At 35.7% G+C, this 144,179-nt stretch overlaps 1 protein-coding gene across 1 annotated transcript; it reads right to left on the reverse strand.

Annotated features, from left to right (window-relative positions):
* Window positions 1-35,626: 35,626 nt before the first annotated feature.
* Gabrg1 (gamma-aminobutyric acid type A receptor subunit gamma1) lies at window positions 35,627-104,771 on the reverse strand. Its single transcript, XM_052735078.1, has 9 exons — window positions 104,508-104,771; window positions 78,285-78,433; window positions 68,330-68,397; window positions 57,313-57,533; window positions 55,642-55,724; window positions 52,673-52,810; window positions 52,398-52,550; window positions 50,689-50,900; window positions 35,627-38,112 (listed from the first exon to the last, which is right to left on the reverse strand). The coding sequence occupies exons 1-9, from the start codon at window positions 104,609-104,611 to the stop codon at window positions 37,843-37,845; spliced, it is 1,398 nt and encodes a 465-aa protein (XP_052591038.1). The 5' UTR covers window positions 104,612-104,771; the 3' UTR covers window positions 35,627-37,842.
* Between the last annotated feature and the right edge of the window lie 39,408 nt (window positions 104,772-144,179).

A 144,179-nucleotide genomic window follows, 5' to 3' on the forward strand; every position in this document is an offset into this window, starting at 1 on the left:
CTCCTGTAGTAACCTTTCCTCCAATTTCCTGAGAATAACTCCAATTAAAATCATTGGTTCATCATTTAGATAGAACCATTTTCTTCTTCTGTCACCAACACTCTGGTGTAGAGATATTTGCTCTCATAACTAATAGCCACAAACAGAGGACCACAGTACCTTTCTTTATAATATCTCCTCTAACAGCAGATCCTTAGTATAAAGTCACACACACACACACACACACACACACACACACACACACACACACACACACAGGAGCGTGAGCTCACAAAAACATGAATGTACACATGCACACACAATATGGAGTGGGTAAGCAAGAGACAGCAGAAGGGTATCCTTATGAGTACCTGCCCCTCCCCCAAGATCAGAATGCCTTGGGATTGAATATAGTCATATATGCTTGTACCTGCATCTTCACAGTTGAGGGACACTGCAAACTACTGGGACTTGAAATTTGTACACTTGGGGTTCTATGGCACATTGGGCTAAAACACTGAAGGAGATGACTCAAGAAGGAACAGGGAAGCAGGGCCATGGTGGCCAGGCAGATCTCTGTGAGTTCAAGGCCAGCCTGGGCTACCAAGTGAGTTCCAGGAAAGGCTCAAAGCTACACAGAGAAACCCTGTCTCAAAAAACCAAAAAAAAAAAAAAGAAGGAACAGGGGCAGAGTGTGGGTGTCAGTCAATTCCCTCTTATCTTGAGATACCCATGCCCAGCATATGTTATAGATGCTCTTACAATACATGAAGAAAGGGGAAGGAAAACCTGGACCAGCCTAAGAACACCAGGAGGAAAGCCCTTCATGCATGTTTCTCAATAGAACTGTTGAAGAAATGTTGAGAATACATTCTAAAGAATAGTATTCAGCCACATCACTCTGTAGTAATCACATTTGTGCACTAATGTGTCCAAACATTTAAAAATCATATATAAGATATGAAAAGAAATCTGAAATCCAATTCAATTCATAAAAGAAGTAATGTATGGGTTAGATCCTCAAGATGATCTATTTTATACATCAAATCACCTGATAATTATGTAATACTGAGCAAGTCATAAAATTTCCTTCTGTATGCCTCAGTTTCCTAATATCTAAGTAGAAAAATATTGCCTTTACTATAATTTGTGTGTTGGTAAAATAAGCAAATATTTGAGATAAACTTTGAGGTATGCTAGTGCATACTAACAACTGAATATTCCCTAGAAGTGTTAATTGTTAATTTTAACATGTATTTTTTAAGTATGTACATGCATATAATGACAATGTACACTTTTTAAATCTTCCACATAGTTTAATGATGATATATAAGTGAAAAATCAATCAAAGGTGGGTTAGACATAAAAACAAAAACAGTAGTAAAATGAAGCAAATAAAATACAAAGAAAGCAAACTTGTAAACATGTGATAGCAAAATGATTTTATGAATAGAAGAAGCATGATGAATTGGACTATGTACAAGTTAAGTCTGTATAAGATATTGTGGTAGGTTTATGATATAGAATTTTGAGTACTCTCTAATTTTATTCTAAATATATCAAGAGCTATATTTACTCACTAAATGCTCAGTGTTATCCATGATTGAGAAGAGTTTCCCCTGAATCAGTTTGACCCATTCTCAGAATACCTCCATTTGTGTTGAAGGTGACTATGTCACATGCAACTCCAGCTGTGTGGTGATCATCTCCTCATGCCTTGGCCATGTCACTTCTCAGAATACACTTGTCTGATGGCCTAGTCCTCACCCTAATTTCTGATAACAGCATTATGTTATCTAATGGATATATTAACACAATAATTTATTTTTTAAAAAATATGTGCTATAATTTCTTCTTATTAAACACCAATATTGGCAACACCAAAAACACATATCCCAAAGAAAAATTTTATACCTTAATTAGTATTAACAATTTTTAACAAAAATGATCACTGTCTCTATGTACTGGAAGTAAATCTTTACAGATTTTTCTCATCAAGCCTCAGTTCAATAATGCCATAACAACCTAACATTATTTTGTAGTGTCCACTAAATGTACAGATTGATAATCTCAGTATACCCTATTCTTTCTCAACATTTATTGAAAAAAATCATCAAGGAAAACTCTCAGGGAGCTAATAGTCTCTTCTATTTTACTCATGATGTAATCCTTATTGAATGAAATAACAATCACATCAAACACATTTTTGGACCTATTTTAATAAAAATAAATGCACACTGATTTTTATATTATGTAGCATCCTTTGAAATGCTGCAGAGGTATAGTAGTTTTCCTGGTCTTCAACTCACTTTGTTTCCTCAGATTTTTCACTTGAAGTTCTCAACAACTGTAGAAATTATAGGGATGAAACATTCTGAGATAAGGAGTCAAATAGATTATCTTAGATCCTGTTCTTCCCCCTTGAACATAAAGCCTTCCAATACTAAATCACAGCAACTCAGAGGCCCTGTATTGTAAATCCAGGGGAGCTGCTCTTCAGTGTCCAGCAGCAAGAGGAGCACACGTTTATGATATACCACCACCACTAGCAAATCTGCAACAAGTGTGGCCTGTGGAGATACTCAGACTTCGGTGTTAACATTTTAGCATAAGATTCTCTCCTGGGGAAAAATGTAACAACTGTACAAACAATATAATGACCATTACAGCACCCTATACAAGAAAAATGAAACGACCGTTTGTAATCTTGGTTAACGTAATACAACATAACCTATTACTCAAAACCAAGGTCAGCGGCACTTTTACTAATTGGCATAGATTTTACTCCTTTTAAAAATTCGTTTGAATTGATAGGCTATAAGTAATGTCTTTTATAATTACATTAGCTAAACCCCTTTTCTCGTTTGTAAAAGTTCAGGACTGGAGGCTTATTTTATCTACCATTTTGATCAGTGTCAATGAAAAGTTGTTCCACCAACATATTTTCTAGTAAACCATATAGTTTTGTGTTCACATAGAAGGCACTGTCACAAGTTTACAACATTCTTCTCATACAACTCATGGGAAATCAAAATTCTTCTGAAATCATGTACCAAATGTTTGTGAATAATTACATTTCAAAGAATACATGACTGACATTTTTGAATTTCATTTTCCAGAGTAAAAGTCAAATGCAATTCCAGCAGGTCAGCAACTAGGTTCATATATTAAAGTGGACAGCAGAGTGAATGTAAGAGAAATTGTTCCCGTCTACAGTAGCTGATGTAAGATCCTCATTTGTCTATCCACACCTAAAATAGAGCAGACATCTGAATTCTTATCAATTATATGTATCATCAGGGTCCAAACTAGAAAATAAAATGTTTTTTCTTTTATTATAAAATGAAGTGATGTATTATAACCTTAAACCATGTAAGTTTTTGGAATCACATAGTTTAGTACCCAAAATAAAGTTATATTTTCTGAGTACTTTTGAGAATTGTAGAAAACAGATAGTAAAACCAAGAATATTTTTAAAACATAAGGACATTTTTATGCTTAAGTAGATATTTTAGAGATGATGTGACATACTGAGAAGGAATAAGGATTCTGTGCTCTGAAACCTGAGTTAAGATTCTGAAATGGCCACTGTGGATCATTGAATCTATTTGCGTGTTCATTGGCTTGCATTTAAAGAGAAAGATGATGAACGTATGTACTTGCTTGGGGTCACAATGAGGATGAGCTCTGGTAATACCAATAATTCAGGGGAGGAGTTATACATGCATTTTAATTGCCTTAATAATTCTAAATATAGAGTTAACAGGCAGAATGAAGCAGGGCAAATATTTGCAATAGATGCCCTACTACTTGGCTATATCAACTTTTTCATGAATCCAATTGAAATATTTAAAATAGGCTAATGTAGAAAAACACACACAGTTAATTCAAAATGAAGCATATGTATTACTTACTAAAAAAATGAACTTAATTGGTAAGGAAAGAAACGTACACTTAAAAATGATAAGTAGGCTTTATTTTTATTGAAGTAGCACAAATATGTGAGACTATAAGAATATTCTAAAGGAAGCATTTATACTGAATAGACAATGTTTTACATTCTCAGAGAGAAGGTAAATTAATAACCACCATTATGCAAATAAGTTTGAAAATATTTATCATGGGACTTGAAACATTTTAATTATTTTACCTAAAAATACAATTTTATAATTTTTGCTTTCAGATTATAAAGCATTTTTGTTAACGTGGAAGTATAACAAAAATTATAAAGTTAATATTTTTTCAACTACAAAAATGCAAAGGTTAATGTTAAAGAGAATCCATTAATTTCAATTATTAAAACACATTATATAGAGAACATTTTAATATATGCCCTGTTCATGAAGAATTATTAACTTTCAAATACTGTGCAAGTTATATAACATGATGAAAGTAAACTAAAATAAGCAAATAAAAACCAGTCATAAACAACAGTGGAGAGAAATAGACTAAAACTTAATTTTCTGTGGAAGTTTCAATGAGGACAGCTCACATAGGCGAATAGATTTGAATACTTGGTTGCCAGTATGTTGTGCTGTTTGGAAAATATTTGGAGACTTGGCCTTGTTGGAGGCAGCTCACTAGGAGTGGGCTTTGTGGCTTTGAAAACTTATGTCATTCGCGGTGAGCTCATCATCACTGTCATCACTGTTCTCAAGATGTGAGCTCTCAGCTCCTATTCCAGTGACAGGCTCATTTGCCTGCCTGCTGCCGAGTTCCTCACCATGGTAGGTATGGACTCCCTCTATGGAACTGTTTGCTCCAATAAACTCTTTTCCTTGGTCATGGGGTCTCTTTATAGCATGGTGGTGCACACCTTTAATCCCAGCACTTGGAAGACAGTGGCTGACAGATCTCTGTGAGTTCAAGGCCAGCCTGTTCTACAAAGGCAGTTCCAGGACAGCTAGTGCTGTTACACAGAGATACCCTGTCTGGAAACACAAACATGCACACACACACACACACACACACACACACACACACACACACACACATACACACACACACTCACACACGTACAAATGAATGTCACAGCCTGCATTGATTTAAAAAGTGTTTTCAGAGCTCCATTATGAAAGTTGATGGAGCTTTGTGAATATGGTGGAAGTCTTAGGGCACGGGTTACAGTAGAAAGAAATTAAGTTATCTGGAGCATGCCTCTGAACCGGATATTGGTATTCAGCCTCTTCTCATTGTTCCTCAGCTGGCATGGTGTTGTGCCACAGGCTCTCTGCTATGTTGGAGTGTCTTCCACATGCCCCAACAGAAAAGAGACATTTTACCATGGACTCAAACTTCTGAACCTATGAATGCAAACATATTTAAGCTTTCGAAGTTAATTCTTTCAGATATAGTTTTTAAAATAACAGAAATCCAATGAGCACACAGCACAAATTGATGAATCTTAAAATTATTATGTTATGGGTATATGCAAAGATAAAAAAGGGTAATGTGCCAAATATATCATAATGGAAATGTCTCAACTACACTGTAAGTTTGGCAGAAGCACGAAATAAAATATGCTTGCTTAACGTAAGAAACTGGCATGATTTTAGAGGTGGTGACTTACAGATATCATCTAATGAATCAAAAAGTTAGAGGACACAGAGCAGTTTTCCCATTCAAGGAATGATAGCTAACTGGGAACCTGGAATCACCGTGAACTAAGGAAGTTGTAAATGAAGTCAAGAGTATGAATATATGCAGACCTTCTGTGGGGACCCATAAGACATTCAGAAGAGATGGAATATATAGAGTAGAGAAAAGAGCATTACTCTGAAAAGAAGAGAATGAGGGTTAGCTTCAGCAGCATTTACCACACAGAATGTGTATACATGGTAGTGTGGAGCACAGAGTAATGGACACAAAGTTAAAACATTAATATATGTAATGCATATGTGTGTGTGTGTGTGTGTGTGTGTGTGTATAATTGCTAAGTAGAATGTAGAGTAAGGACAGTGAGGATAACTTGGGCATTATACAGAAAGGAAAAACGACTACTGTGTTCTGTCCTGTAGTTTGTTATAGTCAGATTTAAGCAGAAAATGATCTATAATGGGGGAGGGAGGAAGGAGCATTGCATTTGCAAGTCCTGGAGGCATGTAAGAATGTAGGAAGGTCTATACAGCTAGAAGATAGAAGAGGTAAGAGGAATTTAAACTGGACAATCAGAAGTGACAAGGTAAATCACAACCTTGTAATGGGAAAAGGGGGGTTCTTTTAGGAGATGGGAAGCCGTATGTATTTCTGAGTGAGGCCCCACATAACGGCATGGAGAGCAGTCTGAAGAACATATTGGTATCAATTAGATGGATGTCATAGTAAACAAGCAGCGAGATAGTGGCAGCTTCAACTTAAAGGGAAGAGCAAAGAAGTCAATTTCACTTAACCTTCCTTGGCTTCCCTGTGGTCTCCCAGCAAATAAAAACCTTGACTAGATGATCCCATGTCACCTTTCTGATGTAAATGTTGAAACAGTCTGGTTAGCTGATCTACTGCAATGAAAAGAGCAGCAGTGCCTACCACGGGAATTCAGGGAGTAATATGAGCAAAATTAGACTTAATGCGGAGCAATGAGAGACCAGGCAGAGTTAATTTGAAAGTGAAAGACTGGGGAAAAAAAAGAAAGAAAAAGAAACAACCTCAAGAGGAAGAAAGGAAAGCTAGTAAACTGCCTTATGGGCTCTGTTTCTCACAGGCTTGTTTATGAGTAGTCCCAGGGGAAAAAAATCTAGAAATGTGTCCAGCTTTCAGAAACCTAGATGACACATACAAATTGTTTCCTTCTAAGTTTGTGCACAAATTTTATAACAAGGGGCTTTATTCACATATTTGCAATATTTTGGCCTTTACATATAAAGTTTACATCAAAGCAAAAAGAGATCTATCACCCTTTCCAGAAAAAAAGGGTCTTTTCTCACAGTCAGTGTTTTAGCTCACTGCTGTGTATGTGTGCAGTTTACCAAGGATTGAATGTAAAAGTTGCCTAGCTCTCTAACATAACTGAAGATCTAGTACCTGTCTTTCTAATATCACTCAACTCAGTCTGTCCAGCTCTATGTATGTTCTTCCATCCCATAGGAACAACGCACTTTGTTTCTTCAAAATTTAAAAAGCAAGTGTTTATCAGAATTCTAGATTTTAAACTGGGTGTAGGACACACCTGTAGCTCAAACACTAGGAAACTGGGATAAGAAGATCATTATTAGTTCAAAGTTAACTTGACTATAGTGAAGTCAAGGTCATCCAGGACTACATATTCAGATCCTGTTCCAAAATGCCAATGCCTCCAAACTATAACAATAATAAAATTAATTATGTATGCATTCTAGTGATACGTGGAATCCCACCACATCCCCAAGCAGGATGGAATCTTTTATATTCTTCATTTTCATATTTAATGGAGTTATGAAGAGACATGTAAGGAATATAAACTTCAATGCATACAACATGAATGAACTCTATATAGTTACCTTTATAAATATAGAGAGTTGAAAGTTCATTTTACCTTCTACTTTCTCAAACTTCCTCTTAGAGCAGTCCTGAAGAAATAAGTAAAGATGCTACATGCCATATCTCACAATGGGAGCCTCCTTCAGCATACCCAATCCTCCTTTTCTATGGACACACCATATTTGCAAGCATTCTGATGCTCATATGTTAAAATATTAATGGTATTACTGTCAAGAAATTCTCTACTTTAACATACATATTGTTTTCACTCTTCTAACATTTCATCTCACACCTTATTACATACTTCACTTCATAGCAGGGCCCAAGTGTTCTTCACTCCTGTATTTCAAATGATTGACATTGTATCTAGTGAACTATAAGGACAACATTAATATTTGAAGCATGATGTATACTTCAAAATACTGAAATAAGTAGGTCATCTATATTAAATCAAGTAAATCACACAAAGACCAGGGAGAGGGTTCAATTAGTAAAAATATTGACTGTGCAAACCTAAGATCTTGCATTTGGATCCAAGAAACTACATAAAAAGCCAGGGTGGCCATGTGTGAATGTAACCTCAGTGCTGGGAGGAGGGGTCCAAGATTCCCAGTTCAGTGAGAGATCTTATCCCAAAGGAATAATGCAGAGTGTCAGAGCAGGGTACTTAGCATCCTTCTGTGGTTTCTGCATGTAAGTATGTGGGTCCATATACCTACATACATCTGCAAACACATTTAAACAAAAGTAAAGAAAAAGAAATCATTTGTCAATAGATATATCAAAGACTTGATTTCAAGAAATCTGAAATTTAGAATTTTTGTGCTTAATTTTAGCTCTGAAATATTTTAGAGATTTTTGTGCTTTCCATGTGTTCCAAATCTTTTTATATAAAAAGAAAAAAACATAGAGGTAAAGCAATAAATGACACTCTGTAATGTCAGTTAAGTATTTGCACACATGTAATGACATTATGCATTTTCGTATCTGTGACTACGTTTGTGTGTGTGTGTGTGTGTGTGTGTGTGTGTGTGTGTGTGTGCATGCACACACTTGTGTACATCATATGTGCTTATGCCATTATACACAGTGGCTAAAGTATGATGTCAAGAGTCCTCATTAACTTACTGCCAAGTCTGGGATGAAGCTGAAGGCCAACAAGCTCCAGTTACAGATCCTTTCATTTCTAAGTCCACAACCCTGAATGTACAGGCATTTGTGTCCATGTCTATCCTTTTTTATTTGGTGCTGGGATTTGAACTCAGCCCCTCATTCTTGCACAGCAAATGATTTCACTCACTGTGCTATATAACTATCCCCTCTCTCTCTCTCTCTCTCTCTCTCTCTCTCTCTCTCTCTCTCTCTCTCTCTCTCATATGTACACACACATATATAATGTATTAACTTTAATTTCTATTATTTATTTATTTATTTACTTATTTATGTATTTCTGTGTGTGTGTGTGTGTGTGTGTGTGTGTGTGTGTGTGTTGATACAAGTTCTCCATATATAATCTGAGCTGATAAAAATTTTTTCTGTGAAGTCCAGGGAAGATTGATTTGCGATCCTGTCACTAAACACCCTGCCATTTTCTGGGATTATTTCAATCACTTACTTCTCTTTGAAATCGGTAAAAAATTTGCAGTGGAGAGACAAACACATTATGAAGGCAGTCCTAGGCATGTACGACAATTTTTCCATTGTAATCCCATGTCCTCATAGCTGGAATCACTGCGGCTATACAAAGAAAGACAAATGTTTCTGCGTGGATAGCATGACAATTTGTCTCCTGAATTTGATTCAAATTAAGGGTCTTTTAATAAATGGTTATTATGCGAGCATCCTGGACTGCCTAACATGTATAGGCTGTAATCTATCTGTTCTAAGGATGAGACAAGGAAAAGTGCATCAGCATACCTTGGATAAGCCCTTCCTTGAATTTTTTTTGAAAACAACAACAAGCAAACAAAACAAAATACTCCCTTAGTATCCCCCACTTTCCAATGCAAAAAAGGAATTCTTGTGTACTGTTTGACATGTGAACAAGCTAGGTTCTTTTTAACTTTGCCCCATCTGGATCATTTCTCTGTAGAAATGTTCTGGATTGTCATTCTACAGAATACATCTGTGCTATTAGAACTTGATTAGATCCCCCTTTTGCAAAAATGGAGAAGGATGCTGCTGTGTTCAAATTGTTTAGGGAGTTTGGTTAGACAGACTCTGTTGTTTATCTTCATGGGGAAGAGAGAACATTTTCCAAGTGTAATGACTGCAATTCAGCCTGACAATGTCTTATGGGGATAGAATTACATTAAAAACACTTAGAAAACTCTTCATGTCAGTGGGAGTGGAAAAAAAGAGCAATATTAGTTGAGAATACTGAGATGAGTTAATCAGTAATAGTTTCTTTATAAAATTATCAGTGTATTCAGATATACTGAACTTCAGCTTAGTACAGTTAAGATCAATTAATCTGTTTGTTCCCCTTTCTGTATTCATTATCTCACTACATTGCTCAGTTCTCTCTCTCTCTCTCTCTCTCTCTCTCTCTCTCTCTCTCTCTCTCTCTCTCTCTCTCTCTCTCTCTCTCTCACACACACACACACACACACACACACACACACACACACACACCAAAATTCTGCTTTTTGTACTCTTCAATGATTTAGAACAAAGGGATTCCACTCACAGTCAGCACACCTCACAAATGTGTCTTAGTAACTAAATACCAATTCCCAATAAAGAAAAAGGACTGATTCCACTAAAAGTCTAATAAACTTCAGAATATCTTATTGAGCCAGAAAGAATATAATCATTCGAAAATAAGCAGTGGTTCTAAAATATCCAAAGAAACATTGTACTGAATTTCTTGATCACCTCCCAAACAATTGATGTCTCCCAAATTAATATTAAAGTTGATGAACTATAACAGATTGAATATAAAGAGCATCATGAGTCACATATAGTATTAATCTTATGAGGCAGATACATTCATAAATTAACAAACAATATTTGGGAGAAGAGAGGTTTGATTTTGTTTTCTGCATGAAATATACATTTATATAAGTTACCCAAAGAAGAAAAGCAGAGAAAAAAATACATCCATTCTTCTTAGATGTGGATGATCCTTGTCCAATAAGTTGAACACCTGGAAAAAAGTTAATATCTTCTCATGACTAAAAACTGACACTGGGTCTCTACATGTGTTTCTATCAATTGCCGGAGGAAGCCTCTCTGATGATGATTGCACTAGGTTCCAGTCTACTAGTATAGCAGAATATCAGTAGGGATCATTTCATTAATTTTTTTTAAATTGCTGGTCCTGTTTAGTTCTATTCTGGGTCTCTGGGCTATCCAGCCTCAGGGCCCTGGCACTTCAGACAGTGTCAGGGGTGAGCTTCTCTCATGGCATGGATCTCAGGCTGGACTAATCTTTGGTTGGCCACTCCACATCTTGTAAGGAGAACAAATTGCTAAAGAGGGGGAGGAAGGATTGATTGTAGGAGCCAGAGGAGTCAAGGACATCATAAGAAAAACCACAGAATCAACTAACCTAGGCTCATAGGGGTTAGCAGAAACTGAACTGACAGCCATGGAGCCTGCATGGGACTGATCTAGGCACTCTGCATATAATAATTGTGTAGTTTGGTCTTCTTGTGTGATTTTTAACAATTGGAGTAGGGCTGTCTCATTAATACTTTTGCTGGCTTTTGAGACCCTATTCCTCATATTGGATTGCTTTGTCCAGCCTGAATATGAGGAGAGGTATCTAGTCTTACTGCAAATTGATATCCCATGTTTGATTGATATCAGTGGAAGGCCAGCTCTTTTCTGAATAGAAATGTAGAAATGGAGGAGTGCACAAGGCAGCTAGAAGGGAGGATAGTGAGGAGGGATGGGAAGGAGAGGAAGGAGGAAAAACTGGTCAGGATATAAATAACAATAATAAAGCATTATTTTTTTTTAAAAGCTGATAGTGGGACAGTGAGATCATCTATAGAATTTTCACGATTGTCTCTTCTTGTTCACAGGCCTTGGAATCCTGGGATACAAATGTAGTCACAGTAAAAAATTGAATAGCAAAGGTGTTCTGTATAATATAATGGCAATTAATGTCTGTATGTGTGTGTGTGTGTGAGAGAGAGAGAGGGGGGTTAGAAATAGAGACAGAGAAAGAGATAGGGGAATGGATTTTACAAATCACCACCATTGCCATTGTACCATCATACATTAGGCTTCTTGTCATAAATAACACCACCACCACCAAAAAAAAAAAAAGCAAAAAAAAAAAAAAAAAAGCCTCAGGCAAGGATGATATTATATACTGTGCTTGTCTACATTATATTGCTTACTTCATTTTATTTGAGTCTATGAAAATGATAGTGTTATGAATCACACCATATATGAAAGACAAAGGTTCTGTTAATTATCTGAATGTAAGCGTTCTTTTAGCTTCCCAAATAAGTAAAATTGAATAGTGAGACTTTAAACTCCTGCAACACTATCTAAATTTAGGGGCCTACTCTCTGTTGCTCTCTTTAGTTTTCAAGTCAGTACTTGAAATTTTGAGATACCATTGATTCCATGCCAATTTTTTTGTACAATTTCAACAAACTTCAACAAAATCAAAGTATAAACCTGACTAATTTACTGTATACCCTATTTATTTATACATTAGATATTTTTGATAGATATGCAATTGTTAATGGGGCAGTACTTTTACAATTATTTTAATCATTTAAAAAATTGTTAAATTTAATAAGTGGATAAAACTATTAGGAAACTGATGAGAAACAGTAGGAAGGATATAAAAATATTTCACTAGTTTTCTGAAGTTGTATTGTCTTTAAGTTGAACACATATTAAAATACTGACTAAAAGACAAATAGACTGGGACCTGTCCCTAGTGCATGGGCTGTCTTTTTGGAGCCCAGTGACTATGGTGAGACACTTTGCTCAGCCTTGGTGCAGGGAGGAGGGGCTTCAATCTGCCTCAACTGAATGTACCAGGCTCTGCTGACTCCCCATGGAAGACCTTGCCTTGGAGGAGGTGAGAATGGGAGGTGGGTTGGGGGGAAGGCTGGAGGTTGGGAGGAGGGAAGACAGGGAAATCTGTGGTTGATATGTAAAATGAATAGACGATCTCTTAAAAAAATAAAAAAGAAAAATATAACTTTTAAATTTTAAGGGAATCCATAATATATTAGTTGTCTTTTATCTAACAATGATCAGTGATAGTATAATTCAATAATTACACATCAAGTACTTGCTATGTCTTTTTTCTTTTTTCTTGAGAATTTCATACATGTGTATAGTATGTTTTTTATCAAATCTGCCCTCATTTTTCTCTTTGGTACCTCTCCTATCTCTGCCACCACTTTTCATTCTTAACTTCAAGTGCATTTCCTCTAACAAAAACCCCACTGAGTCCACTTAGTGCTGCCTGTATATATGTGGTTGTAGGACCATCTGCTGGAACATGCCCTCTTAGGGGTCACATCATTGAAGAAACACACTCTCCATCCTTCAGCAGGCATCAGTGGCCAATAGTGTCTCAGATAAGAATGGCATTCCGTGAGCCTTGCCTTTGATGGTGCTGGGATCTGTGGTGTGATCTCATACAGGTCTTATGCATGTAGTCATAGATGCTGTAAGTTCATGAGTGCAACATTCCTGTAACGTGTAGCAAATAATGATTCATCGAAGACATCCACCCTTCGGCTCAGATGTCATTCAGTTCTCTCTTTCACAGTAACCCTGAGCCATGGAGGGGATAGGGACAGTGATAAAGATAATGATGTTTAGTATTATCATTTTTTTCTTTTTAGTGTAGGAAGTTATACATGTATATTATAAACTCAGAACATATTATAGTTCAGGTTTGAGATTTAAAGCTCTATTTTATTCATAAAAATAGACTATTTTCCTTATTTGAGTATGTCAAAAAGATATATGTACATGCGCATCTAGAATTTTGTGAGTCACTCAGGCATTCTATCATAATGGACATCCATTCTGACATCACTTAAAATCTAGTTTGAGGTAACCTTCAATACTGCAGCTATTAGCAGAAAAGCTTATTAGAAAAAAATAAAGAAAATGAATTATTTATTACAGTATGGATTAATCTGGCCTAAACTAAAATTGTAATATAGCTGCTTGACTTATCAAATTCACTTTTTTTTTTCTCTTAAATGGTGAGGTTAGACACTAAGGTGTTTCAAAGTAGCTTCTCAAAAATTATATCCTGTGGAATAAAATGTTTCTGCCTATGTCTGGAGAAATGACTCTACTTTTAAATGTTAATCTCACAACCAAAAGGACAAAATATATCTACCCAGAGAAATTTATTTTCTAACAGATTATAATAGCAATTAGGGGTAGTAATGTTGTCAGAACTTATCAATGCTTTTAAAACATTGTATGCTGGGCGGTGGTGGCGCACGCCTTTAATCCCAGCACTCGGGAGGCAGAGCCAGGCGGATCTTTGTGAGTTCGAGGCCAGCCTGGGCTACAGAGTGAGTTCCAGGAAAGGCGCAAAGCTACACAGAGAAACCATATCTCAAAAAAACAAAACACAAAAACAAAAAAAATTCTCTAAGATATTGTGTTAATCATTCTAGAATAGTTGCAGCAAATATTAGGTAAGCTGAAGTTCTTGTAATTAGTGTATGTTCTTCTTTAAAAAGGGGTAAGTGGGAGAAAATTATGCCAGCTACCTTGATAAGACAGTCCAAGAATAAATTATATTTTTTTATAAATGACCATAAAACTTATTTTTATAAAGAATATCATCAAATATCACTTATGTGCAATTACAAACACTTTTGGATTTCCAAAAACTCAGAATCATAGAAAATGATAGTCAATAATATCTACAAATAATAGATGAAATTTAAATAAGACTTCATCATAAGAAGATAACTGAAGAATGATCTAAAGAAAGTAAGGAGGTCAAAAGTGGTAGAAGGAAGTCTTCTTAGAATGAGAGAGCGGCCAGTACCACCTCTATCACATCTTGCTTGGTTAGATGGACCTTAGCTTACTTCCTCTATTTTCTATGCCATAGTAAGAGAATGCCTTCTAAAGTATGTGAAAATCAGAGATTCTAGTCCTCTTCATGAAACATTTCATTACTTCTTATCTCATTCAAGTAAAACTCCAAAATTCTTACAATTTCCTATAATGTTTTGTGAACTAATCAATTATCATCTTTCCCTTCCTCATCCATCCTTCTCTAGCTGTGTTTGTACAGCCACATATTGTTGTGACTCAACACTTGACAAGAAAGAAATCAAGACTTACCTGGCTCATTGTTTGTTGATGCAGTCCATCCTGGTGGAGGAGACACAGGGGTAGGAGTGACTGAGAGCCTTAGTGACAGAAACATGCTCACATGGAGGGGGGGGCAGGAAGCAGAGTAGGCAGTCAGTTATACTTTCCTTTTTACCTTTAGTTACGTGTCTATGGTATGGCACCATTCATGGCTTACATTCAGGAAGTTCTCCTGTCTGAAAATAACCCACAGTCATACATTGCATTAATGTCCTAGGAGTTTTGGAATCTAGTCAAGTTGTCAATCAAAGCTAACCAGCATGCTTGCTTTTCACAACTTGCTAAGCCACAGTGTGCGTTTTCCAGGACAGCCTTTGTACATGTCAGTGTCTTGTTCTGAAAAGGCTTCTTTTTGTTGTATTTTCAATAGTGTCATTAGGAGTCAAGCCAGCAAAATGTTTTAGACATGACATTCACAGATTAGTGAAATTTATGCAAGATCAAACTAAATGACAACAGGTATCAAAGTCCGTTTTTGTCTCACTCTGAAACTTACTAGCAGATGAGTTCTGTTAAAGTCCCCCTGTCTCTCAGAGTCTCAATTTGCATGTCTCTAAAATAAATTTTATTTTAATATTGTTATGGGAATTAATAACCTGGTATGGTTAAAATAACTACATATAATGTTATGCCACCCAATGCAGCATTCCTTTTATTTAATATGAATTTTAAGGTATTGGTAGGATATATTGAGTTTGACATGGTACAATGAATGCCCATGATTTCTCAAAGGTAGAAGCCTACCTCCCCACCTCCCCTCCTTCAGACTCTCTGCTCTACCTTACTTCCTACCAACTATCATGAATTTAGCATTTATTTTATCTTCTTCTTAGCACATCTTCTCAGTGAGACTCTCCTACCTGCTCCCTCCAGAATATAATAACTGATCAGGTTACAATGAGAGCTCATTAGCCAAGGAGAAGTGGGGCAGGGGCAAAAAAAAAAAAAAAAAAAAAAAAAAAAAAAAAAAAAAAACAGAAAAAACACAACACAACACAACACAACACAACACTGGAGTTAGAATCTAAAGTCCTTAAAACATTTTTTGGAAAAAACAAATTAATAAGTATTTCTTATTTCCTTAACTGTACAATGTGCCACTAATAATTTTGGTTGCTTTTAGTGCTGTTAAAATAAAATGATATGCTTCCTCAAAATATCTTGCATAAGCAAAGCAAACAAAATGAGAGGGGATATTATACATCTTATATGTCAGTTAAAATCCTCATTCATAGAAGGAAGCCATTGAAGATTCTCCAGAATCCTGACAGTGTTCAGAAGTGGTATACACGTGTTTAACACAGGCAGTATTTCCAGAAACAAGACAGAACAAGACACTCTCAATTGCTAAGTACAGTGAGGGGCAAAGAAAAAAATGGTGGAGTTATATCAAGGTATATTTAGCTAGGGATGTATTAGCCATCTTACACTGAAAATTGAAATATATATATATATATATATATATATATATATATATATATATCCCATCCATTCAAATATTTATGTACACACAAATATGAAATTGTATGCTAAAAAAGCAAGGCACAGATAGTAAGAGCTATCACTGTATCTGTTGTTCCAGTTTTCCAGAAACATTTTTTCTACCATTAGTATAGTAACAAGCAACACTTGTGTTATTGATACCTTGTTAACATGGGTTCCTGTTTAGCTACAAAGAATGCAGCTTGCAGAAATTTTAAGTGAAAAATTTACAGTCGCTGTTCAGATTTTGGTATTGTCATCACACAGTTTATTCACCTTTGCCAATACATTGTGCATATCTACTCTATGTAAATATGAATACTGGGTACTAGGTAAAGTTTGTGGTTTGTGCATGTACATACAGCTTTTATGTAATGGATATCCATAGATATCTGCCTCAAGCTGTGTTCCATGTCATATTAATTGTAAGGTACATGTGATGTGATGCTGATTGTCCCTCTGATTAAAACTTGGAGGTCAGTCCCAGCCAACATCTGGCAGGTTGTTTGATGATCTTGGTGGATGTTTCTTATTCAGAGAAAGTACATGACAAGCAAAAGGGATATATCATTACAGCCCGCGGCAAAGAGACAGGCTTAGATAAGAACATGGGAAAAACAGATTTGAAGTCAAGTCGTTCATTAATCTCTTAAAATAAACTAATACAATAAGCCAGTTTCCTTTTTTTTTCCCCGCAATAGTCACGTTCTTGAATTTGTACAGCAATAATTGCTAATATTTTCCAGAACTTCCTTTGGGGTAAATATAATAAATATTTCCCACATGGTTCATGCCCTGAAGTCACATGATTCCAGGGAATCACAGGTTCTTAGGATTCAGAGTTGAAACAATACATGTCAGGATGCTTTATAAGTTAGAATCTTTGCATAAGAAAAAATAATATAGTCAAGACAAAGGAGTGAGTTTTTGTTATGAAAATATGTCTGACACAAACTTATAGCAAATATCTGAGGAATAATAAAAACATTAATTGAGAGAAAAGTATAAAATACATGAGAAGAATACATACTATGTACCACAATACATCCTTAGTAACTAGTTATATATAATTACTTGTATTTGTTAGTTTTCTCATCAAAATTTTAATAATATGATTAAAAATAAATAGCAAATAACAGCACACTATTGCAGTTTAGACTATTCATATTTTTCTAATTATAACATTTGTAAGTTTGTGATACAACTATCTCTCTGTGTGTGTGTGTGTGTGTGTGTGTGTGAGAGAGAGAGAGAGAGAGAGAGAGAGAGAGAGAGAGGGGGGCGCAGTTGGGCGAAGCCTGCATGTGTGATCGAAACCAGTCTCAGGTCCTCTGTAACAGTAATACATGCATATTACTCTTACTCATAACTACTGGACACGTCTGCATCCTCAAGAGAATTTTTTTGCATTCAATAATGTCATCCTGTCTGTGGTGATATATTGTATAACCTAGTTAAATTTGCCTGAAGATCAGAGAACAGAACAAGGCACTAGATTAAGCATAGATGCCAGGGAGTGGAAGCCACATCTTTAATCTTTTTTTTTTAATTTCTTTTATTTTTATTTTTATTTTGCAATACAATTCAGTTCTACATATCAGCCACGGATTCCCTTGTTCTTCCCCCTCCAGCCCCCCTCACCTTCCCCCCAGCCCACCCCCCCCCATTCCCATCTCCTCCAGGGCAAAGCCTTTCCCACAGACTGAGATCAACCTGGTAGACTCAGTCCAGGTAGTTCCAGTCCCCTCCTCCCAGGACGAGCCAAGCGACCCTGCATAGGCCCCAGGTTTCAAACAGCCAACTCATGCAATGAGCACAGGACCCGGTCCCACTGCCTGGATGTCTCCCAAACAGATAAGGCCAATCAACTGTCTCACCCACTCAGAGGGCCTGATCCAGTTGGTGACCCCTCAGCCATTGGTTCATAGTTCATGTGTTTCCATTCATTTGGCTATTTGTCCCTGTGCTTTATCCAACCTTGGTCTCAACAATTCTCGCTCATCTAAACCCTCCTCATTCTTGCTAATTGGACTCCCAGAGATCCACGCAGGGCCTAGTCAGGGATCTCTGCATCCAGATCCCTCAGTAGTTGGATGAGGTTTCTAGCACGACAATTAGGGTGTTTGGCCATCCCATCACCAGAGTGGGTCAGTTCGGGCTGTCTCTCGACCATTGCCAGCAGTCTGTTGTGTGGGTATCTTTGTGGATTTCTGTGGGCCTCTCTAGCACTTTGCTTCTTCCTATTCTCATGTGGTCTTCATTTACCATGGTCTTCTATTCCTTGTTCTCCCTCTCTGTTGTTGATCCAGCTGGGATCTCCTGTTCCCCCAAGCTCTCTTTCCCTCGACCCTCACCTTTCACTACCCCCACTCATGTCCAGGCTGTTCATGTAGATCTCAATCTTAACACACAGGAGGCAGAGATCCAGACAGATCTCTGTGAGTTCAAAGCCACCCTGGACTACATGAGATTGGCTCAGTCTAGGAGAGAAATAGAGCCAGCAGTGGTGGCACACACCTTTAATCCCAGTAATTGGGAAGCACAATTTCCAGCACTAGGAAGGAAGTGATGGCTGGGCAGGGAAAGGTATATAAGGTGTGAGGAGACAGGAACTGAAGCCTTTTCAGGCAGAGGAGTCCTAGAGGTAAGACGTGGCAGTGGCTTGTTCCTTTGTCTTTCTGATCTTTCAGCATTTACCCCAATATCAGGCTCTGGGTTTTTTATTATAAGACCTTTTAAGATCCGTGCAACACTTGCCATAATAAATTGTACAGACTAGTTGGGAATAATGACATTTGAATCAGTAAATCATTTCTGATTTTCCATAAGCATTATTTGGATAAGAACAAGTGATAATAAGCGACATAGCTGATACTTTTAACATAAATGGTAATCCTTTTTCCTTACTAAATAGAGAAACAGGACACTAAGCATTCTGTCCAACATTCTCTCAAATGCAAAGGTATCTGTCACCACCAACAAGCATCAGTGCAAACTGCATATTAAAGAAGAAAGTAGGCCATCTCAATGTGAAAGAGTTAAAAACCAAAGAGGAAATGAATAAAGGCTACTAAGGTTTTAGCTAGGAAATTTGGGTGAGTCCTGAATGTAAAGTCCTTAGTAGTGCACTGCACAGATCTCCCTGTCTGGAATTAGTGCTAATTGTACATTTCTCCAAAGTGATTTACAGCTGCTGGTTTAGGGTGACAAGAGAGCCAATGTATCGTCACTCTTGATTCTCAGAACTGCTCTACATGGAGAAATGGTTTTAGTGCTCTTCTTTGGTGTCGCCAAATCTTTCTTTGACTTGGACTGCAATTTCAAGTTGTTCCAACCCATTTATTCCCAGTCCATTTCTTTCATAGATGTTCAACACCCATGGTGATTGGATGCTCTTCTCCGTCTCTTGCTCATTTCAATTGGTGCTTTTTGGGCTTTGCTCCCAATGACCCCTTGCATGTTTATTCTCACATCAGCTTCTCTATATGTTATAATTCAACTATGAAATTATACATTTTTTTGCATCACACCATTGCATATGCACCAACAAAAAGACTTACTTTGTAGAATAGACTTTCAGAATTTACCTCAAACATATACCCTATAAAACGTGTGAAATAATTTAATAGTGTGGAATGCAATAAGAGAAATCTAAAACTATTGGTCCTTTGGTCTGATGAATTTATTGTGCTATTCTCAAAAGTACATATTATATATGAAATTCCTGGGTTGTTTGATTTTCGTAAAAGTTTCAAAGTACATGAACATATTCCATGTTGCTATTCTGTTAAAAAACAGAAACAGACTATCCCATTCCCTCATGTTCTCTTACCCCATCCCCTCCCCTCTATTCCTCTGTCTCATCCCCAGTTTTGGAGATCAGTGAAAGAGATATCTTGATAGAGGGAGACATTATGGGGTAAGGGAGAAACCTGGTGCTAGGGAAATTCCCAGAAATCCACAAAGACGACCCCAGATTAGACAACTAGCAATAGTGGAGAGGGTGCCTCAGCTGGCCTCCCCAGCTAATCAGATTGGAGAATACCCTAACTGTCATCACAGAGCCTCCTGAACTGATGAAAGCAGATGCAAAGATCCACAGCCAAGCACCAGGCTGAACTCCAAGAATCCAGTTGAAGAGAGGGATTATATGAGGGAGGGTGGCAAGATCATGATGGGCAAGTCTACAGAGAAAACTAAACCAAGCTCATAGGAACTCATGAACTTTAGGCCAACAACTATAGAACCTGCCTGGGACCAGACTAGGCCTTCTGCATAGGGGAGACAGTTGTGTAGCTTGGTCTATTTGAGGGGCCCCTGGCAGTGGGATCAGGCTCTATCCTAGTGCATGAGCTGGCTTTCTGAAGCCCATTACCTATTGTGGGACACCTTGATGCGTGGGGGAGGGCCTTTGTCCTGCCTCAACTGAATGTGCCAGGCTTTGTTGACTTCTCATGGGATGCCTTACCCTTTTAGAGGAGGGTATGTGGAGAGTGGATGGGAGCAGGGAAAGGTTTAGGTAGAGGGGAAAGGCTTAGGGAGAATGGGAGGAGGGATGAGAGGGGGAGTACTGGTTGGTATGTAAAATGAATAAAAAATTTAAAAAAAAACAACCCAGAAACATGACCATAAGCAGCTTGTGGAAAGAAGGGTTTATTTGAACTAGACTTCCACTCAGTCCCCATGAGGGAAATCAGGGCAGTTATCCAAGCAGGAACTGAAACAGAAACCAAAAAGTAATACTGCTTACTGGCTTGCTAAGCCTGGCTTGCTTTCTTATATAGCCCTGGCCCAGTACTCACTAGTTGAACACTCCTTCATTTAAGAAAAACTAAAATGTCTCACATGCATGCACATGGGCACATATGATGGAGACAATCCACTGAGATTCCCTCAGAAAACTCTGGGCTGTTTAGAGTTGACAATTGAAGCTAAAGGGAAGAGAATTAGATCCTGTTTTGTTGAAAATGGGCCAGTCATAATCCCGTCTGTGAGGCTTGGTGAAAATAGGATTTCCTACAACCTTCTGGCCACTCTAGTCAATTAATGAGCCCTGGGCTCAGTGAGAGGCCTCTTAAAACTATGAAGGTGAGAAATATGCAGAAAAACACCTGGCACTGTCCCTTTGTGTGCATATGCACTCTCAATGTGTGTACCAATACACATAGTACACACACACAGGAACATGCACTTATGCATACAATATATACACATGCATACAAACAATGATAAAGTATATTTATTGTAACTTAATATTCTAGTTGAATACTTTTTTATTTGGCGCTAATGGGATTTTTTTCTAGAATTCTATAAAACTTCTAGGCATACTACATATCAAATAATTACTGTTAACAGAAGTATAATTACTCTTATCACTCCAAGTTTAGGAATATAAACCAACACAAAACACAAATGTAATCGTCACAACATTGGGTTTCATTCATGAAAATTCAGGGGATAATTTTATATTTAAAGTTTAGTATTGCAAAAGATCCATAGGGAAAGTTAATGAAGGCAATAGGAGAAGAAATGAGTTGAAGGTTTGTGTTTGTTTATTTGTCCATGTTGGCTGACCATCTCTAAAAGTCATTGCACAAAGAAGCTAAATGTAGATTATAATGATTTTAATAAGAATTAAAAGTGATATCAAGATTACTCAAGTATTTAATGCTTATTAACATATCTTATCCTTTTCCATTGCTCACTAAGAAATTTAGGATTTGTTAAATTACTGTCTTTGTGTGTGTGTGTGTGTGTGTGTGTGTGTGTGTGACTTTTAAATGTATCGTTTCATTAACAGTCATTCTCACCAACCCTGAGGCTAATCTACCTTCAGTCTCTTTGTCTGTGTGCTTTGGAATTGATGGTATCTTCGTGTTTATAGTTGTTTGATAATTTGGAAATAAGATATCTTTCTGAAACAATATCATGTAGAAGAATAATGCATTGTTCACATTACAACTGTTTATTGAGTCTTACTGTCTGTGGTAGTTTGAATGTAACTGGTCTGCATAATCTCACAGGGAGTGGCACTATTAGGAGTGGGAGTGGCCTTGTTGGAGGAAGTATGTCACTGTGCTGTGGGCTTTGAGGTTTCCTATTCTCAGGATACTGCCCAGTATCTCAGTTGACTTCCCTACTACCTCCTGGTTAAGATTTGTAGCACTCTCAGCTCCAACACCATGTCTGCCTGCATGCCACCATGTTTCCCACCATGTTTAATCATGTACTAAACCTCTAAACTGTAAGTGAGTCCCTTCAATTAAATGTTTTCCTTACAAGAGTTGTTATGGTCGTAGTATCTTTTCTCTGCGATAGAAACTTTAACTAAGGCATTGTTTCCAATGAGGATGTACAGTCATTTATATTGCTCTTTATAGTCCATGAATTTTAATAGTAAATATTTTCACTTTGTTTCATTTTGGAAACAATTTGTTTTTGAGAATTTCACACATGAGTACTGTGTTTACATTATTTGCACCCACCCATCCTTCTCTTCCTCCAACTATTACTGCCTTCCACATATCACCTTCTCAAATTCACATTCTCTTCAATAATTAATATTACATATATACATGCACACATATTACAATTATTTTATAATGGTTGTCAAATGACAGATTATGGGGTATAGAGCAAAGAATGTGTGTATGGTTTCTGGCATCAGGTTAACTCCAAATACAGATCTTACTTAACCCCTTAACTGATACCTCTGGTGCCAAAGTTTTGTTTCTAATTTTAGAAGATCAGCTTCACAGGGAAGAACTGAAATAATGAAGTGAAATGGTGAAGTAATATTCAAACCTGTGAAACAAAGTGCTGTTTCTTAGCATGGCTGTTTAATACCTTTGTCCTCATTGCCCCATTAGACATTTTTAAGGGAATGAACCAAATCATCCACAGATAGAGTTCATGTGTTTAAGATGACTTTGAGAAACACAAATGTAACTTGCTGCCTGAAGCTTATCTATGGGAAAGAAAATTAAAGAGTAAATTTTTTAAGGTTTGATATTAATTTTTGTGAATTAAAAATATATCTTAAAAATCTCTTAAAACATGTCTTTACTTTCTTTTTTTAAATTTCTTTAACAGTTATAATACTGTCTAAAGTAAAGAGTAAATTGGTTTTATATAATTTTCTTTGGAATGCTAAAAGTAAATTTGTAAATGAGCATATATATTACTATTATATTTTCTAAAACTTTAAGCAAACTATGCTTTTTAAAAATGTTTCTCCTATTTTTTGAAATTATAATATAAATGAATCATTTTCCTCTTTAGTTTTCTCTCTAGACCCTCCCATATACCCTGGCTTTTTAAAATTTATGGTTTTTTCATTAATTATTTTATATACATACATATCTCTCCTAGTCACAACCTGCTCAGTCTATGCAACACTGCCTATATGTATATTTTCAGGCATGACCCTTTGGGATTGAATAACAAATTGGTGTGCTCTTCACTGGAGAAGACTGTTTCTTCTCTCAGCATTTCTTCATTGCCTGTAGTTCTTTATGTACAGTTGAGTCCTCTTGGGCTTTTCTCCATCCAAGTTAACATGTCTATTATTGTCCGTGTTCAGTTCACATTTAGTTAGTTATGTACTCGAGACGTTATGATTATAGCTTTTGATATTCCTAAACTTTTACAGAAAACTACAACCAATCACAATGCAAAGTTATAGAGCCCAATCCTAAATATATACTTCAATACAACTTCTGCACCTAAGGTTCAAGGGTCATCATAGAAGATCAGGTGGAAAATTATAAAAGCCAGACAAACAGGGAGTTTGCAATGAGATTGTGTCTTCTATGAACAATATGCTTTTATTTGTCATTGTAATGACAAGTTATCTCCGTGAGTAAACGCACTTACTGCCAGACCTGATAACCTGTGTTAGATACATGGAACTCACAGAATAAAAGAAGAGAAAGGACTTTTGAGAGGTGCTTGCTAACCTCCACAAGCCTGCTAAGGCAGCCATGTGAACACGCACATACACACACACACACACACACACACACACACACACACACACACACACACACACACACTCACACACACACAAACACACAAAGACACACATAAACAGTACACTATATAAAATCAAAAAGCTTTTGAAAAGTTAAATTATCATTTGCATGAGGTGTCATGTTGAATATTCAACCCATAAAGTCAGAAATCTAGCCTCCAGAAAATGTTTGGGGAAGCTACAGCTTTTTGATCTCTATTAGTTATTGCTGGTCACAGACTGCTTAGTTGTCATTCCAGAAGATCATGGTAATATTTAGCCCACACTTTCCCTGCCATGAAACTCTATTTGATAAATTTTATTTGATGGAATTTTATATAAGGATGCATTGCCTACATGCATTAATGCTGCAGCATGAAGCAGAGTGAAGTTTTCTTAGATCTGTTTTTTCTCTTATGTATTTTAGGAGGCGATTCCCATGACAGTTAAATTGTTTAGTTTCAAGTTCTTTCCTAAGATGCTCACAGAAATGTAGTAAAACTGTTGAATTTATCTGGCCTCAGTGCCCTTGTCCCTTGAAGCACACTGCTGATGTTACTGTCCCAGCTAATGCTGTCACATCATTCCTAGATCTTCCACCTTTCTGTTACTGATACTACTGGGAAAAGTATTTCAGGTCTCTCTGGTCCAACTGCAATGCTTTGGCTTCCTTTTAAGCCTCTCCAGATTTTGAAGAAGCATCCCAGGTCTGACTAGACAGGAGACAAGTCAAAGTCTTACTGTTAGAACATATGCATTGGGAAATGTTTTCGGTAGCCATTTCTGGAAACCACACTGGAAGATGCTAGTTAAGTAAATAATGAGCTCTGAAATATGATAGGGTCCATGTGTCTTTTAAAGAACCAGAAACATCTTTACTTCACTGAATACCATATTTTAATTTAAATGCTATCTTAATTTTCATCTTGTAAAGATAAAATCAAGGTCATGGTTGAGAGCCACACCATTTAAAAGTCATTAGGAAGGACACATATTCCAGGAGAGCAGAAAAAGCATCTGAGGTTTTCATTAGCTTTTCCTATGATGAATTATAAAATGAATCAGCTTTACACTAGGAAGTCAGCACAGCTCAATAAACCAATCAATGAGCTAAGACATGAGCATATGGCAAGGACATTCTACTCTCCACAAGATATTTTAAGATTCATCAAAATAGTCCAAACCAGATGCACTTTGAATATTTTTAATGCAACAGTGAAATTCATAACCAGAATGATTTTTTCAATTCCTTTGGCAGTCTTTACATTATATTTTCATGATCTTGAATATCTATTTCCATAACGTTCCAATGACTCAATCAGAGTCTATTGCAATTGTGATAGCATGGGCATGTATGGGTGACTGAAAAGGAAGATCCTAAGTCATCCTGACGATGTAGTAAGACGGTGTCATGAAAACAAGGGCAGACAGCAAGGGCTGGCAATGTGGCTAATGAGCCTAGGTTCACTATCCAGTACAACAAAGACAAAAATCAAAATAATTGGTTGGAATAGGCTCCAGGGAAATTGACAAAACCTAAGGTACTATTGACATTTCATGGCACTATGAGTTAAGAGATCAATACAAATATTGATCATCACATAATTACAGATTTCTTGTGAACACATTTTCTCACCAGTGCTCAGCACTAAAGAATGTGAAAGGTAAAAGCACCTGAGAGGCGCCTTCCCCAAGCATGCCTGTCTGCTGTGGATGTGAGTTACCTGAGAGACGCCTTCCCCAAGCATGCCTGTCTGCTGTGGGTGAGAATTAAGTCACAATGCTCGGTGCTCTCTACCTTTGCTTCCGTTAGTCTTGTAGACTTCTACTATTTCAAATACACATGACTTTTTATTTAGTCCATAAAGACAAGAAATTCTAAAATAAGCAGTCCAAGGTTTAAATGGCACTTACAAAGTAGCTAAATTTACTCTTTCACCTCTGGGGCTTATGTCTTAATTCTAGAAAGGATGAAAGGGTAAGACAAGAGCTGATAGCTAGCTCTAAAGATTGGTTTCATACATCAGCCAAATAAGTTCATTAAGAAAAATGATAAACACTTGCTAAGGAGAAGCCTAGATCTTGCCTTAAATGCTGTTATTTGGGACTAGACTGTGTATTCATCCTTATACAGTAAAATTGTTTATTTCCTTTCATTTTAAACATTTAGCGTGTGTGTGTGTGTGTGTGTGTGTGTGTGTGTGTGTGTGTATGTGTGTGTATGCGTGTGTGTGTGTGTGTGTGTGTGTGTGTGTGTGTGTGTGTGTGTGTGTGTGTATGCATGCATGCATGTTCATGTGGAGGTGAGAGAAACATTACAGATTTTGGTTTTAACCCTTCACTATGTGAGTTCTAAATCAAACTCTGGTTAGTTGACAGCTTGTTTTCACTGGTTAGTTGGTTTATATTTTATGCCCTTTGTTTCGATTTTACTTTTGGAGACAGGATCTTTATGGCTCTGGCTGACCTCAAAGTAACAATGTAGTTGTGGAGGGCTTTGAATCTCTCTTCATCCTATGTCTAACTGCCCAATATTAGGATTTCAAGCAGATACCACCACACATTTTATGGAAGCTAGAATATGCATGCAGAGTTTTTGGGATGCTGGAGGAACATTCTTAAAACAGAGATTTGCCACAGTGGCCAGGGAAAAATTCAGGAGACATTTTTTTGCTTCTGTTTAGAGAAAACCAGGGAATGCATTTCTTAGGACTCCATGTACAGTGTCCATCCTTGGTGCTGACTGAACTACAATTCTGAATCAAGAGATCACTATTTCCAAAGATCTCCTTTTTCTAAACGTTTTATATAAAAATCAGCGGTGGTCCTTGAAATTTTTGAGTGTCTGCAGGATGCTGAACATTTTCACAAATACTAGCTTTTTAAAGTTATCAGGAATATGTATTACTCTCAGGTTTAGATGAAAAAAAAAAACAAGATTGGAAGGCTAGCTGATTTGTTTATAGTTATGTAAATAAGAGAAGCAACAAGAATTCCATTCTGCAATTTTTCAATTTTGCTTCCTGTAATGGGATATCATGGGCATATTATGAGGACAGCACTTGCTGAGTAATCACATAGTCATGAGTTCAATCTAAGGTGTGGGAGAAAAATGAAGCAAAGCAAAGTTGTTTTCATTTCATGCTACACAGCAAAACTTGTAATTTTACTAAATATAATAGCTAATCTAATTTTACTAAAAATAATTCTTGATTGCACATACATCTAGTATGGAAATAATATGGATATGACTGTATATATATATATATATATATATATATATATATATATATATATGCATACCTATATACACATATTTAAAATGTATGTATAAAGCTAGGCATGGGGACAGAAGTTTTTTATCTCAAAACTTCAGGAACCTGACACAGATGATCATGAACTCAAGGCAAGCCTAAACTATATTAGAATATTCTGTCTCACAAAGCAAAACCTGAAACAAACAAATAAAATATATAATATGTATATTGCAAGACTGAAACCTCCAACAAATCCCCTAGCAGCTACCATTTGCTTTTCATTTCTATAGTTTGACTGCATTAGATCTATCATGTCAATAGGATTGCCCATAGATTTTCTTTTTGAAACAGAATTAATTACCTTAAATACTGGCTTCAATATCCACTATGTTGTCACATGCATCATATTTTCTTTCTTTGTAAAGAACTAATAATATTTCAATGCATATATAACCCACATTTTAGTAATCTAATCTGCCTTATATGAGCATTTGGAGTACTTGGATAGTCTGACAAATTTTCCAGTGAATGCGGGTATACTTTTTGATGTTGTGCTCCATATGTGCATACACGTGTGTGTGTGTGTGTGTGTGTGTGTGTGTGTGTGTGTGTGTGTGTGTGTGTGTGTGTGTTTTATGGAATTATGCCACATGAGTGATAATGATCCCCTCCAAAAAGACAGGCTGCCTAAAAAAAACCCTAATGTTAGCTGTGATAAACTTCTACAGTTATTGGTCAGAGGAATACAAGAGACTTCCAAAAACAATACCAGCTATTACTACTGCCCTTGATTATCTTCTAGAACATGAAGATAAACTGTCATTGCTAAAGGTATTGCACACTTTGGACACTAAGGTTGGAGCAACCAGACTGAACCTGTCCTGAAAGCCTCCTCCCTGAGAACTGGCTCTCATAGTATCTGAAGTTTCCAGGCAAGCTCCCAAGGGACAGTAGCAATTGTTAGTCCTAGGCAGAAGTAAGTCCTAAGAACCACAGCTGTTCTTGAACTCTTCCTCTACCTTCTTTCTGTCCTCTAGGTCTATGTCCCAATTTTTTATATCTAACTTGTTTCCAGACTCCAAAAATTCTTTGTGTAGATTTCCTAACTCCTCCCTATATCGTCTAAAGTGTGTGATTTATGAGTTTTCAAATCACACAGATTCAGCATCACATGGCACTCCTGAAAACACATTGAAAGTATTTTGAGATGAGTGTGAATTCTCTAATGTTCCTTACTCATCCTTGAGTAACAAAGTCAGGGAGGGTGGAATGAATAAAGCAAAGCCCTACACCCTTACATGAAATGGTGTGTAAGACCCCAGGCTCCCTACTAATTTGGAAAATGAACTACTTCATATAGGTTCCTTCTATCCAATAGATTAGCTGATAATAATGTGAAATCAATAACAGAAAAAGCAAATGTATTAAAACATTTTGTTAACATTTGTTATTAGTATTTTATGTAAAAAGCATTTCAAATTCTAAATTTTGAATTATAAATAAGCTTTGAAAAGACATGATATTTGGGGAGGTAGGGAGGAACTGGGAGGAATAGAGGAAGCAGAAATTATAATCAGGATATATTGTTTAAGAAAAGGATACACACACACACACACATACACACACACACACACACACACACACACACACACACACACACACATACACACACACACACACACACACACACACACACACATACACACATACACACACATACACACACACACACACATACACACATACACACACATACACACACACACACACATACACACACACACACACACACACACACACACACATACACACACACACACACACACACACACACACACACATACACACACACACACACACACACACACGGTTTCTCTGTGTAATAGCCCTGGCTGTCCTGGAACTCACTTTGCACACCAAGCTGGCCTCAAACTCACAGGGATCCACCTGCCTCTGTCTCCTCAGTGCTGGGATTAAAGGCGTGCATCACCACTGCCTGGTTAGGAATTTATTTTCAATAAAAGAAAGAATGTAAGTAAATAAACTTAAACAAATAAAAACAAAAGAAAAAATGAAGGAAGAAGCATCTTCAGAGAAAGACAGATAAAAGTAGGGGTTTATTTTAGACTTTATATCTGGTTTTAACATAAACCCTAAATATTATTTTTTAGCATTTTAAGATTAGAGGTAGGTTTTAAAATGCCCATTAATTTTTGTAACTGCCACTTTAATTATTTTTCATAATTTTAAATTTTACTTAAAATATTTGTCCATTAAAAAATTTGCCAAGCTAGGTAGTGGTGGCACATGCCTTTAATCTCAGCATTCAGGAGACAGAGGCAGGTGGATCTCCATGAGTTGCAGGTCACCCTGGTCTACAGAATGAGTTCCAGGACAACCAGGGGCTACACAAAGAAACCTTGTCTCAAAAAAACAAAACAAAAACAACAACAAAAATAGTCAAATTATCTGAAGCCAAGAAGTTAAAAACCATACAAATCTAAGTACTGCAATGGAGCAGACTACCTAACTTACAGCAGTAATTCAAGAGTGTCTCCTACTTTTTCATAACGGTGTTTTCTGGTGCCCTCTTTTGTAGATATTTGAAATGTAAAGTGGATTAATTAAAATATAAGTAGTGAAATGAAGAGAGAAAGCATGATGTTGTATAATATGAAATGAGTATTATGTCAAAAAAGTTGTTCATATGTAAGTGCTTGGATTTGACTGTTGTGAAGAATGATAACACTTAATAGATATTGTCATAAACTATTTTAATGACAAAGACTTCACGTTATCTCAAGGGAGAAATCATAAAAACAATATTTATAATTATCACTCACATTTTATTTAAAGAATCTTGTGTCAATTTAAGTGGCAAAGAAGTTTAAAGCCCACCTCTAGGTTATCCTACTGATTTATCTACGTCAAGTAGTATTGAAATAATTTTAATCAATCACTTGTTCCTATTAATGAAACAGACACATATGTTGATTTACAGTTCTTTTCAAAATGATATAGAAGTGATTAATCAGTCTTTGCAAGATGAATTGAAAGGCAAGGGAGAAAAAATTAATTGCACTGCATCCTTACAGGAAACTCAACTTAACCAAGATCTTTAAAAGTTTAAAATTTAAGAAAAGTAAAAGTAAGATATATTTTTGATATGGTACTTTGTAATTGACACTGTAAATCTGTTGTGAAATGGGTATTGGCAAACTTCTTTTGTAAGTTGGTAGAGAGTAAGTAATATTCTAGTTGTCTGGTCTATTTGATTCTGGTGTACCCACTAAAATCTCCTTAAGGCCAATTAGCTGCCCGGGTGTTATGTAAATAAGCAGTTGTTTGTATATATCTAAGAAATTGGTAGCCTGTATTTTATAGTGTCTTTTTCAAAAAGTCATAAAATCTGTATTTTGTTTTGGTTTATAGTATTTTGCTTTTTATTTGTTTATTGGTTTGTTTGTTTCTTTATTTTATTACAGGATCTACTTGGGTAGCCCAGTTGCCTTCAACCTCATGATCATTTTGACCCAAGCTGTCCAGGGCTGAGATTCAAGGCATGTGCTACCCTTCCCAAGTAAGCAGTCTTTCTAAAAGTGTATTCACTATAGGTGGATTTCAGCTGAAACAAAATGTGCTTTGGAAAATAACAAGGTTATGAATAACAAAGATGCTCTAATGCTATCAATGAATACCTTGGGATGTTGATTTTACCCTTTGAACAGAATGGAGCAGGCTTTTCTTTAACTCACTTCGCTTTTGTAAAAGCAACATGTTCAATTGTTAGAAAATGAGCAATCGCTTTGCCATCAGGATGATTCCATATAATTGGAAGACAGTTTATATGAACAGAGTTACACAAATTAAGTTTTACTTCCAAATACATGAGCTTGAAGACCCGATCTTCCATTCTGAGCCTCTGTCTGCTCATTATGAAACTGATCTCCTCTCTTTGGAAATGAAAATACTAACACCCAACACTTTAAAGTTTCAGCACACAGAAGATACCTGAGAAACGCCACACCCTGCTTCCTGTCTTTGGATTCCACCTAGGAAATTCTGACTTAAATCAAATCACCAATTGTTAGAATAGCCCAGAAATACATACTTAGCAATGACCATCATGAACAAATATGTTTACCTCTTATAGCTCAATTTCTTTAAAAAATTTCTAACAAAAAGTAATTAATTTTCTTGATTGAGAAAACTATGGAATAACCTAACCTGGATTTAACTTTGTGCTGACGTCACCAGAGCAAGGACAGCATGTGCAAAACTATCAAACGGATAGATTTTAGAAAAATGCAACCTGGAACTCTTTATGTCATAAAAAGTTACTGGATTTACTTTACATTTAGAATCAGGAAGGTACAAAATGTTTTCAAAAATTGCAATTTTTTTTTGTGAGACTTTGCAAATGTTCCCCAAAATGAGGAGGCAGAAGCAGAACAAAAGTCACTGTAATCACAAGCCTGCTACTTTATTATGCGAAGTGGCTGTGCACACTTAATGGATGCAAATAACTGTTATTACAGTGACTTATCAAGACACAAACTAGTTTCTTTTAAGTAAATTCTGCTCTACAATCTTTGTGTAATCCCCATTTACTTACCTGCTTTTCAGTTATTTCAATCTTCTCACAGACTCACCAAGTCCTTGTAAATTTCACTGTCTAAGGATGAAATATTCATTTATTTCTTGTGACAAATAATCCGAGGTTGTTTGTAGGTCATTTTTTTTTAATCCACTTCCCAGATTTATCAGGTCCAAGAATGGCTTATTTACATTTAAAGCTATGTGTGCTTATGTGTGTTTGTCTGTATGAAATTGTATGTGTGCATTTGATGTACGCATGTGTCCATATGTTTGTACTTGTGTGCTTGTAAGTGCATTGGGGTGGGGGCAGATGTCTACACCAGGTGTTTCCTTGATTGGGCTTCACCTCACTATTGGAGACAGGCTTTCACATCTACTCTGAAGCTTACTGATTTGAGCATACCAACTACACAGTAAATTTCAAGGTTCTGCCTGTCTCTAGCTCCCAACACTGTGATTTACAAGTATGTACCACCATGTGCAGTATTTTACAAGGGTGCTTGATGACCTGTCTATGCAGTAGCCACATTACAACCTGACACATGATACTATTTGCTTGGTGTATTTCTTGGTTGTAAAGAAGTGATATTGGGAGTGGAAAACATTGAATAAGGAAGACATTTTATAAAAAATAGTAATTACATGGGTAGATCACCTATCATTTATATTTTGGAATATAATCCTTTTTTCTTCATCCATAATGAGACAAAAATAGACTATGTAAATTAAAATAAGGTTAAAGTACAATAGTAAACAATACTGCAGTATACCCAAAATTTGCTTTAGTATCTAAACACAAACATGGAGGTACTGAACTTAAGATGTTCATGCCAGGTCCCAAAACACACTATATATTAGTTAATTTTGTTTATTTGAAATTTAATATCTAGCCTTTTTCTCTTGTATTCCATGCTAACTACTGCTGTGGAACAATCCTTTTGTACACTGTGAAGATTTGTCGCTCGGATTGGTTTAATAAAAAGCTGACTGGCTGGTAGCTAGACAGGAAGTATAGATGGCACAATCAGACATAGAGGAGGCTTGGAAGAAGGACAGTGGAGCCTGAGGAGTTGCCAGCCAGTTTCCAGGAGAGGTAAATGCCATGCGCCTCTGGCCAGCACAAAGATTAATAGAATTGGGTTAATTTAAGTTTTGAGAGCTAGTTAGCAATAAGCCTGAGGGCCGGTGTCACATGCCTTTAATCCCAGCACTCAGGAGGCAGAGGCCCGGGGATCTTTGTGAGTTCGAGGCCAGCCTGGTCTACAGAGTGAGATCCAGGACAGGCACCAAAACTACACAGAGAAATCCTGTCTCAATAAATAAATAAATAAATAAATAAATAAATAAATAAATAAATAAATAAATAAATAAATAAATAAATAAAAGCAATAAGCCTAAGCAATTGGCCGAGCATTTATAAATAGTTTTAATTCTCCATGTCAATTATTTGGGAACAAAAAGTGCATCTACAAACTAGTCACTTACCACTGATAACTTCTGTCAACAGTGTGATCTCCACCTGTCAGTCCTACAGTGTATTTCATTATTTTTCTGACCCTCAAAATCCATGCACACCTGTAGCATAACTCCTCTGCAATTTTATTAATGGCACTTTTGTACTCAAACATCTCAATGCAATGTTAATTAATCTAAAATTAATTAATTAATCTAAAATTTAAATTAAGTTATTCTAAAATAAAATGTATTTTAGTTAAATCCCTATAGGTTAAAATTGTTTTAGAATAAAATAGGGATTATCATATCAGAAAATTCAGTAGGGAGACAGGAAAATTCTCCAACTAACCTAAATAATGAAGTTTTGATGTAAAAATTAGATAATTTATTGAAGACGTTTTAAAATTAAAGAGAGAATTCACTAATACATTTTTAAAAGTCATCAAGAATACTAAATGAGTTGCAAATAATACTAAATACTAAATAAGTAAGCAAAAAATTTCTTTTCACTGTGTTCCCATATTCCAATAACTTTGTTCAGTGATAAAATGGTTGATTCTATTTTCTTAAAGAACAGACAACATAGAAGGTTGCATTCTTGCCAATGGCTCAGCAGCAGAAGAACAGAGAAAACTTTCAACCAAGGGGCATCTCTCAATAAATGTATTTAAAGTTAATACATTTTTGGGTTTGACTAAGTATGATCTATACTTTGATTATACAAGAAAATAACCTTAAACAGGATCAGTAAAATTTAAACTATTAACCAGTGATTGGATAAACAGCAAAATAGCAAATGTGCAAATGTGTTTATGCTTGTAGTCACATAATCTGTATTTCTCTCTCTCTCTCTCTCTCTCTCTCTCTCTCTCTCTCTCTCTCTCTTTCTCTCTCTCTCTCTCTCTCATATATATATATATATATGTATATATATATATATGTATATATATATGTACACACACACGCACACACACGCACACACACACACACACACACTTGACTAATTTCTGTGACAATGCTTACTTTCATCCTTGCCACAATTTCTGCAATAGGAAAACCCAATTATAGTTATCAAATGGTTAGAGATTTGGGTTTGAAATGTCACAACAGCCATTTTAAGATATTTAGCATTTATACCACTAGAAATTGGAAGTAATTTCTTCATACTTTTTTTTCTGTACACCATACATACAAAATATTCAGCTCTTCAGAGTCCTACCATATGAAGGGCAGACCCAGTTGGCATTGTGTTTCTGATTGCCATCATTTTATTTCAATTGCAGGTCGGTATGGGCATGTCACTTTAAATTGAGAGAAAACACAAGTCAGTCCCAAAGGTCATTCCAAATGGCCAGGCTTTGCTAGCAAATGTGAAGACAGCTCTTCTTTTGTTTGCATTTTAACATGTGAGGGGCACATTACTTTTCAAAATAATGTTCTGGATACAATGGGGTACACAGAGAAAACCACTTAGCATGTAGTTCCAGAGTATATAAAATGCTACTAGGCTGTTTTATCTAGGTGGATAAAATACTGCTATGCACATTCTGCTTCTCAAAAATTTTAAATAGTGGTTGTGTAACTAGAAACTGGGTCTATAGGAATTCACACCTTTTCAAGTGATTTTGACATCTTCCAGTTTGACACTTACTTGTTATTCCTGGTGGCTATGTTTTTGGTTTATGTTAGTATTAAACATCACTTTCCCATGAGTGTAGGGGGAAAAAAGGTCCACATGAACCTAATAAATTACTTCAACTCATCTAAAGAAAGAAGATATATTTATTTAAAGAGTTCATCATAGTTGACTTTAAATTTGAAAATAAGAAAAAAAAAAAAGAAATTGGGGTTTACTCCCTTAAAAATAAACTTTAAGCTCTTTCTGATTCCTTAAATATCTAAATAAAGTTTTATCTTTTTGTTACTAGATGTAGAAGAATTTAGGTTTGCATGCCTCTTTTTCTAATTTTACTATTTAAATGCAATACCACTGGCTTTGAAACAAAGTGCTTATTTCATGATCTATACATATGCAAGGAATATATGTAAAAACATATAATGTTTTTAACAATTTTTATTTTCACTTGTAAATATTGTCAACATCAATGAGAAACTCGAGGATACGTATATCAAGCATTTAAAAATATTTTAACAAGTAGTCATGCTTAGATACATTTCAAAGAGCCCCTAAATTAAACACTGTTAACAATGAGCAAGCCACCACTACAAATATGTAAATAGCCATAAAAATATAGTGAAGCGTGTTATGCCTTAAAGGATGCTCCATACCTCATTTATCCCTTAAATGAATGTTCATCTTATTGACATCTACCAATATTTAATGTTGTCAACATAAATGAGTGGAGTATCTAAAAGTTAATATACACATAGTCAAAATTTTATTTGGCTCTTCATATTTTAAAAAAAGTCAATATTTTAGTGTCCTTCAAATCCTGTGTATTTTTAAGAGGTTTGTGAGAAAGATGGAAGAGTTGTATTTAGCTGGGGAACACACGTTGTAATAAATTTGAAGCTTCACCCAGACACTGCTACACCACGTGGAGCAATTACTGAAATAAAAACATGGCAGCTTCCTCTTCAACCTCAACATGCCCTTCCTCATGAAACCTTTCATTGTGATAGCTGCTGTGAACCTTGAGAATGTCTTCCTTTTTAAGATTTATTTATTTTTACTGTATGTAATTGCCTGCATGTATGTATGTGCACCCATGTCCATGTACTCTCAGCCACACCAGAAGAGAGCTTCAGTTTTCCTGCATTACACATGGTTGCAAACTGCATGTGGATGCTGGGACGTGAACCTGGGTTCTCTGTAAGAGCATAATATGCCCTTGTATGATGAGCCACCTCTCTAGACCCACAGTGAAAATGTGTACTCTTTATATCGAAACTGAAGCCTCTGCTCACAGATGTAGCACTGGCAACTGTGATGAGCTTTCCCTACAGTGAGACTCTCTAGAATCTTTCTTCTCCTCTCTGAAGGGATTTTGAGATGTCCTCACTCAAGTTCATTACAGATGCCCCTCACAAAGGCCATCTGTAAGATGAACTTTGAGGCTTCCCACATTTCTAGAAGAGAGAACACGGTGATTGTAACACAGTGGTAAAACTCACCTCAGAAACCAGTGAGTATATAAAAAATTGTGACCAAGTTTCCCAAACATATCTGCTTTATGACATGTCAGTAGAATATATTTCAGTCTAGCTTCAAGACAACCTGCAGCTACTTTGCCAGATGATTCTTCAAGCACTGTTAAGTCAAGCACTTTAACTTAATGCCATTTTGAACTTGTGACACTCTTTTGTAGCACATAATGAAAAAACAGAACATTTCCCACTTGGTTTCTTTGTTGGTCCATTGTAACTTTTAACATTAACCTCCTTATACCGGCGTAAATCCTACAAAGCAGAAAATAACTTTGATTTTTGTCCACACCTTGCATTACAAACAAAATTAAAAAAATGGCTTTAGTATTTTCTATCGAAGTTTGAAAATCTTCAAATTAAATGTGGCTTCAGTTCTGTTTAACCCTTGAGCAGGAAATCAACTGGATTACAGATAAAACTGGCCATTCAGAAACTGTAATTGCCAAGTAGATTGATTGAATTGTTTCACATTTCAAACATAAGACATAACAGCACTGTTTATTCTGTAAATCCATAAACATGTACAATTACAAATTAACAGTTCACAAGGGAAATTATTTAAAAAGGAATTAATACTCATATTATTTTCTTCTCGAGAGTTACATATCCTGGAAATAAATATGAGAAAATCATGGCTTTGTTTCAAACAATCTATATCCCAAACAGGGCAAGTAAAAACAAGAATTAAAATCAAATGAATGGCTAATCTAGGCAAAGAATACTTTAATATTAGGCATTAATTTCATTATAAGCAATAGTTATATTTAAATAAAATATGTATTAAAATTATTTTATATTCAAAATATGTCTCACAGAAGTATTAAGTCCCAATATTAATAGTGTATAAGCAAAATAAAGAAAAGTAAAGTAAAAATATATGTTACGATTTCAATGTGTTATACCTGACAATCAATTTTATGTCCACTTAGATAAATTAACCTGAATACTTCTGTCTTATTCTTGTATGAATGTCCTAGTCTTATAAGAGTACCATTCAGATTTTTACCAATGGACCCCTTCATTTTAAATTTAAACTTCATTGTTACTGGAATACAACAGAGTATACTGGACTAAACCAGACTTTTATTTATCTATGAGTAGGATTTATAAGTAAAGATATCCAACCCAGTAAACCAGATTGAACAAGGCAAAAGCTGTTGGGAAAAAGATTCTCGAGTAGGAGTCAATTTTGGCTATGCGTATGTGTATCCGTCCTTCCCTCCAGGACCCTGTCCTGCAGTCTTCAAAGCAGCAGAAAAAGCTAGCACAATCTTTGCCCTCCAAACACTGGTAGCCATAATCATCTTCCCCTTGAGGCAGAGAAATACTGTTCATGGGTATCAGAGTAGATCCAGCATGGAGACCTGGGGATACCTGAGAAAATGATAAATGAGACTGTGAGACCAAAAGCAGAATCAAGGAAACTAAATATACCCCCCGTCAGAGATGCACTAAGCAATTGATAATGAATTCAAAACAACAAAACAAAACAAAAAAAAACTTACCGGGCTACGGTGGCACACACCTTTAATTCCAGCACTTGGGAGGCAGAGGCAGGCGGATCTCTATGAGTTCAAGACCAGCCTGGTCTACAAAGTGAGTTCCAGGAAAGGAGCAAAGCTACTCAGAGAAACCCTGTCTTGAAAAAAGGAAAACAAAAACAAAAAAAGTGACTTCCAAATATTGTAATGTATTTTTTAGACTTTAATTTACTGTTATAATTAACTTTTCTTCTATTCCAAAACATATGTAGAAAAAATACACTTAGAAATAAAACTTCACTATATTAACTTTGTAGAAAGTTAATCTACAAAAATATTGTGGTTGGGCAGTGGTGGTGCATCCTTTAATCCCAGCACTCGAGAGGCAGAGCCAGGCAGATCTCTGTGAGTTCAAGGACAGCCTGATCTAGAGAGCAAGATCCAGGACAGGCACCAAAATTACACAGAGAACTCAGTCTTGACAAACAAACAAACAAAAATTGTCAACCATCAATCTAAGTATAAAATGACAATAAAATTAATGTTTCTATGGTGTTGAACACTCATAATCATAATGCCACAAATATGTTTTTGATGTTGAATGTTATGTAATTTAGTTATCTTAGTTATAATGAGAATAAATAACAAGAATAGATATTCTGATAGTGAGAATAGTTTGAAAAACCAGAAAGGACAGACAAAAAGATAGTAAAATAGGAGGGAGTAAGTACAAAGAGCCACATTACAAGGACTTTAAAAACTCAGCTTTCAGGACAACAGATGTGCAAAAGTAGGCTCATTTGAACAATACAGCAATCCTCCCTGCGATTATCATATCACTGCCTACGTAAATTTTATAACATAGTATAGAAAAATCAAACTGTTTGATGATATTGATAACTCCTATTTTACCAGGATTATTTGAGATAAATATCAAATTAACATTTTCAATAGGTTCTGAGTAAGAATTTTATTTTATAAGATTTCTTTGTGTGTGTATTTATGTGCATGTGTGTAAGAACGAACATGCATGTGTTACAGGACAGACGTAAAGTTCTTCAGGCCTGAGACTGAACTCAGGTTGTCAATCTTTGTAGCATGTATCTTTACCTGCTGAGAAACCGTACTGCCTCAGGATCTGACTATTCATCAGTGATAAAAATATTTGAAAATACCGTAGCTCAGGCAAGAGTTGAATGCTGTGTAACATAAATCAAGCGCTTTAGAGTCAGACACAATTGGGAGAGACGTCTCCCGGGAAACAGTGCTTCTGTGAACTTGAACAGAAAATGTGGCTGGTCCTCTGCCTCTGAGATGCCTGTCACACCAAGGTGACAATGGCAGTACAACAGACCAGCGTGATGAATGGGGCATGTACAGCAAGCATTTGGAGGCACGTGGACAGCACTTACTGCTGGTCCTTTTCTGTTGGCATCGCTTTCTGAAAATTCCATGTCACAGAGGACTATAAAATTCACAGTAAAGCACACACACACACACACACACACACACACACACACACACACACACACACACACGGCTAACAAGAGGAGTTACCAGAAAAAAAGAGAAATCCTTTAAAATGGCAAGAGGTCTGTGGCTTTAATCATCCTTTGTCCTTCAGGACTTCTGAATGTCTTGGTTTAACTAAGCCATGGGACAGAAATCTCACTAAAATCACTGCTACATTGTCATTTAAGCAGTGAATTAGAAAGACAAGACTATAAAAAATCATTTTACTGAGCTTCATTCTTTCTGATGTAGATAGTTACTAATTTTTCTTTGTGTTATGTTTTGAAAAGCTATATCTCACAGACATGAAATATTTTATGGGAAATATTTAAAAATCAAAGAGAATCGAGTTCTTAAAATTTGAACTTTCATTCAAAGCTACTGCCCTTCTAAATAGTGAGAAAATACAAGTAAATATGAAAAGTCTAGAACATGTAGGTTGAGAAACAGATCGGTGGATAGAGCATTCACTCTTCATGTTTGAGCAGGAAAGCACAGATTTTCAGGATGCAAGCAAGATGCCAGTCAGATGTGGTGGCTGCTGGTGACAACAGAGCTTGGGAGGCAAGAGACATAGGGCCCCAGGGCAAGCTGGCTACCCCTGCTAGCATAGTAGGTGAGCCCTGGTTTCAGTGGGAGACATCATTTTAATACAGTGGAGGGCCCCAGCTTTTTACCTTCTATTCGAGTTCATGTGAAAGTTAGGTTACTAGAAATGATCCATGGAAGGGGATTCAGTCAAGGGAGATGGAGAAGGAGAATTAAGGGAAAAGGAAGGTAGAGAGGAGGAGGAGGGGGAGAAAGATTCAAGCTGGTGGGAAAATGATGAGGATTATGGAACAAGGGGTGAGGGAAGGGCTTAACAAAGTGAATTTTGTGTAAGAAAGCTAGATGGAAACGTGATTTTGCCACAAAAGTAAAATTTATAAAGAGATGATAGAACACATATGATAGGTAATCTAAGATCTGGACAATATCGGAGACTGAAGATTTAAGCAGGCATGAGGGCAGGAGTTGGGAACAGGGACAGGAAAAGAGAGGGAACGGGCTAAAGAAAAGGTAAGATGTGTGAAGAATTCTTTAAAAAAGTCCCTCCAGTTTTTAAGCTAATTAAAAATATACTTAGAAGTAAAAGATAACAAAGAGGAAATCTGGACTGTGTGGTGCCTAGGAAATCAAAATATGTAATTAGTGTGCCTCTCCACTCTCATCGGTGAAGCTTCCTTTTGCAAAGACTCACAAAAGTTCAGTGGGCAGAAAAGAAGAGCTATAGAAGTGGAACCTCACACCCACCTTCAAGGCTCAGGAATCTTTGTGGGAAAGGAGGAGAAAAGGTTATAAAATCCAGAGGCAGTGGACATCTGTGGGGAAATGATTTCACCAAATGTGACAGGGCTGTTGCACCCAGGATTTGACAGTACCTATGAATGAGTGCACAACACCTGTACAAGATGAAGCCTGCTAATCCCAGGGTAAACTGGAGAGGGCCTCATGAGGTCCCTTCATATCTTCAGGCACGTGGTCCAGTAAATGGCCCTACACCTCTGCACATACAGGTAGCACCAGTTACTCAACGAGTATGAAAAAAGAACACACAGAGTTAGGAGAGAAAATGGTTGGAAAGCGTAGCATAGAATGTGAAATGAGGGAATGGGAACTGACCTGATCAAAATGGGCAACGAACTGGTTTTTATTTATTTTTTTTACATTATAAAACATGATAAAAATTTAGGGGTAAAAAGAAACAAAGGTGGCATTGGAATTGTTCATAAACATGAATTTAAAATTTAACCAATAGGGGAAATGCTATGTATTTTCATATATATGGATGTACTATATATTTTCATATATATATGAAATGATGGTAAAAAAGCCATTGTTCATACAAAATAAGTTTTTCTTTTTCTATCATTGATGCTTTGAAATTTTCTATATGTGTATTAGAAATAAGTGAAAATATCCATGAGAAGAAAACCACAAAAATAGATATAATTTTAATTCTGAAATCTATGACCGAGAGTGCTAGGCAGAGTGAGCCTTCATTCCTCACATACACACTATTGTTCTGTTTTGGCTCCAACTGTATTCAAATACTATGAGTATAAATTTAGATTTTTAATGAGAGTCTTATTCAATGATCAATCTATTTATTTAGTTTGAAAAGAGTAACATGAAAGGATGCTACTTTGACAACAAAATGGAAAACTGGCTGTGAGTGGCCTAGCCGCACGCAAAAGCAAGTCACCTGACTGTTGTTGCAGCTGACATTTACTGATTACTGTCTCATAAAGCATCCCACCATCCACTGACATTTTATAATTACTTAAGCAGCCCCTTTTTGTTGCATTTTACATATCACCAATATCATAAAACACCTCCCGGGAGCTTTGTCAAATACCATTTCAGAAAAAGAGAATCTTTCATGATTTGCGAAATTGCAGATTGACACAGGTGTTTGTTATTCCATTACATCCTCTGAAGGAGAGATGAATGTTTATTCATGCAGACATGTACTGGCTGGGGAAGATATTAGCCTTTTACAGAAAGGAGACTGAGAATTTGGAGGCTTAGGAGGCCCTTCCAACACATTATCCTCCCTTGAGGCTCCAGTTCTTATTTTCATTAGGACATTGTTTCTGAAGCTATTACAGTTGTCTCCGATTTGAGGCCCCACCTCTTCTACAATTTAAGATTACACACTGTGTACTTATTTCTAATTATCTTTACAATACTAGATGCTGCTATACCATTCTGTTTAGAAATTTCTGTGACACACTAGAGTGGAAAGGACAAAGGCTGTGGTCTTAACATGACGCTAGTGATGCACACGCTGTCCACAAACTCTGGTCTATACTCAACATGGGTAATTTTGTCCCTAAATATCTTGTTTTGTAAGCCAGTGATTTCCAATGGAACTTCAAAAATATGCTCTATTTTCTATGGCCAGAATATAAGCCACATGTGACTATCAGACATGGTACAACAATGCTATGGAGATATTATGTCTTGAATCTTGTTCAGCTTCTATCAGTTTGAATCCACCTAAGCAGTTTTGAACAACTACCGCATTAGATATAATATGGATGGACAGAAGCTAGTCTTCCCCCATTCCAATCTACAAGCCTCAACTCAGTTCCTGTGGTTTTCTCAGTTTTAAACATTCTCCCAAATTTATTCTTCTGAAAATGTCAACTTGTTCTCCAAATTACTTCTTGAACAGTGCAACACTGTCTCTGAAATTTTTCTCTACCAAACTTCCTTTAGACTTAGTTTAAATGCTTTACAAATGGATTCTTTTCACTTGAAACGAAAGGAAAACTTTCTGAGTGCTGTGTGACCCACATTCGCATAACCGTCTTTTCAACAGTATTTGTCGATTAATCTGTACCTCACAGACCATATTTCACAGTGTCTTCTGTACTCCATGGATGTTTGGTATAGCTAGTATAGGACCGGATTTGTGGTGGTTGTCTGTTTCAGGAAGAGCAGCTCTCACACTCCTTTAAAAATAACCTTCACCTTATTGGTGTTTATTTTAAACACCTTGCTTTTGGAAAACATTTTAGAAACTGCAATTCTTATTGATAATTCTCTCATAGCCTATAGGATTACTTTCGATCTGTAAATTATTATTATTTTATGTGGATGTGTGCATGTGTTTACACATGGGTACACATGAGTGCATAAATGAATGTGCATGCATAATGTGTGTCCTAAATTGGCAAAATAGGCAGGGTGATAAATTTGGAGATATTGTAATAGCTCAAGGAACAATGTGCTATTGAAAATAGGAACTGAAGCAGAGTGAAGATAACGTGGGTGAGTCTCCTGACCTTATAAATGACAGTCTCCATTCTGTGAAAAGCTGATGTATCTGTGTAAAAGAGCTAGAGGTCAATCTTGAGCTAATGTATATGAGCTATCTACCTGTTTCTTTTTTAAACAGCATCTTCCACTGAAGTCTGAGGTAGGTAAATGTGCAAGGCTTCCTGGAGACAGCAGTACTATGTCTAGTATTCACATGAATGTTAGGGCTAGAACTCTGGACACCACGCTGTTAAGCTTGTCTACACCTAACTCTAAACACTCCTGGAAGCAGAGTACACATTCAATATCTTTTTGTCTTCCAATTGCCTTTACATTGATGAAAATAAATACCTGTCATATTACACTTAACAAATTTGAGAGCCTAAAATTAAGCCAGTATTGTCTTCAGTTTTGCATATCAGTCTCAAAGTGTAGGTATTTCATGGCTTGATGAGATTTCAGATAACCTATATATATTTAAGCTTCAACATGAAATGTTCATCATTGGTGATGTGATGGCAGGTTTACTGATACTACATGTCTATAGTTTTTACCTCTTCCTCAACAGTCCTGATTTTACAGTCCAGCACTGTTAACCTATCTTCTAAGATTCTTCTTTCAATAACTGTACTGAAATCATTTAATAGTGTTATTTAATAACATACTTAATAAAATATGATTTAAAATCATTTAATAGCCTGTTATTAAGAGATAAAGCCCCCATATTCCCTCATATTTAATGGGATGTGCATTTCTTTAGGTGTCACTGATAGACAGAATAAAAACAATAATTAAAGAAAAAATAGAAATGAGAAAGAATGATTAAAGGGAGAAAAAAGAGAGAGGAGGGAAGACAGAAAGAAACAATCACCTACTTAATGGAAAAGTAGAAGACATCTTAATTAAATTGCATATTGTTTTTCAATATATTGCACTCAGATGTCATCTCTTCATATAGAAATATACATTCATATGAATCAATACATGCTCATAAATATATAGGTGTATATTCATACACACACACACACACACATATATATATGTATGTATTCAGGGCAGTCTAGATTTCTTATCATAAACAATTGAGAGGGAAAATGGTGGATTACCGACTATTCAGACTTTTTAGCATCTTAATGAAAGTACAGTCTTTTATGGAAGGAGAGAGAGCGAAGGGAGAGCAGTAATTCTAAAGAAGACAATCTTATGTAAGCATAAGATTCAGCAGGAGCTCAGTCTGGGCTGCACTGTTGGGTTGGGAGAAATGGAAAACGTAGATCCCACAATGTGTTTTATGGAAAATGTGAGACAAAATGGATGGATGGACGGAGCTGTCTATTCTCAATTTCAGTGCATGAGATTAGCAAGACCTTGTGGCTGAAAACAAACCAAGCAGGAATACAAATTTGTTTGCTGGTCCCAGTTTTTCAAAGTGTCATTTAATGCTGTAAGAGCTAATGAAATATGTATCTCAGCAAGTATGAAAGACAGAGAAAGGTTGTATTGAATGTCTATAAAAATATTTTACACACTCGAGTCAATTAATATGTCAAGTGTGAACTATTGCTATTTGCCACTTAATACGTCAATACTGTCATCTCGCTGTTATTTCTTTTCCATTTTTAGTGTTTAATTTGCTGAGGTTGTTGCTAAATTTAACAGACTAAACATATGATTATTGTTCTTGCATAACTACAGTAAAATTATGTCTAGACTTTCATAGCTCTTAATATTATAATTTTAAGTTTCCATTTTTATGCTTCAGCTCTCCTGAGTCGGCATTACACTTGGAGCTGTGCTCTATATTTTATGACCTGGGGTTGTACTGGGTAACTGTTCAAATACACACAAGGTATGTTTTGGTTAGTAATACAACTGTGTTATATATCTGTGTAAAGAAACTATAAAACTCACATGGCTTTATATATTACATGTGTGTTAATGTCAGTTATTTTTTTTTATTCTGAGACTCTCTAACAAAAGTTTTAAAAATTAAATAAAGACAATTACTAAACACAGGTGTGGGTATTTAAATTTTAAAATTAGGACTAAATGATGAAATGGAAAATAGAAAGGAGGTTTGTTCTAAGAAAATAGAAAAAATGTTCAGTTTTCTTTCTTTAAAACTTATCAGTAAACAAGCCGCAAAAATGGCTCAGTGTGTAAAATCCTTGCCTTGGAGACATAACAATCTTAGTTTGATTCCCAGAAGGAGGAAACCCACAATGTTTTCCTCTGACCTCTTAATGCATCCTCTGGAATGTGTAAGTCCACACCCCCACATAACCTGTATTCACAATTATAATGATATTTATTTTAAATCTAGCAGTGACCATTCAAGTGTAAATCATCATTCTTTTGTACTTTGTCCATTTAGGCAGGATATCATGTCATCAACTTGATCTTTTAAATTGATGCAAAGTTGTGACCAACACAGATTTATGGGTTGAAGCAAGTCCTTATATTTTTACATCTAGCAATGTCCTCTTTGACACTGAACATCATAAGACATGAATGCAGTTTATTAGGCTTTAACTCTTAAAATATAAGATGAAAAATAAAGGAGAATTAAAAATATATCCAATTTTCTAAAGTAAATAGCATAAAAAGAAGAAAACGGGACCAAACATTGAGTTCCCAAAATTAAAGTAATTTGATCCCATGAACCTTATGGTGCACACACTATATCAGGCTTGCAAGCTGCTTGTCAAGGATGGATGTCTTTATTTGAGTTTTGGCATAATCTGTTCTGAAAGTATTTATTGGCAGCAGTAGCATGCTGTCACTTTGTCAATATTGGTAAAATGAAAGCCTACTTTACTAAGTGCTTTGAACAGAGGAAGATGTTAAAATGAAGACCAGAGAGATGGAGCTCTGGGCTCACAAAAGATTTGAGAGTAACATGGATCACCCCAGGAAGGGGAAATAGATGAGATTTCCTGGGTAAACTGGGGGTGGGGGGCGTGCAAAAGAGAGGAGGGGATGGAGGATGAGACCATGAGGGAACTGGATGGTCGAGCTGGGGGAGGGATGGAGTGGAAGAGCAATGAGAGAGAAAGCTTGATAGAGGGAGCCATTATGGGGTTAGGGAGAAAAATGGTGCTAGGGAAATTCCCAGGCATCCATGAAGATGACCCCAGTTAAGACTACTAGCAGTAATGGAGAGGGTACCTGAAATGGCCTTCCCTTGTAATCAAATTGATAAATACCCTAACTGTCATCATAAAGCCTTTGTTCAGCAACTGATGGAGGCCTTACCCTTTTGGAGGAGTGGATGTAACAATTAAATAATTGACTGTAATTTAAATTTATAATAAGAATTATAACAACCTGAATGCAATATCTTACGTTCATTAGGGGTTCCAGGCAGAGCTGAGTATTTTACATGGTTTCATGTAAACCATGTTCAGTGATTTTCACAAGGATAGTTTTGTCAACATTAGAATTATTAAAATCAATTTTAACATTGAATTTGATGCTATCTAAAAGTTAGTCACTGTGATTGGGAATGTAGAGTGAAGGAGTATAATTCTACAGAAACCAGAAAAAATGTAATAGCTAGTCTGCTCTTTCTGGGTTTTAACCATAAAAGATTCGTTACTCTCTAAAAGTAAGTTAATTGTGTGTTCCACTCATTACTGGAAATCCACATGTACTTATGAAATAGAAATTAAAGATAAATCTTTGATGTTATTAATATTTTTGTTTGGTTGTACTGACACAAGGTCTTATTTTATTGCTCAGCACACATGACAGTCCCCCTACCTCTGCCTTCCAAGTGTTAGGATAACAGGTGTGAAAAAACACAACCAGCTTCAAAAATACGTCTTAAATAAGTTTAGATACTATTCCACTTATGGCAAATAATGTAGCATTAAAGAATCTTGCACTAATTGAATGTAAATGGTGAGAACACATGTCTTCTCCCTGATCTTAATGGAAACGCTTTAAGGTTTTCTTCATTTAGAAGAATGTTGGGCATGTGTTTGTTATACATACCTTTGTTACACTGAAGCATGATCCTCCAATCTCAGACTCTGTAACTTTTATCATGTAGAAATGTTGAATTAATTTTGACAAAGGCATTTTAAATACCTACTAAGATGATCATGTGATTTCTGTCTTTGAGTCTATATGAATAGATATAACACATTGATTTACATTTGTTGAACCATGCCTGCATCTCTGGAATGAAGCTATCTTGGTCTTGAGGAATGATCCTTTCATATAATCTTAGATTTTTTTTTGTCAGTATCACATATTAATAATGGAAGTACAAACTCGTTCAGCTACTCAGAAAACTAGTAGTCAGGTTTCTCCAAAAGTTAAAAAGAGATCTACATATGACCTAGTTTAAATCACTCCTGCACATACACTCAAAGCACTTTATAGGTTACGATAAAGATATGTGTACTTTCATATTGACTGCTGTTTTATTCATAATCGCTAGGAAGTGGAATCAATCCATATGTCCCATCAACTGACAAATGAAAATGTGATGCATAATGCAGTACATATATACAATGGAATATTACTCAATTCTAAAGGAAAATGAAGGATGAAATTTGCAGGCAGATGATAGAACTGAAAATGTTATACATAATGAAGTCACCTAGGTAGGCCCCAACAGACAAATATTGCATATTCTCTCTCAGTTATCTTCCTCTGTAAGTTTAATATGTAGCATGTCTGGAGACTAAGAAACATGAAGAGGGCTTTCAGTGTGGGAGATGCATTTAGAAAAAGGGGTGGTAGAATACATTTGAAATGAAAATAGAGATGAGGAATTCTTGGGGCAGAAACACTAAAGCACTTGGTGGATTAACAGGGATTGTAGACAGGAGGTCTATGGGAAGGCTTAACCAAAATGAAGTGTGCATGAAAAGCATACTGGGAACCTATGATCTTGCAAATCAAGTAAAAATGCAGTAAGATAGAATAATAGGAAAAGTAATATAAGGTAACAGAGAGTCAATAGAGGATTAAGTGGGGATGGGGGACTGCGGCGGCTTGAATAAGAATGGCCCCCAGAGGCTCATAGATTTGAATGTTTCCTTCCCTGTTGGTAGACTGTTAGGAAGGATTAAGAAGTGTGGCTTTGTTGGAAGAGACCTGTCACTAACAATGGGATTTGTGGTCTCAAGAGTCATGGCAGTCCAAGCCTATCCGTCTCTGTCTCTGTCTCTGTGTGTGTGTGTGTGTGTGTGTGTGTGTGTGTGTGTGTGTGTGTGTGTGTGTGTGTTTGTGTGCTGCCTGTGAACTAGTTAAAGCTCTTAGCTACTGTTCCAATTCTATACCTCTCTGCCATGATGATCATGTACTAACCCTCTGAAATTCTAAGCAAGCTCCCAATTAAACGTTTTCATTCATAAGTTACATTGGTCATGGTGTCTCTTCACAACAAATAGACCAGTAAGTAAAACAAAGACTGAGGGGGAAAAGGGGTAGGGGATGGATGGTTTAGCCAAAACTAAGGATATAGAAAGAAACCTCATGAAACATCATTCATTTGTAAGCTAATTTAAAAATATATTCTTTTAAGAATGAGTTTGAACAGAAGCACTCCACATTCGTGGACATTACTACTCCAAGAAGAGACAGGTTATTAAAATAAAATCTTAGTTGAAGAAATGCAATTATCTCCCTAAGAGTTTTGGTCAGGGAGGCCTCAATACCATCCAAAACAATGCAGTCTTATGTCATTACTCTTGGTTGTTCACCATAACTGGACCCTGTTGCAGAAGAAACCGTATGCATTGGTGATGTTTACAGAGAAATCATTCCTGAGCTGGCCAGGAAATTCTACCTGCTGCCTATCTTTCATAGCACTGAAAGGTGTTATGCAGACTGGTGGGGAAGAAAGGACATGGGTGGGCTTATATACCTCTGTTACTGACCTTCTAAACAGGATCTGTGCACTATCCAATAATGAAATTATATTCATGGGGTAACCAGCTGGTCTCTTGACTGGACTTGAAGCCTGTTTCACAGGAGGGGCATCAAAAAAGGATCAAAACTCCTGGATATTTTTCTTTAGGTCTATGACCATTAGAAAATTATCCAGGCCACAGTAGATGATCCCATGTATGTGTGCAAATGGACCAGACTAGTAAGACTAAGCATGTTAAAAATAAATCAATATTTATACAAGAACAAGGAGTCGGGAAGATGATGTGATGGTAGAATCCGGGGGTGGGGGAGATTGAGTAGCGGAAATGAAGGATGGTAGCATCAAGATTGGATATTGTATAAAATATGTTTAAAAAAATAAAAGTCAAGTTTTATAAAGAAGACCTAGTAGAGTTTATTGAAGACTAAAAACAAGGTTTTCTGACTGGGTAGTTATAGGTAATCTAGATTTACTTTAATTTTATTTATATTTTATCATAGTTTCTCAAGCATCCCATTTACATAACAGAACACAGGGTGGATATTAAGAAAAAGATATCTAACTGAAATGAGGTGTTGATAAGGTGTCCACAGTGGTGACTTAATGCCAGCTCTACATAAGGGAATTCAGGGTGGTGATACAAATGTAGCCATCTACCAGTAGAAGAAGAGTTTATAGACTTGAGAGGAAAACCTGTTATTCTGTTTCCTAATCTAATATGATTTCCAGTCATTTTCAAAATACCTATCCTTATACCCATAGAGAAGTGTAAATCTCCCTGCTAATCAAAGAAACTTCTTTTTACAAGAGATGGAGGCAATTACATAGATACAGAAGTAGTGAAAATTCAGAGAATAAATGACTATGGTATGCCCAACCCCAATGCAACTCCTAAACCTGAGGCTAAGTGAAAGTCATGGAAGAGGGAATAGAAACATTGTACTAGAAGTAGCTAAGGACGGCATGTTGAGAGACACGACAAGGAAATACACCTATGAATTATCAACAACCTACTTGCTTGATCAAGACTATCATGACAACACCAGTTGACATGCCAAAGCAGACAGCAGAAATTCTACAAGGTCCCACCTCTTACACCTCATTACATCCCACATGCATGTCCATGTAACAATAATAAAGTAAAGGTTGTGAATTTAGAAAGGAGGGAGGAAGAGGAGGAAAGGAAGGGAAGAGAGTGATGGATATACAACATTCCTGTATGAAATTCTCAAAAATACTATTAAAAATAAAAATTAAACATACCGAAGTCCTGTTTTTATGTTTCCTGTCTCTGGTGGTTTTTCCTTTATTATTGCTAGTAAAATAATGCAAGGTTCCATATTCCATCAGTGCTGCAAACACAAAAATAAAACAAACAGAGACAAAGAGATCCATTGCTGTCACGTAAGAAACCTTAGGTAAAGATTTCCTGGCAATTGTACTGAGGGTTGTCATAGTCAAAACCGTAGTGATACCTGTGAAGAAAGGGAAAAATAATAGATGATTAAAAGTAATTTTAGCAGAACATTTTTATTCTTTTGTCTAATTTAACAATATTGTCAGCTGAAATACACAATGGAAACAAAAGAATATGATTGCCAGAAAGAATTGCTAGTAACCATGGCTACATTATGTTCACTGTGTTCTTTGTGTAGGAAAGTTTAATGATTCGAATTACTATAGATTTCAGGTTGGCTCCTAATATTCACTCCTCCCTTCCTCCTTAGTCAAAAAAATAAATATTTTTAGTTGACAGGAGGTTTACTTTAAGCACAATATCATTGGCCACTTCCTCTGCAGCAGAGTGTGATCACAGGTTACGATCTTGGCAGGGGAGCTAAGCCAGGAATTGAGGTGTAGAGGACTCAACAGTGCTAGAGATGCCTTGTTTCTTTTCCCTTCATCTTTGTTCCACTGCAATACCACGAACAGAAGCCAGTAGCCACCTTACACTATGAGAGGACCATGGAAATTCAAGTCACACACAACGCAGTTGAAAACCAGATGTCCCTGAATTCCTCTTGCCACAGTGTACACTACCACAGGGAGCCACCACCTCTGGACTTGAGCAGTAAGAACAAGTACTTTTCAACTTACTTGACACAGCAGTTACTGGAGGGGTTTTTGTTGTTTTGGGGTTTTTTGTTTGTTTGTTTGTTCTTTGCTTTAACTTACACAGTCAACGTAACTTAAACTAATATACTAATGTAATATTTTATTATGTGATAATTTGAACTTTACATATTTTAGATCCAATTATACTTGCATTGTGATTCAATCTAAAACTGAAAATGAATCAATTAATTAATAAGCTTTCCTTGTGTAATACTACAAAGATAATAGATTGTCATTTTCTTAAAACACATATAAAATCAGTCCTTTATTTTCTTGTCTAATGTGATCACTAAAACACACTATTTTAGGAAGATCATAATCTATTTTTCAAACTATGAACTAGAAATTATTCTTATAATCATTGTTATTGTACAAGAAACTCTGAAAGTAACAGATTAATTCCACTGTTTTTGATGTTATAGAAACCAGGAAGCTCCTGTTCCACCCAGATATCTGTCTTTTGGAACAGCTGGGCATCAGTCTGTAATTCCAGTATTAACTAATAAGTGAATGTTCATGACTTGTGATCCTACTAAAGCATAATCAATTTTTGTTTTAAAGCAATTAATATATTTATTAAATGAGATTCAGATATTTTCCCTTCTCTGCTTTTTATGTGTTAATTCTTATATATATTTAAGTTCTGTTTACAGGAAAAAATATGGGTTTTCTAATGCGAAGTTCTTTACTATGTGAAGTTCTTTACTATTTTAAGTTCTTTCATTTTGGTATAAAACTAAACTTTGTTTTTATACATTATCATCTCGTTATAGTCTAGAGAATATTTCTAGCATATGTATCAATGAAGTTTTATTTATTAATCGTTAAGTTCTTATGACATAGTAGCACAGTCTTACCCAGTGATGTTCTGGCTGGTACTGCATCTTTATTGATCCAAAAAGAAACCCAAGAAAGAACAACTGTTAGAATGCATGGAATGTAGGTCTGAATCGTGAAATAGCCCATTCGTCTGCTCAGGTCAAAAAATATTGTCATGATAATATAATCTCCTGTAAGATATAGATATATTTTATAGTGAGTAAAATATATAAAATGTACATTCTATTTTATATATCAAAGTAACAATGGCATTCAAAGCCAGTGTTATTCATTGGCTTCTGTTCCTCCTTACCAGAGATTGTGTGAGAGATTTCAGTTGAATTTCGTAATCCTACAAATGCAAACTGATATAATCTCCAGTACTTAGGATCAGCCACTTCCACAGAAGGCTTTTTCCACTTGTACTCAATTTCATTTTTAGGGTATCCATCTAGAGAGAAAATTGTAGTAAAACATATGTAGTTTAGCAAAATTTATACATATTGCCATTGCAGTACCAACACCATCCAAACAATGGCTATATGAAATACTTCTCTCATTCAGTATTATACAGTTTGCCAAATATAGAAATTACTGACTGAAATTTGCTTTTTTTTTTTTTTTTTTTGTGTGTGTGTGTGTGTGTGTGTGTGTGTGTGTGTGTCTGTAAGTGTGTGCTTCAAGGAATTATATAATAGTTATGTTGATTACAGATATGAGTTTTATTTTAGCATAGAGTAGTTTGAGAATGAGGGAAACTTGTTGATGTCACCCTATTGTCCTTATTCATAAATCTCAGTTTGTCTCAGTCATTATTTACCTGGAACTTGGGAACTGTCTCAGACTCATGTGCTAGAATTACAAGTCTACACCACTGTGACCTGGTAATTGCTATATTTTACTAGATTTCATCCTCCAAATATTTCAAAACCAACACAGGATATTAACATGTTTTTAAAACCTCTTTGTGTTTGGGTTGATTGCAAGCCTATCTTTCTGCTTTTAATTTATTATATGGTTTCCCATGGCTAAAATCTTTTCCTCTTTGTGATCATTTTTAATTTGGGAGAATATTTTAATAAAAATGAAAATTTTGATTGTTTCTACAGAAGAGTTGGGATATCATATTACGTCAATGTTTACTAATAACTGTAAATATTTTCAAATAAATGCATTGTTTTGCAGGAAATTCTGTTGTTAAAACAATAAAATATCTGTCATCTCTGCTGATCTATTTAAGGGTTTCTCTATCATTTTCTTCTTTTGTCTCTTTCTCTTGTCATATTGTATTTTGCTAGCTAGCTCTTACTCATGTAGCATGAATTGTTAGAAGGTCTTATTAATAAAATCAAACCTGAAGCCAGGTATTGGGGTGAACGCTGAAAGATCAGAGAAACAGAACAAGTCACAGCTTCCTCACTTCGCCAGTTCCTCAGTTGATCCTGTTTCCTCAGACTGGAAACATCTGAGTTCTCATCCAAAATGAATCTCAACTGAACTGCTGCTCAAAAGCCTAAAAGCTTAACCAGGCTCTAGTTCCTGGTCCTCATACCTTATATACCTTTCTGCTTCCTGCCATCACTTCCTGGGAGTAAAGGCGTGTGTCACCATGCCTGGCTGTTTCCAGTGTGGCTTTGTTTTGTTTCTCTAATCTTTCAGCCTTCACCCCAATACCTGGCATCAGGTTTGATTTTATTAATAAGACCTTCTAACAATTTATGCTACATACTCATAGGTACAGAAACTATAGAACATAGTCACAGAGTTTTGTGGGCACAGATAAACACAGAATTGTGGCATTGAGTGTTACTATAAGGCTATGATAGAATCTTCTGTATTTTGCTATGAAGTACTGAAAGCGCAAATTTGAATTTCCCTTGTAGACTTATGTAATCAACCTGAAAAAGTGTGTGCCACTGACACCAAATTGCCTTTATAAGAGTTTAAGAGTCTCTAGTAATATCAATCAAAGCCAAGTGAAGATCACACCCAGAGTTCGGAATGGAACCCTTAAGAGTGAACAATGAGTGGGAAATCCTTAATATTTGTCTTGAGCATTTGCAGTAATCCCATCTTGGCTGGGAACTAAAATTTATCTTCCTGAGACAAAGTTTGGAAAATGAAGAACTGAAATCTGAGCTGGTTAGTCTGGATGTGTGTTATAGTATGGTAAACTTATTAATGTATTTCAAGAAATTAATGAAGTCAAAAGAATTTTGGGGATAAATAGGAAACAACATTGGATAAAACTTGGGAATGGCTAGTCCATACTCTAGGGGGAAGTGGCTCAGACTCTAAACAAAAATCATAATTTCTAAGAATGAAACATCCTAGAAAACTTATCAATATATCAAACAGCACTTTCAAAATGACTATATATCTCTAAGACTTGGTTAATATATAGATACTTACATATTTATATGAAATATACATGAATATAATTGTATTAATAAACATTGAATGCAATTAATTTTTCAACAAAGAAATTCTAACAATCACACTATAAGAAACAATAGATTAGGTTTTTATTTTCAAATTATTGAGATTTAAACACTTTTCTGCATTTTAATAATTTTTCTTTATTTAAATAAACTTATTAGTACCTTGGCTTTTCCAACTCATGAAAAGCTTCTAAATACGTGCTGTTCACAAAGTAAACACTTTTTGCTCAACCATTTTTGAAATATACTTTAAAAGCTAGTTTTATAAAGTTAGATATTACATTAGGAAGATTTATATAGTTTGGAGGTTTTTTTACTCTAGTTGTGTAAAAACATTTGACTGCAAGCCTGGATTTATAATTTATTTGAGTATTTAGAATGAGAAGAACAAAAGTTTATTTTTTCTTCTCCAGTTTATTTGTTTTATCTCATTTTGTTATTCATTAGATGCTTGTTTGTTTTCTAAGAGGAGATAGAATGGGTGTGATTCAAATGGGAGGGGGGGATGGGAAGCATTTTAGAGGAGTTGTGGGAGAAGAAATTGTAATTAGAATATACTATATAAAAATCTATTTTCAATAAAAGTAAAGTTGAAAAATAAAGTGAAAGGCATTGAAATAAAACTGAAATAAAAATTACTTTGTAATATGTATATTGACTATAAATTTATTCTCAATTTTTTTCATTTAAAATCAGTAAACAAGTGTATTATTTTTATTTATTTGATTTAAAAGTTGAATAATATTCTATTTACTTCTAGGATACTATTTTGTTTCATTTTGTATGCTAATAAAGTATTTCTAAGCCCAAATTTGTAGAATTATCACATTTTTTCACTTACAGCTTGAAAATTCCAGTGGACAGGAATGCTCATCCATAGGAAAGTTATGAAGTTGAAGATAGCATTCTGCATTAATTGTTAATCTATTTAAACAAAAAAACAATATTGCATAAGGCAGAATTGTTTGAAAAGTGAAAAACCACTTATCTGATTTTAAAACATCATCTGGACATTCTGTAATGGACTGTGGTAAAATAGAATACAATGATAACCTTAAAGTTTAATGATAAATATTACATCATTCACTATTGAGTATGAAATTCAAACATTTCTTCAGTCAACTAAGTAGCTACTTTATAATCTCTATAATTACATGTAAAAAAGAAATCTTCAAGAACCTCATGAATATATACATATGGAAATACATGTTCATAGGCATAGGAAAGCAATACATTATACAAGGCCATGTGTGGTTTTTTTTTTCTTTGAATTCAGCATGATCATTTTCAAAGATGATGCCAATAAACATGCCAAAGTCGAAAAGGAAAGACCCCATGAGGCCTCAATCCTACAGAAAGAACTACAAACAACCGAGGAAAGCTGGAAGCAGGAGAGGTGGTCTACCCAGAGAACAGTGCACTCATTGGACTCAGAGAACAGTACACTCATGGGAGCCAGAGAACAGTACACTCATTGGATCCAGAGAACAGTACACTCATTGGTCCCAGAAAACAGTACACTCATTGGACCCAGAGAACAGTGCACTCATTGGTTGTCCAATGCCAAATGGTAAGCCCTGAAAACATGTGCAACATGATATGGACTGAGCACGTTATATTTAAGAATATATATGTATATGCATATTCATATACACATAGAGATGCACATAAATACATGCATACAATGACAATTAGTGAAGAAAGAGGCCTTGAATTGGAAGGAGAACAGGGAGGACTATATGGAAAAGTTTAGAGAGAGAACAGGAAAGGAAGAAAGGTAACTATAATATAATCTCCAAAATAGAGAGGACAGAAAAGGAAGAAAGGTAACTATAATATAATCTCCAAAATAAAATTAAAATAATAAAAATAAGGAAGTGACTTTCAGTAAGCATATTTTGAAGGGGATAAACTGAGTAGATTTGAACTCATGCATCAATCTTTCCACAGCGATGTTTTACAACAATGCTAAAAATCATAATAATAATAAGTTACAAGGGGAAAAATCACATAATTTCCATTTGATAACTAGAAATATTAGTCAAGGCTGGGTAGATGACTCGTGAGCTAAACACTCACTGATCTCGCAGAGGACCTGTTTTGGTTCCCAGCACCCACATAGTGGCTTACAACCATCTGTAACTCCAGTTTCCGGGCATCCAAGTCCCTCTTCTGGTTTTTACCAGGCATGTGTGCAGGGAAAAAATGCAAGCAAAATTCATATACATGCAAAATAAAAATATTTAAATGATCGAGCAAATAAATGGATAAAATTTAAAATATGGATCTAAACCTTTTTTTTTTTTTTGCTTCCAAATAGAAAAAATCCAAATATTTTCCCCAGACCTTCCTTTCATATAATAGCAACTCTGAATATAAAAATATATCACCAAAATAGTTTGCCATTTTAGATTTTAGCCAGTGAAAGGGGGCCCTTGTGTCTTGCTCTGCTGGTGTGAAGAAGGCTCGTTTGAGAACTGATAACGCAAGAGCAGTTTATAATAAATACTACCGCAGAGTGTAGAGAACTCTTCCGTCACTCCAAATCCGCAGCAGGCGATTGGGCGTTGTTATCCAGTGCGCATCAGACTTCCTGGAGTTCCTGAAGAACGTGTCAGGAATCCAGATCTTCCCCACCATGTTGCTGTTAAGCATCAGCACTTTCATGGTGCTGTTGAACTTCAAACGGCTGTCAAACCAGGTTTGGGCAAAAATTATATCTATGGTGTACTCCTACAAGATTAAAGAACGATGACGTTAATCAGGCGATCGTTTTAGAGATTCTCCTCAGAAACTGGAAAGTTTGTAGCACAATTTTCTTATAAACTAGTAGCGCTTAGGTTCAGTCTTTCAGGAGAAAATAATTCTGGCATTTTAAACTTCTTTTAAAGTGATTTTAAATGACTCATGTAAAGTGAAACCCGGTAATTCTAGATGCCGTCGGTGGCTTTAACTTTTCACTTTTTTTTTCAGTTTCATCATTTGTCAATTTTAGCAATTACCAATTACTTTATTGTTAACACTGATAAATTAGGTTATGTTTATATCATACCTCCATAACATGTTAACAATGATAAATTAGGTTATGTTTATATCATACCTCCATAACATGTTCAAAATTAAGTAGTAAATATCCATCCAATTACCTAAAATTACTAAAATGTCTTTAATCTGAAAATTTGATTCCCATTATTTCAGTACAGTAGTGTTAAATTTCTTTTATTGACTACAAGGAAACGAGCTAAGCAATTATAACATGCTAAACATCACTTTAATGGTTCTATATGGTATCCTGTTATTAAAACTTTCTACCACTTTGTGAAATATATGTCACAATAATAAATATTTTTCCAAAATCATCAAATGGTGAAAGATAAAGAATTCTACCCTATGTCAGAGTTCATAATTGCCAAAGGACATTTACAAGGCTGAATGTTAAATTCATATTTCAGGTCTCATAGTGAGGACCTAGGTCTCAACACTCTGCTTATAGGGTGGCAAGCCATGTAGTTAAGAAAGAGCCCTCAGATCAGGTATTACCCACTTTTATATCCCAACAAAAAGTCTGAATTCTTATAAGCATTACAATTTTTCACAAAACTTGAAGAGCAACAATACACGGTATGGAGGAAAGGAACAGGAAGAAAAATGGTCTCTGTGTGACTGCTTGCATGTGTACACAACTCTGATATTAAAAGGAAGCAAAAACAGTTTAAAAATATGAAGTCCCATATTGGCTACGTGTGGCAGGGAAGATTGAGTCCTCTTTCTTGATGTGATATTTGCAATTGGTCAGTTTGCCAGAAAGTAAATATTTACCATAAAGAATGGAAGCATGACTGTGAGTTTGTTTAATGAATATTTAATATCTACTTTTTAAGCCAGGAAGACTAATGAGTAAGCAGGCTGGGATTCACTTTATCAATAGGGAAGTTGGATCAAATCCTAGATTGCAGCAAGAATATTTACCAGTTGGTTACTGGAAAATAGAGATAAATTGAGAGGGGAGCTTCATTTTATCACATGCTTGTGGTACAGATTCTTAAAGACCTTACTGATTATTATCAGTGGCATGCTACATAATCTCTGCGTTTGTTTAGCAAGGCAAATGTCACTGGCCTGACTGATCCATGAATCTTATGGAAAATGCATAGACATTTATCATCTTTAACATTTTTTTCTCTCTTCCTGGTCAGGACAAATGGCACTTAATAAATATTGGAGATCAACTGAGATTTATTTAAATGTCCTCTTCAAGTACTCAAATGATTAACTCTTTTAAGCCCAAAAGTAACTTTGCCAATGATGAAAAGTTGGTTTGTAACAGTAACTATGAACAGAGAGAAGGACCTGAACATGCTGGAAAGAGAATATGGTCAATATTACTTAGCAGAACAAAATCATACATTTAGATGGAGAAATACAGCAGAAAATTCAAAAGAAACTAGGCAGGATTGTGGCTTGGGAAATAACGAGCATTGACTAATATAAGCAGCATCATGACATTTAAGTGTACTTCACTTCAAATTCCTAAGATAGCACCAAAAGAGGCATTTGAGAACTATTTTTTCAGTAATAAAATTTTGAGGACAACATAAATACCATTCATTAGCATCAAGGAATCTATCAATTCCAATGCTTGGCCACAAACCCAGAGCTTTCTACCTGCATGTCCAGATGCTCTGCACAGAAATTTGTGCCATAGTACATCATTATAAATGTTCTGTTGGAGGGATTATGATTTCTAACAGCTCAGATTTCCCTAAATAGAAAATATTAAAGAAAAGTAAAAGGTTTATACTCACAATTAGTCTATGATCAGAGAGAGAGAGAGAGAGAGAGAGAGAGAGAGAGAGAGAGAGAGAGAGAGAGAGAGAGATGCAGAGCATATTTCTCGATAAATTGTCCTTCACAAAGCCTTGCAGGAGCTGTAGTCCCAAGCCCCTTTAAACTGCTAATCCTTAATAAATGCTTTATTGAGATAAGAAGGTTATTAAGTCTGTGCCATTTTATGTGTAATCATAAAATCCAATTTTGTTTACTCATTCATAGTAGAGTAATTTCCAGAAAATGCTCAAACTGTGTTCTTGTACTTCATGTTCCTATTTAAAGGTTATAATCATCTGCATAAAAATAAGAAAAAAATCTGAACTGGAATTTCTATTGACTCAGAACAAGTACAATAGCTTCTGGAAGAAACATTTTGAGATAAGAAACAGTACATTTGATACTTGAGGTCTGACATGACTTGTAAACTTTAATGTCTCCTTGAAATTTAACCAACAAAATGAATAAATGTGAAAAATGTGCTACTCTGATTTATAAGATAGTCCTATAAAACCTTAAGTATATGTTGCTACAGTAACCAAAGTTGTATATTGCAACTATGTACCCCATCTCACACTTAAAATCATTAGACATTTCAGTATTGCAGGTGGGGTTCTGTTTGCTTTTGGAATGGAAGAAACACAAAACGCATAATCCCTCTAAGCAATTAATATAGATGTACAACTTTATTGTGCAGTTTGATTGATTCTGATCTTGTCTGTCTACCTTCATGTTAATATCTACTAAGCTACCTAATCAAATGGCCAAAATAAAATTATACACTAAACCATGGTCAGCTGCATTCTATAGAAAGATACACACAGGCAGAGAGATATGTAGTGAACTCACATGAGTGTTAGTGAACAGCTCACAATTATCAAAAATATTTTGCTCAAGTATTGTGAAAACAGAAGCTGCTTCAGAATATCACAATAAGTAGAATATTTGATGAGTTTTATTTTCTCAAATTTTCAAATGAGAACACTGAGGTCATGTGACAATACAATGAAATATAATCACTAAATCCCCAATGAATCCTGTATTCAACTGCGAATCTTTTCACTCTGGGGTCTGTTTATCTCTGTGAATGGAGCTTGCAAATATCACACAATATCATGCTTATTAATTTGCTAACATGTTGAGCAAACAATTTTTGACAGTCTAGTTACTGTGATCTTTCAATTTGTTTGCTTCAAGAGGACAACAATGAAAACCTCTTAGATATGAATGTGAGCTTAATAAACCTTGAAAATCAATAGAAGTCGGCATAGGTATGCATAAATGGAAATAAACTGGTAGAGATTATTTTTAGCTGGGGGAAATTTCAGAAAGACTTTTTTATATAAGGCACATGCAGTCAGAAGCTCAGAAAATACAAGGCACTGTTATTAATAAATTGGTCAGAAGACTCTAAAATGCAGAACATATTAAGATGATGAAGGAGTGCCAACCTCACAGAACAAAGAAGTGGTCTTGGTTTTGTGTGTCAGAGATGTGCTTTCCTCAAATACACAGGACATTTTACCTCTGTAAGCTTTTGTCAATTTAAGATAAAATTCTCAATTTTTCTGAGATATAAATATAGCTCTCAATCCAGATACTACTAAAATTGGGGTAAAAGAATCCAAAGTCTTTGTTTGTATGTTTTTCTTGCTTTTGTTTTTTCAAGACAGGGTGTCTCTGTGTACTTTGGAGCCTGTCTTATGACTCGCTCCGTAGATCAGGCTGGCCTGGAACTCACAGAGATCTGCCTGGCTCTGCCTCCTGAGTGCTGGGATTAAAGGCATGCTACACCACTGTCCAGCAGAACCCAAAGTCTTAATAGTTCATTTGTTGATTCTCTGTATCACGATTAAACATACGTTTACTATCAGGTATAAGTTTCATGATAATCTGCTTGCAATTTCAAAAAGGAAAATATCAAAATTAGTATGGTCACAGAACAACTAAATTCTAGCCATAACATCAAAGACAAGAGCTTCCCTGGTCTTAGGGATACCCTAGCACAACAGGGAGGCCAGGATCAACAGATATGTCTAGACATTAAGCACTCAGATCTTCACAAAAGTACCTCCATGGATTTGTATTTAATCAGTTTCTCCAGAGAAAGAGCAAATAGGCTAGATGGAGAGGTGAAAGAGAGTGGCCACTTATGTGGAATTGCCTCCTGTGGGGTTATCGGTATGACTAGTCTAAAATCTGCAGAGCTGACAGGCAGCTAGAGATCAGGGATGAGGTGATGCTCCAGGCTCAGGCTTGGCACTCAGGAGGCCAAGTCCCTCTTTGACGAACGGAATTTGTTCTCCTAAGCTCTCATGTGTCTGTATGACGCTCACCCCTGTTATAGAAGCTAGCTTGTTTATTAAAAAAAAAAAAACTGCTATAATGTATGGTAATAACATAAAAATTTTTCACAAAAGATCAGGGGCAGTATTTTGGACAAATAACTGGTAAGCTTAACCCAAGTAAGATAACCCAGGAATCCCCATCATGGTGCCATCATACTGAAAATGGCTGGCTTCCTTTGCCTTTGGAATAGATAACAATAATTATCCACCGCTCTATCTCCGGACAGGAGAAAATGGGTGTATTTGGTAATAGATAGAAACTTATCCTGTTTTCTGAGTGTGTTCACACTTGCTTTCATGTTGTCTCATCTCATCTTTTAAGTCAGTTTTGTGTCATATTTCTCAGTTGAAATAAACTGAAGATTTATATTTATAGGATCATGTTTGTATTGTCACTGTATTCTGAGTTTTACCTATATGATCTCAATTCTAGAAAGAAATGAACAACCCTGAAGAGACGTTCAGAGATGCTCAGAGACATTCCTGGAAAATAAAACTTGAAAAGTCATTAGGATTCAGATTTGGGTGTGTGAAACACCATTTGTAAGATACAAGTGTATTCATATACATATTTCAATATTTCACTGCACAGATGACTAAGTATAATTTTCCGCAAAGCATTCTCATTTTATTTCTAGTGTCTCTAATATTTTTGAAAATAATTATTCTACATTTTCAATCTTTGTCTTTTCATGCTCTCATGATTTTTCTTGCCCAAATTATGATGCAAGGAAGTATCTTCATAAAGGCCTACAACATTTAAGAAGTTTTGACCCCAACTGCCACATCTGTAACTTCACAATTATGCAGCTGGTTCCTTCCTCCTTTCCTTTCTTCCTTTCTCCCTCCTTCCCAGACTTTCTCTCTCCCTACCAGATTTACTGGTGATTGAACTACTGGGCTGAATCCCACCCCTACATCGGTTTCACAATATAGGAAAGTTAGTTATTATCAAGTTTTCGTTATTAACAAATGGCACTGGGCTCGCCAATACCATTTTTAGTCAATATGGATTCAAACATAGATCTTGATATCTATATCTATCTACTTGCTGAAAAATGGGTCTCTTTTTTTTTCAAAATAGGGCAGCTTTCCTGCTTTTTGAAAATTTTTTTCTATCTCTCGTAGAAAGAGGTCTTATATTTCTGAGAAACAATTGCATAATTTTTTTTCAAGATGAGCAACAATAAATATGACAAACTCTAATAAAATAAAAGCATTGAGCCAGTGTGATGGATCATCAGGTAAAAGTCTTTCCCATGTCAGTCGAGTGACCTGAGTTTCATCCTCAAAATCCGAGGCAACAGGTAGAAGAACAATTTCCACAAAGTTGACCTCTACACACACATTATAAACGCCAACAAAGCACTTCAGGGATATATACAACAAAGCCCACAAAACAACAACAAAGAAGGGTTCTTCTAAGGCAAGACATTTTAAATTTGGGGACACTTAGACATTAATTATATTACATTATTTGATGTAATAAGTAAGTGCGTGCCAGAGCCAAGAGGGCAAGAGAAAGAAATGCTACTCATGTATGACTTTGATTTTTTTCTTTGCTAGTGCTATATTAAAAATGTGTTATCGTGTTCTAAAATAAGGTGTGTGGTAAAAAGTGGATTTTAAGTAATTGGGGACAAAAGTTAATATGGGTGTATAAGTAAGGAAGTTAATCTATGGTGGTAAGACTTTATGTATCATAAAACCAAGGAAATAATAAACTTAAAAGGCAAAAGTTCAGGTGTGTTTCTTCATGCACCACTGTTCATCACCCCCCAAGTACCAAAATCATTTTCTCCACGCTACAGTACATGCAAGCTACCTAATCTGAGAAGAAGAAAAAAAAAACAGGCTTATTCGTGTGCCATATTTCCTGTCCATAATTTTTCAAGTTAATGTATTTGGCACAGTGACATTTTCTGTTAATATAATAAAGGAGAAGAAAATATTTTCTTTGATGTGTAAAAGCTCCATCTTGACCCTTTCTTCTTAAATGCCAAAGTAACTGAGAAGAAGAAAGGAGAGTCAATGAGGTGGGAGTCAACGAACAGAGATTAGAGGCAGCAGCATTCACCATTCTTACTCAAAGGACAATATGGTGAAAATCAAACACATTAATTAATTATTCTCAGCACAAAGATACAGACACAGACATGGACACATACATACCCTCCCTCCCCACCTCCATCTCTCTCTCTCTCTCTCTTCCTCTCTCTCTCTCTCTCTCTCTCTCTCTCTCTCTCTCTCTCTCTCTCTCTCTCTCTCTCTCTCTTCCTTGTGCTTGAAAAGGGCCACGCTCTATCTCTGTTCCATTTTAAACTGTGCTTCTGACTTGGCAGCTCTACATGTACATCTGTTTTAAAATTTCCCTGGTCTTCCTTTTCTTTTAAAACTAATTTGAAAATGATCGTGTTTGATAATTATTTCTATATTGACTAATATAATTTCACTTTATTTACTCAATTGACCCAATCCTATTTGCACTGTTGGCCATGTAGTCTACTTTGGTAGTTCGTTATTTTGGAATACAGTTACACTGACTCTCCAGGTTATCTCTGAATTACGAATCTCACATCTGGAGTCCTGTTCCTCAGCCCTGTCTCCTTTAGCAAAACCAGCTAGGCATTTTAGCAAGAAGGGTCCAGCAGTTTCAGAAACTGTATTCTGTCACTACATGACAGGCCACTCTTCTGACTAGGATAGCAAGGATTATGTTAAGCAGATGTGGCCTGGGTTCTCCCTCCTAACATGTTTTTAATGGTTGCTTCTCTACTCTCTTTTCTTTTCAGTGTTCCCACTGAAATTCTCATTGTAATTGTCAATGAGACAGTGTTTACACCTATTAATCTTCTGCTGTAGTCACCTGTAGGTGTATAGGAGATCTTCCACTTTCTAGATGCTTCCCTTCTCTTGACTTCGCTGGAGGAACTGCTTTAAATCTTGATGATTTTACCCACTAGTCTGAAGGTAACTACGGGGCTACAGGTGGTCAATAAAGTAAAATCATATCTGCTTCCCAAAGACTGAAAATTCACCAGGAGGAAAGAAAGTACTTTACTTCCGCTCTACCCTCACTTGACATTATCTTATCTTCATATTTGGATACATCTGCTTTCTTACTTATATTTAAGCATTTTAATCAGAATGTAAGCAAACTAAAATGCTTCTTCCCATTACTTAGTTCTTTCCAGCCTTCAATAGCATATTCTGTAATCATTTTAATATAAATTCTCAGTACAAGAAATAAAGAAACAATCTATTAAATGATCAGTTCATACAGCTAATATAAAATACCCCATTTTTATAGAGATATGATATTTCAAATTCAATATCCAACTCTGAAACAATGGGAAGAAATCTGTACCCAATTATGAAACGAAGTTTTAGTTCTTATAATGTATCTTCTAAAAGAAAGAAAACATTTTTGTAACAAAGATAATATCCCATCTATAAAACAGTTAAAAGAGTACATGAGTATTTTTTGTTCTCACTGAAATTGGATGGGCAATTAGTGAGAAAAAATGTGAAGCTATCCTCTTGTCTGTTAAAGTGTACTCATGTCCCATTAGTTGACTACACTCACAGCAAAGCAATTTTGTTCATTTTATGAAATGTGAATTTTGTTTGTCCTAAATTCCTTAGTTAAAATTGTCTTCTATGCAGGCTTCTTATTAGTTCCTTTTATGACAGTGTTTTTCATATTCATTTTTTTCAACATATTTTTGTGTCAGTAGTTTCAAAAACATTTTCATTTAATTAGCTTTTAAAAAAAAGAAGTTAAGATAATTCTTGGCGAAGATCTGATTGTAATCCTGTCTTTCTCCTGATTGTTATCCCATAATTGAGACATCTTCTAGGCTAGTCCAGTGTGGCCCCACATCATCATCTCAAATTCTATTTAACAAAATCCTGTTTATAGTCACTTGACTTAAGTTGACTAATATGCCAGTTGTGGTACAGTCAAAATGCTGACATTATAGCCATCCATGCACACAGCTTTAGTGCCAGCCATGAGAACACCATACTCAGAAGAGTTCTTCAATTTTATTTTATTATTTGTATGCATGTATGTCTTGTCTGCATACACATCCATGCATTATTTGTGTGCAGTTCCCCTAAATAGAGAGTGCCAGATGCCGTGGCACTTGAGTTACAGGTGGTTATAAGCTTTCATAAGGATGTTAAGGATCAAACATAGGTCTTCTGGAGAGACAATCAGTGTGCTTAACTGTTGATCCAGGAGAAAGAGAAATTAATATGGTGTAGTAGTATTCGGATGAGAAGAAACAGGCAATTTTAAGTATAGCATGATAGTTTTCCAGCTATGAAGTGATTAATGACATAGAAACATGGTTCATTTATAGACCTCTTGACTTGCATGTTTGTGACTCTAAGTTCAATCTCAAGTAAGTACAATACATAGAAAGCAATTGTGGACATGAGTCTGAATGTATATGTGATCATAAATCCATAATTGCATTATATATGTAGTACTTGTATGTGCTCATATCCACACAGACACACAAAAGACAGATAGGCCCATGAACATGTGCGTGGACACACACACACACACACACACACACACACACACACACACACACATTTTTCAATTTAAATTTTGGATTGTTTTAAGCATTTCACCCATGAATATTGTATTTATATCATTTCATTTACATAATTTTAAGGAGAAAAACAAATCTTTAAAAATGTACAGAAAGAGACCCCAAGAACAAGCAAGCAGAGAAAAGCATTGTGAGGCTCCGAGGAGAAAGCACCCATGAGCAATGCCCATGAAGAACTTGTATTTCTCCCCGTCACAGTTTAGACGTGAATTTCCCTGGGATAGGCCTCTATTTGTTTACAGCAACCCTGGAAACCTAAACACGATGGCAGTTAAAGGAGCTATATATTACAGCACATTACTGACCCCATTAGAATGTGGCTCCTAGATTGGAGTTTTTGTAGCTTCCTTAGAACATTAAAAAGTTAATTCTTAATAACTTTAATCAATATTGCTGCTATAAACTATGTCTCTTTTGTTAGTGTTTTTTTTTGTTTTTTTTTCCTAGCATGTCTTTTCAATCTCAGGCTGTTGTCCCATTGGGCTTTCTAATTTTTCTTAGTAACATGAATTGCTAAAATGATCTTTTAATAAAAAGCCTGGAGCCAGAAATTGGGGTAAATGCTGAAAGATCGGCGAGTCAAAGGAACAAACAACCTGTTACTTCTAGGACTTCTCAGCCTAAAAAGCTTTCCTTAGCTGAAAGACTTCTAGCTGAATGAGCTTCCTCAGCTCAAAAGGCTGTAGTTCTGTCTCCTCACGCCTTATATATCTTTCTCTGCCCACCATGTCACTTCCTCCTTAGTGCTGGGATTAAAGCTATGTGACTTCCCAAGCAGAGGCATGAAATCTCAAGTGCTGGGATTAAATGTGTGTGCCACCACTGCCTATCTCTGTTTTCTATCCTAGACTGAGTCAATCTAATGTAGTCCAGGGTGGCTTTGAACTCACAGAGATCCAGACAGATCTCTGTCTCATGAGTGCTAGGATTAAAGGTGTATGCCCCCACTGTCTGTCCTCTATGTTTAATCTAGTGGCTTGTTCTGTTCTCTGATTTTCAGGTAAAATTTATTAGGGTACACAACATATCACCACATTTCTTCTCCCAGAATTCTTCAGAGATTGACTTTTGATAGATCCAATAATAATCATTTATACACTAAGAAGTCAATCCATTGGAATAAGAGGTTACTAATTCTTCCATAAGGAGTGTTTTCCGCTCCACTGGCCAATGCTTGACACACAGCTTCCCTAGTTTGTGTTCTATTGCCGTAATAAAAACCACAACCAAATACAACTTGATGAAGAGTGTGTTTATTTGCCTCGCAGGTCACAATCCATCATTGAGGAAAGCCTCAGCAGGAACTCAGGCAGGGAAAAACCTTGTTAGAAGGAACTTAAGCTTTGACCTTGGAAGAATTCTGCTTACTGGCTTGCTCTCCACGGCTTGCTCCTCCTGCTTTCTTATACAACCCAGAACCACCTGCCCAGAGGTGGCACTACACACAGTGGGCGGTGGGCTTGGTCCTCCCGAATCATCAATCTTTAATTAAGAAAATTCCCCACACACACTTGCATCCAGGCCAATCTGATAGAGTCATTTTCCCTCAATGGAGGCTCTCTCTATCCAGATGAAAATGCTTTGTGTCACATTGACAAACTAACCAGTACAATAGTAATTGCAATCTTAAAACAATTACTTCACAATAAGCTATCATAAATCACACACTTAATCATTCTCCTGTAAGGCACACACTCAGGATTCCTGTGTTGCAACAGCTTTTACTCACCATGTTTATGGGATCAACTGGCCCAATGCTGTTCACATAAACGTCAGTTTCAATTACTGTGGGCCTCACTGCAAAGTAACACAGAATGGTTAATGATATCAAGGATTGTTCTAGAGAAATCTTAAATTTAGTAGTGAATCACATTTTTATTATTTCAGTCATAATATATCTCATTATGAAATGTGGAAACAAAGTCTGTTATAGAATCATAAACTTTTCAGTTTGAAATCAGTTATATAGATATAAATTCATGAGGTAACTAAATATTTCATGAGTACAACCTACAGATATTGTGGATGTCTAAAAATTGCCCAACTAAATAAAAGACTTTAAATTCAATAAAAAATTTTATCATTTTTTTCATAGTTCTAGGCCTTCAGTATTACAATATATTTTTGTGTATTAATAATATTTATTCCTATTTAAAGTTAATGAAGAGTGAGTTTTTTGGTGAGTGCAAAACAGCCTTGCTCTCAGAGAGTAAGGAAAAAGGCTTTGATTTCTACCTTTTGCTGATTTCTAAATGGTTAAATATTCCTGATGGCTAATTTAAATATACAATGTGAAATCACTTAACACAAAGTTAAAAAGATAATACAAGTGTCTACTGAGAGCCAGTTCTGGCATATACTGAAACCTATAGAACGGGTATGAAAGGAGGCAATGTGTGTAAGATGCTGCTTCCAGGACTGAACACATGAGGACCTTATAAATATCCATTCATTCCTCCTTACTTTCTCTCTTGGTAATAATACTCCTTTATCTTGTTGATAGTTGGATTTTACTGATCACTACTTAGATGTTTCTAGGATCCTCATTTACTTTGCTGTGTATGTTGCCATTAGGGGTTTCTCAAGTAGTCTTCAGATGGTACACCTTTGTATAACCTATGAAAATGTACCTGAATGACCAGCATTTTAAAAAATGGTTACAAAGTGATATAATTTATAATGAAAGCTTATCTACTACAGTCCCATATCCAATGAGGGTTGGGGTCCTTTGTTCCCTTTTAAACTCCCCTCTAATGAGATTTACCAGAATAATTACAATGTTCTTTTCTGCCATGAAGAATAGTTTGAGATAGTTTCTTAAACTCTACTCATAACCTCCATAATATAACATGCAGAGGATCATTTAGTCTTTGGTTCAGTGACTTCTAGTTGAGGAACAGACATAAAGTATGCACAGAGTAGACATGAGAGGACAAGAGTTACAGGAGGATCCATTATGTCTTCCTGTGAACTTGATAAAGAAAATGCATGAGGAGAAAAGTCTCCTTGTGGTTAGAGGTTTGTGTGCAATCACAGTATGGTGTTAGAGAGGTTTGTTTTACCATTCTACCATGGTAAACCTTGTAAACTTTCCCCTTCTGACCTGATATTCATCACCCATGTTCAAGGGCTGTGCTAGCCTTCACTGGATGGCTTTCTTGTCTACATAAGCCTGAATCTGTCAGTCTCAATATTTTTTCACCTGTGGTTTACTGGTATATACAGCAAAGCCTTCAAGCAACAAAAATTCAGCAGAAATTGGTATTCATTTTGAAAAACAGTGCTCACAAAGCCGTGATGTTTATTTTTGAATCTCTTGCAATGATTAGCATCTGTACTTGGGGGTTCATTCATTCTCTATATAGATTTGTTTATGTGTTCCCTCAGACAAAAAGAATTATTAAATGGTACCCATATTTACTTAACCAGAAATATAAATAAGTCATTTTGAATTAGTTGAAAAGAAAGTTGAGTTTACAGACAGACAAAGCACAAGAAAAGGGAATTTAACTTGCTAGCCTCATGTAATTGTCTTAAATAAAAAGAGGTCACATGATTCAGAGGTTTGAATTTTATGGAGTGATGACTTCTGAGATGAGTGCCTTTAATTGTCATTTATTTCTGCTAACTATTTACTGGAGGCAATGAGTAGATAATTAAGATAATTACAGCCAGGATTTAAAGGATAATTTTTATGAAGCCAATTAGCAACAATATAACAGGTCCCTTATTTGAATTTGTAAGTATATTTATTGCCATCTCTAAGCAATTACAACTGATCTAAACACACAACTCTTTCATAATCAGATTTTTTTCATTTATACTCATAAATCAACAAATATTTGGTTTCTGTATTTAATACTCAACACTTAGAACTGGATACTGCCTAGAGTAAAAACAAATAACTCTTCAGGGTATTTATTTTATAAGACATGCTTATCATATTAAAATGTAGGAACTTCTATATATTAATGAGTTGCTCTGAGTCCATAATATCAATTTTCTGAGCCTATTAAAAGATGAAGCTGTGTATGTTAGGCAAATATTAATTCTGGTGTTAGGACTCATGCCACATGGCATTCTGTTACTGGGAGTATTGCTGACCAACACAATAAATCAAAGCCAATGATGATCCAAGTGAAGGATCACCCTTAGTTAAAGATAAAATATTTGCTGTTAACAAAGATATTCTGATTCTTGTATTATTATTTTATTAATATGTAAACTAATTGTTTATTGTATAAAGAAACAAAATTTGGATAATACATGTGTGATGTATTTTTAAGAACTGTGTTTTCATAAGACCACAAAAAGGAAAAGATACCAAGATGAAACTATTACTAATAAGAAAATAGTCTCGCCGGGTGGCGGTGGCACATGCCTTTAATCCCAGCAGTCGGGAGGCAGAGCTAGGCAGATGTCTGTGAGTTCGAGGACAGCCTGGTTTACATAGCGAGATCCAGGACAGGCACCAAAACTATGTAGAGAAACCCTGTCTTGAAAAAAAAAAAATAGTCTCTATGTTTATTTACAGAAAATGGGAAACTTTCATTTATTCTACTTGTTTTTCAGTGCTGACAAAAATATTCCATTAACAATCATAAAATATATATTTCCTAACTATGAGTCCATTTTCTATATCATAGGTAACTCATGCATGCTGGTATTCAATCACATCTTTTAATCGGTAGGCCTACAGAAGGTGAGGAAACATGAATGTGAAAATTAAAGAAAATATTTCAGGCTAATTTGGAAACCAAGCTTAATGTTTATAAGGTACAAAATACAGAATTAAGAAAAAATAACAGAAATCTGTAACTGCTTTCACATTGACTCACTGCCTCTATGATTGACTATGAATATTGTTTATAGGCAAAATTACTCAAAATTAAAGGTTTTTAAAAGTTGGGAAAATACTTTTTCTTGGCATCATGCTATTCATCCAGAGTCAGGTAACTGTATCACAGCTTGTACTACCACACCAAGTTAAAGAGTAAAAGGAGTCAGCACTGTTGAGACAGCTAGGGTTTCTCTGGAACAAGGGAAAGGACATAAAGAGGGGTTGGGAACTCTGCCTGAAACTCCTCCAGGGAGCTGTTGTCCCGACGTTGTACATGTGATACCGAAAAATCTAATATAAACAGCTGTGAAACATATGTGAGAATGAGGAAAATTTTCAGTTACTTCAGAGATAATTTGTGCCAGGTTCTGAACACATACCTGAAGGCTAGCAAATAAAATCACTATTGCTCAGTAGAAAAAAAAAATCCATTGATAAAAATACTTTGGAAACACTGCTTAATTATTAAGATTAAGCAATAATCATTAATTCCCCATATTTCCCAGAAGAAATTAAAGAGGATTAATCTCTGTGTGGCCAAAGAATTGCTTAAAGAAATGTGTATAATCTGCCTTAGGTTCTAATATTTCCAACAAGACAGTAGTCTAACAAAAAGGAACAAATAGTACTACGGAGAATACAGAAAACACCTATGTTCAAATTCCAAAACAACTTTCTGGAAAAAGACAGAAAGAGAGATAAAGGAGAAAGGAGTGGGGGAGAGAGTGGAATGAGAACAAATTCTGTTAGGAATACCTCAAGCACAGTCTCACTCTGTGTAAGACATTATCTTCTATCAACAAGGTTGAAATAAAGTTTGTGAAAGAAGGGAGTCGGTAACAGGCTTGAGATTGATGTGAAAATCCCATTAAAGAGAACCTGTGTGTCATCAATCTGAAGGTACTTAAAAATGTGTCCTGAGACTACAACAAATAGTAAAGGGAAAGGAATCTAAGACTAAATGTGTTATAAAAGGACATTCTTCAAAACAAGGTGTTTCTGGGCAAAGCACAGTGTCAAAAGTGAAAATAGAAACATGCTTTAAAAATTGAATGGAAAAAGAAAAGTAGCAAAATGAGAATTATATATTTCTACAAGAAATAGAATCCAATAATCTGGATGTCATTCACTCCCTTTCCAACACAGAAGAAACACCACCACCACAGCCACTAAATCCACTAAAGCTATGTAAGTGACCATATGAGAACATCAATGGATTGAAAGTATGAAACTATGGAAAAATGTCTCCAGATCATAAAATAATTAGACAAAAGAATTATTGCAAAAATAATTTAAAGAAAACATCATAATCCAACTATGGAGAAAATGCTTACAGACAAAAAATGCTTACAGACAATGCACAGTGGAAACCTCACAGGAAAATATTCAAAGTAGTTGCTTCTATTCAAACAAGAATTTGGAAAATTAAGACTAATCACTTTGAACCATATATCCAGACAGTAAGCCTGGGGTGCAGTTTCTGTCCTTTAAACCAAGAGGCAGAAGCCAGCTATAGAACTATGTGTAAAAAGACACAAAGATGGAATCACAGATGACCAATAGTAAATACAGAAGAAATTCAGTAATGGGTTGTAATCATTATAAAAAGGCTACCAAGTGAGTCCCAGGAAAGGCGCAAAGCTACACAGAGAAACCCTGTCTCGAAAAACCAAAAAAAAAAAAAAAAAGAGTTAAATGAAAGATAAATACAAGGCAGGCAACTGTTATTAACTTATCTATAATAGAATCAATGAAGATATCAATACATTGGGATAGAAATAATAATGCAATAGTGTGAAATAAATAATTTTTCCTTGCATTAAAAAACAGTTGATTTTTTTTAAAATAAGTGTTTGGGAGGGAAGTTAACTAAACTGAATGGTTCTTAGGCATATGTTAATAAAGCTGTTCTTTTGAAATATTTTTTAATTTTCAGGAACCTCCAGAAAGAAAAACTTAACATATAATAAGCTACAAGAAATAAAGCATTGGATTGTCATTACACTTTTCAAAAGGAACAAGCCAAGTGTGCCAGAGGTGAAATACCCTATCAAGAGAAAACTCTGTAAAGAGTAAACCCATGCTTTTACACCTGTATGTTCTACACATAAGGACCAAGTCAACAGAAAAGACTTTCCACTCATAAATGATGTAAGGAACATCTACCCACAGAAGTAATGACTCAGAAAATTTCAACAATAAAAAAATGACTAATATGATAAAAATTTAAAATTTAATACTGTAGAAAAACACTAAAATATTAGAATAAAATGAAAACAAATTTGAAAATGTTGTTTTCTGTGAGGTAGCAGAACATATAAAGACTAGACTACTAGTGAATATTATTGATACTGCTTGTTAACTGACAAAGCTTAGAGTAATTATATAGATTCTGATAGCATAATTTGAAAATAATGTGTAAAATAAACATCATGAAATGGTAGAATATGTTATGAAATGTAATGGAAGAGAAAACAATGCTTGCAACATTAAAAATATTAAGACCAAGTAGAGTACATGTAAAAATAAACCATATGGGAAGCATGGAGATCACAAAGTAAATATGAAGAAATGAAGAGTCAGACACATCATTTTACTAGACAATGTCATCTTAAAAAAATGACAGATAGCCGGGCGGTGGTGGCGCACGCCTTTAATCCCAGCACTCGGGAGGCAGAGCCAGGCGGATCTCTGTGAGTTCAAGGCCAGCCTGGGCTACCAAGTGAGTTCCAGGAAAAGGCGCAAAGCTACACAGAGAAACCCTGTCTCGAAAAACCAAAAAAAAAAAAAAAAAAAAAAAAAAAAAATGACAGTTCTCTCAAAGTAAATTTACAAATACAGTACAATTCCAATAAAACTATCAAGATTTTTAGGACAAATACATTGGTAGTAAAGTTGGTATATTCAAGCATAAATGCAAGAATAGCCCAGGAAACATGGAAAATTAATAACACTGCAAAATTATGAGATGACATTTGCTATAAAATATATTAATATAAATATTTTAACATCCATATTATACTTATTAACCATGGTTAGTGCACTGTTGATGTATATAAACAAGATACTAGAGAATGAACAAATATAATTAAATACTTTAAATATAATGTATAATAAGAAAATCTCAAGTACTAAAATAATACATGATGCTGAGCTGACACAATAACAATTGGAAAAATGTAGTTAGATTCAGAACTTGTACCAAATACAGGAAATAATTCAAAATATATGAGTAAATTAAATATGAAGCATCCAATTCTGTATGACTTGTTTATTCATTAGGAAATTTGTTTTCAAAGATATATATTGTGCATAGAAATTCATTAAATTCTGAAATTATATGTCTTTATGAGGATTTACCAAATATGAAAACATATTGTATAGACAGGAAAATCAAATTCTTATTGTTGGAGAGGGAAGCTGTAAAAAGAAGGAACTGAGGCCTAGAATGAAATTGTAATGTTTGTGTATTAAATCAAAACTACAGTACAAAGGCATGCCTCATAGTACATGTATAAAAGAAAAATCAGTGAGTATTGAAGCCTATGAATGTGTGAAGAAAATTCCTACTGTAATTCACTGTGAAGAGAAAAAAAATGAATGAAACTAAGTAGTGAGGAATACACCTGGGGCTTAGATCTTAAATTCCAAATGTCATTCCAAAAATCAAATGAAATTACAAAGAACTCAATGTCCTTGGGGGATGAGTGAATTCTAGTTCTGGGTCAAGATGAGCTAGAATGTCTGATGTGATAAAAGAAATCACGAGTTTATAACACAATAGGGACACATACACAGACAAAAGAAACAAATTATAAGAGGCTCCTGTTTTTTAATGTTTCACACTGCACAATACAATGAATAATGACAATGATGGATTATGAAGTGTAAAACAAAATAATTGCTCATGGTCTTTGATGATGCTAGTAATAATAGGTAAGCAACTGTAAGAGAAAGAGCCATTGTACCTTGTGGTAGAATTACAGCCAGTATGTGTGGAATGAATAACGGCAATATTGAGTCTGTTTGGAAAATAGAGCAGTAATAAATGTCACAGGTATGACTCACTGATGATTCTAGAATAATGGACAGGGTTGTGCTGAAATACTTTTGCATAGTTTCACACTATCACTTTAAAATATATTAATCAGAAAAGGGAAATATAACACCTTTAATTCAATGAAGTTGGAAGACTCAATACTTCAGCATATAAAGAACATTAATATCACAAGTAATAAGTTGGACTTGGACAGAGCGGTACCACATCCTCCTGATGCAGTGGGCTGAAAAGGGACTGCATCAATGTTGGGGTATTCTAGACAAAAGAATTGACACAACTGTAATAAAACTATTAGGAAAATTCGAAATAAAGAGTACTCAATTGGACAGTGCTCTTTCTCTCTCTTTAAATTAAGAGCTAATGGCCAAGCAGTTTTAATTAACATAAGCCTCTGTGTGTTTACTTGGATCTGAGGGACTGGGGACTGGGCAGGACACAGAAAAGCATCAGCTACAGTGGATGGTAGGTGGAGTGGAGAAGAGGTGGGGGGGGAGGGAGGAGACGAGGGAGGGAGAACTGTGGTTGGTATGTAAAATGAAAAAAAATTAAAATACAAAAGAAAATTGGCCATGGCAAAATTGGATTCTATAACATAAGAATAAAATTTAAAAGGTTATTCAATATTGTTTCATAAATAAAGGAACAGATTGTTAATAAAAAGAATAAAGAGAAATAAAGTTAACAAAGAGAAATGTTAAAATCATGGGAACACTAAAAACAAAATTATAGTATGAACTATTTAAGATGTGTAATTTAAAAATAGAGCAAATCCATTGTAAAGTTTATCATCAAAACTTGGAAAAGAATTTTAAAAGTTGCATGTAATTACATCTACTAAAACACTTATATATTGTAGATTTTTCCCACAAGTCAAACTCTAACATAACATAAATTTCCAAAGATTGTTTTTTACTTTAAGGAAGAGTTAACATTGATCTTAAATAGACAGTGGCAAAAAGGGAGGTAAAGTGCAACCTATTTGCATATGTCACAAAAATCATTTTTCAAAACACAAAGACGGCACCAACAATAGCAAGCATGACTATTGGGTGTCCTCCATAAACATAGGTGGGTTCTTATAAAGTGTATTATGGGATATAAATTAATATGTGTGGTTTATACTGAGGTAAAGATGTGAATAGATGCATGAAGAAGCTTCATCCTAAGTATGTCGCAGGAAAAATAATAACAAATACAACTTAATGGCAGTTTTAAAAAGTTATTTTAATAAGTTCCATGCCTAAGTTTTGAAAACATGAAAACTTGGCTTGGGACTGGAGAGGTGACTCCGTGGTTAAGAGTACACATTTTCTTGGCAGAAAATAGAAACTGCTTCTGGGTAGCCATGTCAGGCTGCTCAAAATTGTCCATACTTCCAACTCCAGGGGACCTGAACCCTCTTCTAACCTTAGCGACATTGCACTAAAGTATACAAATCCACAGTCAAAAGCACATTTATTTTTAATAAAAGTAAAGTAAATCCATTTAAAGTATGGCTAATGTTGTTAAGTGACTGAATCTTATTTGTAGAAGAAAGACCATATAAAATACTGACAAAAATATGATCTATATCAGAAAGTATTTGAAGTTTCAATGGAATAATAATGCTTGTTATACACTAAGAGAAAGTAACAAGCAGAGTGTCTTAAAATTGTCTCATAGTCACCATCATTTCTACATACCAACGAGTTAGGACTCTGATAATCAAAAACAAATCAAAACTATTAAACTTCTGCTGTAGTCCTGCCACAGCACTTTGAATGAAATTAAAGAAGTAAAGTATTCATTACTGATAAAATAATATCTTCATATTACTAAAATAAATTCAGAGTTTTCTCACAATAAATAATGAAGGTTAATTAACTTTGAGTAGATATACAAAATTGGTTTTATTCCTACAAGCTAAATTTACATTTTAGGAAAATATGATTGCTGTTCATAAAACTTAAACATATCTAAGTATATTTAACAACATTTATATTTTTATATTCATAGCAGCTTTATTCATTTTTTATCATAACTTTTTTATTGAATCTTGGGAATTTCACATCATGAACCCTAATTCCACTCAGCTCCCAGTCCCTGCATATTTTCCCCTCACTCCTGCAGTGCCCCTGAGAAGAATATTTAAAAAGAAAATCAAACCAAAACAAACAAACATCAAAACCAAAAAGACAACAAAAAAAGTTATTCAAGGAAAAATAACTTACATCATTAAATATATCGTCACCAGGAAATTTAAATATGTAAAAGATTTCATTGTTAACTGTAATCTTAACAAAATCTCAATTACAATATTATAGAGTTTTGTTTACTTGGTTTTGTTTTAAGGTTACTATGAGAAATTTGCCAGTTCATTGTGCTATTAAATGTGTACATATTTGCAACGGACTTAGAGACACAGTCTTGAACAAAGTTGATTAACCTCAATATCTTTGTCATCACTACATATAGTTCTATGCTAATTAAATATGTGCTGCTGCCACAAAACTGGAACCTTCTATTTTTTTTAAACACCATCCCTTTGATGAGCCTCTTCTTAGTCTTCCAAGCAGTTTCATCAGAACTCTCTGCTAACACTTTTTATATTACCAGTTGACAAGCAACCACATTGAAAGTGTTTGTTTTCTGTGTCTTCTCAGACTGTGAACTCCTCAAAGACATTGACCACTGCAGTTAACCATCCTCAACCATAACAATCTGTAGAATGCATTGGATAGGAGAAGATGACTAAAATAGCACCAGTGAGGTCATCAAAATCCCAGATGGATACATCAGACTCACCTCCTATGTCTGGACGAAGTTTGTTATCATAACCTTGAAGTAATGAGTTGAGAATTTGTGTGATGTCTCCTTCATGAATTTTTGGTGCCAAGACCCATGTTTTATTCATAGTTAAATCTTCATCATCTTCATCGTCTGCTTTATCAACGCTAGATGATTCAAAGAGAACGTTGTGTAATAAAAGTTTCATCAAAACCTATGCATTTAAATATGTAAGTTATTTCAAAATTATTCTAACATATGGTAGTATGATCGCAGAGAAAAAAAATATATATATATATTACTTTAAATTGTATTAATTAATAAGGTAGTATTAAAATAAGAAACACATTAAAAATTTAAAAAATAATATACATGCTAAAACAAATATTGAAAACGTCTCAAAAAAGATTTTCTGATTATCAGATCAAGACAGGGACACTTGCCTTCTTAATATAATTTTAAGGAACACAATGAACCTTGAGCTCTAAATATTAAGAATTTAGTTTCTAAGTGAGAAACTGAATGCCATAGGAAACAGATAAACATAAATCTCTTTACCCATAAAACTCGAAACACAACTACAACAATATTTTAATATTTCCTACCCCAGCTTATGTTCTTTTAAAAAATGTTTATTGATTCTTATTGCTACTTTTTAATTTTATAAAGTGTATTATAAAATTTTGCAAATAAATAAAAACATCACACACTAAGTTCAAACAGATTTAAAGTCACTACAACTCAGTGAACTTCTATACAGTTTGAACCATCATTCAGAGCAGAAGCTGGGTAGCTTCACATTAAATTTTATACTTTCAGTAACATATATATTTTAGGCATTTATCCACCACCAAAATAAAAACCAAAAACTCAAAGACAGAATTAGAACTTGACAATTAGCTTTATATATTTTCTCCTAACTCATGCCCATTACCTACATTCAGTCCCTACTCATCTCCTTACCTTTCTTCTTCTCTTTTCTTCATGTTATACTGTACCTATATGTGCATTTGCTTACATCTATACATAGAAACACAGCTACATCCATAATAAGCATGTGGATTCAGTTTATTACCAAATAATTGTAGAGATATTGAAGACAGATACAGACAGAGTTATAGATATTTAGATATATTACAAATAGATAGTAGTTTCTTTATCACAAAAACTTAATCACATTCGTTTTTTAGAATATATATATATATATATATATATATATATATTAACTTTTTTTATTTTACATAGGGACGACAATTTCCCTTCTCTCCTCTCTTCCAGTTCCCTCCCTCTGACTCCCATATACTCCCCTCTCCATCCACTCCTCTTCAATCTCCATTTAGAAATGGGCAGGCCTCCCATGAGTTTGAACAAAGTTGAGGCAAGATTGAGTTCCTCCCCCTACATCAAGGCTAGTGATGTAAGCCAGCTAAGTGCCAGTCCTGATTTTGCTGCTAGGAAATTACAAACAGACCAAGCTACACAATCATTCCATTCTTACTCGATGAAAATCTTTCTAGACTTGATGACAGACCCTCTTTATTGTCTTTAGTTATTCAGTGAAAAAGGTCTAAAATCTAAGCTTAATATTGACAAACTCAAGGAAATTAACTATCCTAAATTACATCAACTTCATTTTAGTATATTTAAATGATTATACACTATTATTTTGCATTTATTCCTATCACCATGAAATGTTAGAAAATGTACACCCTTTTCTGGTATATTAAATGTGTGGGTTTATAGATTGTGTATTGAGTGTTGTCTGATGACTCATGAATAAAATTGTGGTCTTCAGTCTGTGGAAACACAGAAAGTTACTATGATCTTTAAAGATGAGTTCTAATGATGCAAAGTTCGGTAATTGGAATAGGCTTTTAAAAAGTGTGTAGGTACATCATTCTCTTTGCCTTCTGATCTTCTTTCTTCCAGACTTCCAGGAGGTAAGCAAGTTGTCCGGTCTTGCCTTTACCTTTCTGACATGTGGCTTTACCTACCCAACATAATGGGACCAACAATGATGGGATGAAACTTCCAAAATCATGGACTAAAATGAGAAATTCTCCACTTACATTGTATCAATTGTTTTTCACAGTACATAAAGCTGAATAATGCAATGTTAATATAATAAGTCAAAGCTTAGTTTTAGAGAATTTTATTTCTTAGGCCATTTCCTCAGTGATTCTGATATTTTGAGCATATAATGAGTTTTTTCTTTTCCTTTTCAATGTCTGTTTGTTCTTCTCTATCCAGAAATACTTATCAGCCCACTAGCTTCTGATTTGACTATCCATTCTGCAAGAGTATTACACAAATCTTGGCCTCTTAAAGTCATATTTGACCCTTTAAATGGTTCTGAACAATAAATCATTCATCACTGCCAAGCAGAAAGTTTAATATCACACAAATGTGCAATGCTAGATGACTATTTACACTTAAGCCCACTCCATCTGTTCAGTCTAAGAACGAGGGTGAAATGGACAAGCCACACCTGAACTATAGTGGCAAAATAGCCTAGGTCTATAAGCCACAGATTATTCAGACTAGTTTGTTACCACAATACTTTAACATTATATTTTTCCTATTTTATGTATAGGAAAGTATATTTGACTTTCATTCCCTATTTTAGGAAACAAATGGACATGCACTAATTACTCTTCCCTTGGACTGACTTGCCTAAACTTTCATCAGTTCCCCTCACCAATGTCCCATCAAATAAGCAGGCAGCCTGAGTAAGCTCTTTGCCCTTCCATTTTATCTCTTTTAAATGATGATGAAATTAAAATAAATAGGATGCACTTTCTGTAAAACCTCAAGAAATATGCTCTGTAGAGTCGCAAGGTCATTGCCAGGCCACAGTGTCATGCTTCTGCCACATTATCTGTATTCTATTACATTATAGCCTGGGAAAATCCCCTGAGGAATTAGTCAATTTGACCCATGAAATATCGGTGGTTCTGAGATTCTGACACTCGCACTGCTCAGTAAAGACAATGAAATACTGATTTAACTGTGGGAAATTTTTAAATGAAGATGAAGGCTTTCCACTACACTTCAAAGAATGCAATGGTTATCACAAATGATAAATTACCATACATATGCAGTTACTAGAATTTCACTAAGTATTTCATTTTTTGAATTGTTTTTTAAGTATTTAGTAATTCTGCTCATAGAACCCTGTGGTGATAATATTGTTTATAACCTAGGAAATAAAGCTTGCCTGAAGATCAGATGACAGAGCTAGCCACAGAATTAGCCATAGAGGTCAGGCAGTGGTTACATACACATTTAATCCTAGCATTCGGGAGGCAGAGGCAGAGATTCATCTGGATTTCTGTGAGCTCAAGGCCACACTGGGCTACATGAGATTAATCCAATCTAAAAACAAAACAGAGCCAGGCAGTAATGGCACACATCTTTAATTCCAGCACTTGGGATCACACACCGTTAATCCCAGCACTAGGAAAATTGAAACAGGAAGTGATATTCCTGGGCAGAGAAAGGAATATAGAGCAGGAAGAGACAGAAATTCACACTTTCTGGCTGAAGAGTTGATGAGGCAAGAGGTGGTGGCTGTGGCTTGCTCTGCTTCTCTGATTTTTCAGCTTTCACCCTTATATCTGGCTCCAGGTTTTATATTATAAGACCAATTAAGATTTGTGCAGCAGAACCCTATATTATTTCCTTCAATATTTCTCATTGTTTTCTCTAAAGTAAATAAGTACATATTTAAGTAAACTAAGACACAAAAGCACTGAAATTCTTAGAATCCAGGCTGGTGAGCCATCCTGGAATATTATTATACCATTTTATATTGACTGAGGTATTGTTAATAAGCTATATTTTAGACTTCCTTTCATCTCTCAATCTCTCCTGTACAGAAGTATGAATATATAAGCACCCAACCTTCTGTTGAAACATGATTGTAGTCAAATTTCTCAATAAACTAAAGTATTTCCACTGTAGTTTGTATGGTAGCAACATTTTGATAAAGAAAAAAACCACACATTCACAGTGAGCACAGTGATTCCCCAGGCAGCACAGAAAACTGACCTTGGTAACATTACAGAACTATCTTTCCTGATTTTATCTCATCATAGAAAGGAATTTCATTAGTGATAATTTCTTTACATCTTCCTTCAAGCTATCCAAATAAGTTTCAGAACATTTGTTGTATATTTTATTATCACATTGGTTTTATTTGGATAATTAAAAATACCAGTTTTGACACATAATTGTCACACTCTACTGGATATGCAGATATTACAAACAGATAGGAGATTAGTGTAAAATTGATAATTTGGGACACCTATGCATTTACAAGAATTAAATATTCATTACTAATTTTTCTTTACTAATACTAAAAGTGTTTCTGGATTCATTGCCAAAGACATCTATAAGAAATTTAAATTGATACAGCTGTAACCTCAATGAGTCTTTCTGTCTTGATTATGTATTTTTCCTAATTGTATACTATAATGACTGATAGTTTCATTGTTATTATCAGCAATTGTGCATAGCAAATACTAATGATTTTAAGGAACTGTGCCTACAAAGTATTTTGTGGTGGTTCCTTCCACATACTATGTCATCTAGTCTGCATTAATTTTGGGGGAAAACGCATTTATATCATCTCCATTTCATAAATAAGGATGGACTTGTTTTACACAACATCACTGGTCAAAGAATAAAAATAGGTTTTTTTCTTTTCTAAAGATTCATATAAGCTGAAAACATCTTCCTTATGAAGTTTCCCTGAATCATCTGATTTATCTTTACTGCATAACCCAGATGGAGGGATATGGGTTTGCTACTTTGAAAGAGTACAACATATATGATATGTAATTAGGAAGCTTGTTAGATTACATAAGTCTATAAAGCTTCCTAATGCATACATCATCCTTTGGCTCCCATAAGGTAAAATAATAACCTCAAGGGATCACACTTCTGAAAGTGTGACTATCAATGAATTATGCCTTCTCCGTAAAAAAGTCTTTCTAAGGAACTCGGTCTCCAACACAGAATTTTCATTCATTTCTGGAGAAATTACCATACATTTAAAATGTGTGAAGTTCTGAAAATGCAAAAACAAATAATGTGACATTCCTGATCTAGTGAAGATTTCCTAGAGGAGGGCAGATCTGTTCAAACAAATGAGATTGAGAAACGTCAAACACAAAAGTGTTTCTTGAATTAAGAAACAACATATATTTTAAACAATGTGAATATGGTTTAGCAAATAGTACAATATGCACACAATAGATTGTACATATTTAATAAATTAATGTTTATAGGTAATCTGAAAAAAAACCTAGGAATTTAGCAAAGCAGTTGAGAGCTCAAGTACTTGTCTAGCATGCATAAGCTCTGGGATTCAATCTCCAGGGTTGCTGTGGAATCATCCTTTTATACATTGTGAATAATGTGTTGCTCTCCTTGTTAATAAAAAGTTGATTGTCCAATAGCTAGGCAGGATTTATGGGGCAAAGAGAATGTTAGGAAGAAGGACAGAGTCTGAGGAGTTTTGAGAGATGAATTTGCCATGTTGAAGGAAGGTACCGCCATGTGGCAGAGGGGTAGATAAGAAATAAGGATTAATTAAAAAATCTAAGAGTTAGCTAGTAATAAGCCTGAGCAATCAGCCCAGAATTTATAATTAATATTAAATCTCCATGTCGGTTATTTGGGAACTGGCAGGTGGGAAATAAAAGTCTCCTACACAGGATTACTTAACCAAGTCTATAAAATATGATATGATCACAATATCATATGAAAAATAAGAGCAAGCAGTTTGTCTCTATCATTATTAATATGAAAAATGATTCTAAATGTTTAGCAAGAAAATAGATAACGTGTATACTTTATATTCTACACAAATAATAATATTGAAGCTTTTTTTATTTAGTAGTAGTATACAGTTTTCAAGTATATAATTTGTAATATTTATGCACAAAAAGGAGCTAATATAGTAGACATCATAGCCTGAAAGTGAACTGCTGCTTCATCTATAGCAAAAACTGTTCTGAATTGAATTTGTAATCATAAAAACATAAATAATTAGATGGAGCCTTTTATGGGGAGAGACAGAACATTATTTTGTCAACAAAATTGTCATGACAGTCCTGAAATGTGCTGCTAGCTCACTTGCTTGGGAACATTGCTCTTCAGCCCATCCAGCTGCTGGCACCAGGGATCAGCCCTAAGATTATACAGATCCTCGCTGTCAGCAGCTGCTTTCAGGCAATAACGGAACTATGAAGGAATAACAGTGAATCCACTCCTGCCTGATGCCTCCCTCCTCTAAGGCATTCTGGTAACTAGGCCTTTCTTAGAAGAGCGATGTATTCTTGAGACATTTAGTCTAAACTTCCTCTTCCCTCTCAAAACTTCTATCTTCTAATGGCCCCTCCTCCCATTAACTTTTCCCACATCTTTCTCTCAAATATCTCAAACATGTCTTCTCTCATTTTGGCATCTGTATTACACACTGAAGCTTCTGCTTCTACAGTTCTTTATAACTAATCACTCAAAAAAGTTTTTGAGTCATATGTATCATGTCTTATGAGCTCTTACTGTAATGCACTACACAAAGTTCTCTGATGACACATTATTGCACATGAAAATACTTTGATGCTATATTACTTATTTTTTCATAAAATAAGTGCTTTTACCTGGTATTTAAGAGATAATTTAAGTAAGGACAAGTGAACCTCACCACACAGCCAGGAAAGGGGCCATGTTTATCACTCTGGTAACATACATGTGCCTAAAACAAATCAAGAAACTACCGCAGATCAATTTTCATGCATAAGATGAATATTTTTTTTCTCATTTTTCTTTATTAAGAAATTTTCTACTCACTCCACATACCACCCACAGATCCCACCTCCTCCCTCCTCCCGCCCCCCAGCCCTCTCTCCCAAGTCACCCCATATCCCCACATTCCCCAAGATGAATATTCTTAAGTTTTCTCAGGATGGGACTATTGTAGACCTGTTTCCCTGGAATAATTTTAAACAACTCCCTCTCACTTGCAGAATGACCTAGTTTAGATGATGAATTATAGAGTAACTCTATAGATAGTTCACATAAAAAGGGCAATGTGTTCTGATTCTGACACACGAGGGAACCTCTCCCATTAATCTACAAGGAAACAGGGTGTAATCCAGATCAGTTTAATGAATTGCCTAAGGAATTTCCTTAAACTCTGAAAGCCTATTGATCTGCCTGCTTCCCATGGTTTGAAAGAAGGTTATAATTTTAAGTGACAGGGCCATAAATTTCATATAGATATTCCCTATATATTTTCTGGGAAAAGATGGGTTCATTACTGCCTATTGCATTGAGTATATATGGAAGAAAATCTCTGGGTAATACATATAATACACATTTTCTAACTGTTACCCACACTTCAACACTTTGAGACTAATTAACTGATTACTACATCATCACAAGAAAAATTCCTCCTCCTCCTACTACTATTAAGTTTATTAAAATATCAAATTTGGTAATTTACATTTTCATTACTATTATTTTTTGAGATTATACTAACTTGGCTTTCCAGAAATAAGAATTAGTAATAGACATTAAATGATGCAGGATAAGTATACTTGGACAAATAACCTGAGTTGTCACCATTAAACATTTTCAAAGGAAATAGTATACTTAGGTATTGTGAATACAAGTTTTGATCTCATTTTACCATCATTCTGTACATTTAATTAGATTAATTTTTGAATCTTAAATACTGTTAATGTTAATAAATAAAACAAACTAGAATATTTGGTATAATCATTAGTGTTGGTTTACTGAGCTGAGAAAGAAATTGTGATTAAATACCCTTTCAAGGAAAGGTGAGTATCAAAATAAAGTTTTTTCCCATATTTTACTATTTTTATAAAACCTTCAGTAAATAAATTCAAGTTGAGACTTCTTAATTTAATTTAAATGATAAGTAAATATAAGACACAAATTATTTCTCCAAAGGTCCTGTAGATGTTAGATTGTCAGCTTGCAGAGTTGGGGATAATCAGTGGGTAAAATGTTTGTTATGCAAGTGTGAGGGCCTGATTTCAAATAAAGACAGAGTTGTATAAGTCTATAGGCCCAGCAATCATATGTGAGATAGGAGGATGAGATTGTTACTTCATCTTTTAGGAATTTTAAAACTCTTTTTGTAATTATAACACCATAGATACTAATACAATTTTCAACTATGTATGAACTCAACAACCACTTAAGGGGTAAGGTAAAACCATTTGATTTACTCTCTCTTTATTGCCAGGATGATGTAGCAAATTTAATAATGTTATAGCTATTGCATTTTACTATATACATATTTATCACTTGATGACATAATATATTGATAGATATAATCACATAATTCATTTTGTAAATATAATGGATATGAAATACTACATAATTCCCTTGAATGCTAGGAAAATAGGTTACTGATAATAATACACAAGTAAAGTAGAATAACGCTGAATATATGGCACCTATTTATTTGGACAAATTTGTTAGACAACTGACCTTCTGTAAATCATAGTCTATCTTCAATTTTAATGCTACTTTAACAAATGATGATATATTATTTACAATAACTATTGGGTATTAATTATGAACTTAGCATCTTTCTGAGTGATGAGCATATAAGGGTGAATAAAATAATACCAGAGGAAACCTCTTAGAGGACAGAAGGTTTAAAGTCTGTATTAGTATTAATCTTTTAATGAAATTGTGAAGCTTAAACAAGTCATTAAAAGTTTTTGATTCAGAGTGTTCCTATATTTTATAGTTTATATATTTGAAAATCTTTAGACACTGGACAAACACTGCATTCTGAAAGGGTAAAGTGGTATGGTACTCTGTGTTTCTCAGAAATCAAACAGAAGTCATGAGGTGGGATAGAGTTTCCCAAGCACCACTGTTGACCAGCAAGGAGACTTCTAAAACGGGAACAATGCAGTAAGCAAAGGGGCTGCACACATCTGGGGATCTAGAAGGTGGTCCCTTCTGTCATCAGGGGGTAAACTCTCCATGAAGACTCAAATAGATGTACTGGCAGAAGATGTGGGTCCTTTTTGATGCTGACTTGCATAAAACAAATGAAATGAAATGAAAGTCAATTCAGTGAGGCTGAAAGAGCAGCAAAGGATAAGAGCCGTCACACACACAGCTGTCTTTTCTGAAGCAGGACAGGTGCTGTACTATGAAGAGCCCCATAGCTGCCTAACTTTGCTGTCTGCATGCATAAGTCGTGTGGAGAGTAGCTGGAAAAAGGACGTAATTATTTTCTTGTAGGAATTTTTTAAAGTAAACATTGTTAATCTTATTGTTTTGTTTTTAATTTTTGTAGTTATGTACATTCCTTTTTACCGTTTTATTGAAAACTGTTTCTCCTCCTCTAATACCCCACCTCCCTTACCATTCAGATCCATGCTCTTTCTGTCTCCAATTAGAAAACAAGATTTTTTCACGGATAATAGTATAATATAATATAAAAGATGAAGGCAAAACTTAACACATTGGAATTGGACAAAACAAACAGAAGGAAAAGAGTCCAAGAGAAGGCATAAGAATCACAGACCCACTCATTTGTACACTCAGGAATCCCATAGAACCACTAAATTGGCAGCTATAACAATATACGAAGAGGACCTGGTACAGTTCTGAGCAGACCTTGAGCATGTTGACTTGGGTAAGACGAATTGCTAAACAGCCTTATTAATAAAAACCTGGAGCCAGATTTTAAGGTAAAAACTGAGAGATCAGGGAAGTCAGACATGTTCTCACTGCTAGAAAGCTTCAGCCAAAGAAAGACACTTCCTGTATACCCACGCCTATATGCCTTTCTGTGTCCTGCCATTCCACTTCCTTTTTCTGCCTGGCTACATCACTTCCTCTTTCTGGTCAACTCTATTATTTCTTGTCTGTCTATACAGACCTCCAGTCCTCTATAGTTAACTAGTGCTGGGAATAAACTGTGTACCACCACTCCTCGCTCTGTTCCCAGTGTGGCCTTGAACTCATAGAGATCCGAATGAATCTCTGCCTTCTGAATGCTAGGATTAAAGGCATGTGCTACCACTGCCTGACTTCTATGTTTAATATAGTGGCTGGCTTTTTCCTCTGATCTTCAAATAAGCTTTATTGGGGTGCACAAATAAAATATCACCACAGCTTAGTCTCTGTGAATTCTTTTATATTAATTATTTTTTTTCATTTTACATAACAACCCCAGTTTCCCTTCCCTCCCCTTCTCTTGCCGTCCTCAACTTCCTCACATCCCACTCCCCCACCCACTCTCAGATAGGGTAAGGCCTCCCTTGGGTAGTCAACAAAATCTGGCACACCAAGTTGAGGCAGGGCCTAGCCCCTCCCCTCTGCATCAAGGCTGAGGAAGGTATCTCACCATAGGGAATGGGCTCCAAAAGCCAGTTCGTGCACCTGGGACAAGTCCTGGTCCCACTGCCAGGGACCCCCACAAACAGAACAAGCCACACAACTGTCACCCACATTCAGAGGGCCTAGTTTGGTCCCATGCAGGTGAGTTCTTAAGAGCTTTGACACTGTTGATTCAGAGGGCCTTGTTTCCTTGGTGTCCTCAATCTCTGTGGCTCTTACACCTTTTTGACCTCTTCTTCTGCAAGTTTCTCTGAGCCCTAATGGGAGGGATTTGATGGAGACCTCTATTTAAAGACTGAGTGTTTCAAGGTCTCTCATTTTCTACATAATGTGTGGCTATGGGTCTCTGTATTTATTCCTATCTGCTGCAGGAGGAATCTTCTCTGATGATGGCTGAGCAAAGCCATCAAGAGAGTATAGTAGAATGTTATTAGGAGTAATTTTATTACTTGTTTTATTTTTAAACAATATTTGGGTTTACTCCAGGTCCCTGAATTATCTAGTCTTGGATCTTGATCACCCGTGTTAAATAAGTTAGCATTGTCATAATTCATGTAAGTAATATATCCGGATTTGATCAATATCACAACATTCCTCCCAGACACATACACTGCCAGGTTTAGGAAAGTACATATAAGTGAATTTGTATGTAATTGTTAAAATTAAACAGATCCTGCAAAAGATCAAATTTAAACAAGGAATTGGCCGGAATTTTTTTTTTCCTTAAAATTCTATAGCAGCTTGTTGTCACTTGCCAAATGGCTAATGCTTTCTTTCATTTATTACATAAAATATATTTGGATATATTATACTTTTGCCCCTATGCCAAGTCCTTCCAAATGCTGCTTTTGTCCAAGCTCACCCAACTTCATTCTTGCTCACTCTTTCTCTCAAAAACACAACAACAAAAACCAAAAGAACAAAAATACCAAATATGACAACAACCCTCATGCACACACACAACACACAGACACACAGACACATACACACAGAGATCATATAGTTCATTTTGTGTTGGTAAATAGTTCACCAACATGAGGCCAGTCCTGGAGTGTGCTGATATACCCAAAGGAACACACTGAAGAAAACTGATTTTTCTCCCCCAAGAATCTGTCAATTGCAATAGCTTCTTGGTTGGAGTGGAACTTAGTGCCTACTTCCTCTTCTCCATGCTGGGATTTTTGTCTGACTTGACTAAATTTGTACAAGTCTTGTGCATGCTACAGCCCTTGTGAATTTGTATGCACATCAAACTTTTTGTGTCGAGAAGATACTGTTTTCTTGGGGTCACCAGCTCTGTCTCTTATAATGAATGCATCTCCTCTTCTACAGAGATCATGGCTTGTTTCATTTGCTTGTATGCAGTTTTGTTTTAGGATGAGAATAATTATATAGTTCAAAATACATTGACAAACAAAATTAAGGGAAAAAAAGATATGTGATCCTTCTTATATTTATTGATAGGAAAGGAGCAAAAAAGACACGATTCCAAAAACACAGGGGAAACTAAAGAATGGATTTCCTAGCACATTCTGAGCATTCATTGAACGTATAAATGTTTGTCAAAAGTACTGTTGGAAAGGCTCTTTATTCCATTGTCAATTGGAAATATTTAAGATTTTATGTAGACAAAGATGATAAGTCTGGAATAAATAATTACTCAGAATCTTTTACTACTGTGGAAACATTTAGGTAGAAAAACAAAGTGAGTTCATATTTTCATATATATATATATATATATATATATATATATATATATATATATAATCTTAAGCTAATTTTAACAGATTTAGTTCTACTTTGCTCAACTTAACTAATCTGGGCATAGTCAATATTTTATGCTCAACAATTATTAGGTGTCTAAAGTTTTCTTGTAGATGGTTTTACTCAAAAAAAGTAATTGTAGACTCAGAGTAAATCCAAAAATTTTAAGATACTATTTTTCAAATGCGCCATGATTTGTTGGGTAATCTTATTTATTACAGTAAATCTCTGAGGAGCAGTTGTAGAATCTGGCTTTGTAACTGCAGACCAACATATTTCAGTCCATATTTTCTTACTGCTGTGCAGGTATACATTCAGCAAGTAGTAGCTACATGTGGATCAGTTCTTCCCCTCAGGATCTTAAAAGTTGTTTAAAATGAAAGGAATTCGTGTCTTCAAGACAATCTTAAAACCTAAGCTCTCTTCCAGTTTCTGAACATGGATTCTTAAACACAACCCTGACTTTTGGGGTTTGCTTCTCTTGTTTTCTGATGCAACCTCATTATCTACAATACTATGTGGCACAAAATAGGCTCTCAAGTATTATTTGCTCCATGACTGAATGTTATGTGCCCTACATAAGGTCCCCCCATAGCATATTTTTTATAAGTTAATATAAATAAGTTTATAAAAGATTTGAAGAATTTATCCAAATTCATATTTCTAATTTCAAGACACAATTTACCAAGAAGTCCAAGATTTTGAAGAAATTTTCCTACATATCTCTATCCTTGTATCTGTGTACTTAATGATCAACACAACACCACTGAAATGCTGTAAAAACACAGGACACAGAATATATATATTCTCCATTTTCAGAGTCCTGGATCCTGGTATAATAGTTTTCAATATCACTTGGAACACCCCCTGCAGACTCCACAATCTAGTCTCCCATATCAAACTTCTTTCTCCTCAAAAATGTATTCATTACACAAAACACTCAAGCTATTTATATTGTTTGTAACATATTTGATCATTTTCTGTGAAATTTTAATCTGGCCTATAAATTCCATACCTCCATGACTAGGGTAATTTTTCTTATTTTAAAGCTATATGCTTGTTCTAAATTTCACACATAATTAATTAAATACTTAATTTATATTTAAATTATATCAAAACCTTGAGGCAAAGAAAATAATTGATGCATGTTTATGCTGATATATATGCGTGTATATATATATATATATATATATCACATATACATTATATGTATATGTATATTACTTTTTCCACTTACTGAATAACAACTCCAAAATAACAATTAAGGTGACAGATTACACATAAATATTTGAGCAAAATTTGTTGAATACATACATTTGTATCTCCTCTATAGACCCCACCTGTGATTTGGCTCATGAAAAGCCAAATAATCTTTATTTTATTTTCATTTTTATTAGATCTTTGATAATTTTAACCAATGGTCATATTCAACACCCTCTCCCAGTTCCACAGAGATTCATTTCCTTCCTTACATACATAACTCTGTGTCTCCTTCCCACTTGCCACTTCAAGTACAAATTGTACTACTCACATTCTTTTGGACGTATGACCATCCACTGGAGTACAGTCTACCTCCCAGAGCCCACACTTGTAAAAAAGCTGACTTCCCCTCTTCTAGCAGCTATCAGTTGCCAATAGCTCCTCATTAGGAGTGAGATTTCAAGCTCATCTTCCCCTTTCAATGCTGGGTTTTGTCAAAATTCATCTTGTGCATGTTGTCACGACAATTAGAGCTCTTACGTGCAAATGCCTCATTGTATCTGAATCAACCACCCACTCCAGCATTTGTAATCTTTCTGCACCTTCTTCCACAATGTTTCTTGAGCATTTAGGAAAGAATGTGATACAGATGTCCTATTTATGACTGAACATTCAACACTCTTTCATTCTCTGCATTTTGTCCAGTTGAATCTCTGTGTTAATCACCATCTAATGCAAAATTTTCTTCTCCAATAATACTTCAGAGATGCACTAATCTATGGGCTTAATAAGTCACCAGTTTTTGTCTTAATAACCTGTCCATATAGCAGAATAATAGCAGATTGTTCTGCCATAGTTCCTATGACCTGGGTAGTCATATATCTGTCTACCCAACAATAGTACTTGGTATGCTTTTCATCTGATGGAGTGAGTGTTAAATCATAAAGTGATGGGTGTCTAGTCCCTTGACGGTTGTGATACTATTATACCAATAAACATTTCTCACAATACAAGTCATTTTTATAGATTGGTAAGACTGGTGATAATTTTTATACTCTGGCAGTATGCATTGGTCTTCCTAGCACTATGAAAGCTAGCCAGTATGTATGAATGTTTCAGGTGAGTTCCAGTTTGATTTCTCTTTGTTCTATGACTCAAGTGTATGCTATTGTCAGTAATAAGGTCTTACCAGAAATTTCTAAAGGGTGACTAAGAGCATTGGCACTAATCTGTAATATAAGGGGGACTATGGGACTTCACTTGTTAACAACTCCAAAAAATAGTAACCCATTCCTGATACCAGACTGTTAGCCTCTTCTGTACAGTAAGAGCTTTGTTATCCAATAATAAGGTAACTCCTTTAAGCTCTTTGTGTTTGTGTGTATGAATTTTATTAATTTCCTATCGTAGTGTGTTTCCTTATGATTTTTTTAAAAAGTAATTAGTTTTAATTTTTCCTTCTTCATTCATAAACATTAGAAATATTCCAATGAATAGATTGCTCAAGTGGTAGATTTCAAGAAGGAAATGTAGACTTGTTCTAATATTTCTCATGAAAATGGCAAAGGCTCTACTCTCAACTGAGGATCCTTTGGCTAGTGAAGACTGCTAGGAGAAAGAGTCCATTTTCTTTAAGGATTCATCCCCTAGAAGGGATACTCATGTTCAGGGAGATGTTCCTACAACTGTGCATGTACTAACTGCCAATGCTGAGTGGACATGTGGAGAAAAGAGAAATCCAGAACACGTAAGGTTAGAAGGGAGTAGAGGTGGAAGATGAGGTGTGATTTGTAACATAAAGAGTGGAGGGTGAGCTTTAGCAAACATACTGTATGTGTATTTATTGCCTTTCTACTGCTGTGATAAGACACGATGACCGACACAGTGTGTGAAAGGGTTCGTTTTGGCTTTCAGTTCCTGAAGGATGAGAGTCTATCATTGCAGAAGGCATTGCAGCAAATATCAGCCATGAAAATAGAAAAAGGAAGCAGAGTCCTCAAAATCTCAAACACAAGCAGGAAGCAGGGAGATTGAACTAGAAATAGTTCCAGGCTTTTAATCTTAATGAGTGCTCCATTGACTTACTACATACAACAAGGACATACCTCCTAAATCTCCCCAAACAGTGGCACCAAATGGGGACAATGTTCAAAATTGGAGCCTATGGGGACATGTCTTATTCAAACCACCATCCTATGCATGCACTAAATTCTCAAATATTAAAAATATTAAAAATAAATTTCTAAAAATTCTTAACTCAGCAAAACCACAATAAGTCAATGAATCAGATTCAAGGATATGGACATTTGGTGAATCAAAAAAAATGACTAGTTCATTTAGAAATAAAATAATGAATATCTAGCAAATTATGTTCAAATTGTGATTAAGTTCTAATAAATAAAAATCAGATTTATAAAAGAAAATGCAGATACATTTAATTCCAAAAAGAAGTAAACTGCCAACTATTAAAGAAAATATAGAAAAGACAATAGGAAAAAAGTTAAAATTCAATGAGAGAAAAATTAGAAGAGATACATGACAACATTCAGTTTAGACAACACTAGGACAAGAAAGTAATATATATCACAATAGGTATATGAGAATTCAAAAGGGTGAAAGGCAATTCAAAAGTGGAATTATGTTAACATTCATTGATAGTAATCAATAATACATTAAAAAATTCACAAGGATGACATTAGCTAAGACTCTTAGCAATAATGGAGAGGGTACCAGAACATACTTTCCCTTAGATTCAGATTAGTGACTACCCTAATTGTCACCATAGGCCCTATATCCAGTAACTGAAGGAAGCAGATGCAGTGATCCACAACTAAGCACTGGGCTGAGTTCCTAGACTTCAGTTGAAGAGAGGAAGGAGGGATCACAGGAGCAAGTGAGATCAAGATCCTGAAGGGGAAAACTACAGAGACAGCTGACCCAAACTGGTAGGAGCTCATGGACACTGGCTTGTCACTGGGGAACATGCATGGGATTGAACTAGGCCCTCTAAATGTGGGTGACAGCTGTGTGGCTAGATCTGTTTAGGGAGCCCCTGGCAGTGGGACCAGGACTTATCCTGGGTGCATGAAATGGCTTTTTGGAACACATTCCCTAGGGTGGGATACCTTTCTCAGCCTTGACACAGGGGACAGGGGCTTGGTCCTGCCTCAACTTAGTATGCCAGAGTTTGTTGACTCCCCAAGGGAGGCCTTACCCTCTCTGAGAACTGGATGCGGGTTGTGATGGGGTGAGGTGGGGGGGCCAGAAAGGGAGGGGCAATCTGGATTGGTATGTAAAATGAAAAAAAAACGTTTTTTTAAAATAAATAAATTTTAAAAAAGAAGACAAAAAAATTTTAACAAAACTTTTAAGCATAACACTGGCAAACTATCAAATGGTCCATTACCAATGAGAAGATGGATAAATGGCATTTTACAACCAATAGTAGAATATGAGTCTCACTGTGTGAAGTAATTTGGAAATATTGATTAACATATTGAAGTAAAATTCATGTATATTATTAGTATATGCACATATATACACAACAATCATATTTAAAAAAACTAAAAGTCTGCTAAAGAATATCATAATAAACCAGAGTTCATCTGTAATATAAAATACTAAACCATTAAAAAAACTGTATATTAAACGCATTGATCTATAAATATGTCATTTTTTATACTGTATGTTTAATTGCTGTTGTTTATCTTGGATTATTTTATATTTCTTGTTTGGAAATCTCACACATTTAAATGTATTTTGATAATAACTACACATGCTACCTCATTCCTACTTCCCATAGTGCCCATTCCATATCCTTCCCAGTTTCATGTCCTCTTTTTATATTTTGTTTTTATTTTTCACAACTTTTAAGTCCTATTAGTGCTATTCTTTTGCACATGGATATGGTCTGTCCAACGGGGCTTAAGCTTCCTACCGGCAGCCAGGGAGAGTGAATCTCCTTCTCTCAGCATCTGTCAGCTGCCCATAACTTCTCCTATAGGGGTGAGGTCACTGCTGTTTTCAAAAAGATTTCAGACAATTCCTAAACTTCTGCAATGTAGTTTATTTAATCAGATTAGAGCTATAACATTGAAAACTTTTTCACTAATGAGAAAGAGACAGAATAATAGCAGAGTAGAGTTTAAAAAAATCATGATGACAGACATATATATATATGAAGATGATAAATATATATATATATGAAGATGATAAAAAGAGAAAATGATAAAAATACTTTTCTTCATATTTCAGATACTAATTTTGAAATCTGTATCTTCTTTATTGATCCATACTGTAGTTACAAAAATTGCTAATAAACACATATCTTACTAACATTTTGATTTTTGTCTATATTTTATTTATTTTCTAGGTTAACTTTGTCCTTTAAAAGAGAGATTATTTTTAACTCTGTATATGTGGAAGTGGGGGTTTACACACAATCACAGATACCTATGGAGGACAAAACAGGGTAATGTATACACTGGATTAGAGATGGAGCTACAGTTGCCAGCCACCCAATGTGAATTCTAGGAATTGAACTTTTGTCTTCTGAAAACTCTCTGCCTGCCTAACTGCTGGGCTACTTCCTAAGCCACTAAAAGCAAAGCAATTAAGTGTCTTATGAAAAGTCTTCCAGGATACGGTAAATACCCAAACATTATAAATGCATTTTGTAAATACTTTCATGTAAGTATTATGTTGTTTTTTTTGAGGAGGAGAAAGCTAGAATAATCTTCAGTACAGCATATTTTTTAAATGGCCACTGTGTATAAATTATATTAAAATGAGCAGCGAAGTCACCATTTCACTTTATATCCATGGAGCCTGACAGGACATAAATTAGATTGTTATGTGACACAATCCTTTGAGAAATTCACATTTTCTAAATCTTTGATGCCTTATGCATCAGATACATGCTTTAAGTCTGCAAGAATTGTGTAAAGTAAAGGCATCATGTTGGTTCTTATTCAATTATAGAACACTTTGAAATATCTTAAAAGTGAAAGAATGAAGCATGAGTACATCCAAATAAGAGGCTCATACCGTTTTCTTGTCCTGGGGTCTAAAATAAGAGTACGATATTCATTAGCATAAGCTCCTCTTGTAACACTCCCTTCAGAAGGCAAGGGATACAAATGAGTGTAGCAGCAACAAGCAATCATTCTTTCTCCTCAATGCTAATTGTGACAGTATGAGGCTGTTAGAAAGAATTGCTCCTAAGCAAATCCTGGAAATGAGCATTTGTTCATAAATCACTTGCACAAATAACAAACTACTTTATAGAAGGCAGTTGTCTCAGTGAGATCAGATTCAATCTAGTCAATATGGCGTCTTTGTGAAAAACGTACTCCTTGTTGAAGACACTGAATTACATGTCTTAGATGAGTGTTCTGGTGAGTACATGCATCTAGGATGACTAAGGAGCAGACGCATCCATGCTTTAAACAATTCACATATTGCACAACCATAAGAGATCAACTCAGAAGTCCACACAGTGATGAACTAGTGGCCAGAAACCTTCATTCTAACAGGTCTAAAGCTATTTCCAAAACTTGATCACACCAATAGTAACATGTAAATATTAAACATAACTTATTTTAAGCATTGATTTTTCTAATCTACCCCAACAGTTACAAGTTAGAGTCCAGGATCTCAAGTGTGTTTTCATTTCCCTGTGGCTTGGTACAGTCTCTCAACATTGCTATTCACCTGTTAAAACATAAAGAGAAATGTCAAATCGTATACTACATTGTCTCTGAGAGAAAATGGTTCCTATAATTCAGAACTTCATTGTGATAGGAAATTAAGGAACCTTTACAGAAATGCTGCTGCTACTTAATGCTACACGAGATGATCAAAATAAAGTTTCCCCAAGCTACCAAATGTTCTAGTATCACACCTCACACACAAGCTATCATTCTATACTCTGGCCTGAATTCACAGCTCATAGAATATTGTCTTTGCTCAGATTTGCATTGACAGCAGAGTCTTTACCATTAACACTTCACCTCATTGAGCATATGGAAGACAATTTACAGAATGCTATTGCATTTGCTTGTTTATATTAACAAGCCACCAATATACAGAGCAAGAGAACTCGGGTTCGATAGTAATACAACATCATATCTCTGTGTATCCAGCATATGTGTCATATCTGTGACCTTTTTATGCCTTACTAACACAAGAGGCCAAAGGTTTTTTCTTGCTTACCACTTTAGCACCAGGTTCCAAAATGCTGGTTAACACATGGTGAGTACTGAGTAAATAGTTGTTGGATGAATAATGGGTAAGAAGTATTCATTGACTGGATTAATAGCTACGGCTATTTGTTAAAGCATTAGAATTCAATTGGCCAAACTATTTTAGTACTGAGAAAATTGGATACTGCTTAAAAATAGATAAAACCCATAAATCTCATCAGCCTCCCACTGAGTACAGGAACACTCTAACAAGCTTCTGCTTGAATAGGTCTAGTGATGAGCCATCCTTTATCTCTTTGTAGAGAAACTGTGGCTTCCTGTGACTTTCATTATTGGTCGTAGTGTGTGGTAAACCCATACATAATAAGTTTCACCTTGATTTTTCTATAGGACCTTGAAAAATAAGTAACCATTCCTTAAAACAAATTCTACCTAAACTGTAAGTTCTTGCTTTTAATCTTTACTCTGTGGTTGATTTTTAATGATCGAGTACTCCAGATTGTCAAGTGTTTTCCCTAAACAATGAACCCAGCACTGCATAAGACAGTCAGTGAACTATGTGATAGGTCCATACAAGATTTTCTACTTACTTTGCCTGCATCAATGAACCCACAACCACACTGCCATAGGTTTCCATTCCTCTCTCTTCTGTTCTGTCTTTCCTACTTCTCTCCCCTTCTCTCCTCTTCTCCATTACATAGCACTTCCATTGTTTCTTCCTTCCCTCTCCAGCTCCCTTCCATCCAGAACCACACCCATTGATTTGACTTACAATGCATCTGTCATAGGAAATGTTTGGTATTAACAATGTAGGTTCTATGCCAGGTGGTGGTGGTGCATGCCTTTAATCCCAGCACTCAGGAGGCAGAGCCAGGTGGAGCTCTATGAGTTCAAGGCCAGCCTGGGCTACAGAGTGAGATCCAGGACAGGCACCAAAACTACACAGAGAAACCCTGTCTTCTCTAAAAACCAAGAAAAAAAAAAGAATGCAGGTTCCGGTCAGAGAACACACATGTGTTTCTATCTTGAATTCAGCACTTAAGAGAAAGACAACCCTTAATATGTTCTAAAAGTATCTGTGCCTTTCTATTTCTTTTTTTTTAAATGAGGCAAATAGCAGTATCCAAAGTTTAGTCTCTTTCATGTTTGATTTTTTATCATAAGTATATGGCTAGGCTTTTCATAATTAGAGAGGTCATAAACCTTACAACATATACACATATCGCACTGAATTTATTTAGTGTTGCTCTTATGTACAGTAGATGAGCAGTCAGCTTAGATAAGCTAATGGAAATCTTTCCTGGAGAAACTAATTTTCACTGACTTAACTTCCTGAAGAGAATACCAATAACATGACGCTAAGATCAACAATTAATAAATAAGACCTCATGAAACTGAAAATCTTCTGTAACATGAAGGACCTCATCAATGGGACAAAACAGCAGCCTACAGAATGGGGAAAAATTCACAATTCCACATCTGACAGAGGGGTTAATATCCAAAATATATAAAGAACTTAAGAAACTAGACACATCAAACCAAATAGTCCAATTTAAAAATGTGGTACAGATCTAAACAGAAGATTCTCAACAGAGGAATCTCAAATGACTGAGAAACATTTAAAGAAATGCTCAACATCCTTAGCAATCAGAGAAATGCAAATCAAAACTACTCTGAGATTCCATCTTATACCTTTCAGAATGGCTAAGATCGAAACCATAAGTGATAGCTCATGCTGGTGAGGAAGTGGAGCAAGGGGAACACTCCTCCATTGCTGGTGGAAGTGCAAACTTATACAGGTACTTTGGAAATCAATATGGCAGTTTCTCAGAAAATTGAGAATCAATCTATCTCAAGTCCCAGCTATTCCCAAAGGATTCTCTGTCCTACCACAAGGACACTTGCTCAAACATGTTTGTAGCAGCTTTATTTGTAACAACCAGTACCTGGAAACAACCTACATGTCTCTCAACTGAAGCATAGATAACAAAACTGTGGTACATTTATACAATGGAATGTTAGTTGGTAGTTAAAATATATATAGTATCATGAAATTTGCAGGCAGATGGATGGAACTAGAAAAATTATCCTGAGTGAAGTAAACCAGACCCAGAAAGACAAACATTATGGAGGTATAATGCTACTTATTATGGGGTTATAATGTTCACCCCAGTAGCCACAGACTATCTAACAAAACCCCCAATATCAGTCACGAGATACTGCCTGTTGAGTTGTTGGTCAAGTGGGTCAAATAGACTCTCAGAACAATAAAGGGTATTACCATTGCTCTTGGCTGCCTCCCAGAATTCAAAGGTAAGACCCTATTGCTCAAGAGAACACACAGTTCAATCAGAGGACTTGGAGCAACCAAGCTGAGAGTGTTCTGAAAGCTTCTCTGAGTGCTAGCTCCTGTATTATCAGAAAATGCTGTTAACCTGCCAAAAGAGAAAAACAATTGCTATTCCTACCCATTATAAAGCCAGTTAACCACAACAATTACCAACTGATGAGAAACCACCAATGGTATTATAATGAAATATCTAATTGGAGGGTAACCAACAGCTGTCTAATGATACTTAAGGCCTACTCAACAGGAGGGAATTAATGACTGATTCTGCAACCTAGTTAACTACCCATGACTAGAGACATCATAAACCCCAGAGGAACATTTCCTACCACCTTTTCCCTAAACCAATATAATTGTTAACTGTATTCTCAACACTTGTTCTTATACTCAGAGATATGAGTAGCTCTAATCTCTCATCAAAAAGCTTGTTTTTCCAACAAATACAGATAATTGCAAAGATCAACAACTGGTCCAAATGCAGAGATCATGGAGTACCCATTGTCAATTAACTCATCCAAAATGCAACCATACACTTAAGGCTAAGAGAAAACTGAAGAAGAGGAGGTGGAAAGATTGTACATGCCAAGGGATCATGACATCTTGTGCCAGACATGACAGGGAAGCAGTACCCATGAAATCTCAACAATATACTTGCCTAAACAAAACTTAAATAATAAAATCCCTTTAATAACTCAACATAGGTGGGGGAAATTTTACAAGGTCTAACCCTTAAGTGAAGAAATATACGAAAGATATTTTTCTTTAATTCCCCACATATAGAACCAAGCAAAGAAACATGCTCCATTTGGATAAAGCTTGTGTTTACCTTATTTGGTAGAGTAAACCTGCCATATTTAACTGTTTATGCCCAATTGGTACTCAATAAATATGTTTGAATAAGTAAATGGATGATCTCATCAAAACCTAATTGATGCTTAATAATATCTAATGATTCAATATTCAATTCTACTGTATTTCAAGCCACTTTAACAAAGATAAACAATATTAGAATTATGATGATTCTATAGAACATTTCTTACTATGTCCCTCTTCTCAAATTATAATATGATAGGTCCTCTTCCAAAATAGTTTTAATGTTCTTGAAGTAACTTGGGGAAATGAGTTCTCTGTGCTCCAAAAATTTTCCTGAAATCACTCAGGAAAAAGTCACACAGTTGAAAGTAAAATTGCAAGTGGATGATGAAGACCAGAATTCTCATTTGATACCTCCCAAGTAAAATTGTTCACCTGAAATCTTTCATGTAACTTGTTCCCACTCATTCTCTCTCATCTAGGAAGTCACTTACCACTTATGGCCTTCATTTTCCCAGGACCCCAGCAGCCTTTATTCAGTTTTCTATCATACCTTGCCTGTATTTCTTTGGGGCTATACTTTCATTCTTACATTCCTAAACAAATTTGATCACATGTGTATAGATACAAAATATCTATGAAACTTGAATGCAGTATGAAGCATTTCCTTTGTTGCTCAGTCAACAAGTATTTCAGTCTATGGAATGGAAAGCAACTGGACTGTATTCTGTGTTTGGATAATCTAAAAGATTCTCTATTGGGAATTTTCATTAATTATGATGATGATAATCATCTCAAAATCAGTTTATCTCTGGGTCCTTTGAATAAGTAACTATGTAGTATTTACATTGGCTTTTACTACAAAAATAAACTTAAAAGCTAGAAACACAAAGAAAAACACCCAAAAATGTATTTATGAAATGACCTGAAATAATGCATTTTAAAAGTGCTTTTGAATTGATTAATGTGGAAAATTGAATGTTAAGATCATATTTTCTTTTAATCAATGGAAAAATTTTAAATGTGTTATATTTCCTTGGCTTTATAAACACGTAACTTCTCAGACAAAGGTTATTATGAGTTACTTTTTAGAACAGCTAAAATCTCAAGACACTTTTCCAACTCTTTCTAAACTTTATTACATATTCATTTGTTTTAAGATTACAAAAAGTGAAATCAAGCTGATGAAATATAAACCAAGTTGTCAGGATGCCACAGACTCTCCTGGAAAATGAAGCACAGGATCCATGACTAGAGCTTTTAGATATAACAGGAGGATCCGTTTTCATAATTCAGCAATGTGGAAAGTCAATACACTGTCTCCCTTTGCTCTTCATGCAAACTAATGAGGAAACAAGATCTCCCCATTGATTTTATATAAAAAGTAATAGAATCCAACTTAGTAAATCTCCAAATAGATGACATTGAATGTGTATTTTAGAAACTAGTATGACATTGAAATTCCTTCAGACAGAATTTGTCAGTGACTTGTTCTGAAGAGAAACCTCAAATCAACAAGGGGAAAAAGAGTAATATTTATGATCATACATAGTTTATAACTATTGATGGCAATATTCTCCAAATCTATAGTGAAAGAATATAAAATTCATCACAAATTTGTCTGCTTTCTGAAATGAAATCATAAAATCTCATAACCAAAACACTCAGACCATAGTACAGTAGCAATATTTAGATTTGCTTCAGTATGTGTTTGTTCATCTGACAAATAAATCCTATTTACCTATATAATAAAGATAAAAGAAATTATTTATAAATTTGAACCTTGTAACTTATTTTCACTCTTTCATACATACAGTAAAAAAAGATGGTAGTCACATTAGAATTTTCCTCTTCACTGCTCAGACCTGTAAAGAGACCCATAAACCACTGCATATTTCATTTCAAATCTCAGATGTATTGAATTTGAACATTTGAAGCAGTCAGAATGGGCTACTGCTACAATTCATTTTGCAGATGGAACTACTGTATCTGGTGAGTTTAAAGAGCTATGGCAGGTAAGAGCATGCACCCAGTGAGTGTCCTGCCCACTGCACCACAGAGCTCTTTACCCCTTATCAGATTGATGAGAGTTTGGGAGCCAGCTACACTGAAGGTAATGTAAATCTATTCCAAATGAAACATCTATTAGGATAGACAATATGCTCTTTGTGAGACAGTGTCCCTACATGATTGAAATAGAAATGTGCAGCTATAAAGACAAAAAGAGCATGCAGATTGTTACTCCAGAAAACCACTGGGCCAATCTGACTTTACTTTTGTAATTGTATAAAGGTACCTGTTCTACTTAAATATCTTCTGTAAAATGTGATATATTCAAGGACATAAACCATTACAGAGCGGTATATAGAGTGAATCATTCATTACATTGTCTGTACATAGAGAACATTTAAAATCCTAAGGCAAAAAGACAAATAACACTGTAATACCCAAATGAAATATAAACATACCAAATATCAAAATTTAATCTAGAAAGGCCAATATTAATTATGCTCTTATACAGTGGCTACATTCTGAGTATTCACAGATGTTCTATCTACTGGTAATGAGAAAAAAACCTATATACAAAAATTATCTTCAGAGTAATTTGGCCTTACCACAGTTCTAAGCAGTACTAAAGCATAAAATACCTTAACTTTGAATGTAAATGTATATAAAACAAGTGATGTGATACACGTATAGTATATAAAAAACTTTTAAAGTATCTATGTCTTAAACCAAACATGACAACTTCTTTCACACTCTGTCTTCTCCGAGTCCAAGTGTGAGCATTTTCTTTCACTATCAGCATGACTTCAAAGTTTTTGAAATAGTTTACAGTCCAGGCTTGTTCCTGTCAGGCTGGAGAGTTGTGCTTGGTCATATCACACAAAAATGCAGCTAAGACATTCATAGGATTATGCATTTTAATTAATAGGTAACCAATTACAATGAGGACTTTGAAAGTTGATTCTAATAAAATACAAAGCTATTTCTGATGCCTATATATGTATCCATATACATATATGTATTTCATAGCTGATAGATATGTGGTCAAATATAGCGTATGAAAGATTGACTTAATCAAGAAAATTACCCCAAAGTGAATGAGAGGAAAAAAATCACAAGATTGGCTTATACACAAGTAGCATCATATACATCATGCTATGAAACAGAAGTTTCTGAAATAACTTTAAAATGCAGAATCACTCAGAAAGTTCATCAACAGCATTCACTTCCAAACACAGTGGACAAGTCATTTCTACTCCTAGTTCCCTTTGGGGAGATGGAGTCTCTATTTGTTTATAATCCCATAGAACTCAAAAACAAGTGAACTAAGCTCCATGCTTCAGAAATAGGCTAATTCCATGCTGTCTCCAAGTAAACAGACAGATCAGAAAATACAGTGATGGCAAACATTACGCGTTTCCGGGAGAAAGGCAAATTACTTAGAAAGATTTTTGAAAAAAAGTAAAATAAAGGAGATAGTTTCAAGTCCATGAATTTACTCACCAGTTTCCCAAATGCAGGGTTAGTAACAGGAACATCAACCTCACTCCTCTAGTTTGACTCCACAGGAGGGATGGAGAGAAGAGGAAGGTTTGGCGAGAACCCATCAGGTCGCTTTTATGGTCTCTCCTCTGCTTAGCTGAGTCCCTAAGCCCAGAGTTTGCCTCAAGCCTCAGCAGCAGCCCAGTGAGTACAAGCGAGTGTGGAAAGACAGTACACCTCCTAACCAGGTAGGATGCGTCTCCCAGCTGAACTGAGCTGGGGAACCAATCAGGCAGGGTGGACGCAGGCATAAATTATCTCAAGAAGAGTTGGACCAATCAGTGCTCCAGAAAGGCGGGGTTTCCCATACTAGAAATCAAGCCCAGTGGGGAAAAGGGCTCTGCTTTTATTTCCTTTTCTTTTCTTGCTTTCTATCTTTTTTTTTTTAATAAAAGAAAAATAAACCTCTTCTCCCTCCCAGCCCCTGAGAAACATTGGCGTGGCCTTGGTAGTTGGGCTCTCAGGGAAACGCTGTTTCTCCGCTGCCCACCCGTAATATCTGGTCATTACCTCTTTCCTCTCCTGAGCTAGGAATTATTTATTTATTTGTTTAATTTTATTTTTTTTTAAATTGTCTTCAAAGAGAGAGCCCAGGGAACTGTCCCTATGTGGACAGAGCCTCATAGACTTTCTTTGGGCTTGTGAGAATCCTGTTATTTTTGATTAATTACCGTTAATTAATTTTGATTCCGGGACAGTGTCTTGTTTCTCTTTGCAGATGTAGGACCTGACACAATGCCCTGCACAAATGAGCTCTCTCGAGATGGAAAATGTAAAACTCCAGTGAATGAATGAGCCCTCTGGGTGCACTCCCTTTAAGCACGTTTCAGTTCCCACCCCTTGCTACTGCCTGCGCTCTAGTGTGCCGATTTGCAACATACTTCTCCCATCACTGTAAGATGACAGTAATGAAGAATACCAGGCAGCGACTCTCTCATTTTACAAACACAAGACTCACAAAATTGATTCTACTAGCTTCCGCAGTCAAAGGCGTCTTAGCCTACGACACGGGTGCTCTTGTTGTGTTTCCCAAGCTCAAGTGCATTTCATTTGCATTTGTGGAGCTCCTGTGTTTGATTCCTAACTTCAGAGGCTCTGCTTTGAGTTCTCCACAGAGCCCAGGGGTTTCCATGGCAACCAGAAAGCCTTTGGCAGCTGGAACAACTGTACTGCAAAGACCGTGGCTATGGAGAAAAGGGCTCAGTGCCCAGCCATCTTCTGCCTTTACGCCTTGCTAAATCGCGGCTTCCCTGGGGTGTCACCCAAGGATGGGGTCCTAGGCTGCATCATTAATCACTCCACACCACCTGGAATTGCCCAAATTCAGAGATGAAGTGAAATGTACCATGTAGTTACTTGAGAAGCAAACAGTTCAAAGCAGAAGTAACTGTTTATGCTTGCAAGGCAGCAAGGGAACTGTTGCTACAATAGCCACTGAAATCCATTAAAGGAGCCAGATGAGCATAACGGGGTTACAGACTGATAGACTTTCTCTCTTTGTCTCTCTCCTTTCCTTTCCTCCTTTCCTTTCTTTCTTGTTGCCCAGAATAGCAGATATTGCAGTATTTTTTCTTTTCTTTGACTCCCCATATTCTGAGAATATGTATTGACCTTCCTTGTTCCTATTCTCTTACTCCACACTATTTAGCATTTTTCTCTTCCATAAAGTATGTTAATTAAAGCAGCTCATATCTAATAATTCAAATAGCAACTAAAGTACATTATAATAGATTCTAAAATGAGTGCATTTAGGTAGCCCGTGACGTCAATATAAATCTAAGCTGTTTTTATTTATTTTTCTATGTCAGTTAACAATGCGTTTTGCATGGATTATTTAACTATTTCACAGGGTGCCCACACCATTCAAATATCTGATTAACCAGTGAGGTAGGAATTAATTCACCAGAAGTACCTAGTGAATAGCAAATACTTTCTGGATACCCTTTTCCTTTCCTAATATTAAATGTTTTTTTTTCACATTTTTATGGAAATATGATACAGTCTAACATTCTACAACAGTAATCTTGAACCATCTCATCAATAGCTTTCAAAAAGGTTTTGCTCTTATTCTTCTCATATGTTACTGGAAAGTGCTGACAGCAGTTACAAGAAGTTAATGAAAAGGAAAGGTGAAGGATATTTCCTTGGATAGTCACAAGGTGCCTACTTACACTCATAAAATGGAAAGGATTATAATAATGAGAGTTTTCTGTATTTTCTAAAATATAATTTTCCCAGTATATGCTGAGGTATTCTTCTAAAAAAAATCTCACTCTCTATAGCTAGAATGGTCAATTAGAGTTCACTCTGCACTATATAATAGGGATGCAAGCTATCTGGTCTTTTTCTTTCAGATTACAAAGGGCTGTGACTTGATCACTTGACCCTAACAGTTTTTCCTGTTGGACAAGATAAAATTGCTATATGCATATGGTGACTAGTGACTAGGGAGCATCATTTGTGAATAAATACACTAAGTTCCACTGTACCCATCAAACAATCTACCTTTTCTCATGAGTACACACTTGGGAAGAACAGGCCAGGTGTCCTAGTGGATTCAAGGTTAGGGGGCCAGAAGCAGCTATAGATGAGGAACTGGAAAGAGCTCATTGTGGTGGTTATTTTCATTTGGGGACAATTTTGCCCACATGAGATTTGGTAATGTTGGGAGACATTTTTTCATTGTTGCAGTTGTGGAGTGAGGAAGGGTCGTAGTGGACTATTAAATGTTAGTAAATAGAAACTAATATTTTGTATATACTCAGAAATAGACAAAAACTCCTCCAACAATGAAGAATTCAAGTGTAGAACCTCAGTGGTGCCAAGGAAAAGAAGGCCTTTGCTACGAGTAAAGAGGATGGGTAAGAATACTATACCACAGTTGTATATTATTTTTTCCTTGAATGTAGTTAAAGTCACTCTTTATTCATTTGAATAACGGGGTCACAATCATTACCTGTTAATTTTTTTATTTAAACACATTTCATACAATATATTTGAGTGCATTTCCACTCAGAGATCATCTGCATTTCCTTATCCATTCAACTTCATGTTTTTTCTTTTCTCAAAAATGAGACAAAATATCACAACGAACTAAACAAAAAAGTTATTAACACTAAGTTATATTTTAATTTTAAAAAAGAAACATGGAGTCAGTTTTGTTTTGGCCAACTGTTACTTGGCATGAGGCCTGACCTGGAGCATGGTTGATATACCCAGTAACACTCCATCAGAGAACACTGATTTTTTTTTTCTTTCCCAGCAGCTATCAATTGAAAATAGCTTCCTGGTTAGGGTAAGACTTTGCATCTACTTCCCCTTGTCTATCCTGGAAATCTATCTGATTAGAGTCTGTACAGGTTTTGTGCGTACCCTCAAGGTCTCCCTGAAACCTCATATTCATCAGCTTTTTTGTGTCTGAAGATTCCTTGGAGTCATTCACCACCACTGGTTCATCCAGATTTTCTGTATCCTCTTCTGTATAGATCTCTGAGCTTCGAGGAGATGAGCTTGATAAAGACATCCCATGCAGGGCTGAGTGCTCCAGAGACTCTCAGTCTCTGCACGTTGTCAATTGTGTGTCCTTGTGTTAATTACCCTCTTCAGCAAAATAACCTTCAACCACAATGAGGGTTGAATGATTATCTAATCTTATTTTGCTATAAGAACATAGCCATAAAATAACTTCTAATACATTACTTTACTCATACCCATTACATATCTTAGTTTTATATGTAGCCAAACTACTTTTCATTTTAGAAAGGTTTGTGGGTTGTTTTTCATTTTGGAATCACTTTAGAATAAAACAATTGTTATTCCTTCAGGGGGCAAAAATCGGGCTTCACTCTGGACCTAATGGGTTAAGTGTTAGAGTAACAACCATGTAAGGTTTTCACACACCAGGATTTGAGAGCCATTGCCAATCTTTCGTCTTGTAAAAATGACTAGTGATACAGCGGCTTGATGATGTCGTGTGCAGCCCTGACACTAGCAGGCAAGAACCACAAATGATCCAACCTGTCATCCATAAACCATAATCCAAGCAGAAAGGCTGATATTAAAATACAATGAGAAAGGTACAGCTTTGTGCCTTAGTTTCTTTCTTTTGTTGTTTTAGTTTTCTGTGGGGAAATGTTGTTTCCACATGATTGTGTGTGTGTGTGTGTGTGTGTGTGTGTGTGTGTGTGTGTGTGTGTGCATGTGCACATATGTGTGCAAGTGTATGTATATATGTACATGTGGAGACCAGAGGTCAACATTAGATTACTACTTCCATCATTTTCCACCTTTTTTTTTTCCTGAGGCAAGTTCTCTTACTAAACAGGGAGATAACTGATGGGGTAGCCTCACTGGCCAGTGAGACCCTAGGATTCTTCAGTCTCTGTCTCCCAGAATGAGGTATATAGGCATGCCACCCTGCCAGGTTTGCTAGTTAATGAGATTGTCAGGGATCCAAACTACAGTCCTCATGCTTGGAAAGGAAGCACTTTATCCACTGAGCCGATAACATAGCCCATGCTTTGGTGTTTCTCTCACTGGTTCACTCACTATCGCTCTCTCTTCATATCAATCTATCATCTGTCTCTATCTATCCATTCTATTTTTCTATCATTTATTATCTATCTTTCTGTCTATATCTATCTATCATCTATCTGCTCCTATATATACACATATATACATATGAATATATGGAGGTGTGTGTGTGTTCGTGTGTAAATTCTACCTACTGTACAAATTGCTTTCAGGATTACATTGAGTGGTATACATAATTAATTGCTTGGATAACAGAAACAACTCCAAACGTGAGTTATTCTTTCTATACCATTCATGGTATATTTCAAATATAAGTAAACTTGTCAAAGTGACAACACAGTTGAGTCTGAAGTCCTAGAGAAGATGAACGAAATGATCTCAATATGCCCTCAACATTATCCCTGTATCTGGCTTCTTCAGAGAAAAGGTAAATTTTTATTTGATTTTTATCTGTGTTGATATGTTTCTATTATGAACTCCATAATCCTAAACATAACCACTAAATAGCATAGTATTAGCTTTTATCACATACTTAGCTCTGAGGTTATGGGACTACCACCTCCATTGTCTGCATGACACTTCATTTTCCTGATTGCCATTTTTCTGAGAAATAGTTATTGATTTCTCACTGACTACTGTTCTGTAATATGGGGAAGGCCTGTGGCATTTTTGAGTGCTGGCTATACATGTACATTTGTGTTAGTATTTTTTCTGTACTATAAAAATAGTTTACAAATGACAGCTAAAAGAGAGAAGACTGTCTGGTTCACAGCTTTTGAGAATGTGGTCCAAAAATAGCTGTTACAAAAGGGGGGCAGAATATCATTGTGTTTAGTATAGCAGAGAAATATTATCAACCCATGGCTATCAGAAACAAAGAATGGGGAGAAGGTGAGTAAAAAAACATAAATAACACTAAATTCACAAAAACAAATTTTAGGAAAAAATTTTTCTTGTTCTTGTTTATTTAAATTTTATTTTTGTAACTTGAATTTATTTCATCTCTATTGGTGTGTGTTGGGTTGGGCTTTTTATTAGTTTATTTTTTATTAGTATGCTGACTATCTTTTTTGTTTTTGTTTTTTTGTTTTGTTTTTTTTTTTAATTGGTATGTTGCCTATTGATGTCAGAGAACAAATTTTGGTATTAATTACCTATTTCTCCTATAAGTTCCAGAGATCCTAAGAAAGTCTGTAGTCCTTTATCTTGCTGAATCATCCCACCAAACCTTTACTCTAACTCTTTATCTTTATATGAATAAGCAAGCACATTGTTACTATTACAAGTTATATCAGGGCCAGATTGCCCAGTTGGTTAAGGTGTTGCCATCAGTTCTAATTACCTGAATGTGATCCCTGAGACCCACATGCTAGAAGGAGATAACCAGCTCCAGCACGAGTACACTAACCTCCATACCTATACTATGGCATGTGCATGCCCCATAAATAATAAATAAATGTAATAAATAATTTTCAAAAGATACATTATTTTTACCACCTGGATAAAACAAATAAAGTTACCACCTGAGAGTTGGGAATAAGAATCTAGAATCAGAATATAGTCTTCAAGTGTTGGCACTCAGTAACCAATTTATTAAACCAGAATCAACCGTCTAGTACCACAAACCCCTAATAATCACATCAGATTATGTGTCTACCAGAAGAGTATTTCCCTGATTAAGCCCAGAGGTTTCAGTAGTCTTTTAATGATTACATCCACAAACCAAGGGCATAGTCTTCAGCTTGTGAACTTTGGGGGGGGTATGTGTGACTATTTTAAATAATATTTTCCTTAATTCTTTGAGTGTTTCATATAATTTATTTTTGTGTGTTTGCATGTTTGTCCCATCATTCAACTCCTCCAAGATCTACCCCAATTCCCTACTCACAAAACTTCATGTCTCCTTTTTTTTGGTCTTAACCTACTGAATCCAATTTGTGTTGCTCAAATATTCTTTGATGAGGGGTTGCTTTAAGGCAATGCCCTTAAAGAAAACTCTCTCTCTCTCTCTCTCTCTCTCTCTCTCTCTCTCTCTCTCTCTCTCTCTCTCTCACCAGCTATTGCATACCAATAGCATCTTAGACAGGGGTTGGATTCCAAATCCACCTCCTTTCTCCATGATGGAATTTGATTTAGCATGATCTTGCTCAGGTCTTGTGCATGCCGTCAGCATTGATGGATTAATTTGTGAAACTACAACTTTGGGGCAGAAAAATCTTGTTTCCTTGAATTAATCTTCCACCGTTTAAAATCATTTTGCCCTCTCTTTCATGATATTCTTTGAGCTTTGTGAAAAAGGATGTGTTAGGTACATACTATTTAGGACTGAAGACTCTGTTCTCCCATTCTCTGCACTTTGACCAGTTGGGGATCTCTGTGCTAATTCCAATCTACTGAAGAAAGACTTTTCTCTGATGAAGGCTGAAACAAGCACTAGTCTATGGATATAGCAATACAACACTAGAGTCATTTTAATACTATGTCCATTTAACAGAATAATAGTTCTAGACTTTCTCCTAGGGTCTATGATCTATCTAGTCATAGATTCTTGAAAATAGAAATGATGTTCTATCTTGTAGGGCATGTCTTGAAGCAATTTTTTTTTAAAAAGTGTATGCTTACTTCCATAACATTTCTACAAGTAGTATTATAGGATGGTCATTCTAGTAACTCATAGGGTTCAGTGCTGGGTAAGATTTATGATTTTTATCCTACAATAGCATTCATAACACCTTCTACATTGTAGAGAGAAAGATTCTTCATCAATTCCAACTTGATTTCTCTATATTTTATGACTTGATTATGTTGTCTTCAGCAAGAAGATGTTACCAGTAATTTCTGGAGGGTAACCAATAACATTGGCAATGGCCAGTAAATTTTTGAGAGCTATGGGAACCCACAGGCCAACAGCTCAATCAGAGATAATCTATTCCTTTAATGGGTTTTTATTTGCTATTACATTATGTCTAGCTGAGGTGTTGACAGGGGGTATTTTATATATAAATTTTCCTTTGTGTCTAATTTTTTCACTAACATCCTAATAGGTCCTTGTGTATAACATTAACATTTGCACATATAGTTTAGATGAGTCCTTGTCTTGATGAATTTGAAAAAGAATGAGGAGAGATAAATGGCAGGGTTTGGAGGGAGGAAAAGGATGAAAGAAATGAAATTAGATTATAATCTAAAAATTAAAAAAAAATGATCTTTGTCCTCTCTGTCATCACAGTTTGGCTCTCATCCATAGCTATCCTTTCCTCCTGCTTCATCTCAAATTCAGTCACTAAACACTCTTTTGCTTTTTGTTTCTGTGACAATAATGCTGCTCTGATGATAAAACCAGTAGATATTCCGATATGATCTCTCACCTGCATTTGAGCCAGCTGGCAATCTCCTCATTTTCAAAATCCTGTGTTCTCCCCTCTCTGCGTGTGTTTGGCTATGGTTTTAGACTTCATTAAATGTACTTACGTCTTCTTAATATTGATATTTTTGTCTTCATGAAATATAAGTTCATCTTACTTTCTTATAATATTGACATCTTACCTTTTACAATAATACCCATATAAATATCTGCATATACTAATATTAATTACGAATATTTATCACGCAAATCTTTAGACCTCTATTGACAATTACTTGAAGTGGCTTCAGCTTCTACTGAGTCATTTACAATCACTGTTGATGTCCTATTTTGTCTCTTTATTTCTTAGAATATATCAGTAAGTATATTTATTTTGAAATTAAAAATATGAAATTTTTATTTTGCTTAAAGTACTCAGTCGTTTCCTATAACTGTTAGAATATGTCCTCTGAGAAATTCTGGCTTCTCAATGTGAATTAATCCTCCAGTTATAACATTTAATGGTACTCAGCACTTTTCCTTCCTGATACTACTGTCTGATAATAATTCAATAATTCAATTAAGTCAAGAAGGCCACAGAACACCTGGAATTCAAGAACTCTTTAATATGCTAAAGATACCAAAATAAACAAAATAATCATTCTATCAAATCTATGGTGTTTCTTAAATTATGCTGTATTTTCACTTTAAAATAGGTTCATAATCATTAATTTAACCTATATCTATTCTCTAAACTATTGCTGTTTGATGATTAGGAATTTTGTATTATTTTTCCTTTTCATAAATCTAACCTATCAAGAGCTGACAATTGGGTAATACTGATAGTTCACTAAGGATTGGTTCTTCTGCTTGATTTGGATAGCTTAGCAATATTGAAATCTTTTCAAACTTCTATGTATTGTCTATTATTATTATTTCTTTATTCTGCCAGTGAGAAATCTAAGGACAGAGAGTTAATTTTCCTGTGTTACTAAGTGACTGGTAGAAGGAGAATTTGAAGCTAGAGAGTAAGGTTTCTGAATTCAAGTCTGGACTTGCTACATGATAATACCCTCTACAAAAGAATTACGGCACATGCATCTAAGGAGATGCATATTTCTTAGAATTCCATCTTTTCTCCTCTGGTTAACCAGTACTGTTACTTCAGTGACTACATTTTAGACAATATTTAACATGAAAATCTCTCATATTTCACTTTAAAGGGTCATTGCGTAAAAATGTCAAAAGTGAGAAAGGATTTCTGAAGAATGACCTTCAATCAGCTATTTTTCAAAGGTATGCAGTACTGTTTAAGATACAGGACACTTAAAGGAAAGAGGGCCAGTTCTGGAAGATTTATTGTAGCCTGACATTTAATGAAAACCCTCAGGGTTTTGATGGAGCTTTATTATATAATTACTCAACTCACCTCGTATATAGCCTAATATATTTTATTTTCAAAATGTCTTACTAGTAGATCTGCATTGAAATAATAGCCCCTAGGGCACTTCTGATGGGTCCTATCTAGTACCTACCTCCCTACTCATCAGGTTTATAACCCATAATATGTCTATCTATGTGACTTTGACTAGCAGCTGAAGAATAACATAATTTCTCATGACCATTATAACAGAGAGTGAAACGGAGCAACCGAGAGAGGAAGAAAGAGATTCTACTTTATATTTTCCTCTCATTTGTTCTGCCATTGGCCCACCAAGAAACAGAAAAATTGCATTAAAAATTGTAATGAAATACTTGTTATTATCAAGTCTGTCTGTCCATTAGGGAGATGACATAAACGCCAAAAGGGTTGATTGTCTTTACACACAGAAATCTGGGAAGTTCTTATGAGTACTACTTCTGTAAGTGTTTAATTAACATGGAAGGATTATAATACTCAATTGATAAATGTATTGAAGGGGTGAATAAATGGAGGAATCTGGATTTGATATTGTATTATTTTTGTATTACTGGGACAAAACACCTGACTTAAACAACTGGAGGGATATTTCTTTTTGCTCATTATTTCAACAATTTTAGTACTTAGCCCTTTGTTCCATGGACATTTCCCTTTCAGAGAGGAAGAATATATATCACTGTGGCAAATGTGTTAGGGGGATCGGGATCTTCACCTTGTGGTGAAATGAGTAAAACACCAGATTGATCCTTCCCTCTAGGGCATGCTTCAAATTACCCATTTCTTCCACCTAGATCAGATTTCCTAAAGTCTCCAGAGCATCTCAAATACCAGCACAAGCTAAGTATTTATTTAAACATTAAAAAAAAAATCTGTTAAAACAAGGAGTAAGAGTGTCTCTTAACAGTTTTATGTTCCTAATAGTTCTGTGGTAACCTATACTAAATAAATTTAAATGCAATTGGACACAATGTCCATTTCCAAAGTTCTAGGGAGGATTGATTAAATTTTCAAGTTCTCTAAGACTTGCTAGGCAACCCCTATGTACATGCTTGAGTTTTCGAAATATCGTTAGCCTAAATGTGTTTATGAAACAAGTCTCACCAGATTCTAAAAACCCTGTAACAGTTATTGCCAATAGATCAAGATTGCCAATGGGAAATACTCCTGACAGTCAACATAAAAGCGTTTCCAACACTCATTGGAATGATGATGTTAAAGTATTGCCGGAGTAAGTAGCAGAATTTACCAGAGCAAATGTGTATTTGATTGCAGCAATGTACAGCAGAGCACACAAAGCAGTCATCATAATTTGAAGAACAAAACTGTTTCATATAGGGGCTGTGGCCGTAACTTAGTTTGGAGAATGTTGGTCTTTTATGATGGTGCCCTGGGGTTGCTCTCTAGACCCATGAAGAGTCAGGGATTCCCACAGCGTTTGCTTTTGTTTTTGTTTTCCCTAAAATCCGTTGATTTGAAGTTCTGACCAAATTTATTGATATGAAAAAGATGAATGATTGTGACGTAACTAGGTTGTGATGGTGGAGCCATGGCAAATGAGATTCCTGCCTTTGCTAGAAGAAACATGGCAGAGAAAATCCGTCCTGGTCGTAGAGGGTTCAACCCGAAGAGAGGCTGTTGTCAGACAAGAGATCAGATGTCCTCGGGTGCTCGGACTTCCTAACACAGAGAATTGTAAGAAACACGTGACTGATGTTCGAATTACTCGCTCATTCTGTGATATTCTGCTCTACAAACCCAAACTATGAAACTACTATAGTTTTTTTTTTGTTCATTTGTTTCTAGAACTGAAGTAAATGATCATTCTATTTTGTGAATACAGGAGGAAAAGCATGATCACAGTATGATAATAAAATTATCATCTGAATTACTATAATAAAATCTAGTATATTTTTTACCTACTTCTGGTACTAATTAAAGGAGACAATGAAGTTGCACAAACAAAAACATTATGCTGTATATATACTCCCTAGTCTTTTTTTGTACAAAGAATGATGCTACCATATATGTAGATGTGTAGATGGGATTAAACCAGACTCTGAAATTATGACACACTGATTCTAACTATCAAAAATTCCTTGGAGAAAAGTCATATAAAGGCTGTAAGATAACTTTTGTAGATTTGTGGGAGTTTCCCTTGTACCAGCTTTCTACCTGACCCCAAAATTCCACCCCCATCACGACATCTTTTTCATTACTCTCCCCCTCTATCCTGACTCCAAACTGATCCCTCATGATCCCATCACCATCCGCCCCTAGTTTACCCAGGAGATAATTTCTATTTCCCCTTCCTAGGGAACTCCATGCAACCCTCTATGGGAACCTCCTTTTACCTAGCCTCTCTGTGGCTGTCCTTCTGGATCTGAGTTACCTCACTCAGGATGACTTTTTCCTAGTTCCATCCATTTGCCTTCAAATTTCCTAATGTCATTGTTTTTAACAACTGAGTAATACTCTGTTGTGTAAGTGTACCACATTTTCTTTATCCATTCTTTGGTTGAAGGACATCTAGGTTGTTTACAGGTTCTGGATATTAAGATCAACACTTGGTTGAGCAAGTGTTCTTGTGGTATGATTGAGCATTCTTTGCATATATGTCCAAAATTGATATAGCCGGGTCTTTAGGTAGATTCCCAAGTATCTGAGAAACTGCCTTATTGATTTCCAAAATGGCTGTACAAGTTTGCACTCCCACCAGCAATGGAGGAGTGTTCCCTTTGCTACACAACCTCTCTGGCATAAATTGTACATAGTGTTTTTTATCTTAGCCATTCTGACAGGTGTTAAGAGGAATCTCAGATAATGCAGGACTGAATTCTAGGGTAAAATCAAGTTTATCAACAGGTAACCAAATAGGTACACTCATGACAAAGAACAAAGCTGAAATACCTCACTGATTCATCTGTAACTGTACTGTCATTCCACCCAGGGGAGAGGGAGCTGAACTGCTAGGCATGCTTCTCCACCACTCCCTCCTGCTCTGACCAGCCCAAGAGAGCCCAAGACCCTCTCCTCTCAAATTCTTGAAGGGTCAGGTCTCTTCAGAGAAAACCATGCCCATAGGGCCAAATCATTCCCATGGGTCATTGGTAGGAATGACAGAATTCCCACAACACTCAGTCATTTTTATTTGCATTTCCCTGATGGCTAAGAACGTTGAACAATTCTTTATCTTTCAGCCATGTTGAGAATTCTATGTTTAGATCTGTACCCCATTTTTAATTGGATTATTTGGGTTTTTTTATGTCCAGTTTTTTGAGTTCTTTATATACTTTGGATATCAGCCCTCTGTCAGATGTGGTGTTGGTGAAAATATTTTCCAATTCTGTAGACTGCCGTTTTGTCTTATTGACAGTGTCCTTTGCCTTACAGCAGTTTTCAGTTTCAATTTATTCATTGTGAATCTTTATGTCTGTACTACTGGTGTTCTATTCAGGAAGTTGTCTCCAGTATCAATGCATTTGAGGCTATTTCCAACTTTCTCTTCTATCAGGATCAGTATAACTGGATTTATGTTGAGGTTTTTTATTTATTTGGACTTAAGTTACATGCAGTGTGATAGATAGGGATCTATTTGTGTTCTTCTGCACGCCAACATCCAGTTTTGCCAGCATTATTTGTTGAAGATGCTTTCTTTTTTGTATTGTATAATTTTGGCTTCTTTGTCAAAAATTAGGTGTTCATAGGTATGTTGATTTATGTCAGGGTCTTCAATTCAATTCCATTGATCCACCAGTCCATTTTTATACAAATACTGTGCTGTTTTCATTATTATAGCTCTGCAGTACAGTTTGAAATCAGGAATGGTGATAATTCCAGAGGTTCCATTACTGAATAGGGTTGTTTTAGCTGCTTTTTCATATGAACCTGAGTATTATTTTTTTGAGGTCTGTAAAGAATTGTGTTGGAATTTTGATGGGGATTGCATTGAATCTCTAGATTGTGTTTGATAAGTTGGCCATTTTTACTGTGTTAATCCTACCAATCCATGAGCATGGGAGATATTTCCAACTTCTGATATCTTCTCTAATTTCTTCAAGGACTTAAAGTTCTTGACATACGGGTCTTTCACTTGCTTGGTTAGAGTTACCCCCAAGATGTTTTATATTATTTGTGTCTATTGTGAAGGGTATTGTTTCCATGATTTCTTTCTCAGCTCATTTATTATTTGTATATAGGAGGGCTACAAGCTTTTTGTTAATTAATCTTGTATCCAGCTACATCACTGAAAGTGTTTATCAACTGTAGGAGTACCCTGGTGGGATTTTTTTGGGGGGTAGCTTATCATCTCTCATCTGCATCTACTATCATAATACCTGCAAATAGCAATACTACTTTGACTCCTTCTTTCTAATTTGTATCCCCTTGATCTCCTTTTGTTGTCTTATCACTCTAACTAGAACTCTGAGTAGTATATTGAATAGGTATGAAGAGAGTGTCTTGTTCCTGATTTTAGTGGAATTGATTTGAGTTTCTTTCCATTTTATTTGATGTTACTTGACAGCATCCAGTGTATATGGCTTTTATTATGTCTAGATATGTTCCTTGTATCCCTGATCTCCACAATACTTTTATCATGAATAGGTGTTGGATTTTGTCAAAGGCTTTTTCAGCATCTTGAAACAATCATGTGGGCTTTTTTTTTTCTTTCAGCTTGCTTAGAGGGCAGATTACATTGCCAGATTTCGTATGTCAAACCATCCCTGCATCTCTGCAATTAAGCCTACTTGATAGACTCCAAGATAACAGTAGACAGGTAGCCTGATTGGCCATCTCCTGTTATCAGATTAGTGACTACCTCAATTGTTATTAGAGAGAATTCCTTCAGTAACTGATGGAAACGAATGCAGAGATCCACAGCCAAGCACTGTGCTGAGCTCCAGGAATCTTTTCAAAGAGAGGGAGAAAGGATTTTACAAGCCAGGGGGTTATGGTCACCACAAGGCCACCCACAGAGACAACTAACCTGGGCTCATAAGAGCTCACAGACACTGTACAGATAGCTAAGGAGCCCACCTGGGACAGATCTGGGCCCTCTACATATGTGAGACAGTTATATAGCTTGGTCTATGAGTCATGAGCTGTGTTCCATGAGTCAACAGTGGGAGTGGGACCTGTCCTTTATACTTTGACAGGCTTTTGAGAACCTATTCCTCATACTGAGTTGCCTTACCAAGCTTTAATATGAGGGGAGGAGCTTAGTCCTACCACAACTTGACATGCCATGCTTTGTTGACACCCATGGGAGGCCTGCCCATTTCTGAACAGAAGTGGTTTCTGAGAGGGCTGAAGGCAGAGGGAAGGTTGGGGGAGGGAATGGGAAAAGAGGAGGGAGGAGAAACTGTACTTAGGATGTAAAATAAATAAATTTGTTAAAAAATTACTGAAAAAGAAAAAATACGTCATAAACAAAGTAAAGCTGAGTGTATTTAAGATTGAGGAAGGAAAAAATACTTTCGTTATTTCTATTATTAAGGATATAATACACTTATTAGTTTGGTAAATATTTCCAGTTTAAGAAATAAAAACAAATGAAAAAGATAACTTTAGTAACCGAAAATATGCAAAATGTATCATTTTTACTACTCATAGATTTGAAATGTATAATATTCTTCATATAATATGAGGTAGCCATTATGAAGTGATATTTTTCTGACCAACATATCATAAAATTGGCATGAACACAATTCCATTGTCAAGCAACAGTTATGCATCATGAGTACTACCGTTTATTAAAAAATGAATCAGATAGACAAAACAAGCTCAAATATTGTATTCCTTTTACCAGCAGCAAGCTTCTATCTCTAGACAATATGTACCCTTACAGTTTTGCTGTAATGGGATCATCCTCTATGGTCTTTTAAATTATATTTGTCATCAATAATATTCTTTTTCATAAAGGAAGGAAACAAAGTATAAGTAAGGCAGTCTCATACTTTATAAATATGATATAAAGCCTGATAATATTTACTTTTGAATCAGATTTTCAAACTGGGTGTTTAACAGAAAGACCTACTGAATTTTTAAAAATGCAAATTTTCTGACTGTTTGTAATCTGTTGAATAGTTTGAGAAGGTAAAATCCTGGAATTATTAAGTTAAGGACATTTCTCAAGATAATCTTAAAGATTTGATTTACTTCATTAAATGTGCAGAGGCAATGTATACGTGTGTAATTTACTTCAAATTCCAGCTGTGTTAGATCCTCTGGAGCTGGAGTTACAGTTGGTTGTGAGCTTCCTGACATGGATGCTGGGAATCAAACTTGGGGTCTCTGGAAGAGCAGTGCGTGCACTTAACCACTGAGCCAATTCTCCTGCCCTCTAAAGAGATGCTTATGTAAAGGTCATAGAAAACATTTTAAGTCACAAATATAAAATACAGCAGCAAACTTTATCTATGCAGACAATTAACAATGAATACATAGAACTGATTATAGCTTTGCTAAATTTATTATTTTTCTGACAACATTATAATGTTTCCTAGATCTTAATATATGTTCACCAGTTGGTGAACATTTACTGGTGAGCTTCCTTTGAGGATTTTTGACCTTATAAGAGAAAAGATGGATGAGATTCATGGTATTCTCATTCAGTATTATCCTTGCATTTAAGTTTTTAGCAAATCTTTCCATATTTTTATCATTGAGATGAATGGGTCCTTTAATGGTTAGTAACTGATGTTTTAATATTCACATAGTGATTGAATTGTATGTTTGTTGATCTTTACTACATACTAACAACCTATAATATTGTTATTAAAATTTCAATGAAGCTAGTGCAGACCTTTCCACCAATAAAATAAAAAGAATATGGTATGATAAATGAATAAGGCCACATGGTGTTATTTTTCATACTAATTTTTATATGAGATAAAGTCAATTTTTTTCTTTTTTTTTCCCATAATAGTCTTCAAGAGAGGGATTTCTACCAAGAGATAATGTCATCAAACTTCTCCATAACTTCTTTGAGTACACTGATAGTACTTGCTGCTAATGCAGTGGAAATGATTACAGTTTCAATGATCTAATACACAGTATTGCTGTGTTGTGTTTGGTAATGCTAATCTATGTGGACATTAGCAACCAATGTGGTGCACGCCTTTAATCCCAGCACTCGGGAGGCAGAGGCAGGCGGATCTCTGTGAGTTCAAGGCCAGCCTGGCTACCAAGTGAGTCCCAGGAAAGGCGCAAAGCTACACAGAGAAACCCTGTCTCGAAAAAACAACAACAACAAAAAAAGCCGGGCGGTGGTGGCGCACGCCTTTAATCCCAGCACTCAGGAGGCAGAGACAGGAGGATCTCTGTGAGTTCGAGGCCAGCCTGGTCTACAAAGTGAGTTCCAGGAAAGGCGCAAAACTACAGAGAAACCCTGTCTCGAAAAACAAAACAAACAAACAAACAAACAAAAAACAACTGATATTCAACTAATAGGGGAACTAAAAGACACCTTTTTCAACGTAATAGAAACAAGATACTAAGAAAGATCCCTTTTAAAGGAGAGATGATGGCATGTTTTAAAACTCTTAAAGGTTAAAAATCCAACATGGAAAAGCAGACAGAACATTATTTGGACTGCTTAAGTCATGACAATCAAGAAATAATTTACAAGTGGTAAAATATATTCTGTTATTGATACAAGTCCACTATCTGAATGAAGGTGTAAAATACTTTCATCACCAGTAAATTTCACCATATGCCTTTATATTCACCTCATCACTTTAGGCAATACCTAGAAATCACTGATGCATTACCTAACTGTATAGTTTTTCACATATAACTCTGCACTACAAATGAAATCATAATTTACTCAATGTTATGCACATGTTGTTTATTTGCATTAATTGAAGATTTTTCATTAGACAGCATCAATACATTGATCATTGTATTGATAAACAATTTTGTATTGCATAGATGTTCCAAGGTATATTTATCCTTTCAACAATAGCTTGACCATTGGCTTCTACATTAGTGCTATAAACATTTGCATATAAGTCTTCTTGTGGACAAATGCATTGTCCCTCTTGGATGGATGACTAGCAGGGCAATTTCTAGGTCACATATTATATTATCAAATAGATATATTTTATACATTACAATTGAACTACTGAGCTACTTTCCAAAGTGACTTCACATTTGGGTAGCAATATTTAAGATTTCTCTGAATCTTCATTATCACTCAGCATTGTTACATTTTAGACAAACTTATTTGATATAATGAAGTCTCTTTTGTCTTTTATTTGCATTTTCTTTATAAATGACACTGTTGAACTTCTGGGATGTACAATATACCATGTATACCCCTTTTGCAGGGAGCTATATGTTTAATTTCTTTTCTATTATAATAAACCAATACCATTATTATTACAGAATTGTGAGTGTTCTATATATTCTAGACATATTTATTTTAATGAATACATGATTTAAACCTATTTTTCTGAATCTACATCTTATAATTGGAGTAGATAGTCGAATACATGCCATACAAAAAGAAGGGTATCATGGGTCAGTTGACGTGTATATGGAGACAGAAATGGAGAAGAGGAAGGAGTAAATGATTTATTAACCTAAACTAAGGATGTATGAAAAAGCCTTATTTAAACCTACTAATTAGTAATCTGACTCAAGATGAAATTTGAAAGTGCAGTCAGAAGGTTTCTCTAGTGCCACCCAGTCCCGCAGCCACTCAGACTCAAGTAAACACGCAGAGGCTTATATTATATACAAACTGTATAGTCTATGGCAGGCCTCAGCTCTTATATCTTAAATTAACCGATTTCTATTAACCTATGTTTTACCACGTGTTCCATGGCTTACCAGTCTGCTGTCATGTTGTTCCTTGGACAGCAGGCTGACATTTCCCCAGACTCTGCCTTTTCTTTTTCTGTCTATCTCTTTTCCAACCTGCCTCTAAGCTGTCTTGCCATAGGCCAAAGCAGTTTATTTATTAACCAATGGGAACAACATATATTCACAGCATAAAGAAAGACATCCCCTAGCATTTCCCCTTTTCTATGTAATAAAAAGGAAGGTTTTAGTTTTAATACAGTAAAATTATTTATATCAAACAGTTATCAAGCAAGAGTTACAAATACCATATCTAGATTATTTGTATTTGGCAAAATTAAAGAAAATATTTTATCACCTAGTCTATATTTGTGAGTCTGAATTTTCATATCTTATTTATCTTTTATCATAACCAAGGAAAATTATAACTATATAGTTTTCAACTACATCAAAGACCCCAGAAGAATATAATAGTACCTAAGTAAACTGGAAGTACATTGTAAGCAACTTCCAAAAATCTAGAATGACAGAGACAGCTGGCTACCTGGACAGTCACCCAAAGTTCTTCTGCAATGTTGGGGCATTCATCTTCAGCCTATGGGCCTAGTCTTTCAGTTGATTTTCATTGTGTTCTACAGAATGTCTGGCAGTCTCCTCTGTGAAGCAGGAACCTGAAGAGCCATCTCGTCTTGAAAAGTTCAGTAGTCACATTCCGATGGGTCCTGCATGTCCAGTTTATACAACATAATGTGAATCAGTTGACACAAGGGTACTTTTTTGCCCAGTGGCTAACTTTTTCCACAAAGAAAGCAAATTCCATAATGAGTTTCTTCAATGCCCATCATCTTCCTTGAAATAATTTGTAACTGAAGTTTTCCTGTGTCCTTCCCGTTCCTTAGCCACTCAGAACCAAGTAAACACACAGAGGTTTATATTACTTAAAACTGCTTGGCCATTAGCTCAGGCTTACTACTGACTACCTCTTACACTTAAACTTTCTGTGAATCTATATGTTGCCACGTGTTCCATGGTTTTACCTGTGTGCCATTACATGCTGCTCCCTGGATGGTGGGCTGGCTTCTCCTGACTTAGTTTTCCTCTTCCCAGAATTCTTCTTGTCTGCATATCCCACATATACTTCCTGCCTGGCTACTGGCCAATCAGCATTTTATTAAACCAGTGTACAAAAGCATTATCCCACAGCAGTAGTTGGTGCTGCTAGGAGCAGACGTGTCTCATTGTCTAGAAAAGTCTAAGTTTTTAAAACATTTTAAGCCAGGTGGCAGTGGTACATGCCTTTAATCCCAGTACTCAGGAGACAGAGTCAAGTGGATCTCTGTGAATTCAATGCCAACCTGGTCTACAGAGTGGAATCCAGGACAAGTACCAAAACTACACAGAGAAAGCCTGTCTCAAACAAACAAACAAACAAACAAACAAATAAACAATAAAACCCAACATTTTAAATGTCATACTGTGTAGGTCTTTGAAGTGTTTGAAGATTACCTACCTAATTGAAATATATCTTTGTGTACCTAAAAAACTAACATGACTATAATTTTGATTATTAATTTGTATTTCTTAATTATGCATTATATTTTTAAATGAGTTGCATAAATATAATACCTTAAATAACAGTAAAAATATACATACTGTATAACAAAATTAACTTTAAATTTGTGTCAATAAACTAAAATCCATAGCAATGTAAAACATTTAAAACAATTTGTTGCTCTTTAAAAGCAGATTCAATCATCTACCCTTTCATCCTATCGTATCTATATCCTATCCCCCTTTTTTCTTTTAGAAGGATATTGACTATGACCAATAACAATTGGTAACCAATCTCTAAACAAAGACAAATATCCATTATACAGTTTTTGGGAATGTGCGCATACTTTTCTAGGCTACTTCCTGCTGATTCTGGGTGCTGGTACTCTTATGGGGACACAAAATTTTAGGATTATGGTCAAGTCATGACTGGAATAGTCTGTGATGCTGGATTCTCTGAGCCAGTTACCTTGAATCCATTCTGGATATTGGATCATCTGGGCCATGGTGTCATCAGAGACCTTTCAGGGGTCTTGGCTGGTCAAACCATATTAGCCTGGAAGCAACCCATAGGTTATCATCTTCTGTGGAAACAAAAGCAGAACCTCTTTTCCAAAGCAACATATCATTAGTCATAAATTTTGAAATCAAGATATCTTTAAAATATACTGTAGTGGGTAGCCATTCCAGCTTTGATCTGGAAGTTCCAACCCCCATTGAGACTTCAGCAACTGTCACGCCTACAAGGTGGGGCCAAGGGAGGCGCCTGGGGATCTGAGAGCTGGATCGGCGGGCACGCTCTCTGTTGCGGGACCCTGGACTGGAGAGGTGGACCGAGCAGAGCTCCAGAGAACACCGCTGGACTGTGATACACCTTCCCCAGACTCCGTGACCTACCTATTCCTTAATTTGTAAGTTACGCCATTAAATAAATCTCCTTTTAACTACGTGGAGTGGCCTTAATAATTTCACCAATATCTGGCGCCCAACGTGGCTACCCACTACAATATACATATTGATTTAACTCAGCAGCTTTTATAATCAAATGTCTTTCTGCAGTTAAAGATTCCAAAGACAACATAATCCAGATTCTCTGTATAATATCCATCTTTACATGGCTTATTTTTTATATTACTTTTACTGTCTCTTTAAAGACTTTATTTTTTAAAATTATTTCTATATATAATTGTCTATATTCATTTTCTTCTCTGTTCCAAGCCTACATATGTTTTTACATACATTGTAAATTATTTAGGGTTTTATTTCACCTGAATCTGTTTTATTGTGAATCTATAATCCTTCTCTGACCAGGAGATATTTTAAACTGCTAAACTGCTTATCTAGGACCAACAAGACAGCCTTGGCTGTTTATTTCACCCACCACAGCTTCCCAACATGGTGGAAGTATGCCTACTGCTAACTCCTGGAAGCAGTGTGTCTATGTGTTTAAAAGGCAGTGTTGCCCAGAAACCTCTTTTTTTTTTTTTTTTTGGTCTGTACTAGCAAAAGCTAAATAATCCACCATGCAGTGCACTGCGTGGCTTGGAGACACTACTGTGTATGGCAGTGGGAATCCGCCATGCTGCTTAGCTCAAGCCTGCACACTGCGAACTTGCCATGGTCTAGTTCAAGCTTGCAGGCTTTGGAATCTCTGTATCACAGCTTTCCTGAGAGACACAACTAGGAAGCTGCTCTTTGCTCTATTTTAGAACCCTGTTTTTTAAAGCTTTCTCAGGTTTTGCATAGAAATTCTTGCCCCATGTCTGGGCGCCATTTGTAGCTGGAACTTTTCCTGTGTCCTGGCCTGCCTGTAGTCAGAACAAATCTCTCCTACTTGAGTCTCCCACGTAAACACACAGAGGCTTATATTAATTATGAACTGTATGGCCATTAGCTCAGGCTTATTAAGAACATGAAGGAGTTAAACTGAGATACCTTACATGGGTGGGAAAATCTGTTTCTAGATAACATTAATTATTAAACAGAAATCACAGTGCCTGGCATGGGATGCTCCAGATGAGTGTTTGGTCAGGGATGACAGATATATCCAAATGAACAACACTTTTCTGTTGTCAGTGGTTGGTCCCTACATGGTAAAACCTAGTTCTGAAGGTACCACATGCTTTGGCTATAAGATATACAAAATAATCTCAAACGGACTAGAAAAATTCTTCTGTGTTGAGTAGCTTCCATAGTGTTAGAAGAGGCTACTGTGGGGGAAAAAGGATAATCGTACCAACTTTACTTGTCTGCATGATACAGTACTTACCTGCCAAGCAAGATGTGCCCAATTGTTTGATAGTTGTTTGACTGTTATGGGAAATCTACTGTTTTCTGTTTGAATTTGAGGTATTTGACTGTATTTTGCTGTAAACCTTGTCAAAAGCCATGGATGAGGAGGTCATAGGCCCTAGCATGAGACATACAATGTTTACTTTGTTAAAAGGTCATGCTGTTAAACACCTTATAAATATTTATCTTTATTGCTGTACAACTGTGTTTTCTTGCCTTCGTCCAGGAAGCTTCACTTTGCAGAGGCTAGCAGTTATTACAGACTAATAACTGGTCATCCCAAGGAACATGGTGAAAAAGAAGAAGAAAGAATGTAAGATCCAGAGGATATGGAGGAGTCTTATGAAATCTGCCTTCTACATGTGACATGGCCACCGCACTTATTCATTCAAAGTTACTCTGATTCCCTGTAACAACTCAGTCCAAACTCTAGTATGACTTGATGAGGAGTTATTGACAACCCCACCCCTTAACTGGGGAGCTATTGAGAACTGGTAGCTGCTGAGGGAAAAATCATCATTTTTTAAGAGGATATGGCTACTAGCATGTTGCCATCCTCCCGTTGATGGTCTTTACCCATGCATATATGGTCAACATTAATTGATTTTAGTATTTTTTATTAAAGGAGAAAAAGACATGAAGTTGGGAGAGGGAGGATCCAGAGGAAGCTGGAGAAAGAAATTGCGGCAAGATATATTTATTGACATATCCTTGTATATATGCATGAAATTTTCAAAGAGTAAGTTAAAATGAAATATACTAATAAAGATCTATGGTGAGGTGCAACCATCTACCAGACCTGATCCAATGTAAAACTATATATCTGAAGACAAATGGAGATCAAATTAGGCAGTAAAAAATCATAAAAGCTTCCTACATAAAATTCTCCATGTAGAACTAGGATTAATACGTCCAAAAATAAGTTTTCTGCTCTTTTAGGAATTAATACAATGAAAAATGCCCATGTTGATATGCTGGATTCTCTAGTAAGCAAATTACTTAGACTCAAGAGGTCAATCTTCAGCTTTGTATAATGGACACAGCAATTATTTCATATAATGGTTTTATTGACATGGAAAAAAAGCAATTTGAGTATTTTTAAGCTACATTTTCCAAATTGCAGTAGAAATAGGAAAAGAAAACAAATGAAAATAAAATTTTAAATGCAATTTTAAATTACCATAATTTCCAAAAATAGAGGACACCCAAAATGCAGAAACAATCAGGCATTACTTCAATATGTAAGGCATATACTGTTATTCTTTATTTTTATCTTTATTATCTTAGTTATTTATTAGTTATTAGATAATATATACAAAGTAAAACTTCATGACATTTTCATCCACGCATAATGTTTACATTGATCACATTCATTCTTATTACTCTTTGAAATATTTTACTAAATATATAATGTATATGTTATACTTATGCATTTTAAATAAATACTTTCAAGAAAATAAGTGAATGTCAAGACCAGTGTAAACACAACACAGACAAAATCCCATTTTAAGTGGAGGCATGGGTACAAAGTCCCACCCCATCTGAGAAGCCATTAGCAATTAGAGCCACCAAAGAGACTCTTCTTTAAGAGTGTGACCCCTAGTAGTTGGACCACACTCCAGGGCATAGCACTACACCTACATGTATTGGTGAAGCACAAATTAGACTTCATGGAGAGTAAAAGGGAAGAGAGGAAGTTTGTTGAGTAGGTAGGTAGGAAGGTGTGAGGGCATCTGGTAGTCACTGGGGAACTGGATGGAATATAGTTAAAATAAGCTTTAAGAAAAGCTCAAAGAATTAATGAAATAACATTGAAATATAAGCGTACTGATGAGCTAAGAAAATTACTCATTAAGAAAAGCCTTTGTCTATGGTTACCCGAAAGAAGAGCTGTGATCCTGGGGAAGGTACCAGAACAAGGGGACTGAAGAGCTATCTCCGTTTTACTCCTGACTCTGAGGATGACTTCCATGTCCACATGGAAACAGCCAGAGGGAACAGTAACATGGCACACAACACAGCTGTATGCTATATAAACTCCAAATTTGCTGCCCTTCACCAAGGAATGGGAGCAGTGTTGTACCGTACTCCCAAGAAAAGAAAAGCCACAGTCTGGTCATCACTGATTATTTGGCTTTAGGGCTTCTGAGTTGGAGAACGTAATGTAATGAGCTACAGAATGAGTTCCAGTATAGCCTGAACTACAGAGTGGTACCCTCTTTCTAACATTATTAGTAAGCAGACACTAAGACGGTTGAGGCAGAATGCTGTGAATTCAATCTTCAGCATTAGAGGCACAACAAGACCATTTCAGGATTAAACTAGCCAGCTAAACGCATCTGCACACCTGTAGATCTTTCTCTGGTAAAATCCTGTAAGGAACACTCCTATCATATGTCTGGGCAGGCTACAATACACAAAGGATGCCTTATCCACACAGGCATAGGATTTGTGCCCTTTGATTTAGTCCATGAGAGCAAATAAATACAGTAAGTTTTGACATCAGAGATTAATTGTAGTAACAGAGTCAGTTGAACAATAGTGTCTTAGCGAGCCCTCCTGCATTAGTACCAGCTAAACCAAATCACTGCAAGGACCAGTTTCCTCAGTCTTTAAGTAAATAGAAAGAAACAGACACTGTGAAATAGGCTTGGCTTTCAAGGAAGGTGGTTGGAAGGTCTTTTTGGAAGAATTTAAAGGGATTGACATATTAAAATGGTGATGTGCGAGGTTACTGCATAAAAGAGGCTACTTCACTCTTTGAACTGTTTATAGAAGCTCAATTAAGCACTCAAGACACGGCTTTGTTGCACCATAGCCATCTCATGTGAAGCACTGTATGTTTGTGTTAAAGACTCAAGGTGGTTGTATTTCACTAACAATAGATGCATTCCTCATTGTTGGCAGATTCTTCAGATGTGTAATTAGGTACACTTTTCTATTGCCAATAAAACAACTGAAAAACAAAAAAAAAGCTTTTGTCTCACAAATATGGTGACCTTAGTTCTAATACTCATGACCCAAGTAGAGCCAGATATATAGGTAACAACACAAATATATGCACACCCACAAACACAGCATACAGTAAATATATAAAGTATCTCAGTGTTTTAACAATTATACTATCTATTTTTAAAAAATTATGTATTGCTACTCCTACTTCAGTTCAAAGACCAGTAACTCTTTCTTACTCAATTGCTTATCTCCACAAACATAAATCTGGTGATTAATTTTCTGATTAGAATGTTTGTTCAACCATTCCCTTACATTTGGTTGAATAACTTTTCTTCTTGCCACTTATATATCAAAAGTTAAGCTAAAATTTGTGAGACCATTAGAAAGGACTCTGCCTAACCAAGATCATGGAAAATTAATACATAGACCAGTGGTGATATGGGTAGATGTAGTTCAACACTGATCATTAAACTTCTCGGCTCTATCTACAAAGGGTCTACAGTCAAAACCTTACAGAAAGATTTTCCCATGAGGTTTAAAAGAAATTGCCTAAAAACTCTTGATTTCAAAAATTATACCAAGAGATTGCTCTCAAGAAAATACTTAATATAAAAAAGTGACAAAGGAATCTTGAGTAACTTTTCTATAGAAATAATCAAAGTTACATGTGACCTTTGAATATCTAGGGGATATAGTTAACATTCAGTATTAATGACAGAATTTGCTTTCTAATTTGAAGGTAAATATTTTAATTGTGCTTTCTCAAAACATATCCCCATATTTAAAATTCTTCAAAATATGTTTTTCACATCACTTTTTACTATGATAAAATATGCTTTATCATAAAATACAATAATGCTTTTGTTATAGTGAAAATGCCTCTATAATGGCACCTTCTTTGCATGTCCTCACAAACTTGGGGCATCCCTGCAGTGCTGGTTTAGCACTCATTTTTTGCCTTTCTAGTTTTACAGCTTTCTGTGTGAAAATAAAGTAATCTTCAAAATTGGAAGTCAAGTTTGAGAAGCGAGAAGAAAATCAGTTCTGAACTGGCCTTGCCCTGTAATCAGATTGGTGAATACTTTAAATGTCATCATAGAGCCTTCATCCAGTAACTGATGGAAGCCTTTGCAGAGACCCACAGTCAAGCACCAGACTGAGCACTGGGAGTCTAGTCAAAGAGAGGGAGGAGGGATTCTATGAGCAAGGTTGGTCAAAATCATGATGGGGAAATCTACAGAGACAACTGAGGCAAGCTTGTGGCAACTCATGAACTCTAGACCGACAGCTGTGGAGCCTGCATGGGACCAAACTAGACCCTTTGCATGTGGGAGACAGTTGTGTAGCTTGGTCTGTTTGAGGGGCCCCTGGCAGTGGGATCAGGATCTATCCCTGGTATATGAGCTGGCATTTTGGAGCCTATTCCCTATGGTGGGATGTCTTCCTCACCTTTGATGAAGCGGAGAGGAGCTTGGTCCTGCCTCATCCGAATGTAGCAGGCTTTGTTGACTTCCCATGGGAGGTCTTATGCTTTTGGAGGAGTAGATGGGGGGTGGGTCAGGGAGGAGGCAGGGGGTGGTGAGTAGGAGGAGGGATGGGAGAGGAACTGTGGTTGGTATAAAATGAATAAAAATGACTAATTGAAATATTCTAGAATATTCTAAATAATCATCACTGGTAGTCAATAGATTATTCTAAAATATTCACAATCAAAACAACTAAAGATTTAGTATGCCAGTAGAACAAAATAATAATAGCTATTATTAAAGTGACAATTGCTCTTGATGGGATCTGTGTTGTTTTCTTTCATAGGTTTATTATTTTCATCAGTCACTGGAAAGATATTGTGACATTATTATAATAATTTGTGGATGGAGTCATGGAAACCCAAAGAAGTTGAATTAGTCGCCTAAGGTTACACAGCATCTAATAGAAAAAGTAATATTTAAATCTCTGACTTTCTCACTACAGCATCCTACTGCTTTCCACCATACTTCAAAGGATTTAAGAGGCTGCTTAAAGCTAAGAGCACATTTGCTTTATTTAAGTAACATGATGCTAGAAAAACATCAAAGAAGAAAATTGCAAATTGGATATTAATGGTACAGGAAGCATCGATTTCTGTAATCATAAAGAAATGTGGGACTTGAATACTTAAGTAACTAAAACTACTTTTGCCATCTAAATTTTAAGGATCATCCTCCATGATTTCCTTTGTTCCTTCTAATTTGCTTATTACATGCATGAGTTCGTTAACAGGCCTCTATGATTGCAGATTAAATTCAGGGCATCAGAATTTATTAATTAAGTAGTCAGTCTCACATAACATCAGTTCAAGTGTCTTTATTAGATTCTCTCATCAGAGACATCACAGGCTTACTCAGAGACAAGATTAAATGGCCACTGTGTTTTAGAGATGAACATAATTTATCAAGCACAGAAATACAAGCAGTAAAGATGACTATAGGGAATAGTACAAAGAAAAAAATCAATCATATAAGCAAATATTAAACTATGGTCTCTGAAGCCTTAAGCTACTCTGTGATAGTAAAAACAAACGCCTGATAATATCTCAAAGATATTTGAAGCTAGTGTTATGTATAATACAAAACAGTGAAGACTGTCAGTTGTAAGATTTCCCAGCAGGACAGGGTTCCCAGTAAAATCTGCTGTATATTCTGGTAACTTAAATTTACATTGAATTTGCCCTTGCGTGTGGTCCATGTGCTATTGACTAAAACATGATTAAAGGGTCAGTTATGAAACATTATTGACAGTAACCATGTATCTACCCTGTGCACAGTGTGGGCTCCATTTGATGTAGAGCAGAATCTTATAGCAAATGAGACGTGAATTAAACCCATCATCCTCACTTTTTTTTTAATGTAAACTTGACACAAGGCAGAGTCATTTGGGAAGAAGGAACATCAATTGATGAAGTGTCCCCATCAGACTGGCTTGTGGTTCATTTTCTTGATGGATGATTGATGTAAGAAAATCCTCACTTAAAAGTGGATATTAATTGTAAAGTAAAGGATAATTATGCTATAATCTACCCAGAGAGGCTAGGTAACAAGGATGGTCCAAGGGGGACACTCAGATATTCCTGTAAAGGGTAGACTTGAGGCAGATGGGGATTAGAACATGAGGGATCAGGTGGGGTGGGGTTGGGGAAGAGTACTGAAAGAGTTGACTGGAAAAGAGGGGCATTTGGGGGTTAAGTAGAAATGTGGTACAAGGGAAACTCCCAAAAATCCACAAGGATGACCCCAACTAAGACTCCTAGCAGTTGCAGATATGTAGTCTAAATTAGTCATTTCCTGTGACCAGGTAAGACTTTCAGTGGGCAGATTGGGACGCCAACCCACCCACATAATCTTTGACCAACAATCTGACCTGCCTATGGTATGTGCTGGAGTAAGGGTGGCACAGAGATTGTGGAAGTTGCCAGCCAATGATTGGTCCAACCTGAGACCCATGCCATGAAAGTAAACCCACGTTTGACACTATCTGAACCAGATGCTGGATGGCACAAGGACCTACGATAGAACTAAAGAGAACTGGAGGGAAAAATGCCAATGTAATGATGCCTAAATGATATTCTGCTATACTTATAGATTGCTATCTAGCCCAGTTGTCATCAGAGACATTTCATCCAGCAACTGGTGGAAACAGATTCAGAGACCCACAGTCAAACACTAGACAGAGCTCACAGAATCCTGCAGAAGAGGGGGAGAAAGGATTGATTGTAGGAGTCAGAAGGGTCAAAAACACCACAAGAAAACTCACAGAATCAGCTAACCTGGGCACATAGGGGCTCACAGAGACTTAACCACTGAAAACTAGGGAGCATGCATAGGACTGATCTAGGCACTCTGCATATATGTTACAGTTGTGTAGCTTAGTCCTCTTGTGGAACTCCTAACAGTGGGAGCAGGGTTATCTCTGACTCTCCTGCTGGAATTTGGGATCCGATTTCTCATACTGGGTTGCCTTGCCAGCCTTAATACAAGGTAAGGTGCTTAGTCTTATTACAACTTGGTATGCCATGTTTTGTTAATATCCATGGGATAGCTGCCCTTTTCTGAATAGAAATGGAGGACGAGTGGATGGGGTTGGGGAGACAGAGAAAAGGTGTGTGTGTGTAGGACTTGGAGGAGAGGAGGGAAGGAAAACTACAGGCAGAATATTAAATAAATACATACATACACATACGCATAAGTGCATAAAAAAGCCCAGTTCATTGTGGACAATGCAACCCCTGAGTTTATGTTTCTGTGTGTTACAAGAAAATAGGCTGGGTAAGCAATTTGGAGCAAGTCAGTGAGCAGCTCTTCTCTTTGTCTCTTCAACATTCATGCCTCCAGTTTCCTGCCTTGAGTTCCTGTCTGAACTTCATCAGTGATGGAATGTTTCCTGAAGTATAAACAAAATTAATCCCTTTTTCTTGAAATTTGCTTTTGGCCATGGTGTTTTATCACAGCAATAGAAATCCTAAGATACCCATCTTCAGCTAGCAGGCAGAAAATGATACTCGAGAGAATATACAGGTGTGACAATTATCCATACTGATGCAGAAATTTCACTTTTATGTACTTGGTAAAAAAAATACTAAATTTCAGCATAAACCAAAAGATATACAAAAGAACCCCATGCTATTTACAGGGGAAAAGAGGAAGAGGTAAAATCTGGACCACAGGTTTTATTTTTGTTGTTTTTTAAAAATGTTATTGGTACATATGAAGAACTAGATATTAATAACAGAAGATATTCTTTCTCACAGTTCACCATAGATAATATTGCAGTGAATTCCATATAGTTTTCATAAATGAACAAAAATTATTTTTATCAGCTTCAAAAAGTTTTGAGTTAAGACAAAAATAAGTATATTCAGACACTGTTGCATATTGATGTATGAACCACAAGGGACTTTTCTGAATGTTAGAATCAAGATCTGCTCTCCAGAGTGAAAAAAAAAACAAGAATAATTTTGCCTTCAAAGGCTTTAATTCTATTTGAGTATGCTGAAGTAATTCTGTTTTTAAAAGCCTTGGTTCTGTTGGAGTATACTGAACATCACAGGAGCATTTGCCACTGTGTTTGAAAATTTATATTTAGCTCCTGTCTTCTAAGTAAACTGAGAATTTGAGGAGAGAACTGAGCACTATTCATCTTCATGTCTCTACATTGTGCATGGAATACAGCTGGGGCTTGATGCTTTTAAAAATAAATTGAATAAAATATGAATGAATAAAGACAATCACAAAGAAAAGCAATGTGGTGCCTCATAAAGAGGAACAGTTCATAAAAGTAGAAATGATCTTATATGATGTCTTTACCATTAACCCAAGGCCTATTGTGGACTTGACTTACCTCCCTGAAAGTGTAGGCCTTTAGCTATAACAGTCATTTAATAATATTCTGTTAAAACAGTTAATTGTTCTCAATTTGTTATGAAATTTTATACTCCAAGGTAAACTTTTCATGAATCTCAGTATATAAGAAGATAGAAATAGACACTCGAACTGGCTGAAAGAAACTTACAGGTAATTGGGTCTGATTTCCCCATTTACTGCTGTTCATTTTACTTTATGGTGTCTGTCAATCACATTCATTAATGACCCTTTACCCTGAGATTTCCCCAAAACTGTTTATAAACCACAATTCATTTAAATAATGCTTATGTGTGTGCTTATATGAACACTTAAATAATAAATCATTTGATATCTCACATGCCAGGACGATATCCCAACCCTGACCAATATTTGCTGCTATGATTGAACTGTGGTTAGAATTTTGAGGAGAGATGTATGTGTAGTTAAAGCAAATACAATGGATCAATGAGGTATTAAATGTGGAAACTTTTCTTGACTCTTTCAAAAACAATTTTGCTATCGTACTTACAATTCTGCATGGCTTTTTAAAAGCACCTCAATTTTAATGAATAATGTAGTTATAATTACTGAAGCATATAACATTTTAGAAGATAATTAAAGATTAAGGACTCTATCACAAGTGTGGTTCTTTCTGAATTCCATATTTTCCTCTTCAGTTAATTCGAAAGATAATTTCTTAATCTAATTAAAATATCACTTAACTCATGCTGCCAGTGATGAATGCACAGAGAAATTGCAGAGTAAATCTTTTCTATTAAAATGCTCAAAATATTCATTTAAATGAATTTAATTTGTATGACAAGATTTTCATTCCTAAATGTGATATAGATTGAATTTACTTTGTAACCCAGGCATGCGTATTGAGTATTGACATGCATGTTAGCTTCCATTCTATTGGTATACTTAATATTCTTAATGTGTCTTAAGGGCCAGTTTCAACATACTGTTCAAATTTTATGGAAATTGAAGCTAAGCATTATTTTAAATTTATTGCTAAAGAAATACAATAATGCCTCAGCTTTATTTCCAAATGTACAACTCAAACCTGACATATTTTTCACAGTATGCATTTGTGAAAAAAAGCAGGTTTTCAGTGTATGCTTTCATATGTTGCTATGCTTTTGGTATGTCTATCATGATGTTTGAACAAAATACTGAACTAGATAAAGTCTGCCCTTGGTTTCCTAGAAGCTTTGCATATAATTAGCAGGATGCAAAAAAAAAAAAAATCAATGAATGATAATACCTTTTCTTAATCGGTGATGTTGTGTTAGGCACCATTTGGATATTTTTAATAAATGAGAAGAAATATCAAAATAGACTCAGTGGTAAACCTTTAGGAATGACTGCCTAACCTTCTGTCAGTAATGAATTGAAGAATGAGATGGGCACTAGTACAATCATTGTCTTCAAGAGCAATTGCCTGTAACAACTACAAACTGAGAATCCTTCTCCAGCATTTTGAGCTCACAAGTATATCCATAATTTTTCAACAGCAAAAGAGAGAAAAAGAGAGAAGGGGGATGATGTTTGCACACCTCTTTTTTTATATTATTTCCAAATTCAAATTTCACAGCAATTAATCTTGTTGGCTAAGGTGAACAGGATCCAAGCTCCAAAAAAGTGGGAAAATGTAGTTTTATCATGTTTCTAGAAAAGAGTTCCATAAAAAATTAAGCCAATCTCCTATTTCAACCAACTTGACAATGATTGCTTTTGTGTGCTAAAATTATAGACTGTTGTTACACATTGCAAATATCTCAAAACCTGATCACAAGGGGTTGAGAAAACAGTTCTGTCTCTTCAAGTCTATTCATCATAAGTTAAAATACATGCTGATGCAAAATTAGTTAAACAAAAACAAAGGATGGCAGATACAAAATTTATGAATCAAGGGAATGGAAGATCTGTACATGCAGCATAAAGAAAGCAACAAAACTCAAATACATACTAAGAGGAAAGAGATTCAAAGAGGAAAGAGTCCCTAGACTTTTCCTCAATGTTTTTATTTTTTTAATATGGAAAATCTGCAGCACATTCTCAAGAAATGTCTATGTAATTTACAGTGTCCTGCTGTGGATATCACTCTGTATAAACAAAATGCTGATTGGCCAGTAGCCAGGCAGGAAGTATAGGTGGGACAAGCAGAGAAGAGAATTCTGGGAACAGGAAGGCTGGGTCAGGAGCCACTGCCAGCCACTGCCATGAGTACCAACATGTAAGATACTGGTAAGTCACAAGCCATGTGGCAAGGTATAGATTTATAGAAATGGGTTAATTTAAGATAGAAGAACTAGACAACAAGAAGCCTGACATGGCCATATAGTTTGTAAGCAATATAAGTCTCTGTGTGTTTACTCGATTGGGTCTGAGTGGCTGCAGGACTGGTGGGTGAGAGAGATTTGTCCTGACCATGGGCCAGGCAGGACTGGAGAAAAATCTAGCTACAGTGTCCAGCTATGAAAACCATGGCATATTACTGAACTAGAGTGTAGAACATAACCTGTTCTATAGATAAGCCATCATGGCAGACCCATTATCATAACAGAAACAAATATCAAGCTCAAAAAGGAAACGTAACGCTTAGCATTGACTAGTCTTCAGCACACACAGATTGACATGATGATAACTATAATCTAAGGATTAGGAAATACTAAGAAGCAGCTAATATTGGGCCTTATCTATAAAATAAAAAGCAACTCAGAAATGGTATTTTTTCATTTACTTGAGAATAAGCTTCAGTTATTATTCTGTTTCACACCAGTCACAAGCTTGTGATCTAGAGTGCCAGCAGCCTAACCACACCATCCTATATACAAAATATATACTATTATCTTCTCTTACTATTATTTATCATCTTACGAATTCCAGTAGATGTTTCCAGCTGCGATTCACGCAGCTACATTGGCAAATTTCCTCTATGAGTTGTCTTAGTTTGATGTTTCCACAGCAACTGAAAATAATTTTTGTTTTGTTTTGTTTTTCGAGACAGGGTTTCTCTGTGTAGTTTTGGTGCCTATCCTGGATCTCACTTTGTAGACCAGGCTGGCCTTGAACTCACGAGATCTGCCTGGCTCTGCCTCCTGAGTGCTGGGATCAAAGATGTACACCACTGCCTGGCTGAGGCTATTTATTTATTTTTTCTGAAAAATATTAAAAGTCATTTTTTTATTTTAAACATTTTGCATAGTAGCCACATAAATGCTATTTGTGTCACTACCACCTTTGTATTTCAGTAGTTTTATCAAAGATGAGTTATGACTCTGGGAAATGTGGAGACCTTACAATAAACATTCCTCTTTTACTGTTTTAAAAGGAAGCAAAAGATAGTGCTGGTAACAAGCAAAACTTGTGGAGTGTTTCATTAGTCATTATGACAAGACTTGATACTTCACTAGGGAACTGATTGGGGGCATAGTCAAGGATATTTGTAGCTGGGAAATAAGAAAATAAGCAATAAAACAAGGCCCTGTGCTTGACGGATTTGCTGTGGATTAGACAGAAAAAAAGAGAAGGTGAGAGGGAGAGCAGCCCAGTGCCTTCGTGGGATCTCATATGATACCACAAATTCATGTCCAGACCGAACTCCAGGAGACCTCATTTGAAATCCCTTCCCTGTTAGGCTATAATTATGATTCTGTAGTATGGAGATAAGTCGTTAACAAAAATTCTAATAGTTTAAGGTAATGTCCCTCAATCTTCCCATAAAGAGCTTGAGAAAATTCAAGGTTACTCAAATAATTTGTTGTTGATTCTAGTCATGACTTGTGGAAAGAGCTTCTATCCCCCAATCTCTGTAGGAAGATGGAGTCTTGACCTCCATGATCACTGTTGGGTACTGGACATTCGGCCCAAATGTATTGAATAACTGTGCAATTTTTCATTTCTCTCTGTGTGATGGTTTGCCCCATATTCCTTCTCCTTTTTTCTCCCTGTCAATATCCAGTCACCTATGGATAAATTGAAGGTTGGTTTAATTTACTCTTGACTCTTTGGGTTTAATTTTCTTTTGACTATTGCTGATTAAAGTAAGTCTTTAGTAATTTAACTGGAGTCTGGAATTTTTATGTTGAGCAGACGAATTAAATCAAGGGTAAATGTTAGGGTTTGACATACAAAAACGACAAGGAGTTCAAACTGGTATACTTTATAGGCACGATATCAAATGACTGAGTATGTCTTTAAGGGAAGATAAAGATTACCTCTGTATGCTAGGTGTCAAAAACTCTGAACTGTCAGCAGATTAATTCAGTAGAGTTGTACCCTGAATTTTTATTTGTATCTTTTGTTTATGTATATAGACAATGAAATTTGTTTTTCCAACTCTCAAAAATATCTCAAAATTGACTCAATCCTTATGAAACCAAACATTATACAAATATTAATCTGCAACTGTTAATCTTAAAATGTGACCCAACAGTAAGAAGGGCCTTACTTGACAACTTTGAGAATCAAAATTTTTTTCTACTTAATTGCTGGATCCTGAGTCTTTGTAAAATGAAATTCTTTCCTTCTTGTGTCTAGGCCTCTGGATTCTCAGAGAAGTAAAAGCACTTTCACTCTCATAACTCAGGCAGGCAGGTTATGTTTATACATTTGTACAATAATCAAAGAAAAAGAGGCTCTCAAACCTGAGAGAGGAGCATTAGAGAGGTTGGAGGTAGGATTCGTAAAAGGATATGGAGGGAACACAGTGAGGGAGGAGAGTTATATAATTCTACTTCAATTAAAAACATTTTTATGTATACATGTACATGAACACACACATATAATTACTGTATGTGTGTGTGTGTGTGTGTGTGTGTGTGTGTAAAAACTAATAGTGAAAAATAGCACATGCATTGAAAGAAAGTACAGGTCTTTATATGTGAGGTTTTGAAAGAAGGAAAGGAAAAGGGAAAATGATGTAATTATAATCTCAAAAAGCTAAAGAAATGTTTAATTCGTAAGTTCATATTTCCTAATTATACATCTTTCTACTTGATAGTTTTGCTGAAAAGAAGAGAAAAGCAATATCCTTCCTCCTGTTTGCTTTCAGGTCACCCACAGAGTGATATCTATATTCCTTCCATGTTTGATTTCTCCTCATTTCCATGCTGGTTATTTGGAGGTCTACATCTATTTGGAGGCCCCCTTTCTCATAGTTTCACTGGTGCAGAGATCCACTCTGCTGGGAAACACACACCTCTCACAACTTGAATTCGGTTGATTCTCTTGAGAAAAGCAAATAGTCCTCAATGCTTTTTTTAAAGCATTGTTTCTCTTCTGCAAAAATATGTCTGTACCTCGACTATGCTCCTCCAAATAATATTACTGCATTGAAATGGAAGACACCTGGTTGAGGGATGATTTATAAATGTCAAACTGAAGGTTAGACATTAGGGAAGAGATAGTCATTCTCTTATTTACTGCTTATGCCAAAAATATAACTTGAAGGCTACCAACATTCTGCACACTAGAGATCATGAGATCTTCGTGTAATTTTAATAGTTAAACATATTTTTTTCAGTAATATTGTTCATCATTCATGAAAGTAAATCTTATAAATTCTTGGTATTATGGTCCTTTTCATTGTATTATAATCAAAGTAAGTATATTGGTAATTAGAATCAACAATTAAAAATCTACTAGTATTACTATACTAGTATTAGTATTCTGGCAGGGCACATTACATGTGACTTTACTGATTTCACAGACCTCATAGAAACAGCATGTGGGCACAATGCTAAGGTGTTCATAATACTCCACCACAAAAAACAGAGAACAAACGATGTTTGTGGTTTGATATTGTTAATTACACATAGGGAATCAGAATCCTAATATTATGGAAGATAGCCTGCATATAAAAATGTAAACACTTCCCAAGATTCACATCATCAACTGATTACTTTGATGAAATAAATAAAGGTGAATTCAAAAGTGGATTTTATTTGTATTAATCATCACTTTACTTGTCCATATTTATGAAATAAACTGTGGTAAATCTATAGAAATACATATTTTTCAATGATGAAATCAGGGTAATTATCATTTTGGTGTCCTTAAAATACTATATACATATTTTCTGTTTTGCTTCATACATAATAATTGTGCTTATATAAGGGTTCTCTGTGACTATTTTTATACATGGATGAAATCAGCACAGTCAATGGTTCTACTTCCCTATAATAGCTTTGTGTTCAGCATCTTTGACTTTCTCCTTCCTAGCTAATCATAAGATATATGCTAGGTAATTGTGACCTATCACCTTCTCACTTTTATGTAGAACATGAGGACTTATTTCTTCTGTCTGTATTTTCAAAGTTATTTTCTAGTCTCCCTCTAACTCATTTCCCCACCTGCCCTACACACTAGTAATGATGATTAAACTTTATATCATCTTTTTTCAAATTCGAGTGTGAAATAGAAGATGTCATATTTTTCTTTGAATGTCTGGATCATTTCATATAAGATGATATCTATCCTGTATCTTCCTGCAAATTACAACATACCATTCTTCGATGGAGAAATAATATTCCACTATGTATATGTACCATACTTTTGTTAGCCTCTTATCCTTTGCTGATTATTTGAATATATTCTCCTTTGTAAGCATTTTGGCTTAAAAACTTCAGAAGAGTTATGATGTTGGCCATTGTGTTGGCTCCAATGATATGCTTGGTTTACTTCTGTTTTGTCTGATCTGTATAGGATATTACAGTTGGCTTACTTTAGTGAGTCAGTGTGCAATATATCAGAGGGTTAGGAACTGTCAACAATAAGTCTGCTCTAGGAAACTTTAGTCATTTCTGTGTGATGAAGATCACAAATAAAAGGGTAGTATAAGAAAACATAGTAGACATTTGTTATAATGTGAGTGATTTCCAGATAGAAATGACAAGGTTCATCATGGAAAAGATTTGCAATATGTGATGATACTGTTTTAGTTAAAGTTTCATCATCGTTGTTGTTGTTGTTTCCTCCATATTTATGAGTTACAAGCTATTTAGAAATTATGTTGTTATAGAAAGTAGGCGTATAGTAGACAGGATGGGCATTTCTAGAACAGTAGCACTGTGGCATGCCTAATTCCTGCTAGACTACTGAAGATATGACAAGTATCTTGAGTGTGTGCGGGCATGCTGTGTTATCTACTAACCCTGACATAGAAGTACTTTTGAGTATTTATAAACATACAATTTATGGTTACTATTAAATTCTGGACAGAATCAAATCATGCAAATACATCAGCCCATCACACATGATTATTTTATACTTGATAAAGTAGATCACTGTTAATTAAGAGTGGCGTGCTTTGATTAAAAACACTAGCCAGTGAAAACAATGGCCAGGTTTTTATTGATGTGACAGTTTAGGAATTCAATTATTCAAGTTTTGTTTAATTTTTTTTTAATTTTACATACCAACCACAGTTCTCTCTCCTTCCCTCCTCCCACTTCCCACAAGTCATTCCACCTTCATTCCACCTCTTATCCACTCCTCAGAGAAGGTAAGGCCTCCTTCCCATGGGGAGTCAACAAAGCCTAGCACATCTAGTTGAGACAGGACCAAGCCCCTCCCCACTGCATCTAGTCTAAACAAGGTATCTCTCCATAGGGAGTGGGCCCCATAAAGCCTGTTCATGTACCAGGGAAAAATCCTAGTCCCATTGCCAGGGGCCCCACAAACAGACCAAGCCATACAACTGCCATCAGCATTCACTGGGTCTAGTTTTGTTCCATGTGGGTTCCCCAGCTGACAGTCCAGAGTCCATGAACTTCCGTTAGCTCTGGTCAGCTGTCCCTGTGGTTTTCCCCATCATGACCTTGACCCTCCCCCACTTGCTCATATAATCCCTCCTCCCTCTCTTCAATTGGACTCTAGGAGCTCAGCCTAGTGCTTGGCTATGGATCTCTGCATCTGCTTCCATCAGTTACTAGATGAAGGTTCTATGGTGACATTTACCAATCTGATTACAGAGGAAGGCCAGATCATGGACTTTTGCCATTGTTGCTAAGAGTCTTAGCTGAGGTCATCCTTATGGATTCCTTAAATTTCCCTAGCCCTAGGTTTCTTCTCCCAAACCCCATAATGGCCCCCCCATCAAGATATCTCTTTCATTGCCCTTCCTCTCCATCCCTCCCCCAACTAGACCATCAGGTTCCCTCATGTTCTCATCTCCCATCCCCTGATCCCTTCAGTTTACCCAGAAGATCTTATCTATTTCCCCTGCCTAGGGTGATCCATGCCTGTCCCTCTCAGGGTCTAGTTTTGCACTGATAAGTTAAGTTTTAAACTCTCATCTAAAAAAAGTATAGTTAAGTATTTAACCAGTTAACAGCTAAAGACAAATAACTGTTTTCAATTGCCCATCCCATTATGTGCTTCAAGGTGGTAGTTATAGTTAACTGGAAAATTTCAAACAATTCTAAAAGTTATATCTAAAATAACTTAGTAATAATTCACAACCATTAATTATTTTACAAAAAGTAAACTCTACTTTTGTTTGGATTTTAAGAGAAAACTAAAAGCCATGGGCCAGTATTTTGGCTCCAGGGTAAAAGCATTTGTCTGACAACCTGAGTTATATCCACAGAGCTCATGTAAAGGGAAATGAAGAAAATCAACATACAACATGCACAGGGTTTTATTCTTACCTTCAAGAATATTCCATGCTACATAAATCTACTTACCTGCTACACACACACACACACACACACACACACACACACACACACTAAATAAATCAATAAGTAAAACCCACACACAGACACATATGCACAGAAGCAAAATCCTACAAACACACACAAGAAACACACAGGTATATAAACATGTTGCTGGGTCCTAAGGGTTCCTTCAGGGGAGGCGGTAAGAAGGCATGATATCAATGACACAGATACCAGGAGTCAGATGAAAGGCAAATAGCAGACTCATTTATTCAGTAACAGGGAAAGCCTTATACACCCTCCTTCCAGCACCCAGTCTGTGTCCTGATCTGGTGACATTGCATAGTCATCCTCATTGGCTGGGTGCTATCAGGAGCTCCAACAGCACCTGTTGCTAGGTCCTCAGGCAGACTCCAGGTTGGCTCATAAGGAAGTGTTATGTGTATGCCTTGACAACTGGTTTGAGGCAATTTCCTCAACCCCATGGGCCTATCCTACTACATAAACACACACACACACACACACACACACACACACACACACACACATAACTACTCTCCACACAAACATACACAAACACATACAAATGTACAAACACACATACACAATACTAAGAGGTAGCTTTAAAAAACATTTCCTTTATTTATGAGATTATAATTACATCATTACCCCTTTTGTTTCCTCCCCCCAAACCCT

This window comes from Peromyscus californicus, unplaced genomic scaffold (assembly GCF_007827085.1).
Source record: "Peromyscus californicus insignis strain IS unplaced genomic scaffold, ASM782708v3 Scaffold_13__1_contigs__length_99412109, whole genome shotgun sequence".
Classification (NCBI taxonomy): domain Eukaryota; kingdom Metazoa; phylum Chordata; class Mammalia; order Rodentia; family Cricetidae; genus Peromyscus; species Peromyscus californicus.

Coding starts and splice junctions, on each gene's coding strand:
- Gabrg1 (XM_052735078.1), bottom strand. CDS start 104,611: ATGGGTTCTCGCCAAACCTTCCTCTTCTCTCCATCCCTCCTGTGGAGT. Junction 57,534..68,329: donor CAGTTGATCCCATAAACATG/GTGAGTAAAAGC, acceptor TTAATCTTGTAG/GAGTACACCATAGATATAAT. Junction 55,725..57,312: donor AGAGTTCTCTACACTCTGCG/GTAGTATTTATT, acceptor TTGTTTAAATAG/ATTAACAATTAATGCAGAAT.